The sequence below is a fragment of the Pelecanus crispus genome, chromosome W (assembly GCF_030463565.1).
Source record: "Pelecanus crispus isolate bPelCri1 chromosome W, bPelCri1.pri, whole genome shotgun sequence".
Classification (NCBI taxonomy): Eukaryota; Metazoa; Chordata; class Aves; order Pelecaniformes; family Pelecanidae; genus Pelecanus; species Pelecanus crispus.
In genome coordinates, this window is record NC_134675.1 from 11,392,145 (window position 1) to 11,535,402 (window position 143,258).

Sequence of the window (143,258 nt, forward strand, 5' to 3'; positions counted from 1 at the left end):
AGGACTTTTCAGCTTCCCATGCTCTGCCAGGTGCACAAGAAACTGGGAGGGGGCATAGCCAGAATAGTTGATCCAAACTGACCAAAGGGCTATTCCATACCATGTGACGCCATGCTCAGTATATAACTGGGGGGAGTTGGCCGGGGAGCAGCGATTGCTGCTCGGGAACTGTCTGGGTATTGGTCAGCGGGTGGTGAGCAATTGCATTTTGCATCACTTGCTTTGTATATTGTTATTACTGTTATTATTATATTGTTATTATTACTACTACTACTATTTTACTTTATTTCAATTATTAAACTGTTCTTATCTCAACCCAGGGGTTTTCTCACTCTTACTCTTCCGATTCTCTCCCCCATCCCACCAGGGCAGGGGGAGTGAGTGAGCAGCTGCGTGGTGCTTAGTTCCTGGCTGGGGTTAAACCAGGACATGCACCCAGCCCTGCAGGTTTACAGCTCTGCAGGGCACTCTGGAGGGAAAGGAGGTGGTCTACGCATGGTTATGTAACATGTGGTTGCACTAGAAATGGTGATGTCATTGTGGGCCTGGTGTCACACCAGTGTCACTGTGGCACCCACCCCGAGCAGGATCTGAGGGCGCCAGAGCCAGAGCAGGGCTGCAGAGCGACGCTCCGCTCCCTCGTGTGAGCCGCTATCCACCCGCAGCACGAGGCACTGCAGTGACGCCATTCGGGGGGTGACGTCACGGCGCTATCTCACGGGAGCGCGGCGCCGCCCTGCTACGATGGCCGCTCGGAACATACCCTTACCTGCGGGTGCCTGTCGCACACCTTGACTGATATGGCGGCTGCTGCAGCGGCTCCCCGCCACCGGCCTTTCCTTACGACAGCGTCGCGCCCTCCCAGCCAACCACGGGCCGGAAGTTGATAGCGGCAACTATGGCAACACGCCGGAAGCGTTCCTTCCCTCCCACCTACCCCTGAAGTGTCCCCGCTCCCCCTGAGGAAGGGAATGGTACGTCCCAGCGGCAGCAGGGTGGAGGCCGCGGGGAACCGAGCATCCGGGCCCTGGAATTATTGCCAGAGGTCCCGCCCTTTTCATGAATATGCAAGTATAGGGAGGGGCGGTGGCCGGACCCGGAAGCGGCGTGACTGAGTCACTTCGGCGGTGAGTGGCCGCGGTGATGAGGCAGCACCTGTGGTAGCATCTGCGGTGGGTGTCGTCGTCTTTTGGCCCTTGAGGAGTCTCCCCGCGTTCGCTCTTCTTTTTTCCCGCCTCACCTCCACCACCATGATGGAGGAGATAGACCGGTTCCAGGTGCCCGCTGTTCGCGCCGAGATGCAGCCGCTGGTGAGGGGCGGGTGTGGCCGTGCTGTCTCTGGGAGCTGCCGCCTCGCTAGGAGGCTGGGAGGGGTGGCGGTGGTGCGGGGGTGGCGGCGGTGCGGGGGTGGCGGCTCTGAAGTCGGGCCCGCGCGCCGCGATCGTTATGTAATGTCCGTCCCCTCAGCGCCCCTACTGAGCCCTGGGGCCGTGCCCAGTGGCGGCTGCTGTGTCATCTCGGGGCGCCCGTGGTCACGGCTGTCTGCCCGGCCTTTCCGTCGTGCTCTTTTCCTCCCCCGGTATGTCTCTGGGTGCTGTCGGTAGCAACGGCAGAAGCCGCCTGCGGGGAGGGTGGGGGCAGGCGGGCGGCAGCGGCTCTGCTCCTGTCTCGGTTGAAACATCGCTTCTCCAAATGTAGCGGCGTCCCGGAGCGCCTTAGCCTGGCTGGCGCATGGGGTGGGTGTTTCCCGCCGCCTCGGCCGGTGGGCTCCAGCGCTGGGGAGGGGAGTGCCCCGGGAGGGTGGGAAGCGGCGGTAAGACTGGAGCCCGTCCGAGAAAGGATGGCTAGCCAGAACAGCTGGAGGCGCAGAGGACTGGTGGGGGTTTAGTTCATTCTTAAAATATACGTGAGATCTGGGGGAAGAATTACGCAGTGTTTGTGTGCAGTCTGGTCTGAGAGGTGCTTCCCAAGGACGGGATACCTGCACGGGATGGGTGTTAAATACGTGTGTCTGGTGTGAGTTGTGGTATGAAGCTGCAGGATGCTCTCCGTGGCTGATTTCATAGCCGTTGCTCTTAGTGCAAAACTGCTATTAGATACTCATTTTGTGAAAAATCCAGGTGTTTTGCAAAGAAACATCTCTGTCAAATTACAGTTTTGCTCACATAAAATTCTTTATGTAAAAAAGCTATCTGTGAGGGGTTGTGTTTTGGGTTTTTTTCCCTGTGCCAGGGTATGCGTCTTTCATTTCAGGATGTTTTTTCACTTCATAGACACAATTATACTTGGTTAATGAGCTCTGAAGAAGTTGACATAATGGTTACACTACTACATGGGACCCTGGGGAATCTTGCCAAAGAAGGAAGTGTACAGGCTTGCGGGGCTTTGCAGCTGCATAAATGGGCAGGTAGAGTGGTCCTGGGCTTTTAGTAGCTTCTGAAATGACACTTATGAAGGAAGGCTAGCTGGCTGGCAGCCATGGGAGATGCTAGATCATCACCAAGTAGTCCAAGACTTCTTATGAGCATGTAGTTGCTTTGCTGTGATGCTACAGGCTTGCTTGTGTGTGTTGTGCCACAGCTGCATTCTGCAGAACACTTGAATGTGTTTATCTGTTTAGATTTCCCATCTGGGAAAGGTTTCCTTGTGTGTTCTTTTCTGCTTACTCCAGTCTGCTTCACTCTAGCTTGAAGGCGCATTGTTATGCATAACCTGGGACCTGTTGAAATACAGTTCCCCTTGGTATTAAAGTGAAAGCTGGATAACGGGCTGATTCTCTCAAGGTGTTGATTCCCTTTGGCACCTGGACTAAGCAAATTCCATCTCAGCATCCGATTGTGTGAGACAGTGATATGAAATATTTGGAGAAGTGGAAAGAACTTTAATGAAATACTTGTACAGATCATTTTGGCAGCAAGTGAGGATAGGTTATTGGCAGGTTCATGTTAGCACTGAAGATACTACTGAGATTTCCAGTATATCAAACTGTACATTATTTAGACTTGATGTACTAATCCTTGTTTACTTGTTGCAGCTAGTGTTTGCAAAAAGTTAAGAACAAAATAATTGTCTTGTGAATAGAAAGACTCTCCTATGAAGGTCTACAAACTCAAATTATCCCTTAGTGGCAAGAAAAACACTTTTCTTATGGTGGGAGTGTTGAAAAATTGTGAAAATATTTTTAGCATGGTGGTTGGTTGGCTTTTTTTTTAAGCTTCTAACCTCTGTGGTGGGGAAGAAAACTGTTCATAAAAACTGATGTAGACTTGTTGCTTCCCCTACTTGTGTGTGTGGTTTTTTGGTGTGGTTTGTTTTGTTTGGTGTTTGTGTGGTTGGTTTGTTTTTTTTTGTTTGGTCAAGCACAGGCAGCAGACATGACAAGGCTGGCCCTTTTTATTCATGTTGAGGTCAGTAGGCATGATAGTGAGACTAGCAAGTTAGGAAAAGCTGTTGGCAGACAAAAAAAAAAGTATTTTCTAGAAACCCCATGATAATAGTAGAGGAGTGGAATTGGCATATGTTTGCACGGCTGTGGAGTGACCAGAACCCAAAGAGGTTGTCTGGTCCAGCCCTGCTGTCACAGGGTAGGATGGTATTCTATGCAGCTGTGATAGTAAGCTTAAGAAGTAGGTTTCCTTCCCCTCTTCAGTAGCCAAGAACTAGGAAATTTTCACAAAGGGATTTAACACTTGCATTAAAAGAATGTTCTGAACCTGTGCTTCGGGGTTTCAGTTGATTTTTTTAAGTAATGGAGTTCATAGTGAAACCTTTTGTATGTCAGGGGCTGTTGCTGTGACTGGATGTGTGGGATTCTTCTGTGCACCTGGAAATGCTGGCATTGGACTCATAAGTGGGACAGAACAAGTCTGGTACAGCACTTCCAGTGGCTCTGTCTGCTTTGTAGCTTCTGCCCTATATCTTGCAAGTAGGGACTGGATGCTTGCAAGAATGCTTGCAGTTCAGAAGCTGGCTGGGGTTTATCATAGTAGTCTGCTTCGGTAACAAAATTCTGCCCAATACTGCTGCTTTGTTCTATTACAGTTACCATTTCTCCCTTCCCTCCCCCCACCCCATCCCACAATTTCAAGTACAGAATAATCTTAGCATCTTGAGACTATATTGTTTTCTGTTGTGTTGTATTTTTTTTTCCCTCTCTTCTCCCAGTGTAAAAGCTTTCAGTTCCACATGGTCTCAGGGACAGATGGGTCACCTAGGTTCGAAGGGGGAAGGGGATATAACGAGGCTCGCTAGTGAGGAGCACAGGGGTGGCATGGCAACATTGGGAGTGAAATTGATAGCCCGGATCAAGTGCATCTACACCAATGCAGGCAGCATGGGCAACAAACAGGAGGAGCAGGAAGCCCTTGTGCTGCAGGATAGCTATGACATAGTCACCATGACAGAAACATGGTGGGACGACTCTGTCGTGGTTTAGCCCCGGCAAGCAACTAAGCACCACGCAGCTGCTTGCTCACTCCCCCTACCCTGATGGGATGGGGGAGAGAATCGGAGGAGTAAGAGTGAGAAAACTCCTGGGTTGAGATAAGAACAGTTTAATAATTGAAAGAAAGTAAAATAGTAATGATAACAACAACAATATAATAATGATGATAATATACAAAGCAAGTGATGCAAAATGCAATTGCTCACCACCTGCCGACCGATACCCAGACAGTTTCCCGAGCAGTGATCGCTGCTCCCTGGCCCACCCCCCCCCCAGCTTATATACTGAGCATGATGTCATATGGTATGGAATATCCCCTTTGGTCAGTTTGGATCACCTATTCTGGCTGTGCCCCCTCCCAGTTTCTTGTGCACCTGGCAGAGCATGGGAAGCTGAAAAGTCCTTGACTAGCATAAGCAGTACTTAGCAACAACTAAAACATCGGTGTGTTATCAACGTTCTTTTCCTGCTAGCACTATGCCTGCTACTAGGAAGACAATTAACACTATTCCAGCCGAAACCCGGACAGACTCTCATGACTGGAGTGCTGCACTGGGTGGCTATAAGCTCTTCAGAAGGGATAGGCAGGGAAGGAGAGGCGGTGGGGTGGCTCTGTATGTTAGGGAGTGTTTTGACTGTATAGAGCTCGGCAGTCGTGTTGATAAGGGCGAGTGCTTATGGGTAAGGATGAGGGGGAAGGCCAGCAAGGCAGATGTCCAGCTGGGAGTCTGTTATAGACCACCCAACCAGGATGTAGAGGTAGATGAAGTGTTCCACAAGCGGCTGGCAGAAGTCTTGCAGTCGCTAGCCCTTGTTCTCGTGGGGGACTTCAACTTGCCGGACATCTGCTGGAAATACCATACAGCAGAGAGGCAACAGTCTCGGAGGTTCCTAGAGTGTGTGGAGGATAACTTTCTGATGCAGCTGGTAAGCGAGCCTACCGGGGAGGTGCCTCGCTTGACCTGCTGTTTACTAATAGAGAAGGGCTTGTGGGAGATGTTGTGGTCGGAGGCCGTCTTGGGCTTAGCGACCACGATATGATAGAGTTCTTGATTCTGGGCGATGTAAAGAGGAGGGGCAGCAAAACTGTTACCGTGGAATTCCGGAGGGCAGACTTTGGCCTGTTCAGGACGCTGGTTGGGAAAGTCCCTTGGGAGGCAGTCCTGAAAGGCAAAGGGGTCCAGGAAGGCTGGGCCTTCTTCAAGAAGGAAGTCTTAAGGGCGCAGGAGCGGGCTGTCCCCATGTGCTGTAAGACCAACCAGCGGGGAAGACGACCGGCCTGGCTGAATAGGGAGCTTTTGCTGGGACTCAGGGAGAAAAGGAGAGTCTACCGCCTTTGGAAGAAGGGGCGGGCAACTCAGGAAGAGTACAGGGATCTTGTTAGGTCATGCAGGGAGGAAATTAGAAAAGCAAAAGCCCAGCAAGAACTCAATCTGGCCACTGTTGTAAAAGATAATAAAAAATGTTTTTATAATTACATCAGCAATAAAAGGAGAGCCAAGGAGAATCTCCATCCTTTGCTGGGTGTGGTGGGGAACACTGTCACCAAGGATGAGGAAAAGGCTGAGGTACTTAATGCCTTCTTTGCCTCTGTGTTTAATAGCCAGACCAGTCATCCCCAGGGTACTCAGCCCCCTGAGCTGGAAGACAGGGATGGGGAGCAGAATGGAGCCCTCATAGTCCAGGAGGAAGCAGTTAATGACCTGCTATGCCACCTGGACGCTCACAAGTCTATGGGGCCAGATGGGATCCACCCGAGAGTATTGAGGGAGCTGGCAGAGGAGCTCACCAAGCCACTTTCCATCATCTATCAGCAGTCCTGGTTAACAGGGTAGGTCCCTAATGACTGGAGGCTTGCAAATGCAATGCCCATCTACAAGAAGGGCTGGAAGGAGGACCCGGGAAACTACAGGCCTGTCAGCCTGACCTTGGTGCCAGGGAAAGATTATGGAGAGGTTCATATTGAGGGAACTCAAAAGGCATGTGCAGGTCAACCAGGGGATCAGGCCCAGCCAGCATGGGTTCATGAAAGGCAGGTCCTGCTTGACCAACCTGACCTCCTTTTATGACCTGGTGAGCCGCCTGGTGGATGAAGGAAAGGCTGTGGATGTCATCTACCTGGACTTTAGCAAAGCCTTTGACACAGTCTCCCATAGCATTCTCCTTGGGAAGCTGGCAGCTCATGGCTTGGATGGGCGTACTCTTCGCTGGGTAAAAAAACTGTTTGGGTGGCCGAGCCCAGAGAGTAGTGGTGAATGGAGTTAAGTCCAGTTGGCGACCGGTCACGAGCAGTGTTCCCCAGGGCTCTGTTTTGGGGCCAGCCTTGTTTAATAACTTTATCAATGATCTGGATGAGGGGATTGAGTGCACCCTCAGTAAGTTTGCAGATGACACCAAGTTGGGTGGGAGTGTCGATCTGCTGGAGGGCAGGATGGCCCTGCAGAGGGACCTGGACAGGCTGGATTGATGGGCCGAGGCCAACTGTATGAGGTTTAACAAGGCTACGTGCTGGGTCCTGCACTTGGGTCACAACAACCCCATGCAGCGCTACAGGCTTGGGGAAGAGTGGCTGGAAAGCTGCCTGGCTGAAAATAACCTGGGGGTGTTGGTTGACAGCCGGCTGAACATGAGCAAGCAGTGTGCCCAGGTGGCCAAGAAGGCCAACAGTATCCTGGCTTGTATCAGGAATAGTGTGGCCAGCAGGAGCAGGGAGGTCATTGTGCCCCTGTACTCGGTGCTGGTGAGGCCGCACCTGGAATACTGTGTCCAGTTTTGGCTTCCTCAATATAAGAAAGACATTGAGGTGCTGGAGCGTGTCCAGAGAAGGGCAACGAATCTGGTGAAGGGTCTGGAGCACAGGCCTTATGAGGAGCGGCTGAGGGAACTGGGGTTGTTTAGCCTGGAGAAGAGGAGGCTGAGGGGAGACCTTATCGCTCTCTACAACTACCTGAAAGGAGGTTGTAGTGAGGTGGATGTTGGTCTCTTCTCCCGAGTAGATAGCGATAGGACAAGAGGAAATGGCTTCAAGCTGCACCAGGGGAGATTTAGATTGGATATTAGGAAAAATTTATTCACGGAAAGGGTAGTCAAGCATTGGAACAGGCTGCCCAGAGAGGTGGTGGAGCCACCATCCCTGGAGGTGTTCAAAAAGCGGGTAGATGTGGCAGTTTGGGATGTGGTGTATTGGGCATGGTGGTGTTGGGTTGATGATTGGACTGATGATCCTAGAGGTCCTGTCCAACCTTAATGATTCCTACTTTTTGCTTTCATTAAAAATAATCCAGCCACCAAGCCAGGAAACATGAAATTATTACTCTACCCTTAACTGTTTTAGTGGTAGACTTGGTAATGTTATGTTAATGGTTGGACTGGATGATCTTAAAGGTCTTTTCCAACCTAAACGATTCTATGATCCTATCCCATGTTGAAGGACAAAGGAGTCTGGCAGTGTTTTCCACATCCAAAGGGCTGAGGTACAAGTTTGTTTTCCAGGTGTAACCCAAGAGCTGTTGTGAACTGCTGCTAAAGCTATCAAAACCAGTTTTGAAACATCATCCCCTGCTGAAAGCAAATAGAGAAGAGAAGGTCCCTTGCCTGGTCTGAAGTGCATACACTATGAAAAAACATTTTTTATCCTGTTTAGGCTGGAGGGTGTCCTAGGAGAGCACTGTTCCCACCCATAATAAATTGCTTCTCATTTTCTGGTAATATGCCCTGTTCACTGATGGGTCCTGTCGTCTTGTGGGAAAGCATCGGAGGTGGAAAGCTGCTGTATGGAGTCCTATAAGACAAGTCGCAGAAACTGCTGAAGGAGAAGGGGAGTCGAGTCAGTTTGCAGAGGTGAAAGCCATCCAGCTGGCTTTAGATATTGCTGAAAGAGAAAAGTGGCCAGTCCTTTATCTCTATACTGACTCATGGATGGTGGCAAATGCCCTGTGGGGGTGGCTGCAGCAATGGAAGCAGAGCAACTGGCAGCGCAGGGACAAACCCATCTGGGCTGCCACACTGTGGCAAGATATTACTGCCCAGGTAGAGAACCTGGTTGTAGACGTATGTCACATAGATGCTCACATACCCAAGAGTGGGGCCACTGAAGAACATCAACTAGCAGGTGGATCAGGCTGCTAAGATTGAAGTGGCTCAGGTGGATCTGGACTGGCAACATCAGGGTGAATTACTGTCGTGGTTTAGCCCCAGCCAGCAACTAAGCACCACGCAGCCGCTCGCTCACTCCCCCTACCCCCATGGGATGGGGGAGAGAATTGGAGGAGTAAGAGTGAGAAACACTCCTGGGCTGAGATAAGAACAGTTTAATAATTGAAATAAAGTAAAATAGTAATGCTAATAGTAACAGTATAATAATGATAATAATAATAATGATACACGAAGCAAGTGATGCACAATGCAATTGCTCACCACCCGCCGACCGATACCCAGACAGTTCCCGAGCAGCGATCGCTGCTCCCCGGCCAACCCCCCCCAGTTTATATACTGAGCATGACGTCATACGGTATGGAATAGCCCTTTGGGCAGTTTGGATCAACTATTCTGGCTGTGCCCCCTCCCAGTTTCTTGTGCGCCTGGCAGAGCATGGGAAGCTGAAAAAGTCCTTGACTAGCATAAGCAGTACTCAGCAACAACTACAAACATCAGCCTGTTATCAACATTCTTCTCCTACTAAATCCAAAACACAGCACTATGCCTGCTGTTAGGAAGAAAATTAACTCTATCCCAGCCGAAACCAGGACAGTATCCACCCCTTATTCTATACCATCTACGTCATGCACAGGCCCTCCCCTTTCCAATGTGTTCCAATTAATCACCACCCCTTTCCCTATCTTGATATACACACAGATATCATTCCCTTCGTCTATGGCCCATCCCTCTAAAATGTCCATTGAGTTCATTTAGCCCATGACTTTGGGTTCCATCTGTCATCACAGTCTTTCAGAGCAGGACAGGTGGTGTGCAGTGTTGGACTGTTGCATGCTGAAGTCAGTTCTCATTCCAACATGGTTTCATCAAAGTTCATTTTCCTTAGGCTGGGCAATTCTTACTGCAATACCATTGATGCGGCATATAGCAATCATAATATATAGTATTATATACTTAATATTAACCTACTATATTATTATATTAACATGCAGTTAAGAGATAACATATAGTTAAGAGATAACATACAGTATTATAAAGCAATTAATATTATACAATTCAGTTCATTGGCTATTTTCACCCAAAATCAAATTCCCTTGAGGTACACATTGGGCTTCCCCATCCTTTCGCATCACCCACCAAGTGCACCCAGGTCCTTGAGCAAAAGCAATCCCACGAATGGGTTTGCCTTTGCCAGAGGGGGAAGTAACCCAGACTGTCTTCCCCAGCATATTTTTCATGTGCACTACAGGAACTTTATCTCCTTCTACAGTACGTAGAAGTTTTGATTGGGCAGGGCCAGCTCGATTGGCAGATCCCCTGGTGTTGACTAACCAGGTGGCTTTTGCTAAATGTGTATCCCAATGTTTAAACGTCCCACCACCCATTGCTCTCAGGGTAGTCTTTAACAATCCATTGTATCGCTCAATTTTCCCGGAGGCTGGTGCATGGTAAGGGATGTGATATACCCACTCAATGCCGTGCTCTTTGGCCCAGGTGTCTATGAGGTTGTTTCGGAAATGAGTCCCGTTGTCTGACTCGATTCTTTCTGGGGTGCCATGTCGCCACAGGACTTGCTTTTCAAGGCCCAGGATGGTGTTCCGGGCGGTGGCATGGGGCACAGGATATGTTTCCAGCCATCCAGTGGTTGCTTCCACCATGGTGAGCACATAGCGCTTGCCCTGGCGGGTCTGTGGGAGCGTGATGTAATCAATCTGCCAGGCCTCCCCATATTTATATTTTAGCCATCGTTCACTATACCCAAGGGGCTTGAACTGCTTGGCTTGCTTGATTGCAGCGCATGTTTCACACTCATGAATAACCTGTGCAATACTGTCCATAGTTAAGTCCACCCCTCGATCACGAGCCCATTTATACGTTGCATCCCTTCCTTGATGGCCTGAGGCATCATGGGCCCACCGAGCTATAAATAATTCACCCTTATGTTGCCATTCCAAATCCACCTGAGCCACTTCAATCTTAGCAGCCTGATCTACTTGCTGGTTGTTTTGATGTTCTTCAGTGGCCCGACTCTTAGGTACATGAGCATCTACATGACGAACTTTTACAACCAGGTTCTCTACCCGGGCAGCAATATCTTGCCACAATGCGGCAGCCCAGATTGGTTTGCCTCTGCGCTGCCAGTTGCTCTGCTTCCATTGCTGCAGCCACCCCCACAGGGCATTTGCCACCATCCATGAGTCAGTATAGAGATAAAGGACTGGCCACTTTTCTCTTTCAGCAATATCTAAAGCCAGCTGGATGGCTTTCACCTCTGCAAACTGACTCGACTCCCCTTCTCCTTCAGCAGTTTCTGCGACTTGTCGTATAGGACTCCATACAGCAGCTTTCCACCTCCGATGCTTTCCCACGAGACGACAGGACCCATCAGTGAACAGGGCATATTGCTTTTCATTTTCTGGCAATTTATTATACAGTGGGGCCTCTTCAGCACGTGTCACCTCCTCCTCTGGTGATATTCTAATGTTTTTTCCTTCTGGCCAGTCCATGATCACTTCCAGGATTCCTGGGCGACTGGGGTTTCCTATTCAAGCCCGTTGTGTGATCAATGCAACCCACTTACTCCATGTAGCATCAGTTGCATGATGTGTAGAGGGGACCCTCCCTTTGAACATCCAGCCCAACACCGGCAGTCGGGGTGCCAGCAGGAGCTGTGCTTCAGTACCAACCACTTCTGAAGCAGCTCGAACCCCTTCATATGCTGCCAGTATCTCTTTCTCAGTTGGAGTGTAGCGGGCTTCGGATCCTCTGTATCCCCGACTCCAAAACCCTAGGGGTCGACCTCGAGTCTCCCCCGGTGCTTTCTGCCAGAGGCTCCAGGTAGGGCCATTCTCCCCGGCTGCGGTGTAGAGCACATTTTTAATATCCTGCCCTGCCCGGACTGGCCCAAGGGCTACTGCATGAACTATCTCACGTTTAATTTGTTCAAAGGCTTGTTGTTGCTCAGGGCCCCATTTGAATTCGTTCTTCTTCCGGGTCACTTGATAGAGAGGGCTTACGATCTGGCTGTAATTTGGAATATGCATTCTCCAAAACCCCACAACGCCTAAGAAAGCTTGTGTTTCCTTTTTGCTAGTTGGTGGGGACATAGCTGTTATTTTGTTGATCACATCCATTGGGATCTGACGACGTCCATCTTGCCATTTTATTCCTAAAAACTGGATCTCCTGTGCAGGCCCCTTGACCTTACTCTGTTTTATGGCAAAACCAGCCTTCAGAAGGATTTGGACTATTTTCTTTCCCTTCTCAAAAACGTCTTCTGCTGTATTGCCCCACACAATGATGTCATCAATGTACTGCAGATGTTCTGGAGCTTCACCCTGTTCCAGTGCTGTCTGGATCAGTCTATGGCAAATGGTGGGGCTGTGCTTCCACCCCTGGGGCAGTCGGTTCCAGGTGTACTGAACACCCCTCCAGGTAAAAGCAAACTGGGGTCTGCACTCTGCTGCCAAAGGGATGGAGAAAAATGCATTAGCAATATCAATTGTGGCATACCACTTAGCTGCCTTTGACTCCAGTTCATATTGAAGTTCTAGCATGTCTGGCACGGCAGCACTCAGCGGCGGTGTAACTTCGTTCAGGCCACGATAGTCCACTGTTAGTCTCCACTCCCCATTAGACTTTCGCACTGGCCATATGGGACTGTTAAAGGGTGAGCGAGTCTTGCTGATCACTCCCTGGCTCTCCAGTCGACGAATCAGGTTATGGATGGGAATCAGGGAGTCTCGGTTGGTGCGATATTGCCGCCTGTGCACAGTTGTGGTAGCAATCGGCACCTGTTGTTCCTCAACCTTCAGCAACCCTACAATCGAAGGGTCCTCTGAGAGACCGGGCAAGGTGGACAACTGTTTAATTTCCTCTGTCTCCAAAGCAGCTATACCAAAAGCCCACCGGTACCCTTTTGGGTCCTTGAAATACCCTCTCCTGAGGTAGTCTATGCCAAGGATGCACAGAGCCTCTGGGCCAGTCACAATGGGGTGCTTTTGCCACTCATTCCCAGTTAGGCTCACTTCAGCTTCCAGTACAGTGAGCTGTTGGGATCCCCCTGTCACTCCAGAAATACAAATGGGTTCTGCCCCTCTATAGTTTGATGGCATTAGTGTGCACTGTGCACCAGTGTCCACTAGAGCCTTATACTCCTGTGGGTCTGACGTTCCAGGCCATCGAATCCACACAGTCCAGTAAACCCGGTTGTCCCTTTCCTCCACCTGGCTGGAGGCAGGGCCCCTCTAACACTGGTCACAGTATTCGTTGTTCACTTCCTGTAAATGTGAATCAAAAGTTCCCTGATCAAGGTCGGAAGTAAAATTAGCCCTCTTACTCTGTCTCGGGAACTGCTCACTGGAAACTGGAGCTGCAATTTTCCTGGGAGAACCGCCTTTTCTAATAGTTTTTCCTTGCGATTCACGCACCCGTGCCTCTAAGGTTGAGGTGGGTTTTCCATCCCACTTTCTCATGTCCTCTCCATAATCACGCAGGTAAAACCACAGGGTGCCCCGTGGTGTGTATCCTCTATATCCTCTCTCTTGAGCATAGGGACGTTGACTCCTAATGGCTGAGACACTGGTCCGTGCAGGTGGGGAGTAGGACAGATCCTCTCTGAGTTGTTGGAACTCTTGGCATATTTTTTCAGACAGTTTTTCCACAGCCGAGACACAGGCCCGTAGGGAGGAAGAGAGCTTTTCTTCGTAGTCCCGGAGTTGTCTAGCCACTTCATCCACCGTTGGTGCCTCGTCGTCTTTCCAGGCTAGTATTGCCAACGAGTTGGAATACGATGCTGGTGCGCTCCGTACCACCTTCCGCCACATGGATTGTGTGCACCTGACTTCATCTGGGTCTTTGGGTAACCGCTCATCATTCAGGTCACTGTAAATCACCTCCAGCACGCCTAATTCCCTCAGGTACTGGATACCTTTCTCTACGGTGGTCCATTTGCTTGGGCGGTATAAAACATCCTCCTTGAAGGGATACCTTTCCTTCACGCTTGACAGAAGTCGCCTCCAGAGGCTGAGCGGTTTTGCCCCTTTTCCAATTGCTTTGTCAATGCCCCCTTCCCTGGAAAGGGATCCCAGCTGCTTGGCTTCCCTACCCTCTAAATCCAGGCTACTGGCCCCGTTATCCCAGCATCGGAGCAGCCAGGTGATGATGTGCTCGCCTGGATGACGACCAAAATCTTTTCGCATATCTCGCAGCTCACTCAGGGATAGGGATCGGGTGGTCACCATCTCATTTATGGGTTCTTCCTCCTCTGGTTCTCGTGATGGCCCTGGTTCATCTTCATCCCTTACTAAACGAACTGATTTCCTCGTGTATTTTTTCTTCTGTATAGGGGCAACTGATACCGGCGCAGGTTGGTTCTCTGGTTTAGCCACAGTGTCTGTCACTGGGGTTTGAGTAGCCGCAGTGCTCATGGCTGTGGCTGGAGTAGCCACAGTGCCTGGGGCAGGGGTTTGAGTAGCTGCAAGGCCTGTAGTGGGGGTTGGAGTAGCCGTAGGGCCTGTAGTGGGGGTTTGAGTAGCCACAGTGCTTGTTGTTTTGTTATCAGATCCAGAGACCTTCTCTTTCTTTTGAGGGTACTGATTAGCGTTGACCACGGCTCGATAGGCATGGGCCAGTCCCCAGCATGTTGCAATGATTTGTGTCTCTCTGGAGCTACCAGGGTGACAACATACTTCTTCCAAATACTTTACTAATTCTTCAGGATTCTGCACTTGTTCAGGGGTGAAGTTCCAAAACACTGGAGGTCCCCACTGCCCTAGGTACTTGCGCATACGATCCCACACACCCTGCCACTCATAACTATCCAGCCTTGGGGTAGATCTCTGGATGGTATTTTTAAACTGCTTACTGACCTTTATCAAAATGGAAACAACATTCCCAAGAATTATCAATAGTAGTATCTTAACTGCCCAGGGGTGTTCAAGATACAGGAAAGTTGTTGTAATGAAGGAGGAAACATCATAGAAGAAAGCAGCAAAGGTGCCATTCTGTATTTCCTCCACAACAAGCCTCTCAGAGTAAGAAGTATAATTGCTAACTCTCTCTATGAGGTAGTACCCGAAGTACAGTAGTGACTTCTGTATGAAACCCAAATACCAAAGAATGCTCAAGGTCAGGGTTTTGATAAGGAGCCTCCCAAGCAAAAGATCATGAATCACTGCAGAGCATAGCACACTACACAAACTGACAGCAAGCTTTAACGCGTGCTGCAAAAAAAAAAACATGGTGCAGATCAGAAGAACTAATATCGTGACCGGCAACTGTTAACAGACTCCTTAATACACTCTGATTAATCTGTTGTTATCTCAAGCCCCACGTTGGGCGCCAAAAAGGACTGTCGTGGTTTAGCCCCAGCCAGCAACTAAGCACCACGCAGCCGCTCGCTCACTCCCCCTACCCTGATGGGATGGGGGAGAGAATTGGAGGAGTAAGAGTGAGAAACACTCCTGGGCTGAGATAAGAACAGTTTAATAATTGAAATAAAGTAAAATAGTAATGCTAATAGTAACAGTATAATAATGATAATAATAATAATGATACACGAAGCAAGTGATGCACAATGCAATTGCTCACCACCCGCCGACCGATACCCAGACAGTTCCCGAGCAGCGATCGCTGCTCCCCGGCCAACCCCCCCCAGTTTATATACTGAGCATGACGTCATACGGTATGGAATAGCCCTTTGGGCAGTTTGGATCAACTATTCTGGCTGTGCCCCCTCCCAGTTTCTTGTGCGCCTGGCAGAGCATGGGAAGCTGAAAAAGTCCTTGACTAGCATAAGCAGTACTCAGCAACAACTACAAACATCAGCCTGTTATCAACATTCTTCTCCTACTAAATCCAAAACACAGCACTATGCCTGCTGTTAGGAAGAAAATTAACTCTATCCCAGCCGAAACCAGGACAATTACTTATAGCTTGGTGGGCCCATGACACCTCAGGCCATCAAGGAAGGGATGCAACATTTAGATGGACTCGTGATCGAGGGGTGGACTTGACCATGGACAGTATTGCACAGGTGATTCATGAATGTGAAACATGCGCTGCAATCAAGCATGCCAAGCGGTTCAAGCCCCTCGGGTATAGTGAACGATGGCTGAAATATAAATATGGGGAGTCCTGGCAGGTTGATTATATCACACTCCCCCACAAACCCACCAAGGCAAGCGCTATGTGCTCACCATGGTGGAAGCAACCACCGGATGGCTGGAAACATATCCTGTGCCCCATGCCACTGCCCGGAACACCATCCTGGGCCTTGAAAAGCAAGTCCTGTGGTGACATGGCACCCCAGAAAGAATCGAGTCAGACAACGGGACTCATTTCCGAAACAACCTCATAGACACCTGGGCCAAAGAGCATGGCATTGAGTGGGTGTATCACATCCCTTAGCATGCACCAGCCTCCGGGAAAATTGAGCGATACGATGGATTGTTAAAGACTACCCTGAGAGCAGTGGGTGGTGGGACATTCAAACATTGGGATACACATTTAGCAAAAGCCACCTGGTTAGTCAACACCAGGGGATCTGCCAATCGAGCTGGCCCTGCCCAATCAAAACTTCTACGTACTGTAGAAGGAGATAAAGTCCCTGTAGTGCACATGAAAAATATGCTGGGGAAGACAGTCTGGGTGACCTCCCCCTCTGGCAAAGGCAGGCCCATTTGTGGGATTGCTTTTGCTCAAGGAACTGGGTGCACTTGGTGGGTGATGCGAAAGGATGGGGAAGTCCAATGTATACCTCAAGGGAATTTGATTTTGGGTGAAAATAGCCAATGAACTGAATTATATGATGTTAATTACTCTGTAATACTGTATGTTATCTGCTGTGTGTTATCTCTTACTGTATGTTATCTTTTAACTGTATGTTAATATAATAATATAGTATAATGTTAATATAATAATATAGTATGTTAATATATAATACTGCATGTTATGGGTTCTCTATGCCACATCAATGGTATTACAGTAAGAACTGTCCAGCTTAATGAAAATGAACTTTGATGAAACCGTGTTGGAATGAGTACTGGCTTCAGCATGCAACAATCCAACACCGCACCCCACCTCTCCTGCTCTGAAAGACTGTGATGAGGGATGGAACCCAAAGTCATGGACTAAATGAACTCAATGGACATTTTAGAGGGATGACCCATAGATGAAGGGAATGATATCTGTGTGTATATATCAAGATAGGGAAAGTGGTGGTGATTCATTAGAATGCATTGGAAAGGGGTAGGACCTGTGCATGACGTAGATGGTATAGAATAAGGGGTGGATACTGTCCTGGTTTCAGCTGGGATAGAGTTAATTTTCTTCCTAGTAGTGGGAATAGTGCTGTGTTTTGGATTTAGAATGAGAAGAATGCTGATAACACGCTGATGTTTTAGTTGTTGCTAAGTACTGCTTATGCTAGTCAAGGACTTTTTCAGCTTCCCATGCTCTGCCAGGTGCACAAGAAGCTGGGAGGGGGCACAGCCAGAATACTTGATCCAAACTGACCAAAGGGCTATTCCATACCATATGATGTCATGCTCAGTATATAAACTGGGGGGAGTTGGCTGGGGAGGAGCGATCGCTGCTCGGGAACTGTCTGGGTATCGGTCGGCGGGTGGTGAGCAATTGCATTTTGCATCACTTGCTTTGTATATTGTTGTTGTTGTTGTTGTTATTATATTGTTATTATCATCATTACTATTTTACTTTATTTCAATTATTAAACTGTTCTTATCTCAGCCCAGGAGTGTTTCTCACTCTTACTCTTCCCATTCTCTCCCTCATCCTATCCAGATAGGGGGAGTGAGTGAGCAGCTGTGTGGTGCTTAGTTGCTGGCTGGGGCTAAACCACTATACAGCTGCGCTGCAGTAGCTGAGATAGCACTGAGTCCCTCAGAGCACTGCATTTTTTTAGCCACGTGGAAGACATTTGCTTCTAAGCTACGCAAGGGTGTGTGCTAGTCATGCAGAGGTTCTATTGCCTCATGGTTACATGTCTTTGTTTACTAACATATTTGATCTGCTTCCAGTGAGGTTACTTGTGAAGAGTGAGTCTGGAGGGGAGATTCTTTTGATGTTTGCTTATTTGACTTGAGGGGTTTTTTTTGAGTTCTGAAGGATGTGTTTTGTAGATATCTCTGCAGGGGAGGCAGCGTGGAAAGCCAGGCACAAGTGTCTTTGCTTAAAAAATAGTGAAGAAAACTTGATTTCTTTTAATAGTCAGTTGCTGAACTGAACTGTAACTAAATTTCCAAGCAATCTCTCAGCTCTACAGATTACTGTGTAGAGTTTTATATCTTTCGGTTTTGTGCAAGGCAATGATTACTGGGGGCAGCCTTTAGAGCTCTTGCAGAGTAACAGGGGATTGCTACTCAGTTCCAACGCTGCCATGTTCCTTCCTAAAAAACTGTTTGGAAGGTATTCTGGGAAGAGGATTTTTTTGCATCCTGCTGCTGTTGGAAAAGTGTTTCAGACCAGAGGCCAACCCACACAGCTTGCCCTATTATCTGGTCTGTTCTTGCTTGAAAGAATTTTACTCAGTAAGCCTTTTTCAAATTGTTTTGGTGATTTCTGTAGGTGACTCCTATGCTGCTGTGGTGCTCTAGAGGCAACTGGAAACCAATGGAAGACCTCTACAATGCCCCTGTGAAAGCCATCAGATGAGAGTTTTAAATTATCTGTATGCCTTGGCTGTGCCTATATAATAAGTAAATGAATGGGTGGGCAAATGGAGACTTATGTGAAGAAGCCTCCAGATGCTTTTGGAGGGCTGTGTCTAAAGGAGCAACTACACAGGACTTATTAGAAAATAAGTATTTGTTTCAGGACAGTCACATCAAATATAGTAAATGTGTGAGTTAAAGTAGAAGCTTCTGCTAGACCATTGCTGGGTCAGCGTGTTGTGTGGAAAACACTGATGTAAAAAGTTGGTGCTGATTGATTGTAGTATTGCTGTGCCTTGGTTCTAGCTTCGAGCTGCTATGCAGGGTTTTGTCTCTCGAGGGCAAATAGCCCCAAAGGACTGAATGTGCAGTATTATTTCCTGGCCAATCTGTAAGGCACTTAGGGCTCTGAGCAAACTCTGAGAGACAGCCCTTTTATTCACAAACATCCATACAGTTGTGCTCAGCAGAGATTTGAGGCTTTCCTGCACAGGGAGTTGTTTTGGCTGAGACTTTTTCTTGATTAACATGTCAGTATTTTGCATGACAGTTCTGCAAATCAGCTAGTTTACTTTCAAAGATATCGCTAAACATGCCTTTCTTAAACAGTCTTCCTTACTGCCAGCCCTCCTGCTGCTGTCCCCCCATGTTACTTCAGATTGCTGTGGGGTTAGATCCGACTTTAAATACTGGGGCACAGCCAAGTATGTTTGTGTGCAATTGCAGGTTTCTGTCCTTCATATGAGAGCCACTGAGCTTTGTGTGCACCTGCAAAGAGATTGCAGATGAAGCAGCTGAGGAAAGATGTCTTGCAAACTCCCAGCAGAGGTTTGTAAGGTGCTTTCTGTGTGACAAGGTGTAGATGTTGGCAAGGGGGTGACAGCAGGCACCAGCACACGGGTCATGGGACCACCTAAGACGTGATGCAGGCTGTCGCATCTATGACAAGTTGTAGCAAAGCAGAGGAAAAGAGCCCCTGGAGAACTTCAACCACCTGCTCATCAGCCCACGCACAGAAGAGGGAGCCACAGGCTTGTTGAGTGTTCAGTGGGTTGGAATTTCTGCCAAGAATTAAGCTGTAATTAGGCAGCAATAAGGCTGATGAAGAAAAACCAGAGGCCAGTGACCTTTAACAAGGCTTCTGATGGGAAAGTAGTCAAATCTTTTCTGAAGTCAGAGTTTCTGAAACCTTGGTAGACACAAACCTGCCACCAAAACCTGCTGGGATGGAGGGAGTTTTTCCAGGAAATATTAAATGTAACACTTGGGTATATGTATTGGGGGTGCACTTTTTGCTGTGGCTGATGGCTGCAGTGGTCCTCTCAGCACCAAACTCTTTTTCTAAACAAATCAGCATAAATTTACCTCCCACTTCAGAATTTGCAGGGGGAGAGGCCTCTGCCTTCTGCTAGACCCCTCCTCTTTTCCTGCCCCTGTAAAGTGGGTTGCACAACCAAGGGCAGCCCCTTCACAGTACAGGTATAAGAACTAACATGTCGGAGACCAAAAGCAATTGCAGCATAAAAAATACCTTGCTTTGTTTGAACAATGCCCAGCTTTCTTGGACACCTTATTTTAAATGGCACTTTGAGAAATTCTTGTCAATATATTCATGGGGAGATATGTAACTCAGTTAATCACTGAAAGCATTAATGACTCTGGATTTGGGACACCTGCTTATTTTGCAGTGCACTTCTCAACACCTGCTTGTCAGCAGAACAGAATTCAAAAGTGAAGAGGGTTGTTTTTCCTACAAATACTCGAGGCTGCACATTGTTTTTATCATGTCTATAGATAAGCTGTACTGCTTTCTGCTGCTGGAAGAGAGCAGCATTCTGGTTAGGTGTCTATATGCGTGTCCTGTACCAATCTGAACAAGATACATTTCTGCACCCTGGAGAGAAGTGGTGAGGCTTCAGAGATGTCTAATTAGTTGTCAGCCTGTTCTCTGCTACTCTTCAACTTTCCTTCTTCTACCAAGCTAGCGCGCTTAGAGGCCCTGTGTGAAAGAGTTTAGCAGAGAAACAGTCTTGTATCCAAGTTTAAAGAAAGTTTCATGGAATATTATTGCAGAAGTAGGTAATGTAGTGGTTACTACATGCAGTCTTTTTTAGCTTTAGTTGCTTTCCTGGAAGTCACAGACTACAAGAGCTGTAAAGCTCTAAGCAGCTGCAAAATATTCATGGAAGGGAGCAGGTGGGCAGGAGGTTAAATGTTTGGGGACATAACAATGCATAATGAAAAGATAGGAAGATATAGAGGGAGATACTTGGGGGTGTAGTGGAAGGGAAATTAGAGAAACATGCAGAAACATTTTGCTGGAGAAATCTGGATTATGATATTATTGCTTATTGTTGCAATCTCAACCCAGTGATGTCTGTCAGGTGGTAACAGATAATAACATGAAACTTGCCAGGCATTTCACTAGCTAACATAACTGGATTTGATTTTAAATATATAAACAGCTATTTTAAAGATTCAAGACAAATATTTATTTCAGAATCAACCTGTGTGAAAGAAATTTGCTACTGTATAAATAAATCATTCAGAAGAACATGTGATATCAACATTTTGTGGTCAAACTAGCAACTGGAAAAGTCACTATCTGAACATTTGGTGCCTAGGTTTGATGTGCAAAGCCCCAGCTTCTCTGTTAATCATCTCTTCAGGGGCATGAGAAAGATGATTTGGGGTTTTTTTAGATTATTAAACTGAGCTACTTGAATAATTTCACAGCTGAGAAATTAATTGGGAGTTGGAAAAAGGGAAGAAAGTTTACTTGTCTTAAAGCTGTGAAAGAGGTCTGAAGCAGAGACCCATTTGTTCTGAAATCTTGTTGGACCTGTGGTCAGAAATTTGATCAATTTTGCAACACATTGATTCAAAATGTGCATTTATAAACTTAAATGTTGTATTGGGTTTGCGTGGCAAGGTTTTGGTAGTGGGGGGGCCACAGGGGTGGCTTCTGTGATAAGCTGCTAGAAGCTTCCTCTATGTCCAATAGAGCTAATGCCAGCTGGCTCCAAGACGGACCCGCCACTGGCCAAGGCTGAGCCAATCAGCAACGGTGCTAGCGCCTCTGTGATAACATATTTAAGAAGGGGGGAAAAAAAAACCCCAAAGGAACATAAAAACTGCAGCTGGAGTGAGGAGTGAGAATATGGGAGAGGAACAAATATGCAGACACCAAAGTCAGTGAAGGAGGAGGGGGAGGAGGTGCTCCATGTGCTAGAGATTCCCCTGCAGTCTGTGGTGAAGACCATGGTGGAGTCAGGCTGTCTCCCTGCAGCCCATGGAGGTTAATGGTGGAGCAGATATCCACCTGCAGCCTGTGGAGGACCCCATGCCAGAGCAGGTGGATGCACCTGAAGGAGGCTGTGACCCCATGGAAAGCCCGTGCTGGAGCAGGCTCCTGTAAGGACCTGTGACCCGGTGGAGAGAGAGGAGCCCATGCTGGAGCAGGTTTGCTGGCAAGACTTGTGACCCCACAGGGGACCCATGCTGAAGCAGTCTGCTTCTGAAGGACTGTACCCTGTGGAAGGGACCTATGCTGGAGCAGTTTGTGAAGAACTGCAGCCCATGGGAAGGACCCACAATGGAGAAGTTCATGGAGGACTGTCTCCTGTGGGAGGGACCCCACACTGGAGCAGGGGAAGAGTGTGAGGAGTCCTCCCCTTGAGGAGGAAGGAGCAGCAGAGATGACGTGTGATGAACTGACCGCAACCCTCATTCTCCATCCCCCTGTGCCACTTGGGGGGAGGAGGCGGCAGAGAAAATCGGGAGTGAAGTTGAGCCCAAGAAGAAGGGAGGGGTGGGGGGAAGGTGTTTTAAGATTTGGTTCTATTTCTGATTACCCTACTCAGTTTTGATTGGCAATAAATTAAACTGATTTCCCCAAGTCGAGTCTGTTTTGCCCATGATGGTAGTTGTTGAGTGATCTCCCTGTCCTTATCTCGACCCATGAGCTTTTTCGTTATCTTTTCTCTCCCCTGTCCAATTGAGAAGGGGAGTGATAGAGCAGCTTTGGTGGGCACCTGGCATCCAGCCAGAGTCAACCTACCACAGATGTGCAGTGCTTTTAAGACTTTTCAGTGCTTTTTAAAAGTTGTATTTGTGTACTTCACCTCCAATTTCTATTCAAATATAATTTCAGCAGAAGAGTGGGAATTTGGGGGGAGGGAAATCAGATTAATTTGTCATGACACCAGAGACTGGATAAACTTAACAATGGGGGATTACTTTTGCAAAGCAAAAGTAGTAGCAAAAATAGTAACTATGATGTAAGACTAGATTTAGTGGCAAATTGAAAGTTAACCTTGTGTGAAAAATGGAGAGGCCAGTCCTCAGAGTAAAAACTAATAATGCATAAATGTGGAGTTAGTTAATGACTTAAATTTATGTTCCATGCTTACTGATTTAATTTTTAAGTCAGTGATTTTAATAAGGATATAAATCACTTAAATTCATTCTGTTATCTTTACTTTGCACTTCAAGGCAATGAAAAGAACCAGTGCTGCAACGGATGTACTAGCTGAAACAAAGATGGTCTTTCCCTTGCTAGTTCTATGTAGCAGGTCATTCTAACCTGGTGAAGCCCTGTGCCTTCATGCTCTTGTGATCGGTACAGCACAGCCCAAGTCTACACTCTAATGTTCGGTAAAACTTTATGGATCCTTGTGTTTCAACATGTTCTGTTGGTTGAGTTTCTGTTGTTCTGGTTAATGTTTATTTGCACTACTTGCTGTTTGGTAAAGCTATTGCTAGAGATTCAGCTGTTCTAATATAGTTGTGTTTTCTCTCACCATAGAAGAATGTCTGCTCATGAAATCACTGCAAAAAGGAAAATAAAATTTTCTCTTAGAAATAGCTGCCCATGGACTAACAATCATTGTATTATATGGGGTCTTCATTCAGTAGCTTCAGTCCTAATATTGAGGCATAAATTTCATCAGTTTTGGCTTATTGCAGTGGTGGGAGGATAGGCTGGATTTTCTGGGGAGTCTGAGGACTGAAAATCCTTCCATTAGCATCACCATAGACACAATACAGTGCGCTATGTGGAACTGGGGGGAAAGGGCTACAGTTGTGCATAGGGCAAGGCACGTTCTTCCAAGAAGCCTCCCACCTCTCTTTGGCCCTTAGTCAACCAATTTTTACCACCAACACTTCTATGATTCAGAGGCTGGTTTACTTGAGGAGATGAGGTCTTGCTGGTTGTTGTTTTCTGTAAGACTGAAAAACTGGGATGAAGGGGTAGGGTACAGAGCAAATAAGGAAAAGAATTGGGTATAAAGAGCTGGAACCCTAAACTATAGAAAGGATGAACTTGGCTTTCCAAAGCTTTAACCAAAGAAGTGGTCCTGACTTGTTATTCTTCAACATTTGCTGGCTGGGTTAGCCCTCGCCTGCCTTGGTAGGAAGATGCTTTTTTTATAAGAGCAGCTCAGTCCAGAACTGGATGGTTGCATAAGATGATCATGCTGTTTTATGCAGCATCACTTGTGATGGAAACGGTACAGACCAAATCATGCAGTCTCTGACACTACTGATTCTCTGTTTGGCAGAATATAACAAAGCGTGTTAATGAAGGGTGAACTTTGACCTCATGGTAGCAGAGCACTTGGGGTTAGGACTGTATGAGATGATTCAGAAAGGCCCCTCTGAGCATCATGTTTTGTTAACTTTTTTTTTTTTTTGAGGCTGTAAGCTTATTCCTTCCACCCTGTGCTTTGGCTTCTCTGTTTCTGGTTCTCTGATGCATCTCCTATTGTCTCCAGTAGCCCAGTGTTCCTCTGTATATTGATTGGGTTTTTGGGGTTTTTTGTTTTGTGGGGGTTTTTTTTGTTTGGGTTTGTTTGGGGTTTTTCTCAATTTAAATGATAGATTGTGATTTCCTTCAGGCAGAAGATGGAAGAAAAAAAAATATAAGCAACAGATTAAATTGCTCTGTGAAAGCCTCAGTTACAGTAATGCTGGCTTTTCCCTTTCCCACACAGATTTAGATTGAATCGAAGCTGTGTTTGGGAGAAGAACCATGTTGGAGAAACCTCCACTACTGTTTCAGACCCTTTAAATAAATTAGCTGTCCATCACATCATAACAGAGTATAGCCACTCAAGTCCTGCTGTGCTCAGTTTTCATTAGCAGAGTTCCTTCTTTTGTATGGACTCGCTTCAAAATTTAAGTCAAAATAAAAATTCATTCCTCTTTTGCAGCTCTGATGTTCTGGGGCAAAGTGCAATGACCATGCCCTTGACAAAGTCATCTGTCACCTGACTTTGGTAGCATGTGTGCATCCTATGGGAGAGTGGTGCCTTGGCAGCCTGGCTTTGAGAGCAGTCCCTCCTCAGGCCCCTCACCTGGTGTGGGCAGGGACAGGTGTGACTAGCAGCCTACCAGCCAGATTCAGTGCAAACCATCTGCTTCTCACAGCAGTGCTGGGTAATGATCTCAGTGTGTTTCACACCCTGGGAACTTTGTGCAGACACGTTCTCATATGGTGGATAACAGGGAAGTCCTAAACGTTTCCAGCTTACAGAGTGGCTGTGAAAGCAGTAGCCAAAGCAGGGGTGGGTCAGATGCAGGCAGTCAGCAGAGATGGTGATGCTGTGGACTAAAAAGAGTCACTCCACCACACACAGCACTGATAGATTGAGCCCTGGCATGCTGAGCTTTGCTTTCTCAGCCACTTCTGCAGGGAAGGCAGTTCGCTGTGCTTGTCCCTGTGGAGACAAGCTGTTCTCTCTGCACAGCCCAGGGCGTCTCTCCCAGCCCTCTCCCGTCTCTGCCACCAGGCTGCAGCTCTAGGGATGGTTTTGCTAACCACTAATTGCTTGTTTCATTCAAACAGGGAAGGAAGGGTCTTGGTGGATGTAGCTTTTTACCCATTATCTTAGATTTCAGAGCTGCTCTCTGTAATGCTGCAGTGCAGGGGAGGCTCATCTTATTGTGTTCAGATAGAGCTATGAAACATAAGTTGCTGAGCGCCTGCTCCTGCTTTAGGGGATCTTGCAGAAAGTTTTTAACTTGACAGCTGTATAAAATAAACTACTTCAGAGCAGAGACACCTATTTTGGGACATGTGGCTGATCCTGCAGAGGTGATTTGTATGGCAGAGAGGTGGTGATCCTTAGAAAGACCATGGCCAGCTGATAACGCAGGAGGAACTTGTCACATTCGAGTGAGTTTGAACATTGAGAGCCAATTGTGCTGTGTAGATATAATAAACCAAATCCTCCTCCTCTCTGCAGAATATTACTGGGGTGATGCTAGTTAGTCTGATACACATCGCAGGTAATGGATGGCTAGTCAGTTGCTGTTCTGAGTGTATGAGTATTGTGTATCTAAGCCTAAGGTTGAGATCTAGGCACCTCCATTCTGTAGGTGGATCTCACTGCTCTGCACATGCTACTGGTACCTGCTGTGGGTAGAACTGTGTTAAAGCAGATATGAACACAACAAGGCATATGGGACGTAGTTTTCATCACACAGCTATGTCATATCATAATAAGAGAATATTTTATAATCGATAAAGTCTCATTTTTGAAAGCCCATGTTGTTGGGAGAATGTGATCTGGAATGCCCTGCATCCAGGGAGCTCTGTGAACATGGACACTGCAGGAGGGAGAGTTGACGACACTGTTCTGTGCAAAAGCTCCAGGCATCTTCCCTTTTTCTCCAGCCTGTCCATCTGCTGTGGCCTATTTAGTGGGACAGGCAGTAATATGTTTAGCTTCTCTGATCCTCTTGTTTATGTTAAAACTTGTGAGAATTTTAATTTTAATCTCTTGTTAAACATTCCTGATAAGAGTCACAGAATTTATCAAATCGTCTAATTCCTAGCTTACTTCCTTAGGCTAGAGCTAATATTTCCTCAGGTTGCAAAGTCAGATGTTTCCTTTCTTCTCTGTAATAAATGTAAATACTTCAATTTTAGGATTCAAGATTTCTCATTTTCTAGGCATAAGAGCCCATATAAAAAATGATTTATGAAACAAACTTTGTACTAATCCCGCTCTTGATCTCACCAAACTAGCTGCAAAGGAAAGCAATGTTGGCTATCCTGTTTTCATATGTTAACATTTAACTTGGAGGGACTGTGTGGCTCTTCAGGATGGCCTGCCTTGCCCCTAGCACTACAGGCTGCTATCAGTCACATTTCCTAGGGGAGGTTGGGTTGTTGCCAGCAGTACTGAAGGGTCTAGAGAGTTAGGATTAACTGGGGCCATGGAGTGGTTGGAGGAGCATCTCTAGCTGTTCCAGCAGGTAGTAGCTGCCAGGTTACACTGGGATGGTGGCTACCAATGCACAGCATTTGCATGTGCCTCTGAACTCTGCTGATAAACCTATTGTGTGCCTCTGAACTCTGCTGATAAACCTATTCACACCTCATATGTGGGGAAATGGGGACTGATTTCCATTGTCACCTTGTGTTTAATGGGCCTCCTGGGAATTGAATGCAGGCTCCTCTTCTATCCTCACTCCTACTGGGAAAACACTTTGCTTATGAACATCCAGATACTCTGCTGTCTCAGGTTTATCCAGGCTCCTCCTGCATAGTTTCTTTCTTCCCTGTTTCTTATTGTATCTGTGAATCACTCTGCAGCCTGTCATAATTTATTTTTACAACACGCTGAAAGGTATAATAGGGAAGTTATAAACATGCTGGGGAGAAGCCACCTGAAATAGCAAATGTTTCTAATTATAAAGTTAAAGCTGCCTTTCTAACCTATTTGGTTCTTTATTATACCTTGAACAACCTGAAAATGTACTTGGCTACAACTGGACTTCCAGATACAATAGGTGAATTTTAAATTAAACCCATCCAGTGGAAAATTACACTATTAGCCTGGAGCAGTAGCCCTGATCTTTACAGTTTATGGTGCTGCACAGCCTACACATCCAGTAATGTTCTGTGAGTCCATAAAGTTGAGAGGACAGTCTCTTAAAAGCAGAACAGTTTAGTTTCTTGAAAAAATTAAAGTCATTATTACATTCTTTTATGTTTATTATTTAATTCCCAGGCTTTTCCACATTAGCCTAGTTTAAATGGAAAGTAATTTATCTTTGCCTTACCAAGATATATTAGGCAATGTTCCTGAAAGGGCTACATTTAATTAGTTTCAGTCATGGTTTTGGTACCTGCGGGGGGGGGGGAAGTAAATTTCTGTACATAGAAGAATAATAGTCATTGTAATTTAGAGTCTGTGTGTTCCACAGTTGTGTATGGATTTTAATCCCTTTCCTTATGCAGAGTTGCATGCTGATGGTCCAGGTTTGCTGTTTTATCAAAATGCTTTACTGACTGTACTAATTAAAGGCTGTGGTGCACACCTTCAGCCATCACTGATTCATCACAGTGTTCACGGAGAAACGAGAGCGGCAATGTCACAGCTGGCACAGGAAGAAATGAGCTAAAGCTACACAGGAGCAAGTAGGGATTGGGACCACGTGCATCTAGGTTCAAGAGAGCAGTGAACAATTTGGGGTACATGCTGTCTAAAGCTGTCATGTCATGGCTCCTGAAAAGAAGTCATCATGCTGGCTGAGATTGACATCTGGAGCCAGCAGTCTGAATACAGCCCCTTCTTCATCTGCTCGCTGCACTGGGAGCCAAGAGCATTTCAGATGCAGTCAGAGATGGTTTGAGTAGGGTCTTCAGTAATTACGTTAGTTGGCTTGGGCACAGGACATTAAAACTGACATCTTGTCCTCACAGGATTTGAATAGGTGTCAGTTTGCATGAGGCTTGCCCTAGTCATTAAAATAAACAGAAACAGGAGAGGAGCTTTCACTTTACTAAAAAGAAGAGCTCTAGATAAGCAGTTCTTTTGCTGGGGAAGAGGTTGGAGATCCTCCTGTTTGTTTCTCTTACTTCCATCTCTGTTTGCAGGTAACATAATATTCAGGGTCTTCAAGTCCTGAAGTTAGTTTGGGAGGTATACTTAGATAGGGATCAATACCTTAATACGGTTCTCAAATGATCTGTTACAGGATATAATATGTGCTAAATGAAATTGCTTCAGTTATAAGATGTAGAAGACCACTGGTGTGTTTTGAATTAAACTGATGTGCTTTCCTGTTTTCTCCTGAGAAAGGAGTTTGCCAGTGGCATCTCCCTTCTTGTATTTTTTTGAAATGCAGCAAAAATAAATAGTCTCTTTAACCATCTTCTGAAACACACGTGATTCTTTTAGATCTGTACTTTCTTTTTAATTCATGGAGAACAGCTGTGGAATTGTTACTCCAACAACATAAGTAAATCTCTTAGCAGATGGCTCTCGAACTGGCTGGGACAAAAGCAGCCTCTTCCATCCTGATGTGGCTTGTTTGTTGTTCTTAAATCCTGATATCTTGACAGGGCTCGAGTAAGTCTTTGCTGTTTTCATTGCAGTGCAAGTATAGTGTTGCTCCAGTAATTCTGCATTGATGGTACGAGACCTAGGCTACTTCTGGAGGCCTTTGTGAAATGATGGTCTTCAGGAGAAGCCATACAGTACAGCTGTTGCTGGATGTGGCAGGGAGTGGAGACGGTGAGGAGTTAAACTGAAGTGAGCATTCAGCATCTGCATTCTTGCACGGTCACGCTTTTGTGAGATAAGTCTTGATTCTGTATGAACCACAATACTAGCTCCTGTTCTACTTGGTGTACTTTTTATTTCTGGATTTAGAACATGGCATGTTAACGCAATTGGATACCCACTGGTGTGATGGAAATACAGAACAATTACTGAAATGTTTATGCAGGATGAGCAGGAGCGTCTGAGTTCAAGGTGCTGGGCATGGTTGTAAATGAAAATCTGTTTGGCATGGCTCCTGTATAATTAAGATGCCACACCAATATTGTCTCTTTGTGCACAGGTCACTGTCAGCACCTCAGGATTATCGTGGGCATGATGGCAGCAGGCAGCTACCACCGTAATTTGCTTGATGTAAAAGCTGGACCCGAGAACTAGCAGCTCAAACTGGTGTTCAGCCATACAGATGTTTTTGGAAACTTCAAAAGCAGTCACAAATTCCCTGAACCCTGCCCCATTATAGCTCGGAGAGTAGTTATATCTGAAAAGCCCTTGGAGTAGTTGGAGTAAATGGCCCTAAACTGTACTGTTTGTGCAATTTAATATCCATTTCTGCTCAAAGCAATTCTGCAGAGATTTTACATAGTGTAAGAGCAGAATAATTTAATTTTGCTATGTTAAAGTCTATTATCTCTCCTGCAAACAGGAGATAGTTCACGGCTGCTTGATAACTCTGAAAAGACTGAGGTGGGAAATTTGAGTGAATTGCATTTCCCTGTATAAGCACAGGTGTATACTCAGTGTTGACTACATTGCTCTGCTTCAAATGTTTGCAAATACTGCAGAAGTAGAAACATAAAAAACAGATAGAGACAGGGTAGATGTACATGAGCTATCCTGTGGTTAAGCATAACACAATCTTAATGTCATTCTTCATATATGATATTTATCCTAGTGGCTGTGCAAACTGAGTGAAACACAGATTACAATTAAATTGTTGATCTCTCTGGCATAGATGAACCACATCAGTTGTTTTGGGCGTTTTCTGGCCATGACCCTATTTCTGTTTCTGTGACTCTATTCTGTTGTGCTCAGGCCACCTCTGTGTGCTATCTTGGGATCACCCCACATCACACCCCTCAACTAAAAACTATGGTTCTGCAGGCACTTTACGCAAGCTCTTGTGATGATGCCCAATTTCCAGACATGATACTGATCACATAGTCCTGTAACTTAGATTGAAAATGTTGCTTTGGAGGTAAAGTAGTTACAAGATGAATTTTTACTTCAACAATTGTAGAGACAGAGAAGAGTTTAAATGGAAATGTAACCAGTTTAAAGTAAATTGAAAGCCTCCAAGTTTTGTCAGGTTAGAGCACAGGTTACAGGTAGGGTAGAGGCTGGCTGCTTCATAAGAAGTGAGATGTCTCACCCAGGAATTATTATCTCAACAGGAGACCCTCTTCAAGACTAATGGGTTCCCATCTATGGGCAATGAGCTATTTATGGGTGAAAAATAAAAGGTCTGGGAATAAGGAGAAGGGAGGTGGTAAGAGCAAAAGAAGGTATGTGAAAGAGCAGTAAAGAGCAAAGGAACCTAAAATCATGTCCTGAGATAGCTGCACTTAGCTTACAGACTAATTGTTTTGATTTGTGTCATTGGTACGTTATGTGATTATACATCGTAATGGGCCAGGAATCTGCTGCCTCTTTTGAAGGTCATAACACCACACTTAGATATCTTATGTTTGTACAACATGACAGCGTCAGCTTAGATAGATCTGTATGCAGTAAAGTATGCTAAAGATATGCCCAGGGGTTAGGCTATATGTAGATGAGCTTTTTAAAATGCGAATTTCATCTAAAGCATCAGAAGCTCTCTCTGAGCTGTGGTGCTGGGGGCAGGGACCTAATGAGACTGCTTTAATACAGCTCTAACATACATATTAGGTAGCAGTTGGAAAGACAGCCTGTCTTTCAAGGTTTAAGCAGCACTTTCTGAAAGTGCCTTCAATTAACAGCTAATGACAAGCTTTCTTCAGTGCTTCTCTTGTTATCTTGTATAGCCAGATAATGAGAATGATCACCCAGAGAGACTCTAATTTATTTACCATATTTTATTTCATTGGGAGGCTTCTGGATATTTGAGCCAGTAACATTCCTGATTTGTGCCTCCATAAGTCAAGTGCTTGAGTTCAGCTTCAAGCTATCATTGCTCTTAAGATTTACATTTCAGATAGCTTTTTCCACCAGCACAGATGTTGCAAACCTTAAATTAACGCACAAAGCTGCTTCTACCCTGCAAAAGATGGAACTAATAAGTAAGTAAAACTATCTCTTTCACATGCCTGTCTTATTAATGATAATGGAATTTAAAATATCTACAAAGGGCTGTTTCAGCTAAATATCTCGTGTCCACTGGTATTTGAAAAGAGAATAATGAGCTGAAAGTGTTTCTGTGCCCACCCGCAGTGTTAATTGAAAGCTGTGAAGACAAAGAGGTAGAACCAGGCTCAAGGGACCATTCTTACAGAAACATCTCTCCTGTATCTGAATGTATTGTCCTCATTAAGCTAAAAGGCTTCAGTGGTAATGAGAGGTCGTCTTAATGCTTCCCCTTGTATTAATTCTATAGGCAGCTTACAAACCAAATTGAAACCCCTGCAGATGTTTTGTTGACTCTTATCTAGTCTCCGCTTTTCCATATACAGTGTACACAGCAGAAGAAACAGACACAAACGTGGACCTAGCCTCCAAATTTACAACTGAGAAGGTACCTTAGGAGGAAAGTCGTGCATTTTTTATTTGCTTTTTAAGATCATGTGTTGCTCTTCCCCTTTTAATTGTGAGCTCCTTATATAAATGAGACTCATAGGGAGAAGAAATTGTCAGATGTGACAGACTGGTAGAGAGGCGACTCTTTACATTGATCAGGGATGTGTAACATAATTGAAACATTGGGGAGCTCCATCTGAATTACAGTAGTTTGGATGATAATGAGAAAGGACTAAGTTCCTGAGAAAATTAACTGAGCAAAGAACATGAAGCCATTCACAAGGCTATTCTGGAAAAACATTTTGCTGGAAAAGGAAGATGATAGGATGAAGAAACAAGCCTGTATACTAAGCCCAATCTTTAAAATGTCTGGTGAACAGTCTGGCCTGTGAGACTTGTGATTTGTTTATGTAATTTTCTGCTTAATATCAAATGCTTGCAGGAAGGGACCATTTTTCAGGACTGTAATATAGCCCTGGAACTGTAGCTCCAGACCACTTTTTTTCCCCTGCAGTGTAGTTTGAAGTGTAATATTGGTACTTATTGCTTTCTGGTGCATGCTATCAAATGTATTTGGTAGAAATGCATTTATGAAAATGCTCTTATCACAGGGGACAGAACCCTAGAGGAGGACCCAGCTCTCCTGCTCTTGTGTTGAGCAGCTTCACCTTTCTGGACCTCAGTTTTCCAAACTATAAAATATTTGTGCAAAAACACTTTGAAAGATGAAAAGGAGGATAGAAAAGCTGAGACACAGGGAAAAGAACTTAGCGACACTGCAGGTAACATGAATGAAGTCGTCTGTGCAGTGTGGTGACAGAGACAAAAAGGCAAACAAAAGTTCAGGGAGATTAAAATGCAAACAAAAAGCTGTGAAGCCATTCTAGATCAATAGTACATTGCTTGGGACACGGTGTGCGTTTCTGATCACTCATCCTAAAAAGGATATTATGGAATCAGGAAGAGTTTGGGGGTCTGTAACAAGAAAGAGAGACAGGGAAAATATTGAGATTGTTTCTTCTTGAAGAAGCAAATAGTAGGAGGCATGCTAGGAGGAGGAAAATAAACAAGGAGCTAGAAAAAGGAGAGAAGGGGTTAGTAGATACCCAAACTCCTACTTCAAAACACAAGATTTTAAGAACTTAGTGAGACTGAAAGACACCGATCCCAAAGCTGAGTCACTGGGGTGAGGGGGAGAGGCTAGGATACAAATCTATTCCTACAGCTTATGGACCCACTGGGACAAGACACCAGTTAATGGATAAGGAGGATGCCCAGATCTACACCAGAGTAAAAATAAACAGTCTGAGAAGGAATAGACGTTCATGTTTCAGCATCTCTGGCAGCCCTCTAATTACTGGAGGGAACTTTCCCAAGCGCCAGGTCATCCGGAAAGAGATTTCTTGCCTCGTTTAGGGTGAATGAGTGCAGGGCTTTGCTAAGATCAAGGTAAAGATCAGGGCTGCTGCTCTGATTTGTTATAATAGTTCCTTTGTTCTTACTTCACCAAGTGCTCCTGCTCTCCCAGCTCTCAGTGGAGAACAACTGTACAGGCAGTGGGGTGACACTGGCAAGGAACCTGGCAGGGTTGCAAACAGGGTTGCAATACATGCCAGTGTACCAGTAAACACCGGTGCACTGGGAGGGAAGGATAGGCCTACCGCTACAGAAAGACATGGCAGAGCCACACACAAGATGAAAAAAGGCATAAAACCAAAATTCCCTCTGATGACTAAGTCATTTTGTGGGCTGCTCCGTGGTGTTTGGCATGAAAAATAGTGTCTGAGCACTTCACAAAGTCCTTGTTCATCTCTGCAGCGTTCCTGCTAGGTGAGGGGATGGGTTAGACAGCCTCACCAGATCCCCCCATCCCTTCCCTCTCCCTCATGACCTTGTGGCTGGACAGATGAAGGCTTAACACAGAGACCGATTAAAGCCAGAATGTCATTTGGGGTTTTCAAATGTCATTTGGGGTTTTCAGTGCAACATACCTATCACCTGATGATTTTTTTTTTTCTTTCCCTCCTGATTCGTAGCTTTTCACCTACTCAAAGTGCAGCTCCTGCTCACTTTGGTAACATTTGTAAGCACTCAGCATATCACACTCCAGGGCTGTGATCCAGGAGCCCACCAAAGGAGGGAGACCTTATTAGTGACCCTTTGTGGGAAATCTGGTTTTAGAGACTTGGCACGTTTCACGTAAGAATGTAAAGGTCTCAGTTCTCTAGGACAGCCCTGTGTTGTATAACCACAAGATCATCTTTCCTCCTGCGCACTATGCTCCCGTTCCCTACTTTACTTGCAACTTCTGCAAGAAATCACATACTTGGGCTTCTGTTCCTTTGTTGCGTAACCCTGATTGATCTCCAGCATAGGTCCATGCTGGCCCCTGAATTACTAAGCAAAAGGGTTTACATGAGTATGTCATTAAAGACTGTTTTGTAGCACATAGGTTGCAGGGGCTCAAATTAAGCCGCAGTAGCTGTATTTGAGAGCTTGGCAAACCAGCCCTGCTGTTTTTTTCTGTCAGTTCCCTGCAGTTTTAACAGAGGAAAATGGACTATAAAGAAACCCCAGCGTGGCCTGGCACAGCAGCACCAGCGTGGTTCAGGGCCCTCTGAGCACACAGCTCTGTGCCGTCAGCCTTAGCTACGTTCAGGCCACAGAGACAGTTAGGTTAGGTTCCTAAATCCCGTTGATTTCTCTTCACTGCAAGAAGGCTTCTGGAGCTTCGCTCAATGGTAGTCTGGGACCAGCTGGGGCAGTAACAGCAATGGTCGGTGGTTGTCTTCTGTGTGCGCAAGCCCTGGAAGAGCACAGGGATGCATTGTATCAGTCTATCACAGATGTCTGACAGCTGTGTTCTCTAGTGCTTTTAACCCTGACTGCCTTTCACTGTCCCTGTCCTGTCTCTTCCTTGTCTTCTTGGATCTGTTCTTCTAGGAACATCCTTCAGCCATTCCTATTTCCCTTCCTGGCTACCCATCCAGTCTGTTTCCCCCATCCCCTTCTCCAGCCAGCTCTAGTCCTCCTGGCAGACCCTGCCTTCCCTCCCTGCTCATCCCCTGCCAGTCTCCTGCCCTCATCAGCCTCAGCCTCAGACTGCAGTGACAAAATGTGTTCCCAGCACCCCACCCCAACAAAAAAAAAAAAAGTATTTTTATATATATATTAAATTATATATATTTTTTAAATCAGGCTGAGAGAAATGTCCAGAGTGCAAAATTTCATCCGAAAGAGTAGATATTTGGCGATTGAAAAAACTGTCAAAATGCAAAGATTTGGGCAGTCATGCTCAGTGAGCAAAGCAGGCAAAACTCTCTGTGGCTTGCAGCAATGTGCCTTCCAGCAAGGCCTTTAGGAGCCCCAGCACAGGGCTTTGGGGCTGGTCCGTGTCTCCACAGCAGAAGGAGCAGCAGCCCAGAGGGAGCTGAATAAAGAGCAAGAGCCAGCAAGCATGTGCCTGAGCCTGTCCCAGGAAGTACTGATGCTGCAGTCACCCTTTCATCTCCCTTCCTAGCTCAACCAGGGATCTGGTTTGGCTTTTTGTGCATGCAATGAGCTCCCTCAACCTCCTGTTCCCACCTTGTGCAGTGCTTCCTCCTGTGCTCTGCAATCTGCTGTGGCTCCTTGAAGGGGGCCAGGGACAGATAGCTTGATTTCAGCTGATAAAGGGACTGCCTTCAATGGAGAAGCGAGGCAGAAGCCTTCTCGTCTGGCCTGATATCTCTTTCTGGCACTGTCAACAGGAGGCCGAGGAGACAAGCTGGAGCCGGATGGAGACCAACTCCATTGCAGGGAACACAGAGAGGAAACAAATTCTCCTTTAAAAACGCTCTCCTCGTGCTATTAAATGGTGCCTGCTTGCCTTTATTTCAAACAACTTCTGCCAAGCCCAGTTTACCTCAGTATTTAAGGTATGCTCTGGTCTTTGCTCAGTCCGCTGCACTATGTGAAAGATAACAGTGCTAAATATCTTCAGACACTCTTGAGGGACAGCCGGGAATGTGGCTGGCGTTTTGTGTGCTGCTGACTTTAAGCTCAACATGGTAAAATGCTAACCATGCTTATCACTTCCCATCCGGAACATCTGGCAGTGCTGCGGCTGTCGGACACCTTGCTGAGCCGAGCCCGGGCAGGTGGTGTGGGGCTGGCAGGCTCTCCAGGCCCTTTGCAGCGCATAAACCGCAACGCTGCAATAACTGAGGGAATTGGGAGCAAGCTTAGTGAATAGGGGATAAGACAAGAGCTGCTACTTCTGGGAATGAAAATATTTTTTTTCTTTAGGGACCTCAATTTTGCACTTTTTTCCCAGGATCAGGAGGGGAAGAAGTGGCCCTGCCCTTTGGAGACAGAATAATTTCTAAGCCACATTTATAAAAATCGGTGATTTCCCTTTGTCGGCTCCTGTGCCTTCATCTCAGCTTCCCTGATTAGTCACATAATGAGGATATTTCTAATACAAACGTGTCAGGGGAGAACGGGAGTGCTTTATCAGAGGAGAATCTGTATATCCCCCCCCCGCCCCCGCCCCGATGCTAATTAGTCACAGAGATGCAGGCGTGGGGGGTGGGGGCGCAGCGAGCTCTTATTTTAGAAGCCTGAAAGGACTAAACCTCTGACAATACCTGACTCAGATAGTTTTAGTTATCTGCTGAGACACATATTTCGAAGAATGTGACTCCTTGCCCGGCATGATTAAAAACAGACCTTGAGCAAGCTCGTTAGGCTTCCTGTGTAAAACACTGATAACATAGACTCAGGACCCCCGTGCTGAGATGAGCACTCAAGGAACTGGTTTTGTAACATTCCAAAGCCAAAGGACTGATGAGCTAATTCAGTGACCATATATGGACAAAGGAGGCCCAAAGTTCAACTAGCGGACAAGTGAAGAAGACTATCGGAGACCACCGGAGGACCCCCGAAGACCACCAAAGAGGACGACTATGCATGCGGATTGGACATTTGCATATGTTAACGAGTCTCATGTTTATGTAGATGAATTCTCAGAAATCCTATATAATCTTTAGAAGTTTGCCAAATCGTGGGAGCACTTGTGGTGGAACGATCCCCAGTGCTGCCCAGCGCTGCAATAAATAATGCCTGCTTAATAGTAACTTTGTTGCTATTGAGTTTTATTTCGGGAACTTTCTGAATACTCCGTTTCCTCCTACGGAGAGGTTTGGACTTTGAGGAATAGTATCCGCGAATTTTTGTATCAAGCCGAAATGATTTGTGCTCTCACAATTTCTTGTGCAGGGCTGGAAAGCCGTGCCAAGGTAGAGAATGACTTGAGATCTCCCTCGGCTTTCGCATCCCTGCCCCCCAGACGTGTTTGCCATGCTGCTGCTCCTGCTGTTGTTTGTGGGGTTATTTCTGTCACAACCTTGGCTAAACAGAAACTCTCTCCTTAAAAATACGGAAATTTGATGATTGAGCTCTCTGTCTCTTGGGACAAGTTCAAAGCGTTGTGCTAAAGAGAAAAGGGCTGCTGAGCACTCAGCTTGGCGACTTTGTTTTCTCTACTAGTGGAGAAAAATCAGTAAGGTTTTAACGCTGGGATCCACCTTTGCAGGAAGGGCAAGTGACCTCTCGGGCTATGCTCAGGGCAACATGCTGATGACTTTGAACTGGTGTCCAAGCCTGAGCATGGTGAGGTGAGGACAAGAGCAGGCCTGCTTGCCTGGTGCTGCCCTCTCAAAGCTGTTAGTGTTGCCCACCAAAATCCTGGCTGAGCCCATCGGCCTGGATTGTGGGGTCAGGAGGCAGTACTGGGTGGATATGAAAGCATGGGCTGTGGCGGAGTCCCCTGCTCCATCCAGGCTAAGCTGGTGTCCACTGCTGAGATCCCCACCTGTTTGCAGTGTGACAAATATGCTTGGTGTGTGAGCCTTGGGCAGCTGCTCATCTTTTGGGTTGTGTTGGAAGAGTCTATGTTTTTAGATTTGTTAAAGAGCTTTGAATGCCACTGGGCATCCATTATTATTCCTGAGAAGTCTCTTGAAACCTCTGTCCTGGAGTGGTGGGCCCCCACAGTGCTCCTTCAGGGCTTTGTTTGGATCCTGCTTTACAGCCTGTCTCCTTTCCTTGGTTTTCTCTGCAACCTCCTTCCTGGGGCCAGAGGTGGCTTTGATCTTGGACAAATGCATAGGTATTTGCTCTTCCCTTAACATCGTGACTGTTTGCATTTGCATTTGCAGCACTCCCAGATCTTCAGCTTCCCTAGAAAGCAGGGTGCTGAGTCCTTGAGATTTTCATGCTGTTGACTTTAACTCTCCTGTGGCAGTTTTGGCTGAGTAGCTGAAGGGAGACATCGTGATTCCCTGCTGAAAAGCCCTCACAAGATCCCTCCGAGCCCTTGCTTGTGAGTGCAGGCTGAGTAAACTTGGAGGCGTACAAACTCAGCTTGTCTAAACAGCAAACAGCCTGCCCAGGGTGCCTTGGGTTGAAGGGTAATAGGTCTGGCAAACGAAAAATAGGTGTGCAATGGAGCGGGCATCCTGTGGTTTAGACATGAATCCAGAGGCTGAAAAAAAGTTCAGCAGTCTTCACACATCTCATTTTCATTACAGAAATGTCTGACATCAAGCTGACATCAAGTGCGGGGAAGGCCAAGTCCCCCACCTCCTAGCTCCAAAGGGAAACTCAGGCAGTGGTCATTGTCCTCACAGGAGAATACCTGGCAGCTATGGTTACCACTCACCCGAAAGCCGCTGCCAGAAGGAATGCAGAGACCCAGACAGAGCTCCCGCACAAACATGCAGCCGTCCAGGCTGCTGGCTGCAGGGAGTGCCTGACCCTGTCGCTTGTACCGGAGGGCAGCAGAGACAGCAAATGTCTTCGATGTGACCAGGTAGAAGATCTCCTCAGCCTGGTGGCAGAGCTGAAGGAGGAGGTGGAAAGGCTGAGGAGCATCAGGGAGTGTGAGAGGGAAATAGACTGGTGGAGCCGCACCCTACCGTCCCTGGGGCCAAGGCAGCAGTCGGACGCCCCACAAGGAGTGGAGGATCTCCTACCCTCTTGCCAGCAAGCAGAAGGAGGGGACCTAAGAGATGGCAGGGAATGGAAACAGGTCCCTGCCTGGGGAGGGAGGCGAGTCCCCTCCCGGCCTCCCTCACCTTCCCAGCTGCCCTTACATAACAGATATGGGGCTCTGGAAGTTGAGGGCCAGGCAAGCCAGGAGGGAGGTGAAGGCGAAGGTCCAGCCAGGGGGTTGCCGAGGGCCAGTCAGTCAACCCCACGGATTACGACTGCCCCTGTTAAGTAAAAAAGGAGGGTAATTGTGGTAGGCAATTCCCTCCTGCGGGGAACTGAGGGCCCGATCTACCCTCCAGACCCATCCCACAGGGAAGTCTGCTGCCTCCCTGGGGCCCGGGTTAGGGACATTACTAGGAAACTCCCTGATCTCGTAAGGCCCTCCGATTATTACCCGTTGCTGATTGTACAGGTTGACAGTGATGAGATTACAGAGAGAACTCCTAAGGCAATGAAGAGGGACTTCAGGGCACTGGGGCGATTGGTTGCAGGATCGGGAGCACAGGTAGTGTTTTCCTCAGTCCCATCAATGGCAGGGAAGAATGCTGAAAGGAACAGGAAAGCCCAGCTGATTAACAGGTGGCTCAGAGGCTGGTGCCATCGGTGGAATTTTGTTTTTTTCGATCATGGGGAGGTTTACATGGCACCGGGCCTGCTGGCGGCTGATGGAGATCAGCTGTCTCCAAAGGGGAAAAGGATCCTTGCCTATGAGTTGGCAGGACTCATTGAGAGGGCTTTAAACTAGGTTTGAAGGGGGAAGGGGATATAAACAGGCTCGCTAGTGAGGAGCCCAGGGGCAGCATGGCAATGTGGGGGGCGAAATCGATAGCCCAGCTCAAGTGCATGTACACCAATGCACGTAGCATGGGCAACAAACAGGAGGAGCTGGAAGCCCTTGTGCAGCAGGATGGCTATGACATAGTCGCCATCACAGAAACATGGTGGGACGACTCTCATGACTGGAGTGCTGCACTGGAGGGCTATAAGCTCTTCAGAAGGGATAGGCAGGGAAGGAGAGGCAGTGGGGTGGCTCTGTATGTTAGGGAGTGTTTTGACTGTATAGAGCTCAACAGTGGTGATGATAAGGTCGAGTGCTTATGGGTAAGGACGAGGGGGAAGGGCAGCAAGGCGGATGTCCTGTTGGGAGTCTGCTATAGACCACCCAACCAGGATGTAGAGATAGATGAAGTGTTCTACAAGCAGCTGGCAGGAGTCTCGCAATCGCCAGCCCTTGTTCTCGTGGGGGACTTCAACTTGCCGGACATCTGCTGGAAATACAACACAGCAGAGAGGCAACAGTCTCGGAAGTTCCTAGAGTGTGTGGAGGATAACTTTCTGATGCAGCTGGTAAGCGAGCCTACCAGGGGAGGTGCCTCGCTTGACCTGCTGTTTACTAATAGAGAAGGGCTTGTGGGAGATGTTGTGGTCGGAGGCAGTCTTGGGCTTAGCGACCACGATATGATAGAGTTCTTGATTCTGGGCGATGTAAAGAGGAGGGGCAGCAAAACTGTTACCGTGGAATTCCGGAGGGCAGACTTTGGCCTGTTCAGGACGCTGGTTGGGAAAGTCCCTTGGGAGGCAGTCCTGAAAGGCAAAGGGGTCCAGGAAGGCTGGGCCTTCTTCAAGAAGGAAGTCTTAAGGGCGCAGGAGCGGGCTGTCCCCACGTGCCGTAAGACCAACCGGCAGGGAAGACGACCGGCCTGGCTGAATAGGGAGCTTTTGCTGGGACTCAGGGAAAAAAGGAGAGTCTACCGCCTTTGGAAGAAGGGGTGGGCAACTCAGGAAGAGTACAGGGATTTTGTTAGGTCATGCAGGGAGGAAATTAGAAAAGGAAAAGCCCAGCTAGAACTCAATCTGGCCACTGTTGTAAAAGATAATAAAAAATGTTTTTATAAGTACATCAGCAATAAAAGGAGAGCCAAGGAGAATCTCCATCCTTTGCTGGATGTGGTGGGGAACACTGTCACCAAGGATGAGGAAAAGGCTGAGGTACTTAATGCCTTCTTTGCCTCTGTGTTTAATAGCCAGACCAGTCATCCCCAGGGTACTCAGCCCCCTGAGCTAGAAGACAGGGACACGGAGCAGAATGGAGCCCTCATAGTCCAGGAGGAAGCAGTTAATGACCTGCTATGCCACCTGGACGCTCACAAGTCCATGGGGCCAGATGGGATCCACCCGAGAGTATTGAGGGAGCTGGCAGAGGAGCTCACCAAGCCACTTTCCATCATCTATCAGCAGTCCTGGTTAACAGGGGAGGTCCCTGATGACTGGAGGCTTGCCAATATGACGCCCATCTACAAGAAGGGCCGGAAGGAGGACCCGGGGAACTACAGGCCTGTCAGCCTGACCTTGGTGCCAGGGAAAGATTATGGAGAGGTTCATATTGAGGGAACTCAAAAGGCATGTGCAGGTCAACCAGGCGATCGGGCCCAGCCAGCATGGGTTCTTGAAAGGCAGGTCCTGCTTGACAAACCTGATCTCCTTTTATGACAAGGTGACCCGCCTGGTGGATGAAGGAAAGGCTGTGGATGTCATTTACCTGGACTTCAGCAAAGCCTTTGACACAGTCTCCCATAGCATTCTCCTTGGGAAGCTGGCAGCTCATGGCTTGGGCGGGCGCAGTATTCGCTGGGTAAAAAACTGGTTGGGTGGCCGAGCCCAGAGAGTAGTGGTGAATGGAGTTAAGTCCAGTTGGTGGCCAGTATTGAGCGGTTTTCCCCAGGGCTCTGTTTTGGGGCCAGCCTTGTTTAATAACTTTATCAATGATCTGGATGAGGGGATTGAGTGCACCCTCAGTAAGTTTGCAGATGACACCAAGTTGGGTGGGAGTGTCGATCTGCTGGAGGGTAGGATGGCCCTGCAGAGGGACCTGGACAGGCTGGATCGATGGGCCGAGGCCAACTGTATGAGGTTTAACAAGGCTACGTGCTGGGTCCTGCACTTGGGTCACAAGAACCCCATGCAACGCTACAGGCTTGGGGAAGAGTGGCTGGAAAGCTGCCTGGCCGAAAAGGACCTGGGGGTGTTGGTCAACAGCCAGCTGAACATGAGCCAGCAGTGTGCCCAGGTGGCCAAGAAGGCCAACAGCATCCTGGCTTGTATCAGGAATAGTGTGGCCAGCAGGAGCAGGGAGGTGATTGTGCCCCTGTACTCGGCCCTGGTGAGGCCGCACCTGGAATACTGTGTCCAGTTTTGGCTTCCTCAATATAAGAAAGACATTGAGGTGCTGGAGCGTGTCCAGAGAAGGGCAACAAAGCTGGTGAAGGGTCTGGAGCACAGGTCTTATAAGAAGCAGCTGAGGGAACTGGGGTTGTTTAGCCTAGAGAAGAGGAGGCTGAGGGGTGACATTATCGCTCTTTACAACTACCTGAAAGGAGCTTGTAGTGAGGTGGGTGTTGGTCTCTTCTCCCAAGTAGTTCACGATAGGATGAGAGGAAATGGGCTCAAGCTGTGCCAGGGGAGGTTTAGGTTGGATATTAGGAGAAATTTCTTCACGGAAAGGGTGGTCAAGCATTGGAACAGGCTGCCCAGAGAGGTGGTGGAGTCACCATCCCTGGAAGTGTTCAAAAAATGGGTAGGCGTGGCACTTTGTGACATGGTTTAGTCTACCCTTGATCGGTTTAATTCGTTTAGTGTGGACTTGGTAATGTTAGGTTAATGGTTGGACTGGATGATCTTAAAGGTCTTTTCCAATGTAAACAATTCTATTATTCTGTGATTCTGTGACACTTGGCAGGTGGCATTATCATTTGTGTGGGTCTTGCCGTTGTCTTGAGACCTTAGTTAAAGAGCCTTCAGAGCTGGACACCCCTGCCCTGAGAGAGAGGGGAGGTTTAGTAGGTGCAGGAGAAAGGCAGGATGAAGACTGATCGATGGAGGAGTGAACAGGAGGAGCAGTCGGACAGCTCAGAAAAGGATCTGAGGGATGGGATTAAAGGTGCCAGGGGTATTCCAAGAGCAAAAAGCAAAACCTCCTTCATCTTACATGTAGACGAGTTGAACATGTAAAAATCATCAGCCTTTCTTAAAGAGTCCTAACTATTAACTGGAAAAGAATGAGTGGCCCCAGAGGTATGCTAATAATAGCTGTGACATTGAAATACTGATTGGAGCCCTTGGTTTGTTGGAAGTTATGGATGTGGAGCTGTCCCAGCTTTTCCTGCTATTGTTCTTACAGCCAGAGGCTCTGAAAGCTTAGCAATGTCAGATTTGCCATGCTGGATCCAGTCCATGGCCTATGAAAGTGATTATCCAATCGCCAGGATGTTGGAGGGAACTTGCATCACTGGAACAGGACTCTCCTATTTGTATCGTGCCAGGACATTTTTGTCAGAATATATAGTCTCTGCAGTACCTGCTGGAACCAGCCAACATTTTTAGTGTTTCCTTCAGGCAAGCTTTGACCTCATCTTTCATGTACAGCTGGAATAGCCTAGCTGTGCACAGAGAGGATCAGTAAACCATTCTGTGTACGCCCACAACCATGGCATTTCAGCAGTGATGGCACCACTTGTCTTGCACTTTCTCAGCCAGTTTCTCTGGGTTTTGGGGTTGTCTATGGGAAGAAAACACAGTTCCTCTCTGCCATGCAGGACAGTCTCTGCTTGTCTTTATTTCAGGTGGAAAACTCAACTCTCTCTTTAAAAATAGACTTTTCATCTTTGTGGTGCTCCCTTAAAGCATTGAAGGAGTAAAGATGGGACACACCTTTGAAAGAAGCTCTAAACGTAAACCCACGAGCATGAATTCAGATACTACAAGATCCTGCTGTGGTCCCTTATGAGCAGCACTAGGGCTGTGCAGAGCACTGCAATTTTCTATAGGATACAGTTACAGCATGTAGCCAAGAGCCCGGGCTTCTGTTCCTGCATCTGTCCTCCAAACACACCGTGACCTTGGCTCTGACACGTGTCTCAATTTTTAATCATTTTGAGGATATCCTCCCTCATGAGTTGAGGTTTGAAGAGCAGTTGTAAAGTTCTTTGGGAGGTTCTGAGATCCTGGTTTGGCCAGATGCCGGTTGCTAAACTGACTCTTAAAACAGCTACCAAGGAATTTGTGATGCTTTATTGCCTTAAATACTCCTATGTCTCATGTTACACCTAAGAGCTGTGTCTAAAAAAGGAAAGGTGTAATGCTCTCATGTATATATCCTTTACAAGGAAGGAAATGTTTTGGTATTGGAGCATCCTGAAAACATACCTCAGTTAATAGTTGGTTTTAAATAGTTATTGCATGCCAGCCACTTGGCAAGTGCTGCAAGCAGTGGGGAGTTGTCGTGGTTTAGCCCCAGTGAGCAACTAGGCACCATGCAACCACTCGCTCACTCCTTCTACCCCGATGGGATGGGGGAGAGAATCGGAGGAGTAAGAGTGAGAAACACTCCTGGGTTGAGATAAGAACAGTTTAATGACTGAAAGAAAGTAAAATAGTAATGATAATAATAACAATATAATAATGACGATAATAATAATAATATACAAAGCAAGTGATGCACAATGCTATTGCTCACCACCTGCCGACCGATACCCAACCAGTTCCTGAGCAGCGATCACTGCCCCCCAGCCAACCCCCCCCAGTTTATATACTGAGCATGATGCCATATGCTATGGAATAGCCCTTTGGTCAGTTTGGATCAACTATTCTGGCTGTGCCCCCTCCCAGTTTCTTGTGTACCTGGCAGAGCATGGGAAGCTGAAAAGTCCTTGACTGGCATAAGCAGTACTTAGCAACAACTAAACCATCAGTGTGTTATCAACATTCTTCTCCTACTGAATCCAAAACACAGCACTATGCCTGCTACTAGGAAGAAAATTAACTATCCCAGCTGAAACCAGGACAGGAGTGCAGTGTGCCGTTTCTCTAATTTGCAGTGTTAATGATCCCAATTTAAGTCATGTAAAGTTAGCACAAGATGCCAAACCTATAAATGCATGTGATAATAGTGATGGCTGGTGCTTATGTGCGTGAGAAGAGCCTGAAGGGAAATAGGATGTTAAATATGCTTGATCATGATTGAAAGGAAAGGACCAGGGGTTGCTTGTGCTGATGGTTTCCCAGAGGGAAATCTTAACAGAAATCATGTAATTACTTGCTTTTTTCTTCCTTGTCCCTCAGTTGCTTTCCCAAAGTATTTGGTCTCCTTAACTGAGTTGGTGCTTTCTCTGTTACCGTAGACTCCCAGGATTAGTCATACATCATCATCTAAAAAAAGGGATTTTCTTCCCTGTGCTGCAAATGTCATTTTTGATTAGGAAAACAGACTTATGAAGCATCTTGTTCCCTTTCCACAGCTTACACCTTTCTGTTTGCTGCATTTTGTTCAGAATGAATGTGGCAGTCGGGCAGACCCTTTGCAGCCAGGGCTCCAAGGGAGCATTTCAGCACAAGCACTGTGGCACGCGAAGGCAGACTGGCACTTCTCTTCTGCCCCGATTTGAAACAAAGCAAAGATCCAAATTCCTTGTTATCTGCCAGTGAGCTGAGCTTCACCGACTGCAGGTGTACACAGTAGAAAGTAATCTCAGTGCAGTTCTGGTTCAATTTTATTAATAAGACTTGAGGTTTTCATCATGCAGCAATATTAATACTGCTGGCTTTTCAATTGCTGAAAAAATGGCTTCAAATACTGGTTTGTCTTACAATTATAAATGAATCGGGTTCAAAATCTGGATCCTGTAGTGGATATTGCAGGCCTAATTTGTTACTGTTAAATAAGATCTGTTCAGCATTTGCTCAGAAAAGAAAAACAGCAATGTTGTAACTGCTGCATTGGCAGAGCTAGTAGAAAGTCAATAAACAGTTGTTGTTTATTGCTTTTTTGAAACTGAGTCAGTAGCTGTCAGAGTGTATTTCAGTGCATCAGTTGCTGTGTCACCAAAATGCCATTTATTTTCACTTTGGTACAGGGTGGCGATGCCGAGATGAGCAGTTAGTGCTTTGGATCCAGCAGCTTGCACATGTTGATGAAAAGTGCTGACCACATCTTCCTGGGGAGGCTTCTGCTCTGGTCACTATATGATTCTGGAGTTCCTTCAACATGTGAGACTTAGAAAAAAGATGTTTTTCTTCAGCTCACCCAGAGAGAAGGTGAAGGCCAGCCATGGTCCTTGGAAGTGGGTAGGGGAGTTTGGAGAACCTCTCGTTCCTGGGATAAACTGGTGTTCTGCCTAAATGAGTCTGGCTTAGAAGCAGGCTCCTCTCTTATTAAGACAGATAGGGGAGAGGGACCTAAAAAGATCAGGGATCTTATCAGCTTTCACCAAATCCAGATCAGGCTGCCCCAAAACCAGATCAGCTCTGTTGACTTTCTGTGTGACAAATCAGTTTCTAACCCAAGGTTAAAATCCTCCAACAACAGCAATTCCATAACTTCATCAGGCAAATGCACAGCTCCTTAGTCTTACCTCTACAATTTTCCCTGATATTTCCTTGCAACCCTGCTACAATTTAAGGTGATCGTTTCTTGTTCTGGTGATCAGAAATATGGAAAAAAAATTACTCCCTTTTTCTTTCTGGCAGCCCTTTCTGTATCTGAAGGCAGCTATTATATCCCTCCTTAGTCTTCCCCTTCTCTGAACAACCCCATTCTTCCAATGTTCCTGGATGGTTGTAGCTTCTAGCTTTTATCTATAGGACTGCTGAGGGGATTACATCTTCCTTGAAATAATGGGCTCCAAAACTGAATGTTTTCATCCCCAGCCTGAGGGATGCAGAAGAGAGCACGAGAGAGTCTTTTGTGAGGTTTGCAGGTTCCATTCCTGCCGTCCATGTGATGCTTTCCTTTCTCTTGCCAAACATGCCATTACTGACCATTGATCAGCTATATGGAAGATGCTGTTTCTCACATAGAATCATAGAATCATTTAGGTTGGAAAAGACCTTTAAGATCATCAAGTCCAACCGTTAACCTAACACTGCCAAGTCCACCACTAAACCATATCCCTAAGTGCCACATCTACACGTCTTTTAAATAGCTCCAGGGATGGGGACTCAACCACTTCCCTGGGCAGTCTGTTCCAATGCTTGATAATCCTTTTGGTGATCCAATCTAAACCTCCCCAGATGCAGCTTGAGGCCATTTCCTCTCATCCTATCACTTGTTACTTGGAAAAAGAGTCCAACACCCACCTTGCTACAACCTCCTTTCAGGTAGTTGTAGAGCGCGATAAGGTCTCCCCTCAGCCTCCTCTTCTCCAGGCTAAACAACCCCAGTTCCCTCAGCCGCTCCTCATAAGACCTGTGCTCCAGACCCTTCACCAGCTTCATTGCCCTTCTTTGGATGTGCTCCATCACCTCAATGTCTTTCTTGTAGTGAGAGGCCCAAAACTGAACACAGTATTCGAGGTGCGGCCTCACCAGTGCCAAGTACAAGGGGTTGATCACTTCCCTAGTCCTGCTGGCCACGCTATTTGTGATACATAGATAGACAGACTATGCACATCTTGGTTCCCGGTGTTTTTTTAAGCACTCTATGTTTATAGATATTTCATCTTTGTATTGTAGTGGTACCTAAAGGCTGCAGAGGTCTGTTGTCCAAGACACTGTGAGACTGTGTTTTTACATACCCACCTGTGCACATCAGAGTCCCCTCCCCAGAAGCCTACCGCCTACAGCTGTATTTCTCAGGATAACCTAGTGCAGTGCAGCTTGAGGCAGAGTGAATCTGCAAATAGCATATCATTTTTTGTTCCCAGGGCAGGGAGACTGAAGGTATAAATATTTATTAGCAGGAGCAATGTTCTAGCCCGAGAGTCTGGGATGACAGCATAGGAATGATAGAAACTTCTTGGTGACCCGAATGTACCCTCTGTGTTTGGGGTGCATGTGTTTTCTCACTTGTTTTTCTGCTCACTAAGTCGGTCTCTCATGCACAGAACATGTATCAAATTTTCAAACTTAATGTTTGATGTGGAAAAGAAGCAAAACACTTGGGCTTGTCCTTTCTTGTTAACATTTGTTTGCAGCATGTGATCCACATGGGCAGCTTCAGAAAGCAGGAGTCTGCTGGGCTGCGAGCACTCACTGTAAGCTGTCACACACGTGTTGGTACCGAGACTTCAAGCATCTTTAAGTTAGGCAGAAGACAGCAAGCACATCATCGGTTGGTACTGGAGAGAGACAAAGGTAGCTGGATGATATTCCTGAGCAGTCAGCTCATAATGATTCAGCTGCTGATGATCAGACCAAAGCCTCTGAGAAGTGGTGGGTAAAACCCTGTACATAGGGTCTTTCCTTGAGATTGGAGGGTAAGGGTAATCTTCCTCCTCTGCTTTATCAAAAAGCAGAGCTGCTTTAATGATCGTAGAATTTCCCACAGACAGCAGAGTGGAGAACATTTTCTTAGGGCTGTAAAAATAACTGATTTTTAGGATTGGGCAGGGTGGGCAGATAGAGACATCTTGGTTCCCAGCTATGTTTTTAAGGGGCAGCTGAAGGCCACAGAAACTGCATGTGCCCATTCCCTTCCACATGCACTGGGGTCCCAGAGGAGTTATGGGGTGGAAAGCGGAGGCTTGTTAAGCTTGCAAGACGTCAGAAGTGTTGACTGTGAAGGAAGGCAAAGGAAGCTGCATTTTCCAAGGTGCTACGAGGATGCGTTTGTACCCAGCACCCAGCTCCATTGCTCAGGGTGTAACTGCACAGTTTGGCTGTTTGGGGCTATTTCCCACCATAGTGAGGGTGGGCTACTGGGAGAGAGGCAGGCAATAAGATTAAAAAGACTGCTGACCTGGTGCATTATGGCAGATCTTGTGCTTCTTGCTAGGTAGTACAAAAAGGAAAGGGGGGATTTTCTCTGTTTCTTTTTTAAACAGAGAAAGAAAAAAAATCCTACTGAGCATGCCATGTTCCTTAAAACCCTGATTTCATTTTAAAGTGGTTTCAGCTTCTCTCTGTGCCCCTGCATACTAAGGATTCACAGCACTCCTACCCCATGAAGGTTCACTGGAACTAATTGTATACACTGTAGGACACAGCTGTACCTAGCAGGAGGGCAGAGTTTTCAAGGTCCATTGTGTCGAGCCTATAGAAAAAAAAACACATAATAAGGAACCGCCCCACCGTTCAAATGCTGCGGTTGCCCATGCGGTCATGGTTTAACCCCAGCCAGCAACTAAGCACCACGCAGCCGCTTGCTCACTCCCCCTGCCCTGCTGGGATGGGGGAGAGAATCGGAGGAGTAATAGTGAGAAAACTCCTGGGTTGAGATAAGAACAGTTTAATAACTGAAATAAAATAAAATAAAATAAAATAGTACTAGTAATAATAACAGTAATAATAATATACAAAGCAAGTGATGCACAATGCTATTGCTCAGCACCTGCCGACCGATACCCAACCAGTTCCTGAGCAGCGATCACTGCCCCCCGGCCAAGTCCCCCCAGTTTATATACTGAGTATGATGCCATATGCTATGGAATAGCCCTTTGGTCAGTTTGGATCAACTATTCTGGCTGTGCCCCCTCCCAGTTTCTTGTGTACCTGGCAGAGCATGGGAAGCTGAAAAGTCCTTGACTGGCATAAGCACTACTTAGCAACAACTAAAACATCAGTGTGTTATCAACATTCTTCTCATTCTAAATCCAAAACACAGCACTATTCCCACTACTAGGAAGAAAATTAACTCTATCCCAGCTGAAACCAGGACAGTATCCACCCCTTATTCTATACCATCTACGTCATGCACAGGTCCTACCCCTTTCCAATACATTCTAATGAATCACCACCACTTTCCCTATCTTGATATATACACACAGATATCATTCCCTTTGTCTATGGGTCATCCCTCTAAAATGTCCATTGAGTTCATTTAGTCCATGACTTTGGGTTCCATCCCTCATCACAGTCTTTCAGAGCAGGAGAGGTGGTGTGCGGTGTTGGACTGTTGCATGCTGAAGCCAGTTCTCTTTCCAACACTGCTGCACTTTGCTCGGTTTCATCAAAGTTCATTTTCACTAAGCTGGCAATTCTTACTGTAATACCATTGATGTGGCATATAGCAACCATAGAAGAGATGACATAGAGTATTATAGAGCAATTAACATCATATAATTCAGTTCATTGGCTATTTACACACAAAATCAAATCCCCTTGAGGTACACATTGGACTTCCCCATCCTTTTGCATCACCCACCAAGTGCACCCAGGTCCTTGAGCAAAAGCAATCCCACGAATGGGTTTGGCTTTGCCAGAGGGGGAACTCACCCAGACTGTCTTCCCCAGCATATTTTTCATGTGCACTACAAGGACTTTATCTCCTTCTACAGTACGTAGAAGTTTTGATTGGGCAGGGCCAGCTCGATTGGCAGATCCCCTGGTGTTGACTAACCAGGTGGCTTTCGCTAAATGTGTATCCCAATGTTTGAATGTCCCACCGCGCATTGCTTTCAGGGTAGTCTTTAATAGTCCATTGTATTGTTCGATTTTCCCAGAGACTGGTGCATGCTAAGGGATGTGATATGCCCACTCAATGCCGTGCTCTTTGGCCCAGGTGTCTATGAGGTTGTTTCGGAAATGAGTCCCACTGTCTGACTGGATTCTTTCTGGGGTGCCATGTCGCCACAGGACTTGCTTTTCAAGGCCCAGGATGGTGTTACGGGAGGTGGCATGGGGCACAGGATATGTTTCCAGCCATCCGGTGGTTGCTTCCACCATGGTGAGCACATAGCGCTTGCCTTGATGGGTTTGTGGGGGACTGTGATATAATCAATCTGCCAGGCCTCCCCATATTTATATTTCAGCCATCGTTCACTATACCCGAGGGGCTTGAACCGCTTGGCTTGCTTGATTGCATCGCATGTTGCACATTCATGAATCACCTGTGCAATACTGTCCATAGTTAAGTCCACCCCACGATCACGAGCCCATCCATATGATGCATCCCTTCCTTGATGGCCTGAGGTGTCATGGGCCCACCAAGCTATAAATAGTTCACCCTTATGTTGCCAGTCCAGATCCACCTGAGCCACTTCAATCTTAGCAGCCTGATCCACCTGCTGGTTGTTTTGGATGTTCTTCAGTGGCCCAACTCTTGGGTATGTGAGCATCTATGTGACATACTTCTACAACCAGGTTCTCTACCCGGGCAGCAATATCTCGCCACAGTGTGGCAGCCCAGATGGGTTTGCCCCTGTGCTGCCAGTTGCTCTGCTTCCATTGCTGCAACCACCCCCACAGGGCATTTGCCACCATCCATGAGTCAGTATAGAGATAAAGGACTGGCCACTTTTCTCTTTCAGCAATATCTAAAGCCAGCTGGATGGCTTTCACCTCTGCAAACTGACTCGACTCCCCTTCTCCTTCAGCAGCCTCTGCGACTTGTCGTATAGGACTCCATACAGCAGCTTTCCACCTCCGATGCTTTCCCACAAGACGACAGGACCCATCAGTGAACAAGGCATATTGCTTTTCATTTTCTGGCAATTTATTATACAGTGGGGCCTCCTCAGCACGTCTCACCTCCTCTTCTGGTTATATTCTGAAGTTTTTGCCTTCTGGCCAGTCCATGATCACTTCCAAGATTCCTGGGCGACTGGGGTTTCCTATTCGAGCCCGTTGTGTGATTAGTGCAACCCACTTCCTCCACGTAGCATCAGTTGCATGATGTGTAGAGGGGACCCCCCTTTGAACATCCAGCCCAGCACCGGCAGTCGGGGTGCCAGCAGGAGCTGTGCTTCAGTACCAACCACTTCTGAAGCAGCTCGAACCCCTTCATATGGTGCCAATATCTCTTTCTCAGTTGGAGTATAGCGGGCTTTGGATCCTCTGTATCCCCGACTCCAAAACCCTAGGGGTCGACCTCGAGTCTCCCCTGGTGCTTTCTGCCAGAGGCTCCAGGTAGGGCCATTCTCCCCGGCTGCGGTGTAGAGCACATTTTTAATATCCTGCCCTGCCCGGACTGGCCCAAGGGCTACTGCATGAACTATCTCCCGTTTAATTTTTTCAAAGGCTTGTTGTTGCTCAGGGCCCCATTTGAAATCGTTCTTCTTCAGGGTCACCTGGTGTCCTGATTTCGGCTGGGATAGAGTTAATTTTCTTCCTAGTATGTCCTGGTTTCGGCTGGGATAGAGTTAATTTTCTTCCTAGTAGCAGGCACAGTGCTGTGTTTTGGATTTAGTAGGAGAAGAATGTTGATAACACACTGATGTTCTAGTTGTTGCTAAGTACTGCTCATGCTAGTCAAGGACTTTTTCAGCTTCCCATGCTCTGCCAGGTGCACAAGAAACTGGGAGGGGGCACAGCCAGAATAGTTGATCCAAACTGACCAAAGGGCTATTCCATACCATATGATGTCATGCTCAGTATATAAACTGGGGGGGGTTGGCTGGGGAGGAGCGATCGCTGCTCGGGAACTGTCTGGGTATTGGTCAGCGGGTAGTGAGCAATTGCATTGTGCATTTCAGTTTCAATTATTAAACTGTTCTTATCTCAACCCAGGAGTGTTTCTCACTCTTACTCTTCCGATTGTCTCCCCCATCCCATCGGGGTAGGGGGAGTGAGCGAGAGGCTGCGTGGTGATGAGTTGCTGGCTGGGGCTAAACCACGACACCTGGTAAAGAGGGCTTAGGATCAGACTGTAATTTGGAATATGCATTCTCCAAAAACCCACAACACCCAAGAAAATGTTTGCTTTTTGCTAGTTGGTGGGGACATAGCTGTTATTTTGTTGATCACATCCATTGGGATCTGACGACATCCATCTTGCCATTTTATTCCTAAAAACTGGATCTCCTGTGCAGGTCCCTTGACCTTACTGTGTTTTATGGCAAAACCGTCCTTCAGAAGGATTTGGACTCTTTTCTTTCCCTTCTCAAAAACTTCTTCTGCTGTATTGCCCCACACAATGATGTCATCAATATACTGCAGATGTTCTGGAGCTTCACCCTGTTCCAGTGCCGTCTGGATCAGTCCATGGCAAATGGTAGGGCTGTGCTTCCACCCCTGGGGCAGTCGGTTCCAGGTGTACTGAACACCCCTCCAGGTAAAAGCAAACTGGGGCCTGCACTCTGCTGCCAAAGGGATTGAGAAAAACACATTAGCGATGTCCATTGTGGCATACCACTTGGCTCCCTTTGACTCCAGTTCGTATTGAAGTTCTAGCATGTGAACTCACGCAGCTGTGCCTGTAGGGTCAAGGTACATTTTCCATCCCACTTCCTCATGTCCTCTCCATAATCACACAGGTAAAACCACAGGGTGCCCTGTGGTGTGCATCCTCTATATCCTCTCTCTTGAGCATAGGGACGTTGACTCCTAATGGCTGAGATACTGGTCCGTACAGGTGGGGAGTAGGCCAGATCCTGTCTGAGTTGCTGGAACCCTCAGGACAGTTTTTCAGACAGTTTTTCCACAGGCAAGACACAGGCCCGTAGGGAGGAAGAGATACTTTCTTTCCGGAGTCGGCCAGCCACTTCATCCACCTTTCGTGCCTTGTCATCTTTCCAGGCCAGTATTGCCAATGAGTTGGCATAGAGTGCTGCTGCATTCTGTACCACCTTCTCCCACATGGGCCATGTGCACCTGACTTCGTCTGGATCTTTGGGTAACTGCTCATTGTTCAGGTCACTATAAATCACCTCCATCATGCCTAATTCCCTCAGGTACTGGATACCCTTCTCTACGGTGGTCCATTTGCCTGGGCGATATATAACATCCTCCTTGAAGGGATACCTTTCCTTCACGCTTGACAGAAGTTGCCTCCAGAGGCTGAGGGCTTCTGCCCCTTTTCCAATTGCTTTGTCAATGCCCCCTTCCCTGGAAAGGGATCCCAGCTGCTTGGCTTCCTTACCCTCTAAATCCAGGCTACTGGCCCCGTTATCCCAGCATCGGAGCAGCCAGGTGATGATGTGCTCGCCTGGATGACATGTGAGATGTTTTCACATATCTCGCAGCTCACCCAGGGATAGGGATCGAGTGGTTACTATCTCATTTATGGGTTCTTCCTCCTCTGGTTGTCGTGAAGGCCCTGGTTCATCTTCATCCCTTACTAAACGAGCGGATTTTCTTGTGTATTTTTTCTTCCGTATAGGGGCAACTGATACTGGCGCAGGTTGCTTCTCTGGTTTAGCCATGGTGCCTGTCACTGGGGTTGGAGTGGCTGCAGTGCCTGTGGTGGTGGTTGGAGTGGCCGCAGTGCCTGTGGCCAGGGTTGGAGTGGCCGCAGTGCCTGTGGCAGGGTTTTGAGTAGCCACAGTGCCTGTCACCAGGGTTTCAGTAGCTGCTGTGCCTGTGGCTGTGGTTGGAGTGGCCACAGTGCCTGTGGCTGCGTTTGGAGTAGCCGCAGTGCCTGTGGTGGGGGTTTGAGTAGCCACAGTGCTTGTTCTTTTGTCATCAGATCCAGAGACCTTCTCTTTCTCTTGAGGTAAAAGAAACACATCACTATGCCAGCTATTAGGAAGAAAATTAACTCTATCCCAGCCAAAACCAGGACACCTTCTATGATAAGGTCACCCACCTAGTGGATGAAGGGAAGGCGGTAGATGTAGTTTTTCTGGATTTTAGTAAGGCTTTTGAGACTGTCCCTCACAGCATCCTTCAGGACCAGTTGTCCAACTGTGAGATGAACGGGTTCATGATGTGCCTCGTGAAAAACTGGCTGAAGGGCAGAGCTCAAAGGGCTGTAGTGAATGGGGCTACATCTAGCTGGCAGCCAGATGCTAGCAGTGTTCCTCAGGGTTCAGTTCTAGGGTCAGTTGTTCTGCTCAGTATTTTTATCAGTGATCTGGTTGCAGGAGTGGAATGCACCATTAGCAAGTTTGCTGAGGATACCAAACTGGGAGGTGCTGTTGACTCCCCTGAGGGACAAGATGCTTTGCAGAAGGTTCTAGATAGATTGGAGCATTGGGCTATAATTAATAGGATGAAATTTAACAAGAACAAATGCCGGATTCTGCACCTGGGACACAGTAACGCCAGGCACAAGTATAGATTGGGAGAGGAGTGGCTGGAGAGCAGCCCTGCAGAAAGGGATCTGGGGGTGCTGGTTGACAGCAGGCTCAACATGAGTCAGCAGTGTGCCCTGGCAGCCAAGAGGGCAAACTGCTTCTAGGGTGCATCAAACACAGCATATCCAGCTGGTCAAAAGAGGTGATTATCCTGCTGTATTCAGCGTTGGTGCTGCCTCACCTTGAGTATTGTGTACAGTTCTGGGCCCCACAATTTAAGAAGGATGTGAAGGTCCTGGAATGCGTCCAGAGGAAGGCAACAAAGCTGGTGAAAGGGCTGGAAGGCATGTCCTATGAGGAGAGGCTAAGGACTCTGGGTTTGTCTAGTTTGGAGAGAAGGAGGCTGAGGGGCAACCTCATTGCTGTCTACAGTTTCCTGAGGAGGGGAAGTGGAGAGGGAGGTGCTGATCTCTTCTCCCTGGCATCCAGTGACAGGACTTGTGGGAACAGTTCAAAGCTGCCTCAGGGGAGGTTCAGACTTGACATTAGGAAGCATTTCTTTACCAAGAGGGTGGTCAAACACTGGAACAGGCTTCCTAGAGAGGTGGTCAATGCCCCAAGCCTGTCAGTGTTTAAGGGGCATTTGGGCAATGCCCTTAATAATATGCTTTAACTTGGTCAGCCCTGAATTGGTCAGGCAGTTGGACTAGATGATAATTGTAGGTCCCTTCCAACTGAAATAGTCTATTCTATTCTGTTCTTTTCACATCATCTGGCCTGGGACTGGTCACACCGCATAGCTGAGATTTTGATGTTGGGGTCAGAGCCGAATGCATCGGTCTAGGGAGGCTTGTAAAAAAGGACAAAATTGCTAAGTGTATTCCAATAGCGAAAGCCTGTGGTGACTCTCAGTGTGCTTCTAGGCATTCACAAGCAAAAGGCTAATTAGTCATGTAAATGCTTTTCTGGGTGTATGAGCTATAGAGAGAGAAATGCGCCCATTCAGTATGCACAGAAGCAAAGCGTGTTTGTACAAAGAGGATGCTCCAGCCGAGCTGCCATGGGAATGCTGTCTTCTCACAGACGGGGTTTGTTACTATGGAGACCTGTCCGTTGCTGCAGAACATATATGAAGTGATGGATGGGAAGTATGACAGTGCCTTGACACTCCTGGGCCAGGGATAGATACGTGCTGGCACTGGGGATGCTGTCTCTGGCCCAGCTCGCTTTCCTTTTGGTTCCATTTTACTCTTTGGAGGGAGCGGGCCTGGCCCACACACGCAGTGGTGGTTGCCCAGACTGCTGGTGCTTTGTGATCCCTCTGCGCTAGTCATGAATCTGTTGTGCAGTGGTAACGTTCCCCTGTGGGTCTGCTGTAGAGGTGCGGTGCTGCTGAGGCAGAAAAGCGTCATTCCAAACCTTGGAGGTGAATTCCTGGTGTGGACTGGCGTTGTTATGGACTCTGCTGGTGTGTCCTTCATCATCCCCACCTCCAGTGTCAGGGGCAGGGGTACAGTCTCCACCAGTTACCAGGCCTCCTCTGTAGTCAGTAGGGGGAAAGGAAGACACATCTCCAGGGATGGACTTGTCTCATTTTAAGATGAGTGTCTAAGACGGGATGGAATTAATCGCTCTTAGAAAATCATCTTTCTCTTCTCTGGTGATCTAGGAAGCCTTTTCTATTTGTTTGGTCTAGAGCCCAGCTTTGAGATTGCTCTAGCTGAGTGCTCTGGTCCAGGACCAGAGTCCAGACCGTCAAAGGCACCTCAGAACATTTCTCCCCATTGCGTCAAGAGGGCTTTGGAAGGTACCCAATTTATCATTATAAGTCCAGTCGCGTTCAGTGCACTGAACTATCACGATTACGGAAGCACAAATAACGTAGGCACCTTTCGTCTAGTCGTGTTGCATGAACTACCACGGCCATACTTAAAGCATCTGGTCGCGTTCAATGACCACTATCACGGCTAGACCAATGAATCAAAGCAATTTATTAAAGCAACAGACACACAGGTTCTTTGGATTACCGGCGATAAATTCACTGACTGCAAGGAACATGCAAATACCAAAAGCATGAATAACACAGATGCATCAAAAGATATAAAGTGACTCTATATAGAGGTTTCTAAGTTTTCCGGGGAGGCACTTGGTATAACCAAGTGTTAGAATCTTACCCAAAGGCATCCCGATGGGGGGGGAAGAGAGGCTCAGCCTGTCGACTGATCCCAGAAGTCAGAGTGGTACACGATGGTATCTTCCCTAACATCCCCTCTCTCTTAAGCTAATTTATACTATTTTTTACCTTTCAGGTGGAGCTTGAGTGACTCTAGTCATACATACTTTTATTATGATTGGTGTAAAACTTTCTCGCTTCGCTTTAAAGGTATAGGCTAGGAAAAATTCAAAGCGCAAGCTCAGTGAGGAGTGGTCGCACCTTAGAGGCGGGTAGGTTTTGGGATGGAGGTGTGTTTTGGTATTATAATGATATTATAATGAGCAAAGTTTACCAAAGGGCAGCATTTTGTCAAAACCATGACAGGTTGTTGGCCCAGGGTCTCATATTATACCCTTTCCTATTGTCCTTCTTCATTCATCCATCGTTTGCCCAAGTTGTCGCAGTGTTCCATTATACTGCACTCTGTTCCTTTGGTAAGTACATCTACAATAAACTGTTTGCCATGTTCTGGCACAGTCAGGACTAGACAGGGACTAAAAGCAGCAGCAATAAGGTGACAAATGCTTTGTCTTTTCATGTCTGTAGATAGACCAAGTCTCTGGGCTTGACGGAGTGTACTGGGGAATCCAAGGGCACAGGAGCTGCCCCGGCTGGGCAGAATGCTTCACAGCAGTCCCATCTGGGGTGCCACACAGAGCCTGGCCACGGTGTCTCCACACCGCTCCACCCTCCGGGCAGTTCCTCTTAGAGCCAACACACCAAGTTCCCCTGGTGTTGCCGACGTCTAAGGTTGCAGGCCCAGGGAACTTCCGTGAAATGGATTCCTTGCATGCCAGCTGCACTGCACCCTGGAGGCTTCTTCAGTGCTGTGCCTTTCCTAAAATTGTGAATCTAAGTTTAATCTCTAAATCATCTCCAGCAATTACTCCACATCCCCTTCTGCTGTTCATGCAAATGGATGTCTGATGTCACTGGCAGGTTACCCACAAGGAGAAGCTACTTGTCAGCACATCAGCTACCAAGAAAAGTAGGGGCTGGTTTTGATTTAAAGAGTTTAAGTATAATTTTAACAGTTTGAACCTGAGCTAGTCCATGTGGCCAGGCCCTTTCCCTGCTATGTGAACTGCTGGCTGTGGGTTCCTTCCACATGGGAGCTCACATGTTCAAGTGCTGGACTGCACCAGCACAAGAGGCAGTATCTGGTCATTGCACCATGTCCTTTACCATAACATGTCTACTCCTATGCCTTCCTGCAGCCAGCAGATTGGGGCTCCAAGGACTTGGTTGTGTTCAGTAGCACTAGGAAGCATACAGCTCTTGGAGTCATGCTCTTTAAAAATGGCTGTATCCTGCCTTTTCCCAGACTGTCAGAGAAAAGGTTCTCATCTGGGAAGCCTGGACCCGGGTGGTGGCCTGCCACTTACCACCTTACACATCCCACATATATATATATATATATATGCATGTTCAATTTAGTTTCTAGCTTCTAGGTGGGAAGAAGTGAACGTGTTTGAAAACCAATTTTAATTTTCACTGTGGTACTAAATAGAGACAGTTCCAACAGGTTTGAAGTTTGCCATGAAAGGACTTTAAATATTTTCATCAGTGCTGGAGCTGCCTGAATTGGTAGTTTGTCTATCTGAATCCTTTGATGCACTGTACCATAGAGTACAACACTACCTGAATTAGTTTGTCTGCAAGTAGGTGTGATGGGGCAGACTCCATGTTTGGGGAGCTTTGGTTTTTGGGGGGATTTCAGTGACAGTGAAAGGTGCTGTGCTGACAGATACTGAAATGAAATCTTTCCAGTTAGCCACAAAATAGGTCCAGATTGGGAAGTACAGACTTCTTCATTCCTCTTGAAGAGGGACCGGAGATTGAATTCTTTTACTCATTCAGTCCTCATTTCTTCTGAGCTGGACTTTCACACAGCTGGTTATGAGCTTTTTAGTTTTAATCATGAGGTTGACTGGTACACTTGGAACTCAGATGAAACTGTAAATGCGTTTCATACAACACCCCAAAAAGTCATCACAAGAAAATGGTTTTGGACTACTGCCAGCCTAGGCTGAATTTGAACTGGTGACCCACCCTCCATATTTTATTCCCAGTATCATCCATCATATAAGTCAGATGTTGAAATCTGGTGTTTTCAGAGGTACTTTTAACATACTAAACGTGCTTCCAAAGTTCTGTGTTTTGCCCCTAGGTTTCAGCCATTCAAAACACCAGCATGTTCTCTGTTCCCTCTGAATGCGGGTGGGAATGGACTCACCTAACAGCCAGTTAGAGAAGAGACTGCATAACTTTTAGCTAAACCATTCTGTTTTGTTTCATTTTCTTTCTTAACAGGATCCAACAGCTGCATCTATTTCGGACAGAGATTGTGATACGAGAGAGGGAGAGACTGTAGCCATGAACTATAAGCCGTCCCCACTTCAAGTGAAATTAGGTGAGTCTTTGCTGATGGAGAGTGAAAAGGCTGAATCCAATGTCTGAAATGTGGTGAGGTGCTCATGAGATCATATGCAGATCTCCATGCACGTGGCTGAGCATGCCAGCTCAGCTCAGACAACTCACAGAGCAGTTTATCAGTGTGATTCTGCTCCTCAGGGAACTGACCTACAAACATACAAGGACCCTTTATCTTGGGCTGCAGTAGAGGAAGGAAGCTATGCCTTGAAAGGAAGGCATAGCTTTTTAAACCTACAGATTTTTATCAGGCTAAGATCAAGGCTTGGCCAGAAAAAGACTGAAGATGATATAAAAGGACTGTAAAAAGAAGAGAAGACAGGATAACTGCAAACAAAAGGGAAAGGATCCGAGACATAGACTGCCAGGAAAAGATAGAGCTGTGTTACTGTGAGGTGGAGGGTTTGTAGGTTTGTAAAGGTTCACACAGAAATATTTGTGCTATTTCTGAGCAATATCTTTGAAGTTCTGGAAGCACAGTCATCATATTAGCACAATACTCTGCTTCCTCACAAGGCTAATGCTTACAAGAGGACAGCAATCCACGCATGGCTGTCCTGCCTCCAAAACCTGAGCCACTGTTGTGCCACACAGACTCAAGAACCTGACAAGGGACAGGTCAAAGAAATAGTGTGCGTTTTCCTCAGAGCATGGATAACAAATGGGAATCTAAGTCTGGAAAATTTCCCACAGGAGCAGGAAGTAGTCCCCTGGTTGTCCTTCACATCAGAAAAAATGACATAGAATCATAGAATCGTTTAGGTTGGAAAAGACCTTTAAGATCATCCAGTCCAACCATTAACCTACACTACCAAGTACACATGAAACCAATCAAGGCTAGACTAGACTAAACCATGTCCCAAAGTGCCACATCTACCCGTTTTTTGAACACTTCCAGGGATGGTGACTCCACCACCTCTCTGGGCAGCCTGTTCCAATGCTTGACCACCCTTTCCGTGAAGAAATTTTTCCTAATATCCAACCTAAACCTCTCCTGGCGCAGCATGAGCCCATTTCCTCTCGTCCTATCGCTAACTACATGGGAGAAGAGACCAACACCCACCTCACTAAAACCTCCTTTCAGGTAGTTGTAGAGAGCGATAAGGTCTCCCCTCAGCCTCCTCTTCTCCAGGCTAAACAACCCCAGTTCCCTCAGCCGCTCCTCATAAGGCCTGTGCTCCAGACCCTTCACCAGCTTTGTTGCTCTTCTTTGGACGTGCTCCAGCACCTCAATGTCTTTCTTGTATTGAGGGGCCCAAAACTGGACACAGTATTCCAGGTGCGGCCTCACCAGCACCGAGTACAGGGGCACAATCACCTCCCTGCTCCTGCTGGCCACAGCATTCCTGATACAAGCCAGGATGCTGTTGGCCTTCTTGGCCACCTGGGCACACTGCTGGCTCATGTTCAGCTGGCTGTCGAACAACACCCCCAGGTCCTTTTCAGCCAGGCAGCTTTCCAGCCACTCTTCCCCAGGCCTGTAGTGTTGCATGGGGTTGTTGCGACCCAAGTGCATGACCTGGCACTTGGCCTTTTTAAACCTCATACAGTTGGCCTCGGCCCATTGGTCCAGCCTGTCCAGATCCCTCTGCAGGGCCATCCTCCCCTCCAGCAGATCGACACTCCCACCCAACTTGGTGTCATCTGCAAAACTACTGAGGGTGCACTCAATCCCCTCATCCAGATCATTTATAAAGATATTAAACAAGGCTGGCCCCAAAACAGAGCCCTGGGGAACACCGCTCGTGACTGGCTGCCAACTGGACTTAACTCCATTCACCACTACGCTCTGGGCTCGGCCACCCAACCAGTTTTTTACCCAGCGAATACTGCGCCCATCCAAGACATGAGCTGCCAGCTTCCCAAGGAGAATGCTATGGGAGACTGTGTCAAAGGCTTTACTGAAGTCCAGGTAAATGACATCCACAGCCTTTCCTTCATCCACCAGGCGGGTCACCTTGTCATAAAAGGAGATCAGGTTTGTCAAGCAGGACCTGCCTTTCATGAACCCATGCTGGCTGGGCCCGATCGCCTGGTTGACCTGCACATGCCTGTTGAGTTCCCTCAATATGAACCTCTCCATAATCTTTCCCTGGCACCGAGGTCAGGCTGACAGGCCTGTAGTTCCCCGGGTCCTCCTTCCGGCCCTTCTTGTAGATGGGCGTCATATTGGCAAGCCTCCAGTCATCAGGGACCTCCCCTGTTAACCAGGACTGCTGATAGATGATGGAAAGTGGCTTGGTGAGCTCCTCTGCCAGCTCCCTCAATACTCTCGGGTGGATCCCATCTGGCCCCATGGACTTGTGAGCGTCCAGGTGGCGTAGCAGGTCATTAACTGCTTCCTCCTGGACTATGAGGGCTCCATTCTGCTCCCTGTCCCTGTCTTCCAGCTCAGAGGGCTGAGTACCCTGGGGATGACTGGTCTGGCTGTTAAACACAGAGGCAAAGAAGGCGTTAAGTACCTCAGCCTTTTCCTTGTCCTCGGTGACAATGTTCCCCCCCGCATCCAGCAAAGGATGGAGATTCTCCTTGGCTCTCCTTTTATTGCTGATGTACTTATAAAAACATTTTTTATTATCTTTTACAACATTGGCCAGATTGGGTTCTAACTGGGCTTTTGCTTTTCTAATTTCCTCCCTGCATGACCTAACAAGATCCCTGTACTCTTCCTGAGTTGTCCACCCCTTCTTCCAAAGGCGGTAGACTCTCCTTTTCTCCCTGAGTCCCCACAAAAGCTCCCCATTCAGCCAGGCCGGTCGTTTTCCCTGCCGGTTGGTCTTACGGCACGTGGGGACAGCCCGCTCCTGCGCCCTTAAGACTTCCTTCTTGAAGAAGGCCCAGCCTTCCTGGACCCCTTTGCCTTTCAGGACTGCCTCCCAAGGGACTTTCCCAACCAGCGTCCTGAACAGGCCAAAGTCTGCCCTCCGGAATTCCACGGTAACAGTTTTGCTGCCCCTCCTCTTTACATTGCCCAGAATCGAGAACTCTATCATATCGTGGTCGCTAAGCCCAAGACGGCCTCCGACCACAACATCTCCCACAAGCCCTTCTCTATTAGTAAACAGCAGGTCAAGCGAGGCACCTCCCCTGGTTGGCTCGCTTACCAGCTGCGTCAGAAAGTTATCCTCCACACACTCTAGGAACTTCCGAGACTGTTGCCTCTCTGCTGTATGGTATTTCCAGCAGATGTCCGGCAAGTTGAAGTCCCCCACGAGAACAAGGGCTAGCGACTGCAAGACTTCTGCCAGCCGCTTGTGGAACACTTCATCTACCTCTACATCCTGGTTGGGTGGTCTATAACAGACTCCCAGCTGGACATCTGCCTTGCTGGCCTTCCCCCTCATCCTTACCCATAAGCACTCGCCCTTATCAACACGACTGCCGAGCTCTATACAGTCAAAACACTCCCTAACATACAGAGCCACCCCACCGCCTCTCCTTCCCTGCCTATCCCTTCTGAAGAGCTTATAGCCATCCAGTGCAGCACTCCAGTCATGAGAGTCGTCCCACCACGTTTCTGTGATGGCGACTATGTCATAGCCATCCTGCTGCACAAGGGCTTCCAGCTCCTCCTGTTTGTTGCCCATGCTATGTGCATTGGTGTACATGCACTTGAGGCGGGCTATCGATTTCTCCCCCAATGTTGCCATGCTGCCCCTGGGCTCCTCACTAGCGAGCCTGTTTATATCCCCTTCCCCCTTCAAACCTAGTTTAAAGCCCTCTCAATGAGTCCTGCCAACTCATAGGCAAGGATCCTTTTCCCCTTTGGAGACAGCTGATCTCCATCAGCCGCCAGCAGGCCCGGTGCCATGTAAACCTCCCCATGATCGAAAAAAACAAAATTCCACCGATGGCACCAGCCTCTGAGCCACCTGTTAATCAGCTGGGCTTTCCTGTTCCTTTCAGCATTCTTCCCTGCCATTGATGGGACTGAGGAAAACACTACCTGTGCTCCCGATCCTGCAACCAATCGCCCCAGTGCCCTGAAGTCCCTCTTCATTGCTTTAGGACTTCTCTCTGTAATCTCATCACTGTCAACCTGTACAATCAGCAACGGGTAATAATCGGAGGGCCTTACGAGATCAGGGAGTTTCCTAGTAATGTCCCTAACCCGGGCCCCAGGGAGGCAGCAGACTTCCCTGTGGGATGGGTCTGGAGGGTAGATCGGGCCCTCAGTTCCCCGCAGGAGGGAATTGCCTACCACAATTACCCTCCTTTTTTTCTTAACAGGGGCAGTCGTAATCCGTGGGGTTGACTGACTGGCCCTCGGCAACCCCCTGGCTGGACCTTCGCCTTCACCTCCCTCCTGGCTTGCCTGGCCCTCAACTTCCAGAGCCCCATATCTGTTATGTAAGGGCAGCTGGGAAGGTGAGGGAGGCCGGGAGGGGATTCGCCTGCCTCCCCGGGCAGGGACCTGTTTCCATTCCCCCCCATCTCTTGGATCCCCTCCTTCTGCTTGCCGGCAAGAGCGCAGGGGATCCTGTGCTCCTTGTGGGGCCTCTGCATGCTGCCTTGGCCCCAGGGATGGTAGGGTGTGGCTCCACCAGTCTATTTCCCTCTCACACTCCCTGATACTCCTCAGCCTTTCCACCTCCTCCTTCAGCTCTGCCACCAGGCTGAGGAGATCTTCTCCCGGGTCACAGTGAAGACATTTGCTGTCTCCGCTGCTCTCCGCTACACGCGACAGGCTCAGGCACTCCCTGCAGCCGGCGACCTGGATGGCTGCGTGTTTGTGCGGGAGCTCTGTCTGGGTCTCTGCATTCCTTCTGGCGGCGGCTTTCAGGCGGGTGGTCACCATAGCTGCCAGGTATTCTCCTGAGAGGGCGATGACCACTGCCTAAGTTTCCCTTTGGAACTAGGAGAGGGGGCACGTGGCCTTCCCCGCGCGCCCTGCCCGCGCCAACTGCCGCGCAAACTGACGCGCTACGCCCTGTTTGCCCTTCCTGTTTGCCGCACTCCTGGTCGCTCGCGCTCCCTGGGGGCTGCTTTTATGTGTGGGGGACTTGGCTGCCATCACTCCTGGCCCCGCCCACGCTGCGTCAGAGCTGCTGCACATCAGCAGCTTGCCCTTTCCCGCTCTTTCCCACTCTAGGCGGGGGGCTGGGCTGCCTGCTCTTGCCCTGCGCTTTTTGCCGCCTTAGCAAGAGCGCCCCGGCACGAGCGTCTGCTCTGGAGCCCTTCGCCTCGGTGACATTGACAGGATGCTGCTGGAGCTGGTTGAGGTTGACCTCTTGTAGCGGGTCCAGAGGAGGGCCACAAAAATGGCCAGAGGGATAGAACACCTCTCCCATGAGGAAAGGCTGAGAGAGTTGGGGTTGTTCAGCCTGGAGAAGAGAAGGCTACAGGGAGACCTTATTGTGGCCTTTCAATACTTAAAGCGGGCTTATAAGAAAGATGGGGACAGACTTTTTAATAGGGCCTGTAGCGATAGGACAAGGGGTAGCAATTTTAAACTAAAAGAGAGTAGATTCAGACTAGATATAATGAAGAATTTTTTTTATGATGAGGGTGGTGGAACAGTGGAACAGGTTGCCCAGAGAGGTTGTAGATGCCCCATCCCTGGAAACATTCAAGGTCAGGTTGGATGGGGCTCTGAGGAACCTGATCTAGTTGAAGATGTCCCTGCTCATTTCAGGGGGGTTGGACTAGATGACCTTTAAAGGTCCCTTCCAACCCAAACCATTCTATGATTCTGTGCCATGCTGAAGAAAGCTCTGAAAGAAGTGGGCGCCCAGATGTTCAGTGGAATAGCTCTGGCCCCTACCAAATGAGTGACAGGGAAAGTCAGCAGACAGCTAAGGTTTGAAGAAGATTTGGGGAAGTTTGGGCATTGGTGTATAATTATGAAGAGATGTTCTCTGAAAGATACTGCAAACACTGGTGTTGGCCTCATTTATAAGAGGACCCTTAAAGAAACACCAGAAAAAGGCTGGGAAGCGCCTGTGCAGTCTCAAGGCTCTGCCTGACTATGTGGTAAATTGGATAATCAGACAAATCTGGTCATGGCAATGTAGAAAGGAATGTCACAGAGTAGACCCATGGACGGCAAAGGAAAAGAAAGTGGTTGAATGGGCAAGATCCCGCTGAAAGAGTGATTAGGGAGGAGAAGACAGGTAGCTGGATATGGAAATGTAGCAAAATTATGCAGCAAAGTGGAGGACCTTGAGCTACTGGATATGATACAGGATATGAGTGCATTGGGACAGTAGATCTGTCCTGCAGTCGCAGTCATGAGCATTCTAAAACCAGTGGCTGCTTTTCAGGAAAAGGCAGGGAGCAGCAGTATGTGTTAATGACAGCACAACTCACAGTTTAGTAAAAGATTATCACTGCCAGCTTACTATATGCCACCAGGATCCTTTTTCACTGCCAAGGGAGTTCTGTAATGTTATTAGAGAGAGAATTACTACTGAAATAGTTGTTTTGGATAATTTAACATCAGGAATCAGGTTGGAGAGCAACTGATATAATTATTGGTATGTCTGAGATATTCTTGCATTTCTAGGCAATAAAAATATCGTCCAGAGATTCACTAACGTGACAGGAAGTGGTGCTATTTTAGACTTGGCTTTGGTAAGTCATGAGGATGTTATAGAAGACCTGATCATAGGAAATAGATTTGGATTCAGGGATAACAAGTTCAATTCATGCAAATTAAATGAAAAGGTAATTTGAGGTAGATCTATAACAGCATTCAGTTTTATAAATTAAGTGCTTAAGCAAAGCCAGTAGATTGAGAAGCCCAGGAACTCAAAACACATCAGGTAGTGTTGAAGGAGAAAGTATCAGAAGAAAGGAGATTGCTAATGGAGTTCTCCAACAGACATTTCATTTATATGTTCACTAATGACTGACACATAAAGCAATAGTTGGCAAAGAAAATTTAATCATAACAGCAGTGACAAAGTTGCAATAAGAAGTCAAAGGGCGATCAAAAGAGACTTCAGGGCCTTGGGACAACTGGTTAAGGGATCAGGAACACAAGTAGTTTTTTCCTCTGTCCTTCCAGTTGCAGGGAATGATGAAGGAAGAAACAGGGAGACCCAGCTGATCAGTACCTGGCTCCATGACTGGTGTCACCAGCAGAATTTGGGTTTTTTTGGTCACGGGTCGGTCTACACAACACCAGGCCTGCTGGCGACAGATGGGGTACAACTGCCTCAAAGGGGGAAAAGGATCTTTGCACAGGAGTTAGCAGGGCTCGTTGAAAGAGCTTTAAACTAGATTTGAAGGGGGAAAGGGATAAAACCGGGCTCGCTTAGAGATAAGGGTGGGGGCGGCACAACAATGTTTGAGGGACAGTGTGCTAGCGAGGTCCTTCAGTCTGCTCCACGATGTCCTGAGTACAGTGGAGCACATTTGAAATGTCTCTATACTAATGCGCGCAGCACCTTAGCCAACTCAGTGGGGACAGAGGATGGAGATCCATGTGGCAGCAAAGACGCAAGGGTTGTCAATGCGTTAGAAACCACGGAAGCACCTGAGAACAGTCATATAGGAATTAGGGCTTCTCCCAAAAAAAAGGTGGCAAGATCAATAGCCCAACTGAAGTGCATCTACACCAGTGCACTCAGCATGGGCATCAAACAGGAGGAGTTAGAAGCCTTTGTGCAGCTGGAAAACTATGATATAATTACAATCACAGAAACATGGTGGAATGACTTACACAACTGGAGTGCTGCAATGTCTAAAATGTCATTGATTTGATTTAGTAGATGACTTTGGGTTCCATCTGTCATCACAGTCTTTCAAAGCAGAAGAGATGGTGTGTGGTGTTGGACTGTTGCATACTGAAGCCAGTTCTGCTTCTAACACTACTGCACTTTGTTCAGTTTCATCAAAGATCATCTTCATTAAGCTGGGCGATTCTTACTGTAATACCATTGATGTGGCATATAGCAACCATAGAAGAGATGACATAGAGTATTATAGAGCAATTAACATCATACAATTCAGTTCATTGGCTATTTTCACCCAAAATCAAATCCCCTTGAGGTACACATTGGACTTGCCCATCCTTTTGCATCACCCACCAAGTGCACCCAGGTCCTTGAGCAAAAGCAATCCCACGAATGGGTTTGCCTTTGCCAGAGGGGGAAGTCACCCAGACTGTCTTCCCCAGCATATTTTTCATGTGCACTACAGGGACTTTATCTCCTTCTACAGTACGTAGAAGTTTTGATTGGGCAGGGCCAGCTCGATTGGCAGATCCCCTGGTGTTGACTAACCAGGTGGCTTTTGCTAAATGTGTATCCCAATGTTTGAATGTCCCACCGCGCATTGCTTTCAGGGTAGTCTTTAACAGTCCATTGTATTGCTCGATTTTCCCAGAGACTGGTGCATGCTAAGGGATGTGATATACCCACTCAATGCCGTGCTCTTTGGCCCAGGTGTCTATGAGGTTGTTTCGGAAATGAGTCCCGTTGTCTGACTCAATTCTTTCTGGGGTGCCATGTCGCCACAGGACTTGCTTTTCAAGGCCCAGGATAGTGTTCCGGGCGGTGGCATGGGGCACGGGATATGTTTCCAGCCATCTGGTGGTTGCTTCCACCATGGTGAGCACATAGCGCTTGCCTTGAGGGGTCTGTGGGAGTGTGATATAATCAGTCTGCCAGGCCTCCCCATATTTATATTTCAGCCATCGCCCACCATACCAGAGGGTCGTGAACCACTTCGCTTACTAGATTGCAGCGCATGTTTCACATTCATGGATAACCTCTGCAATACTGTCCATAGTTAAGTCCACCCCTCGATCACAAGCCCATCTATATGTTGCATCTCTTTGCTGATGGCCTGAGGTGTCATGGGCCCACAGAGCTATAAATAATTCACCCTGATGTTGCCAGTCCAGATCCACCTGAGCCACTTCAATCTTAGCAGCTGTCCTGGTTTCAGCTGGGATAGTTAATTTTCTTCCTAGTAGCAGGCATAGTGCTGTGTTTTGGATTTAGTAGGAGAATAATGTTGATAACACCCTGATGTTTTTAGTTGTTGCTAAGTACTGCTTATGCTAGTCAAGGACTTTTCAGCTTCCCATGCTCTGCCAGGTACACAAGAAACTGGGAGGGGGCACAGCCAGAATAGTTGATCCAAACTGACCAAAGGGCTATTCCATAGCATATGGCATCATGCTCAGTATAGAAACCGGGGGGGGTTGGCTGGGGAGATGCGATCGCTGCTCGGGAACTGTCTGGGTATCGGTTGGCGGGTGGTGAGCATCACATGCTTTGTATATTGTTATTATTATTACCATTATTATATTGTTATTATTATCATTACTATTTTACTTTATTTCAATTCTTAAACTGTTCTTATCTCAACCCGGGAGTGTTTCTCACTATTACTCCTCCGATTCTCTCCCCCATCCCATCAGGGCAGGGGGAGTGAGCGAGCGGCTGCATGGTGCTTAGTTGCTGGCTGGGGTTAAACCACGACAGCAGCCTGATACACCTGCTGGTTGTTTTGATGTTCTTCAGTGGCCCGAATCTTGGGTATGTGAGCATCTACGTGATGTACTTTTACAACCAGGTTCTCTACCCGGGCAGCAATATCTTGCCACAATGCGGCAGCCCAGATGGGTTTGCCTCTGCGCTGCCAGTTGCTCTACTTCATTGCTGCAACCACCCCCACAGGGCATTTGCCACCATCCATGAGTCGATATAAAGTACTGGTCACTTTTCTCTTTCAGCAATATCTAAAGCCAGCTGGATGGCTTTCACCTCTGCAAACTGACTCGACTCCCCTTCTCCTTCAGCACTTTCTGCGACTTGTCCTATAGGACTCCATACAGCAGCTTTCCACCTCCGATGCTTTCCCACAAGATGACAGGACCCATCAGTGAACAGGGCATATTGCTTTTCATTTTCTGGCAATTTATTATACAGTGGGGCCTCCTCAGCACGTGTCACCTCCTCCTCTGGTGATATTCTGAAGTTTTTGCCTTCTGGCCAGTCCATGATCACTTCCAAGATTCCTGGGCGACTGGGGTTTCCTATTCGAGCCCGTTGTGTGAATAGCGCAACCCACTTCCTCCACGTAGCATCAGTTGCATGATGTGTAGAGGGCACCCTCCCTTTGAACATCCAGCCCAACACCGGCAGTCAGGGTGCCAGCAGGAGCTGTGCTTCAGTACCAACCACTTCTGAAGCAGCTCAAACCCCTTCATATGGTGCCAATATCTCTTTCTCAGTTGGAGGATAGCGGTCTTTGGATCCTCTGTATCCCCGACTCCAAAACCCTAGGGGTCGACCTCGAGTCTCCCCTGGTGCTTTCTGCCAGAGGCTCCAGGTAGGGCCATTCTCCCCAGCTGCGGTGTAGAGCACATTCTTAATATCCTGCCCTGCCCGGACTGGCCCAAGGGCTACTGCATGAACTATCTCCCGTTTAATTTGTTCAAAGGCTTGTTGTTGCTCAGGGCCCCATTTGAAATCATTCTTCTTCCGGGTCACTTGATAGAGAGGGCTTAGGATCTGACTGTAATTTGGAATATGCATTCTCCAAAAACCCACAACGCCTAAGAAAGCTTGTGTTTCCTTTTTGCTAGTTGGTGGGGACATAGCTGTTATTTTGTTGATCACATCCATTGGGATCTGATGACGTCCATCTTGCCATTTTATTCCTAGGAACTGGATGTCCTGTGCAGGTCCCTCGACCTTACTTTGTTTTATGGCAAAACCAGCCTTCAGAAGGATTTGGACTATTTTCTTTGCCTTCTCAAAAACTTCTTCTGCTGTATTGCCCCACACAATGATGTCATCAATGTACTGCAGATGTTCTGGAGCTTCACCCTGTTCCAGTGCCGTCTGGATCAGTCCATGGCAAATGGTGGGGCTGTGCTTCCACCCCTGGGGCAGTCGGTTCCAGGTGTACTGAACACCCCTCCAGGTAAAAGCAAACTGGGGCCTGCACTCTACTGCCAAAGGGATGGAGAGCAATGCATGAGCGATGTCCATTGTGGCATACCACTTAGCTGCCTTTGACTCCAGTTCGTATTGAAGTTCTAGCATGTCTGGCACGGCAGCACTCAGCGGCGGTGTAACTTCGTTCAGGCCACGATAGTCCACTGTTAGTCTCCACTCCCCATTAGACTTTCGCACTGGCCATATGGGACTGTTAAAGGGTGAGCGAGTCTTGCTGATCACTCCCTGGCTCTCCAGTCGATGAATCAGGTTATGGATGCGAATCAGGGAGTCTTGGTTGGCGCGATATTGGCACCGGTGCACTGTTGTGGTAGTGATCGGCACCTGTTCTTCTTCGACCCTCAGCAACCCCACAATAGAAGGGTCCTCAGAGACCAGACAAGGTGGACAACTGTTTAATTCCCTGCGTCTCCAAGGCAGCTATACCAAAAGCCCACCAGTACCTTTTTGGGTCCTTGAAATACCCTCTCCTGAGACAGTCTATGCCAAGGATGCACAGAGCGTCTGGGCCAGTCACAATGGGGTGCTTCTGCCACTCATTCCCAGTTAGGCTCACTTCAGCTTCCAGTATAGTGAGCTGTTGGGATCCCCCTGTCACTCCAGACATACAGATGGGTTCTGCCCCTCTATAGCTTGATGGCATTAGGGTACCCTGTGCACGTGTGTCCCCTAGAGCCTTCTACTCCTGTGGGTCTGATGTGCCAGGCCATCGAATCCACACAGTCCAGTAAACCCGGTTGTCCCTTTCCTCCACCTGGCTGGAGGCAGGGCCCCTCTAACACTGGTCACAGTATTTGCTGTTCACTTCCTGTAAATGTGAATCAAAAGTCCCTTGATTAAGATCGGAAGTAAAATTAGCCCTCTTACTCTGTCTGGGGAACTGCTCACTGGAAACTGGAGCTGCAATTTTCGTGGAAGAACCGCCTTTTGTAATAGTTTTTCCTTGCAACTCACTCACATGTGCCTCTAAGGTCGAGGTAGATTTTCCATCCCACTTCCTCATGTCCTCTCCGTGATCACGCAGGTAAAACCACAGGGTGCCCCGTGGTGTATATTCTCTATATCTTCTCTCTCTTGAGCAGAAGGATATTGACTCCTAATGGCTGAGACACTGGTCCGTGCAGGTGGGGAGTAGGACATATCCTCTCTGAGTTGCTGGAACTCCCGGCACATTTTTTCAGACAGTTTTTCCACAGCCGAGACACAGACCCGTAGGGAGGAGGAGATACTTTCTTCATATTCCTGGAGTCGGCCAGCCACTTCATCCACCGTTGGTGCCTCTTCATCTTTCCAGGCCAGTATTGCCAATCAGTTGGCGTACAATGCTGGTGTGTTCTGTACCACCTTCCGCCACATGGGTTGTGTGCACCTGACTTCATCTGGATCTTTGGGTAACTGCTCATCATTCAGGTCACTATAAATCACCTCCAGCACGCCTAATTCCCTCAGGTACTGGATACCCTTCTCTACAGTGGTCCATTTGCCTGGGCGATATATAACATCCTCCTCGAAGGGATACCTTTCCTTCACGCTTGACAGAAGTCGCCTCCAGAGGCTGAGGTTTTGTGCCCCTTTTCCAATTGCTTTGTCAATGCCCCCTTCCCTGGAAAGGGATCCCAGCTGCTTGGCTTCCTTACCCTCTAATTCCAGGCTACTGGCCCCGTTATCCCAGCATCGCAGCAGCCAGGTGATGATGTGCTCGCCTGCACGATGACTGAAATCTTTTCGTATATCTCGCAGCTCACTCAGGGATAGGGATCGGGTGGTTACCATCTTATTTACTGGTTCTGCCTCTTCCTCCTCTGGTTGTCGTGAAGGCCCTGGTTCATCTTCATCCTTTACTAAATGTGCCGATTTTCTTTTGTATTTTTTCTTGTGTATAGGGGCAACTGATACTGGCGCGGGTTGGTTCTCTGGTTTAGCCACAGTGCCTGTCACTGGGGTTGGAGTGGCTGCAGTGCCTGTGGTGGGTGTTGGAGTAGCCGCAGTGGCTGTGGCCGGGGTTGGAGTAGCTGCAGTGCCTGTTGTTTTGTCATCAGATCCAGAGACCTTCTCGTTCCCTTGAGGGTTCTGAATAGTGCTGACCACGACTCAATAGGCATGGGCCAGTCCCCAGCATGTTGCAGTGATTTGTGCTTCTCTGGAGTTGCCAGGGTGACAACTTACTTTTTCCAAATACTTTTCTAGTTCTTCAGGATTCTGCACTTGTTCAGGGGTGAAGTTCCAAAACACTGGAGGTGCCCACTGCCCTAGGTACTTGCCCATACTATCCCACACACCCTGCCACTCATAACTATCCCGCCTTGGGGCAGATCTCTGGATGATATTCTTAAATTGCTTACTAACCTTTGTCAAAACCGAAACAATATTCCCCAAGAAATACCAATAGAAGTATCTTAACTGCCCAGGGATGTTCAAGATACTGAAAAGTTATTGTAATGAAGGAGGAAACATGATAGAAGAAGGTGGCGAAGGTGCCATTCTCTACTTCATCCACAAAAAACCTCTCAGAGGAAGAAGTATAATTGCTAATTCTCTCCATGAGGTTGTACCCGAAGTACAGTAATGACTTCTGTATGAAACCCAAATACCAAAGAATGCTCAAGGTCAGGTTTTTGATAAGGAACCTCCCAAGCAAAATATCACTAATCACTGCGCAGTATAGCACACTGCACAAACCAACACCAAGCTTTTACATGTACAGCAAGAAAAAGAACATGGCGCAGATCAGATGAACTAATGCTGTGACTGGGAACTGTTAACAGATTCCTTAATACACTCTGGTTAATCTGTTATTGTCTCAAACCCTTCGAGCCCCACGTTGAAATAAAATAAAGTAAAATTGTAGTAGTAGTAGTAATAATGACAATATGATAATAATATACAAAGCAAGTGATGCACAGTGCAATTTCTCACCACCCGCCGACCAAGACCCAGCCAGTTCCCGAGCAGTGATTGCTGCTCCCCAGCCAACTCCCCCCAGTTTATATACTGAGCATGATGTCTTAAGGTATGGAATAGACCTTTGGTCAGTTTGGATCAACTCTTTTGGCTGTGCCCCCTCCCAGTTTCTTGTGCACCTGGCAGAGCCTGGGAAGCTGAAAAGTCCTTGACTAGCATAAGCAGTACTCAGCAACAACTAAAAACATCAGTGTGTTATCAACATTCTTCTCCTACTAAATCCAAACCATAGCACTATGCCAGCTACTAGAAAGAAAATTAACTCTATCCCAGCCAAAACCAGGACAGATGGCTAGAAACTCTTCAGAAGAGATAGGCAAGCAACGAGAGTCAGTGGGGTAGCCCTGTATGTTAGCAAGTGTTTGACTGTCTAGAGCTTGACAATGGTGATGAAAGGGTTGAGTGTTCATGGGTAAGAATCAGTGGAAAGGCCAACAAGGCAGATAGAATCATAGAATGCTTTGGGTTGGAAGGGAACTTTAGAGGTCATCTAGCCCAACCACCCTGCAGTGAGCAGGGACAGCTTTCACTAGATCAGGTTGCTCAGAGCCCCATCCAACCTGACCTTGAATGTTTCTGGGGACGGGGCCTCCACTACCTCTCTGGGCAACCCATTCCAGTGTTTCACCACCCTCATTTTAAAAAATTTCTTCCTTATATCCAGTCTAAATCTATTCTTCTTTAGTTTAAATCCATTATTCCTTGTCCTGTCACAACAGGCCTTGCTAAAAAGATTGCCCCCATCCTTCCTGTAGGCCCCCTTTAAGTACTGGAAGGTCGCAATAACATCTCCCCGCAGCCTTCCCTTCTCCAGGCTGAACAACCCCAACTCTCTCAGCCTGTCCTCATAGGAGAGGTGCTCCAGCCCTCGGATCATTTTTGTGGCACTCCTCTGGACCCGCTCCAACAGGTCCATGTCCTTCTTGTGCTGAGGGCCCCAGAGCTGGACGCAGTACTCCAGGTGGGGTCTCACCAGAGCAGAGTAGAGGGGCAGAATCACCTCCCTCGACCTGCTGGCCACGCTTCTTTTGATGCAGCCCACGATACGGTTGGCTTTCTGGGCTGCAAGCGCACATTGTTGGCTCACATCCAGCTTTTAATCTACCAGTACCCCCAAGTCCTTCTCCGCAGGGATGCTCTCAATCCCTTCATCCCCCAGCCTGTACTGATATCGGGGGTTGCCCCGACCCAGGTGCAGGACCTTGCACTTGGCCTTGTTGAATGTCTTGGGGTTCACACAGGCCAACCTCTCCAGCTTGTCCAGGTCTCTTTGGATGACATCTCGTCCTCCTGGTGTGTCAACCACACCACTCAGCTTGGTGTCGTCTGCAAACTTGCTGAGGGTGCACTCGATCCCACTATGTCACTGATGAAGATATTAAACAGCACCGGTCCCAGTACGGACCCCTGAGGGACCCCACTTGTCACCGGTCTCCATGTGGACATCGAGCCATTGACCACGACCCTCTGGATGCGACCATCCAGCCAATTCCTTATCCACCAAACAGTCCACCCATCATAATATGGTATGAGTCTGTTAACATGGTGGGAGCCTGTTACAGACCACCCAGCCAGGATGAAGAGGCAGATGAAATATTGTATAAGCAGCTGGGAGAAGTCTCATGATTGCTAGCCCTTTTTCTCCTGGGGGACTTCAACTTACCAGATATCTGCTGGAAATACAATACAGCGGAGAGGAAACAGTCTCAGAGGTTCCTGGAATGTGTCGAAGATTACTTCCTGCCACATTTGGTGAGCTAGCCAAGTAGGGAACGTGCCCCGCTAGACCTCTTGTTTGCAAACAGAGAAGGAGTTGTGGGTGATGTGATGGTTGGAGGCTGTCTTGGGCAGAGTGATCATGAAATGATAGAGTTTTCGATTCTCAGAGAACTAAGGAGGGGGGTTAGCAGAACTGCTACCTTGGACTTCCAGGAAGGCAGACTTTGCCCTATTTAGGGGCCTGGTTAACAGAGTCCCTTGGGAGGCAGTCCTGAAGGGCAAAGGGGTCCAGGAAGGCTGGACATTTTTCAAGAAGGAAATCTTAAAGGTGCAGAAGCAGGCCATCCCCATGTGCCGAAAGACGAGCCGGCAGGGAAGAACCAGTCTGGCTGGGACTCAGGAAAAAAAAGAGAGTTTATGACCTTTGGAAGTAGGGGCAGGCAACTCAGGAGGACTACAAAGATGTCATGAGGTTATGCAGGGAGAAAATTAGAAGGGCCAAAGCCCAACTAGAACTTAATCTGGCTACTGCCATAAAAGACAATAAAAAATGTTTCTATAAATACACTAGCAACAGAAGGAGGGCTAAGGAGACTCTCCACCCTTCATTGGATGCAGGGGGAAACATAGTGACCAAGGATGAGGAAAAGGCTGAGGTACTTAATGCCTTCTTTGCCTCAGTCTTTAAGAGTAAGACCAGTTATTCTCGGGGCACCCAGCCCCCTGAGCTGAAAGACAGGGACGGGGAGCAGAATGGAGCCCCCATAATCCAAGGGGAAATGGTTAGCGACCTGCTACACCACTTAGACACACACAAGTCTATGGGGCTGGATGGGATCCACCCAAGGGTACTGAGGGAGCTGGCGGAAGTGCTCACCAAGCCGCTTTTAGTCCTTTATCAGCAGTCCTGCCTAACCGGGGAGGTCCCAGTTGACTGGAGGTTAGCCAATGTGACGCCCATCTGCAAGAAGGGCTGGAAGGAGGATCTGGGGAACTACAGGCCTGTCAGCCTGACCTTGGTGCTGGGGAAGGTTATGGAGCAGATGATCTTGAGTGCCGTCACATGGCACGTACAGGACAATGAGGTGATCAGGCCCAGTCAGCATGGGTTTAGGAAAGGCAGGACCTGCTTGACTAACCTGATCTCCTTCTATGACAAGGTAACCTGCTTAGTGGATGAGGAAAAGGCTGTGGATGTTGTTTACCTGGACTTTAGTAAAGCCTTTGACACCATTTCCCACAGGATTCTCCTGGAGAAACTGGCTGCTTCTGGCTTGGACAGGTGTACTCTTCACTGGGTAAAAAACTGGCTGGATGGCAGGACCCAAAGAGTTGTGGTGAATGGAGTTAAATCCAGTTGGTGGCTGGTCACAAGGGGTGTTCCCCAGGGCTCTGTTTTGGGGCCAGTCTTGTTTAATATCTTTATCAATGATCTGGATGAGGGGATCAAGTGCACCCTCAGTAAGTTTGCAGATGACACCAAACTGGGTGGGAGTGCTGAGCTGCTTGAGGGTAGAAGGGCTCTACAGAGGGATCTGGACAGGCTGGATCGATGGGCCGAGGCCAATTATATGAGATTCATCAAGGCTAAGCGTCGGGTCCTGCACTTGGGTCGCAACAACCCCATGCAAAACTACAGGCTTGAGGAAGAGTGGCTAGAAAGCAGCCCGGTGGAAAAGGATCTGGGGGTGGTGGTCGATAGCCATCCGAATACGAGGCGGCAGCGTACCCAGGTGGCCAAGAAGGCCAACAGCATCCTGGCTTGTGTCAGGAATAGTGTGGCCAGCAGGAGAAGGGAAGTGATTGTCCCCCTGTACTCGGCACTGGTGAGGCCACACCTGGAATACTGTGTCCAGTTTTGGGCCCCTCAATACAAGAAAGACATTGAGGTGCTGGAGCACGTCCAAAGAAGAGCAACAAAGCTGGTGAAGGGTCTGGAGCACAAATCTTATGAGGAGCGGCTGAGGAAACCGGTTTTGTTTAGCCTGGAGAAGAGGAGGCTGAGGGGAGACCTTATCGCTCTCTACAATTACCTGAAAGGAGGTTGTAGCAAGGTGGGTGTTGGACTCTTTTCCCAAGCAACAAGTGATAGGACTAGAGGAAATGGCCTCAAGTTGCGCCAGGGGAGGCTTAGATTGGATATGAGGAAAAATTTCTTCACCAAAAGGATTATCAAGCATTGTAACAGGCTGCCCAGGGGAGTGGTTGAGTCCCCCATCCCTGGAGGTATTTAAAAGATATGTCATTCACCGAGGCAAAGGGCTCCGGAGCAGACGCTCACGCCGGGGCACTCTTGCTAAGGCGGCAAAAAGTGCAGGGAGAGAGCAGGCAGCCCAGCCCCCCGCCTAGAGCGGGAAAGAGCGGGAAAGGGCGAGCTGCTGACGTGCAGCAGCTCTGACGCAGTGTGGGCAGGGCCAGGAGTGATGGCGGCGAAACCCCCCCCCACCTATAAAAGCAGCCCCCAGGGAGCGCAAGCGACCAGGAGCGAGGCGAACAGGATGGGCAAACAGGGCATGGCACATCAGGAGGGCATGGTGCGTCAGTTTGCGCGGGCAGGGCGTGCGGGGAAGGCCAGGTCCCCCTCCTAGCTCAAGAGGTAGGTTCGGTAAGTTCAGCTGGTGAGAGGGAGCCTAGGCATGGCCATGGTATCCACCCGGCAGAAGCCTGTATCCTCTGCACTACCCAGAAAGGCTGTATCCACCCAGACTGAGCTCCCACGGAAACACACAGCCATCCAGGTCTCCGGCTGCAGGGAGTGCCACCAGCTTGCTCTGGGAACAGATGGCAGTGGAGCAAACAGCTGTGTGCGCTGTGACCAAGTGGACTATCTACTCAGCTTGGTGGCAGAGCTAAGAGAGGAAGTAGACAGGCTACGGAGCATCAGGGAATCTGAGCAAGAGATAGACAGGTGGAACCATGCTCTGAGCTCCCAGAAACCTGACCAGGGACAGCCTCCAGAAAAAGCCTGTGACCAAAGGGATCCAGTATCCTCCCCCCACCAGGATGTAGGCAGGGTCTTAGAGGGAAGCGGTGAGTGGAAACATGTCCACAATCGGGGCGGCAAGCGAGCCCTTTCCTTGCCCACCGTGACACCCCAGGTGCCTCTGCACAATAGGTACGAGGCTCTAGATGTGGAGGACCAGTCAGTGGACGATGTGGGCGTCGTTCCATCTACACCAGAAGAGTTGCCAAGATCACAAAGACCTACCCCCCATATTACTACCACCTCCACAAGGAAGAAAAGATGGGTCACAGTCATAGGAGACTCCCTCCTGAGGGGAACAGAGGGTCCAATATGCCGGGTGGACCCTCCTCATAGGGAAGTCTGCTGCCTGCCAGGAGCCCGGGTCAGAGATATCACCAGGAGACTTCCCAGCCTGGTATGGCCCTTGGACTACTACCCCAACTAATCCATGTGGGTGGTGACGAAGTTGCAGTGCACAGCCCAAGGGTGATTAAAAGAGACTTCAGGGCCTTGGGACGGTTAGTGAGGCAACTGGGGGCACAGGTCATCTTTTCCTCCCTCCTTCCAGTTGTGGGAGGTGACATCGGTAGGAACAGGCAGATCAAATCTCTTAATACATGGCTCCGTGGCTGGTGCCACTGTCACAACTTTGGGTTTTTTGACAATGGGACAGCCTACATGGCACCAGGCTTGCTGGCGTCAAATGGGAGCCACCTTTCTCAAAGGGGAAAGAGGGTCTTTGCTCAGGAGCTTGCGGGGCTCATTGACAGGGCTTTAAACTAGATGTGAAGGGGGAGGGGGAACGTACCAGGCTTGCCTGTGACAAGCTGTGGGATGGTATGCAATGGTTAGAGGGACGGGGTGCTACTGTGAGCCCTCAACCTGTTGCGCAGAGGCATGATGGGGATGCTGCAGCACAGTTGAAGTCTGGCAGAGATGAGCTGGGGGCTCCTGAGATAATTAGAGCTCACAAGGAAACCTTCGTGAAACACCCCGAGGGAAATAAGGGATGTTCCACTAAGAAGGTGACACGGCCAACAGCCCAGATGAAATGCCTCTACACGAACTCACACAGCATGGGGAACAAACAGGAGGAGCTGGAAGCTGCTGTGCTGCTAGACAGCTACGACCTGATTGCCATAACCGAAACCTGGTGGGACGAATCCCATGACTGGAATGTGGCTATTGATGGCTACAGGCTCTTCAGAAGGGACAGGCAAGGAAGGAGGGGCGGAGGTGTTGCCCTCTATGTAAAGAAATCAATACATTGTGAAGAGCTGTCCCTGAAGAATAGCCACGAGCAGGTCGAAAGCTTATGGGTAAGAATCAGAGGCAACAAAGGGAACCTTGTGGTTGGTGTCTACTACAGGCCGCCTGATCAAGGGGAGCCTACTGACGAAGCCTTGTTCCTCCAGCTCCGGGAGGCTTTGCGCTTGCAGACTCTCGTCCTGCTGGGGGACTTCAACCACCCCGACATTTGCTGGAAAAGCAACACGGCGAGCTGTAGGCAATCCAGGAGCATCCTGGAATGCATAGACGACAGCTTCCTAAGCCAGGTAATAGACACACCTACCCGAGGGGACGCGATACTGGATCTGATGGTCACCAATGCAACTGAGCTCATTGGTGATGTCAAGACTGGAGGCAGCTTGGGCTGCAGTGATCATGCGTTGGTGGAGTTCACGCTCCTGAGGGACATGGGAAAAGTGAGGAGTACAGTCAGGACCCTAAATTTTAGGAAAGCAAACTTCCAGCTCTTCAAGGAGTTAGTCAGAAGGACCCCCTGGGAGACGGTCCTCAGGGACAGGGGAACGGAACAGAGCTGGCAGATCGTTAAGGACATCTTCCATAGAGCACAAGAGCTCTCAGTCCCCAAGTGTAAAAAATCAGGCAAGGAAGGGAAGAGACCAGCATGGCTGAGTCGAGACCTGCTGGTCAAACTAAAGAGTAAGAGGGAACTGCACAGGCAGTGGAAGCAGGGACAGGTGTCCTGGGAAGAGTACAGGGAAGCTGCCCGGTTGTGTAGGGAGGAGGTCAGGAAGGCCAAGGCGCAGCTGGAACTGAATTTGGCAAGGGACGTAAAGAATAACAAGAAGGCCTTCTACAGGTATGTCAACCAGAAAAGGAAGGTTAAAGAAAGCATACCCCCCTTGATGAACAAGAATGGCGACCTTGTATCAACGGACGAGGAGAAGGCTGAGGTACTCAACAAATTCTTTGCCTTGTTCTTCACCAGCAACCTCTCTGCTCACCCCTCCCGAATCGATGGACCAAAAGATGGGGACCAGGGGGGTAAAGCCCCTCCCACTGTAAGGGAAGATCAGGTTCGAGACCACCTGAAGAACCTCAATGTACACAAGTCTATGGGACCTGATGAGATGCATCCCAGAGTCCTGAGGGAATTGGCTGATGTAGTTGCCAAGACACTCTCCATGATATTTGAAAAGTCATGGCAGTCAGGTGAAGTCCCTGCTGACTGGAAGAAGGGGAATGTTGTGCCCATTTTTAAAAAGGGAAGAAAGGAGGACCCTGGGAACTACTGACCTGTCAGCCTCACCTCTGTGCCTGGGAAGATCATGGAACAGATCCTCCTAGAAGCTATGATGAAGCACATGGAAGACAGGGAGATGATTCGAGCCAGCCAGCATGGCTTCACCAAGGGCAAGTCCTGCCTGACCAACCTAGTGGCTTTCTCTGAAGGAGTGACTGCATCAGTGGACAAGGGAAAAGCAATGGATGTCATCTACTTGGATTTCTGTAAAGCGTTCGACACAGTCCCCCACAACATCCTTCTCTCTAAATTGGAGAGATATGGGTTTGATGGGTGGACTGTTCGATGGATAAGGAATTGTCTGGATGGTCGCATCCAGAGGGTTGTGGTCAATGGCTTGATGTCCACATGGAGACCGGTGACAAGTGGGGTCCCTCAGGGGTCCGTACTGGGACCGGTGCTATTTAACATCTTCATCAGTGACATAGACAGTGGGATCGAGTGCACCCTGAGCAAGTTTGCAGATGACACCAAGCTGAGTGGTGCGGTTGACACACCAGGAGGACGAGATGTCATCCAGAGGGACCTGGACAAGCTGGAGAGGTGGGCCTGTGTGAACCTCATGAGGTTCAACAAGGCCAAGTGCAAGGTCCTGCACCTGGGTCGGGGCAACCCCCAATATCAATACAGGCTGGGGGATGAAGGGATTGAGAGCAGCCCTGCGGAGAAGGACTTGGGGGTACTGGTGGATGAAAAGCTGGACATGAGCCGGCAATGTGCACTTGCAGCCCAGAAAGCCAACCGTATCGTGGGCTGCATCAAAAGAAGCGTGGCCAGCAGGTCGAGGGAGGTGATTCTGCCCCTCTACTCTGCTCTGGTGAGACCCCACCTGGAGTACTGCGTCCAGCTCTGGGCCCCTCAGCTCAAGAAATGATCCGAGGGCTGGAGCACCTCTTCTGCTAGGCCAGGCTGAGAGAGTTGGGATTGTTCAGCCTAGAGAAGAGAAGGCTGCGAGGAGACCTTATTGCGGCCTTTCAGTACTTAAAGGGGGCCTATAGGAAGGATGTGGAGAATGTTTTTAGCAAGGCCTGTTGTGACAGAACAAGGAATAATGGATTTAAACTAAAGAAGAATAGATTTAGACTAGACATAAGAAAGAAAGTTTTTTACCATGAGAGTGGTCAAGCACTGGACCAGGTTGCCCAGAGAGGTAGTGGAGGCCCCATCCCTGGCAACATTCAAGGTCAGGTTGGATGGGGCTCTGAGCAACCTGATCTAGTTAAAGCTGTCCCTGCTCACTGCAGGGGGGTTGGGCTAGATGACCTCTAAAGGTCCCTTCCAACCCAAAGCATTCTATGATTCTATGTGTAGACGTGGTGCTTAGGGATATGGTTTAGTGGTGGACTTGGTAGTGTTAGGTTAACGGTTGGACTTGATGATCTCTAAGGGTGTTTTTCAACCTAAATGATTCTATGATCCTATATTTGGGAGACATCAGTACAACAAAGACTCAGAAATGCCATAGCGAAAAAACATGAAAAGTGGAATAATAGAAATGAAAAAAAAAATGACAGGAGAAACTCAATCTCCTGTAAACTGGAATTTACCAGCTGGAGATGACTTAGGAAGAGGAAGCCTTTTACATAGTTGATTGCAAGGTAACTAGTTTTTAAAATGGACTAATACATGAAAATATGCTGTAGTCACACTTCTTCACAGTTTACCAGCTTTTTTCCAAGGATCAGATACAACAGAATGAGTCCTTCTGCCAGAACTTCTGCTTTTCCACATAGGGAAAATTTTATTCCACTGCTGAATGCTGCTGTCCACCAGTAAAGAGGAAAAAGGAGGTATTGGAAGAGTCTGAATAGTTTTTCCAGTAGGTAGAGGTGTACCATTGCCAGGACCCCCTTTCCAGCTAGTGCTCCTTCCCAGTGAATACTCAGTGCTGACCACAATATGGTTTTGAAGGTAATAGCAGATGAAATCTACCTGCTTACGAGGAGTGTTCTGACAAGGCTGATGAGCCTATTCCTGCCTTGTCTCCAGAGAGAAGTCTGCTCAAACACCTCTCTCTGTCTGTGGATACAGCATGCCTCTTTAGTTAGGTGAACACATATCTAGTTGCATTTGGATCAACTCTCTACTCTTAAGCCGTACCCATATGAGCTCTAGGTTACCTGGGGCAAAATGAGACTAATGGTATTGTCTGTAACCAGTGTAACATGCCTTTAATCCACATCAGCTCCTGCTGCTGTTATGTTAATCTGCCCAGCCTTTACAATTTTCAAGCAGTTTAATGGCTCGCATCTCCTGGCTCTGGCCCCTGTTCCTCCAACTCGATCTTTTGCCTCTTCTGCATTAAACTCGTCAGGATTTGGATTGTTTTTTTAATCTTTTTAAGCCTAAGCAAAGTTAAGGTAGTACATAAATGTTTAATAGCTTAACTGGCAGAGCCATTGTTGGGGATAGTAGCAACTGGGGGTTTAATCCTATTGCAGGTTTTCCATATGGATAGCAGCATTTTTCACTGTTAAATCAGAATCTATTCTTCAAATGTCAGATGCTCTGCTGGAAGGTTGATAAATGTCATTTTTTACTCTGTAAAGATTCATATATAAATCTGTCATATGTGCTTGCTGTAAGCTTGGTTCAAATGAGCTCAATTAAATACCAACCCAGCATTAATACAACTTTTGCTTCCAGAGTCCACAGTGATTGAAGCGTGACAGAAAGAATGTGCTGTGCTGCATGCACTGAACACAGATTTATTCCGTTGCTTGAATGGTCTTTTCCTTGGTTGTTTCCCCCCCTTTGAATAAATACATTTCATGGCCACATGTTTGCTTGGGGGTCAGTTAGATACAAGAAAAACTAACCAGGTGGCTTATCTTATATTTCTAGTGATTTCCTAAAGGTTGCACCTGGTTTGTAAGTAAGTGGAATAGTAAAACATTTAGCTTGCTGCTGGGGCCACATCAACAAAGAGGAGAACCTCACACCAAGGGGAAATAACTTCTCCTGGTTCATGTACAAAATCTTAAACCCTTATTGATATTATATCCATATTAATTATGTATTTCTTACTTTTCTAACACTCCCACTTTGTCTTTCTGTCAGGAACTGCAGGGCTCAGCCATGCTTCTTTCTTTCTTGCAAATCACTTGATAAGGAGGCTCCCGACAGCACTCTGAAATCCCCATCCAGACAGTCTGTCTTACCTAGCAGTCAATGATGTGACAGCGTTAAAACATGATGGGCAACGTGGCAATTGGTTGGACTGTTGCAGAACAGGCTACTAAGGTGATGAAGGACTGTGGCAGTGGCATCTTTATCAGCACATCCACCACACTAGGAGCTTGGCAGTAAATCTCCCACATCCCCGTCTGCAGATGAATATATGGAAAAGAGGCAGACAGACAGTCTCATAGCAGCCTTCATCCCTCTGATGTAAGCACCTCCTCTTCTTGGACTAGATAGAGAATAAGGCACTGTTTTTGGAAGATTGCTCAGTGGGGTGCCTAAATGTATGTGAAAAGAGAGTGTCTAAGTTAGGCAAACTGGATCCCACCTTAAGACTGAGTGAACTACATGCAGATGAGGTCTCCTGCCATATGACCAAGAGGAAGCCTAGTTCATATTGATGCAGGCTTGAAAGTGTTTATGGGTTTTATTTTAGATTTTCTTTGCAAAGCTTCTTGTAAAAATATTACCTGAATTGCAAATGTAGCAGATAATTTTCCTGCTTTCCTAGCTACTGTTTTGTTCCCTTCCCAGCTTAGATCTCATGCTGGTATTTATCTTAATACCAAAAAACATAGTGGCTGCTACTAGTCAGCCCCATAAGGAGAAGTGTCACAAAGTAGCCTTTGGTGTAAGCTGCTGTAGCTCAATTATATAATCTACCAGCCTAACCAGAAACTTTCCTTGCTTCAAGAGGCAGGAAGCTGTCATAACACTAACAGAGCAGAGCTATTTCATTAATTAATAGGGTACTAACACTTTCCTCCTGCCAGCTGCACTGTAGGATGTTGCTATTTTTTCCTCTAGGAGACACAGCACAGATCACTCTTAGAGCAGGTCAGCCACAGCCCAGCTACTGCTGGGAAGGAAATTCTGCTTGCTGGGAGCCTGGACCTATTGCTATGGTAGTCATAAAACCCTCTTGAGTCACCCCGGCCCAGCTGTGGTGGGTTGACCTTGGCTGGACACCAGGTGCCACCAAGCCACTCTATCACTCCCCTCCTCAGCAGAACAGGTGGGGAGAAAAATGAGATGGAAAAAACAAACTCATGGGTCAGGACAAAGGGATTTTAATAAAAAGCAAAAGCAAAGGTCGTGCGCGGAAGCAAAAGGAAAACAAAGATTTTATTTTCTACTTCCCATCAGCAGGCGATGTCCAGCCACTTCCTGGGAAGCAGGGCTTTGGTATGCATAGCGGTTGCTCCAAAAGACAAACGTAAATAACGAATGCCTCCTCTTCCTCCCCTTTCTCTTAGCTTTTATTGCTGAGCCAACATCATATGGTATGGAATATCCTTTTGGTCAGTTGGGGTCAGCTGTCCTGGCTACGTCCCCTCCCCAGATCTTGCCCACCCCCAGCCTACTGGTGAGGGGGGAAAATGTTGGAGAGACAGCCTTGATGCTGTGTGAGCACTGCTCAGCAGTAGCCAAAACACTGGTGTGTTATCAACACCTTTCTAGCTACCAATACAAAGCACAGCACTATGAGGGCTGCTATGGGGAAGATTAACTCCATCTCAGCCAGACCCAATACACCGGCCTTTTGGCTTTCTGTGTGACAAGAAGGAGATGAGAGCAACTGAATGGCCATAGCGGTGCCTGAGCCAAGCAGATGGCTCAAGGAGAGGTGAAGGAAGTCTTGGTAGAAAAAGCTGTTTTCTGACAAACAACCATAGCGCTCACCCTTCAAGGAGAGATCTCAGATGAGACCACCAAGGCTTCTTGTCTGCTTCTGCTTCTTCCTGTATCAGTCCCATCTCTCCATGTGAGATGTTGACAGGGATTGTCCTTGAATTTTGCAAGACACTGTTGCTGGTTCTGGATAAGCTAAGAGGCTTGCTGATGATCAGTAGAAGGGAACCCTTTGGTACCTAGAGCTGGAGAGTAGCATGTGGAGACATGAACGGTGGCAGTGTAAAGCCATGCCCTGAGGGAATGGGCCAGCCCAATCCCTACCTGTTGCTCATCGCTCCATCACTGTGCCCCTCCATGTAGAAACATCCTAAGATTTTATGTGGTGACAGCAGAGGAGTTCATATCTCTGGCTTCCACAGTCTCTAGCTGGGGATGGGGATTCTGCTTGGGGACACCAATTAGGTGCGTCCACTTCCAAGCACCGAATTACTTGTGCTATTGGATTAATTCCTGCTTGTTAAGAAACAAGGTTCTCAAAAACCTCAAGCAAGTAACTGGAATGATGTTCACTTAGAGCAAGCAACTCTAGTAGGGGTAAAACAGCAGCAGAAACCCTGTCACAAAGAAATATAGCATGTTGTTCCCTGGTGTGCTTGACTTGGACAAAACTGAGGATCTAATTTATGGCTGGGCCCCATCTTGGTGGAGACTGGAGTGAACAGAGGAGATAATCCATTTGGGGACAGAGGCTGACAACACAAGCTGTGGTGTTAGCTCCTGCCTTCCAACCTGCTGCTGCACATTCATGGCAAATATTAAATTGCCATACAGTCAGGGAGGAGTAGTACTGGGAATATCAGTCAGTGAGCTGAGAACTACAAAGCCTTCAGGGTTCAACATAACAAAATTGGTGCATTTGTGGTTGAAACTTTACAGATGGTCTCTAATCCCAGTAAAGAACAGACTGCCTTTATCTCCCCATGTTGCTCCTGAAACTGTTCTTTCAATTTATGTAGTTATTTAACCCCCCTCTCCTGGGGTTGGGTGTGGGTTCAGAGCTTGTTTTAAGGCATCTCCATCAAAGAGCCACAAAGCACACAGCAGAGCAACCTATCCCAGTGCTGTTCAAAAGGATGCCTCGCTCAGAGATCCCCTTCCAGGGCTGCTCTTGCCATGAGTCAAGACGAAAAACTGACGCTGGGAGATGCAGTCCCAAACAGAGCAGGCAGCAAGCATCTTGCATAGGCTGAATGGCTCAGTACCTGCCTGTATCCGTGGCTCCTTTTGTGCATCCTCTCTTCCCAGTCTGCTTCACAGCTTGTGACTTCTAAGTATTTCATACAGAAAACAGAATAATAAGGGAAGGTTGAAGTAGACTGGACAAATCAATGCCATTAGTGTATCCTTTTGTCAGTACCTCAAGTACTGTACTATTCCCAGTTGCTCTTCTGTAACAAGGAGATTAATGCTAATTAGGTACAGCAACTGTTGTTTCTGGGAAGAAGCTCTGTAGGTAAATTAGGGAAACATTTTATAAAAAAGCTGTAACTCTTAAGCTAGGTCCCCAGGTTCCAGCTCTATTGACAAAACTGCAGATTTCCATATCCATAACTGTTTGCATGGCGACCTCAAGTGACATCATTACCTTAAGTGCACAAAGTCATTTTCCTCCCCTGGGAGCACCCGTTTCCTTGAACACAGTCTGTGCTTTGTACGGGTGAGATGAGTAATGTGGAAGCCAGAGCGCAGTGGCAATATAGCACTGCTATTGATTTTCTTCATGAAGATAGAAGTGCAGCCTACCACTCGGAGGTCTCTTGGGTCTTGGGAGGAATTTATTTAAACATTATTTCATGTGTTATTACTCTTTCCATTTATAAGAGAAATTGCGTACACACATTTATTGTAGCATCCTTCCTGTAGGATATCTCCAAGCTCTTTTTTTGGAGGGAATGAGAGATTGAACAGCTGGATCATGTTAAGGGCAGTAGGGCTGTCTGCAGACAGAGCAGCAAAGATGAGGGCAGAAAAACAGTTGTGACAGGCATATTACTGCAGATTAGTTAGAGGAGAAATAGAGGGGCAGAAGGGAAGAGGTACGTGAAACACTGTAGCTGACACAGGCTCCGGTAAACAGTAAAGCCATTAAGAGAAACTGGAACAGAGCAATTCACTGGAGTTCAGCAGAGAGCTCTGGGCAGGAGGGAGTATGTAAGTGGGTGAGATGGAGGGAAGGGAGGTACCAGTCAGCAAAGGGCAGGAGCAAAGCATGGGCACATGAATAAGAGCATGATGTGACATGATGTTCACCGTATGTGCCTAGTCTTTCTGTCACTGCAATTTACTTGACTTATTATGCCACCCCATCAGGGCTTTACTGGCCTTCCCAGCCCTCCACTATCATACGTGCACCTCTCCTGTGACAAGTTACTGGGTACCCATGCACCTTGCAAGCCAATAGACACACACCCACTCACATCTTGTGTTGCACACACCACTCTTGGCTAATATGCCTTCAGATAAAAAGTCATGAAGGAGGAGGCTGTAAGGTAGCCAAATCATTTTGATGGGCATTATCTGGCCATCCTTTGCCACTCCAAATTTCTACAGTACCTACAGGTCTGATAGTCTAGGAAAGTGAGCTAATCCTGAAGATCTGCTTCTACACAAATTATTTTACTTTGTAATGAGAATGGGCCAAAGCATCTGGAGTCTGAATGGGGGGTTTGTGCCTGAAGCAGGAGACCAGAGCTGCAAATTACAGGTTCTCTTCTTTGCCCTGCCCTGACCCACCATAATCTGTCACCTCAAATATGAGAAGCAGCTCAGATATCTCCTGCTTATTTCACTAGCAGAAGGTTGTGAGGCAAAACAAATTAAGCAAAATATTGAGATTCTCTGATAGAAAGAGGGAAAAATTCAGTAACTGAAGTAGTGATTAGAATAAAAACTAGGTCTAGCAAAGCCTAACCCCAGCAGGCAGCACCACAGCAGTAATAAGCTGGTGGTCTGTTCAGAGGTCTCGTTACATGGTATGTATTGCTCTCATCCCTGTTTTCTATGAAGTACTTAGCTGGTTTAAAAAAGACTGATGTCCCCAAAGGTGATTCACACCTTGTTCCTGACATTTAAAAGACTAACACCAGCTGAGTTGACAAGGCTGCCTGCTCAGGTGTTGGCATCTTTGACAAAATCAACACAGAAAAGGGAAATAGTACTAAGTTTTCTGGCTTCTCAGAGCCCTGTGTACTTAAATGTAGGTTCTACCTGTTCCTCTGGCCCACCACAGGGGAACATTTCCCCAATTCTGAATTACCCAGGTGTTACTATTTCTGTAATTCCTTCTAATGTCTCCATAGGTAGATGAGTTTCTGTGTATCACTCAAGGGAAGCAAGTAGAGTCCAGTGTAATTAATGTAAACTGGCTCCAGAACAGACCACAGCATCTGCAGACAATATTGGATGATGCATTTTTTTCTGTGTTTGATTTATTAATTATGAGCCTTAAACTGTACCTGATGGTTAATTGAATTTGTTCTGACTATTCGTTGATGTGGGATCCCCCTTTGTCTTCTCTGTGCTGCACACTCAGCTCTTAACCAGGAAAGGTTACTGTCTGCTTATTGAGTGTTGGGGCTAAAATGCTCTGTCAGCAGATCAGGGCTCTATTAAAGAAATAACGTGTAGAAATAACACACGCTTCTCAAAGGGAAGGAATTTGTGCTGGTATAGGAAGTTCACTGCAATTCTTGTTTTTTAACTGCTATTTTTATGCACAGAGGATGCTCACAGCACCCTGAAAACTTCTTGTCGCTTCTCTGAGATCTTAAAGGATCCTTTGGAGACTAGAGCTCAGAAAAACACACAAACTTCGGTGTGCCACAGCAGGAGAGCAGAATAGATGAGGATGTCATCAATACTGTGTGTCCTGGCAATAGCAGGGTCCTCGTTAGCTGAGGATACCCTGGTAGTCTTGGATGCAGACCTCAGCCAAGCATGAACAGAGGAACATCCAAGGAGCCCTTTTCCTCTGAACCTGGGGACAGTCTTGGGTCTGATTATTACCCGTTGCTGGTTGCACAGGTTGGCAGTGATGAGATTACAGAGAGAAGTCCTAAAGCAATCAAGAGGGACTTCAGGGCACTGGGGTGATTGGTTGCAGGATTGGGAACACAGGTAGTGTTTTCCTCAGTCCCATCAATGGCAGGGAAGAATGCTGAAAGGAATGGGATAACTCACCTGATTAACAGGTGGCTCAGAGGCTGGTGCCATCTGTGGAATTTTGGTTTTTTTGATCATGGGGAGGTTTACATGGCACTGGGCCTGCTGGCGGCTGATGGAGATCAGCTGTCTCCAAAGGGGAAAAGGATCCTTGCCTATGAGTTGGCAGGACTCATTGAGAGGGCTTTAAACTAGGTTTGAAGGGGGAAGGGGATATAAACAGGCTCGCTAGTGAGGAGCCCAGGGGCAGCATGGCAACATTGGGGGAGAAATCGATAGCCCGCCTCAAGTGCATGTACACCAATGCACATAGCATGGGCAACAAACAGGAGGAGCTGGAAGCCCTTGTGCAGCAGGATGGCTATGACATAGTCGCCATCACAGAAACGTGGTGGGACGACTCTCATGACTGGAGTGCTGCACTGGATGGCTATAAGCTCTTCAGAAGGGATAGGCAGGGAAGGAGAGGCGGTGGGGTGGCTCTGTATGTTAGGGAGTGTTTTGACTGTATAGAGCTCGACAGTGGTGATGACAACTTTGAACACTTATGGGTAAGGATGAGGGGGAAGGCCAACAAGGCGGATGTCCTATTGGGAGTCTGCTATAGACCACCCAACCAGGATGTAGAGATAGATGAAGCGTTCTACAAGCGGCTGGCAGAAGCTGGCAGAAAGCAGCCCGGTGGAAAAGGACCTGGGGGTGCTGGTTGACAGCCAGCTGAACATGAGCCAGCAGTGTGCCCAGGTGGCCAAGAAGGCCAACAGCATCCTGGCTTGTATCAGGAATGCTGTGGCCAGCAGGAGCAGGGAGGTGATTGTGCCCCTGTACTCGGCGCTGGTGAGGCCGCACCTGGAATACTGTGTCCAGTTTTGGGCCCCTCAATACAAGAAAGACATTGAGGTGCTGGAGCACGTCCAAAGAAGAGCAACAAAGCTGGTGAAGGGTCTGGAGCACAGGTCTTATGAGGAGCGGCTGAGGGAACTGGGGTTGTTTAGTCTGGAGAAGAGGAGGCTGAGGGGAGACCTTATTGCTCTCTACAACTACCTGAAAGGAGGTTGTAGCGAGGTATGTGTTGGTCTCTTCTCCCAAGTAGCTAGCGATAGGACAAGAGGAAATGGGCTCAAGCTGCGCCAGGGGAGGTTTAGGTTGGAAATTAGGAAAAATTTCTTCACAGAAAGGGTGGTCAAGAATTGGAACAGGCTGCCCAGAGAGGTGGTGGAGTCACCATCCCTGGAAGTGTTCAAAAAACGGGTAGATGTGGCACTTTGGGACATGGTTTATTGGGCATGGTGGTGTTGGGTTGATGATTGGACTGATGATCTTAGAGGTCCTGTCCAACCTTAATGATTCCTACTTTTTACTTTCATTATAAATAATCCAGCCACCAAGCCAGGAAACATGAAATTGCAACTCTACCCTTAATTGGTTTAGTGGTAGACTTGGTAATGTTAGGTTAATGGTTGGACTGGATGACCTTAAAGGTCTTTTCCAACCTAAATGATTCTATGATTCTATGATTCTAAATGAGAAGCTAATTTAAATCCCCTCTTGCACTGAATACACAAAGAAAGCTCGATGTACTGTCCAAGTTTTAAGGTACATTTCAGCAGCGAGTAGAACAAGCTCTGAAAATTTAAGCAAACAATATGCTGTTTAAAAATACAGCTGCAAAATTTTTCACTTTTTTTAAATAAAGAAAGCAAGCTACCAAAAATCCATGTGAGATAAAAGAGAAAGACACATGGGGGACATCACAGGTTGCCAGGAAGAGAAGCAGGGACGCAGCAACATTTTCTGCTGTGGGGTGTGTTAGTCTGTTGAGTTGCCATCTGGGGAAACTGTAATAACTCAGGCCTGGTGTCAAACTAGGCTGGACTAACACTAAATGGTGGTGCTGCTTTGATGGAGACACTTTTCTGTCCCCACTGGTCCCCTCAGTGGCAGCCTCAGTAGGAGGAGAAAAAGTAAAAGTATAAATTCCCTTGCCCAGCACAAAGCACATTCTTAGACTCCATGCAGCAACCAGGTGCAGATATAGGCAAGGTCTCTGCCCTTTCTCTGCCCCAGCTGGTTCTCATCCAGAAGCTCCATGACCATCTTAGTGTGGTGTTGTCAACAAGCTGCTGTGAGTCAGGGTATGTTAGCTTTAGCCCCTGGTGACCTTGGAGGCAATGGGACACAGCTCATCCAGCCTTTGCAGTGTCCCTGCTTGGGAGATGGAGAGCTCATGTCCTTTGCTATTAATTCTGCTATTCCTTTTGCTGCTATCAAATCTGGGTTTCTGCAGCTGTATGGTTGGCCAGCCAGGCTGTTGCCCTAATTTTGTTTTTCCCCTTTGTATCCCATATTCAGAGAAGCAGAGGGAGCTGGCTCGGAAGGGCTCCCTGAAGAATGGCAACATGGGAAGCCCAGTTAATCAGCAGCCCAAGAAGAACAATGTGATGGCACGAACAAGGTAAAGGACTGGAAAAGCACTCAGCTGTGCTCTAAGCTGCAATCCCTAATGACCTTAGGATGGGCAAGGATGATGTTCATTGCTATTTGCCTACTGCCAAACGTGCTGCGAGAGCAGTGATGGCCCTTCCCAGAGCTGGCAGGCCCAGACACTCTGTGCTGTGTTGCATCCTGTCCCCTGGGGAGATACAAGGACAGCTGGGCCCAGGACTGGTGATAGTGCAGCCTGAAGGAGGCAGAGGCAGCCCAGCCTGGTCGAAATCAGGGGTTTGATATGGCTGTCTTGCATGTTCTGGGTAGCCTCATGTAACACATAATCCTGCCAGCAGGAGAGTGTACGATGCTGCTTCATGTAACGCAAACTGGTTTAGAGTTTAGTTCTGCCTTGGCTGCTTTTATCCCAGTAGTTCCCCTGTTCCTTTTTGATGATGACCCCTTCCCCATACTGACTGACTTAACAAGGGCTTGTGAATAATCCATTTTTGTGTGCTTTGCTATACACCTCCTCTGTGCTTTGAACAGCATGGTCATACTTTGCTGGAGCTGCTTTGGCACATCTCTGTATGACAGTATCAGACAGTGCTACAAACCGCTGTAAAAAAAGATGTTCTTGGCTGAATACTTTCTTTTAGAGTATTTCTATTTTTTCCATGCAAGCTTCAGTACACCAGTGTATCACTTACCTGCATTCAGGAGGAAGGAACCCCCCTGAGTCCACGGGGTTTCATGCTTTGCATGCTACTAGAAAGGTGGCAGTTTTTAGTGGAGGACCTCACTTAAATGACAACAGAATCTGCATGAATGCTGGGTGTTTATTGATGAATGAGAAAGTTGCATGGATTACCATATATTAAGTAGAACAGGAGCTGCAGGTCAGAGCCTCTCTGTATGAAACACATTTGACAGATGAGGTTCCTTGTTCACATTAATTCCCAAAACCCACAACAGTAGTCATAAATCATGCCAGGACTTTGTCAATTTTTATTTGTAGGCCCCTGCGATGTTGGAATACACTGCATTGCTCACTGCTCTGTGTTTGCTTGTTGAGACCATATAAAGGAACCAGGCCCTTAGTGGCAGCAAGAAATTCAGCAGATTCTCTCAGCTGGCTTTTCCATGCTTCTCCTTGTCTTCCAAATACAAGCTGGAAAAACTTGGTTTATTTTGGCAATAGGCTGCACACTAGCTTCCCAAGAGGAATGGTAGCAGATTTGCTGCTTGAGAAATTTAGAAACACTGAAATTAGTGGAGGAAGATGGTAAGGGAGAGAAGATGGGATAAGTACAGGTGCCTACCTGTTAAATTAGTGACTTCTGCTTGGAGAGGCTGCTTCTTTCTGAGCTGCCGATGGAAAGAAGAGTGATTTGGGTGGGGAAGGGCAGAGCAGTGACACCCATTGACAAAAGCTTTCAAACAGCCAGCTTAGTTTTATTCCATTTGTGGACACCTGAGCACTGTTCAGAGGACATGTGGACGCCTCCACAGCCAAGCAAAGCCTGCTGGCAGTAGACTTGCTTTTCTTAGTTACTTTTCACATAGCTTTTAGAAGCATCCTTTGGGATCTGCAAAACAGAGGTTTGCAGCCATTGCTTTAATAGCAGATGTAGCCAAGCTCCGTTGTTCCCATATGGCTGGGAGGTGTCTGGCACAGGGTCTTGTTGGCCCATGTCTCTTCATCTCCCAGCTCCCTTGGCTTTCTGGGAACCAAGCAGCACCACAAGCACAGCCCTAGTAATACCTCAGAATGGTTTGGTCTGTCTTGCCACAGACAGGGCAACCCTTGGAAGGCAGAAATGCCACAAGCTTGTTCAAGCAGCTTCTTTTCACAAGATAACGGCTGCAGTACAATGGGAGATACTCCAGTGGGATACACTGCAAAACATCCAGGTTATGGTAGTTCTTTAAGTCTGAACTGTTGGCTTCCTCTGGTCTCTGCAGGAGGAGAATAAGCTAAAGCCATTTCCACTTTTTTAACAGTTCTGCTTTTCTCCTCATCAAATACGTTTTCCTTCATTCAGGCAAACCACATTGCCTCTCCTAGTCTCTACTCCACCTCCTCCTCTTTCCCCAAGGCTTCTGTTCTTCTGTATTATCCGTAAGAATTTCTGATATCCAGCCTCTAATACCAGGTTGCCTTCACTATTTGGTCTTCTCCTGGGGCAGGGGCACAGCCAGCCTTAGAAGTGAAAGGATCTGAATCCATAACACGCTCAGTCTCCCTAAGAGCAAATAAAATGTGAACAAGGTTGGGGTGATACTGGCATACTCACTATGAGCACAGGCAGAGCCTACAACACCATCCACACTACTTCCGCACAGCCAGATATTGTAGCCCACTCTGAGAATAACCTAAACTCAGATTTTGTCATAACATATTTCATGTTAAATGAGCAAAAACACCAAGACAAGAAGCTCATACTAGGACACCTGCAGATGAAAGCAGCTATGACTGCAATCTGGCTTTGCTCCAAGGACAGTGGGAAGTAAAAATAAGGACAATCAGGATGCAAGGGAAAGATTTAGATCAGGGGCAAAGACATTATCACAGTTTTTGTCTGTTGCAGAAAAACTGAAGTTCTGTGTTATTAAGAAAAAAGACATTTCTCAAGAAAAAGATGTAGTGATTTTTTTTTAATCAATTAAATAGGACCACAAAAGGCTTTGTTCACTCATGATATAGTAACAACCGTCAATGAGTATATATAGGGAGCACTGACTTGAAAACTGGAGAGCGAGCATGGAAGTCAGTACTTATGTGTGTGAGCAAGCTGCTGCTGCCAGATCACAGCTTCAGTTTTAGTTCCAGACATCTTGCTTCTTGACTTCCTTCCTACATGCTTTAGGAGCAGCATCTCAGTGGGAAGAGGTATTGAATTTTGCAAGTGGATCACATTTTCTCCAGTTCCCTGGTGCTGCAGGTTGGAAATTCTGCATCAGTTTTAAAATTAATTTCTTTAATCTTGCGTTTCAATGAACAAAATAAAAAAATACAACTAGTCGTGAGCCTATACATCTGCTTTGTGATAACATTTGATATATTTTACTCTCCCTGAGCCTGCAGGCCTTTGTATTGCTAAAATTGTAATGGCTTCCTGAAATTTTCTGAGCAGAAACAGAAGAACATTGCAGGTGGTATCATGGTTTAGCCCCCGCCAGCAACCAAGCACCACGCAGCCGCTCGCTCACTCCCCCTGCCCCGGTGGGATGGGGGAGAGAATCGGAGGAGTAAGAGTGAGAAACACTCCTGGGTTGAGATAAGAACAGTTTAATAATTGAAATTAAGTAAAATAGTAATGATAATAGTAACAATAAAATAATAATAATAACAGCAATATACAAAGCAAGTGATGCACAGTGCAATTGCTCACCACCTGCCGACCGATACCCAGACAGTTCCCAAGCAGCGATCGCTGCCCCCTGGCCAACCCCCCCCAGTTTATATACTGAGCATGACGCCACATGGTATGGAATAGCCCTTTGGTCAGTTTGGATCAACTGTTCTGGCTGTGCCCCCTCCCAGTTTCTTGTGCACCTGGCAGAGCATGGGAAGCTGAAAAGTCCTTGACTGGCATAAGCAGTACTTAGCAACAACTAAAACATCAGTGTGTTATCAACATTCTTCTACTAAATCGAAAACACAGCACTATGCCTGCTACTAGGAAGAAAATTAACTCTATCCCAGCCGAAACCAGGACAAGGTGGTTAGAGTGCAGTTGGAGCATGGATGAGATGGATTATCATCTTTAGATTTATATTTTCTAAACTCTTAGTGAAGCATCATTGTGCATCATTGTGTGTTGTTAAAGACCAGTTCTTCATTTGGGAGAAAACCTGAGTTAACCCACTGAACAAGGAGATTTTTCATCACTCTTACTGTTCCCACCTGCTGAATGTAGAATCTTCTTCCATTTGCTTGATTTGGTTGATCTTATTTTAAATATGAACCAAAGTCTTTGTGCAGTTTTGTGGATGAAAGAACTCTGTTGTGAACTGGATATCACTGAATTAATGTATTTTCCTTATCCTAGAAGCTCTGAAGCCTGTATTCCATTACACAAACTGTCTCAGGCAATTAAAGGTGCAAAGTCATCGTCAGCCTTTGTAATACTTCTGATGAAGTGAAAGTCATTATAAAATAATGGGATTTAAAAAGTACTAGTCTGACTTGGCTCTTACACTGCACCCACCAGCTCATATTTCTCATATTACTAAATTTAGGAGTGAGACCTCAAAAGTGCTGTGTTGTGGGGGCTGGGTAGGAACTCATGCAGAAAGACCAAATCCCTGGTTTCCAGTAGTAGAATAGTAGGAGCACTGAGCCTCTGCCTTCCCCTAGCCTCCTTCTCCCATTTACTTATTGCTAGTGTCATGTACTCATTGCTAGGGAAAAAAAAGCAACACAAAAATGAGCAATCTGATATGACAAGCAGTGCTAGCTGAACAGGTTCACCAGAATGAAGTGTGGAGTGTCCCAACTGTTTTTTCTTCCAGGGAGGAGTGTGTTCCCAAGGCACGTCCAGTGTTCATCCCTGTGAAACTGCTCTGAACTACCCAGAGACACAGCCCGCTTCCTCTGAAATGCACCCATTTAAATGTCTTCACCGATAAGGGAGGACTTGCAAGGAAGTGAAACGGGGAAAGCCTAACTATCATATGACTTTGCTCTAGACTATGTGTGGTACTGAGCTTTACTGTGTGGTTAACAGACAACATTTAATTATTTCAGGCTCGTCGCTCCAAATAAGGGCTATTCGTCATTAGATCAGAGTCCAGATGAAAAGCCACTGGTAGCCCTGGATACGGACAGGTATGCAAAGTGTTAATAAGATGATATATATATATATATATTATGGTGCAAGCAAGTTTTCATGCGAGAGTGCAGCACTGAAGCTAATTCCTGCTGAAACTGCTCTTACAGGCCACTCACTCTTCTTTGCTGTGCCCTTCAGCATATGCCATAATGAGTCTGTGTGTGTAAACAAGTAGGAAGAGATGTGAGTAAAGAGCACTTTGATGGAAAGGTCTGAGGATCACAGATGAAAGTTTCTCTCCAGACTCCCTTGATGTAACTTCTCTGTGCCTAAAGTACAGCTTCACGGCACGAGAAAGATAGGGCTAACCAGGGAATACAGGTCTCTAACTGTTATTTCCTTCTTTGCTGTATCTTGTCCTTCCCTGCAGTGATGATGACTTTGACATGTCCAGATATTCCTCCTCGGGATACTCATCAGCTGAGGTGAGTTATACTCTTTCCTGCCATCCTTGCCATGAATGCTAATAGTAGAGCAGCCAGAAATTACTTAGTGCTGCCAGAAACAGCTCCACAAGGAATTTACCAGTGGTGTAGACTCTGTGAGCCTGGAAGGGGCCATGGCAGAAACTGTGTCATGTTTCTTTCTTTCCCGGTGATCCAGTTGGCTCCGTCCCCACACTTCCATGGCACAGACACAGATCTGCCCATCAGCTGTTTTCACAGATACCTTTGGCTTCACTCAAGCTTTTCCCAGTTCTGCTCAGTCCTGCAGTGTTGGCCCATGTGGTGCAAAAGCATCAACTTGTCTGTCATGGCAGCTCAGCAACCGTCTACTTGCCAAGGACAAGGATCTGAGGGTGTGCTGTTTCCAGTTCTTGTGGGGGTCAGGGTCACCCAGTGCATGTTTACTTGGAGCACCAAAAATTCCAGGGAGGACTTGCAGATATGAACTCTTGCCCTTTCAAAGAGAAAAGGCAGGGAAGCTCAGGCTTGTTAATCCTTCTGCATCGTTTCTGAATATATTCCCGAGTTCTCTTGTGAATTAGTTGTTCAGACTCTGGCTACTGCTTCTGCGGGATCTGATTTTACATCCAGGGTGCTGAGCAACTATTCTGCACACAAGCTGCTGGGAACTCTTCCCCCTTGTATCCCTTCCTTGGGCAAAATACCTCTGAAACACAGAGAAACGGCCAAGAGCAGGGACCAGATCAAATGATCTGGGCCACCTCTGGTCCCTGGTGAGGTGTTGTTCACCCAGATCTGGCTAGACAGCACTTGAATCCGAGATTACAAAAAGCCAAGAGGCTTTACTACCTTTCAACTGCTATAGTGCCCCAGACTGAGAGGAGGGACTTCCCAGCTGCCAGTCAGTTTATTATCATTATTATTACATTACTTTAAATGAGGACTCGTCTTCATGGAAAGATTATTCCAGAATAAAATAGTGTATCGACTTGCTACTCTGGAATATCTCACTCTAGATATTCCTGTTCTGGAAGAAGTTAGAACAACAGAAGGCAGCCCTCACCTGTGGTCAAAAACTGGGACTCTTTCATTGATGGGACAGCTGCTAATGATAGGGAAATATATTCTAGAATAAGGGACCTCCTTCCTCTTCCGACCATCAGAAAGAAGAAGTCTCAAGTGTTTGACTGTTTGTCTCTTTGTCTGTAGCAGATCAACCAAGACTTGAACATCCAGCTGCTAAAGGATGGATACCGGTTAGATGAGATCCCAGATGACGAGGACCTTGACCTAATCCCCCCTAAATCGGTCAACCCTACCTGCATGTGTTGCCAAGCCACCTCCTCCACCGCCTGTCACATCCAGTAGTGAGGCCAGCAGGCTGTGATCAGTGCTTTCCACTATAACTGTAAAACTTAACAGCCATTGCTTCCTCCTATGGTAGGACGTGCACCTCTTTGTGTTCATGGAGCCAGGAGAAACCAAAAAATTCATTTTATGATTGGTTAATAAGTTATTTTAAACTATGGTTAAACAAAAGAGAAGTTGCTCAAAGTGCCAGGCAGTGCCTGGCAGAACTGACTGGTCTAGAGACCAAATGCAGGAGGGTCCAGAGATACCTCCTTGGTTTGTGTAGGCACTGGAGATGTTTTGTAAGGTGTCTGTTCCAGAATGAGAAAGGTCAGATGGGGCTGCAGTTACTCCTGCCCACCAAAATCAATCCATCTACAAGATCAGGGGTGAGTCTGAGGTGTCAGGGGGTTTTACCTGTGGAAGGAGGTCAGTTCTTAATTCATTCACTAAACCTGATTCGTTTGCGTAACCAAAATTATACCATAACCGGGGCATAGGAATGGGAATGGAGCAGGGCATCCTTTCTTATGGCAAGGCTTTGTGAAGAGGAAAAATAGGTGGCATTTCACTGTAAGTCTGTACTAGCTAGAGCTGTTGTGTCACATATCCAATGCAATCTATCCTTAGCTCCACATTAAATTATCACCAAACACATCAGATTCGATCTGCAGTCCATCCATGCTCTTCAGGGATTCAGTCCTTGCCTAAGAATGCCATACTTCTGAGTTCAGTCTAGTCATGTATACTGACTTCAGCCTATACTTCATTCCTGTGAGACCCATCTGCTTCCAAAAATCTTAAAAGTTTGTTCAACTAAGAAAAAATGAGTCCTGCACAAGACAGGACTAGAGCTGTGCAGTCTGAAGGTCAGTACCAGAAAAGTTAGTTGGAGAAAGCACATTTTTACAGCGCTTGGCTGTTGATATTCTCTTGACACTGCGTCTCTTGGTGCCTGTGGGAGAGATTTGTTAATGCTGAAGGCATCTCTGTGGTGGTGTCAGATTTAGGGGGGGTTTCAGCAACAGCAGGATTATGAACAGCTTCAGCTGAAAAAAACCTGTGAGAGGAAACTACTGTTTATCCCATCTCTGCCCACTTGTGAACCAGGCTTGGTCTGTGTTAGAGATGTCCCATGTCAGGAGCAATTGTGTTTATTTGGTGCTGGAATAGTCAGGAAACCTGGCGTTATATTAAGTGGCTGGACTGAATTGCCAGTTCACCAGCAGATTGTTTTGAATGCAAAATTATTTCTGGAATTAGGAAACATGTCCTCTCCCTGACCGGTCTTACACTTCTGGCTTCAGCATACGCAGGACTCGGGTGATGGATGGGCTGGCATTTTTCTCGGAGATGAAATCTTTTGCCACAGGCACGACTGTGTGTTTTCCTGCTCTGCCAGGAGGAAGGACCACTTGCCTTGCATCAGCGCTTGCTTTAGAGCCTGGGGAAAGGAGAAAGCAAGAGCAATTCTGAGCTTCCCATCAGAATTCCCCTGAGTCGCAAGACAGCCTGAGCTCCACCCCAAAGGACAGATCCCCCATCTGAAATCTTCACGTAGTGAGCTGAGTCTTTAAGAAGTCTTCTTCATGATTAGGAGGACACTTATTTAACATTGTGGGTTTTCACTCTGTGCAGTGCAAGGCACAGTGTCATCCACAGCGTGAGCAAAAGAGCAGGCACACAGGACTCCTGGGCTTTATTATTCACTAGCTGGCTGTGGGTAACTGTTAAAGCTGTGTTTGCCCCCCCTCCCTAAAACAGGGCACTGCCACCCTGGCTCCAGGACACAGAAAGAGGACTGAGCGATGCTGTTTATGAGCATCCCTGCCTCCTTGTGCAGAAGTGCTGGTTAACTTAGCAACTCCTCTAGGAAGAGAGTGTTTCTCAATTCGATTCCTCTCCCCTTCTCATTGCCTGGTAATGCTGAGAGGGAATATTTCCAAAATGTTTCTAAAGAAGCACAAAGCATCAGGTCCCCAAGTCTTAGCTTCTTCCTTTGTGTGCCTGCTTTCCTCTCCAGTGCTAGCTCAGGTGTGAGGTTAGCAACTTGTCTGGAGGGGGAGGAAGAGCTCTAACACCACTGTGTAGGGAGAAAAGATAAAAGGAAAAAAGCATTCCTTAAGGAGTCTTTTTTTTTAAATGGAGAATGTAGTCAAAACCTAACAGAAACCCCATGCTCAAACCAGATCCTATAGGACACGACCAAGTCTCTTTAAATGTTCACTCTTCTAAATCAGGACTTTGCAGTTCAGCATTACAATTCAGCATCATGCAACATCTTCATCGCATTTATCCTCCTGGGTCAGTCTCTGTGCCTTCCAGCTGGGCTGCACACACTCAGCCTTTCCCAAAGCCCTTGCTCAGGAGCTCAAAGCATTTCAGTGTGCCTGCTAGAGCAACAAGGCATCTGTTTACATGGGTCAGCCTTGGGAGACTGCAGGTCCCACGGGTCTCCACCATGCTGCTATCATGTTCAAAGACTGAATGAAGCTTGCTGAGACTGTATCTCCCAGGGCTAACACCTCCCCTCTGAAGGACAGACCTTCCCTGATAACCACTGCCCCGTGGCACCATGACCAAGTCATTTTATTGCCCCTATTGCTGGTTTTTGCCTGCCATGTGCCCTAAGGCATTCCCCTACCCTGCAACCCTGCAACTGCCCTCAGCCCTTTGCGTTGTGTGATGTGCACCTGCTTCCAGCACAACCCTTTAGGGTCCCTGGGAGGGAGGGAGATGAATTTAAATGTTAACTACACCCAGTGCTTCCTCCAAATACAGACAGAAGCACAAGCCAAGTGTTTTTCACTGCACACAGAAGGAATTGGTTACACAAATAGCTGTTTTGGCATGACAGTACAGGACCATAAAATGGCAATTTTTTGGCTTCTCCTCTCTATGCTTTGTGTTCAAATATTTTATTAGGGGAATAAAGTAGAAAGGGTGGGGAAAAGTAGTTACCTGTGTAGGGTCATTATCAGGAAGGCTGAATGGATTAAGGCAATGCACATGTGGCTATCACAGGAAATTGAACACTAACCCTTCTGAACCGCAGTCCCTTAAGCAGGTTATGACCATGGGGCATGTTTGTTGGCTTATTATGGAATATGATGGACAGCCCAGAGGTATATATTAACTGCAGATTGGGCTGGCTCTCCCTATCTGGTCTCATGTTCAGACCTTTGCTTCAGCCAGAAGGTTTTCCTTGTGCCCTCGTTGGAGGTTATACTGTGGTGACTTCCCAGGAAGGTGGCTGTTCTGGCACTGCTCTTCTTAAACCATGCTGCCATGGCCCGGAGAAGGCAAAAGCAAAGAGCACGGACCCTGACTCTCTGTCGCAGCATTATAAAGCCCTAAAATCTGCAGAGCTGCTGGGCACACTCCCAACTGCAGATTGCTTGCAATAAAGCAAACTGTTCCTTGTTCCAGTCTTTGCACCAAACCAGATGATCTTCTCAGGCCCCATTTGCAGTCCAAAGTCATACAGAATACCAAGGGGAGGAGGGCCATGGAATATGAAAGGCTGCACCGCTGTCCATCTAAATTACCATGCAAATAGGATAGCTTCCTTATACTGATGCTGGTGCCTCCACAAAGGAATTTGCATTTGATGCCTCCTAAAGCCAGACTGGCTTTTTGTTAGGATTTTATGTAATTTTAGTCACCGAATTTCCTGAGTTTAAGCAAATCCTTTCCTTTTATCAGATGGTAATTTTGCCCTTTAATGTGAGCTGACTTTGGACTCCAGGGTCTCAGCACTCAACTCTGTCTCTGCAGTCAGTCTGCAAACTCCCTATTTCCAGATGTCTCTGTGAGGGGGAATATCCTCCTAGTGTTGAGGAAGGTCTCTAGATAGGATGGTCTAGTCCGCTTTTCTGGTGTTTGTATAATAACCTTTGGCTGAAAGAAGGCTTATGTCCAGGCAACCATCCCAAAGGCTCATTTGATGTCTTATCAGACATATCTTGAAGCCAACCCTTGGAAGAGCCACTGGATCATATCTGACATTGCTGCATGTCTATCCCCAACATGTACGCTTGGCCATTGGGTCTGCTATTCTGTTCTGGCTGTCTTGCCTGCAGATGCCTTGCGACTGCAAAAGCAGGCGGCCAAGCCTGCTGCATGGACTTCAAAAGGGACTTCAGGATGCTGTGCTCCCCCACAGACAGGATGGACTCAGCTGCTTCTGGTTTGGTTCTCTGGCTCCTTTCTCAAAAGGAGGCACCCGCTCTGCTCAGCTGTGTGCTGGCTGACACATTGGTCTGTGATCCTGAGCAGAATCCTTTCCTCTCCATGCAGAGTCTGTCCTTGGGCTGGCCTGCAAGCTGTACAATGGCATGCAGGAAGCTTGAAAAGTACAGCACCCTGTATGTGACTCAACAGAAACATGAAGATGCTTTTGAAGAAAGGAAGGACCCAGCTGGGCACCAGATGGAACAACAGGAAAAGGAAAACAAGCAGTAACTAGAAAGGTTGCCAAGTGCTGTCTTGGCCTAGGGCAGATCCCAGTTGTCCGAGTTCATCTATCTCAGTACAGTGCTGATACCAGCAGGGAGCAAAGCTCGCTTTCAGATGCACACACCAGAAACACCGTGTCCCCGAGCTGGCACCGCAGCCAAATACTACTGCGGAGAGTCTGCTGGACTGTTAGAGCACAGAAATGAGATCTGGGGTCCCTTGCTGCTGTTGGCACATGCTACATGTTTGCTCTAACCTCAGGCAAGTCACATCCCCTCTTGATGTCCATTCCCTTCTGCAGCACAGGGGAGAAAACTGCCTTCCCAAGATGCTACCACCACCCTGCATGGATGTTGCCAAGTGTGTGGCAGGCACCATTGATAGGATAGCTCTGCAAGCAAGATGCAAAAAGCATGCTATAGAAGTTTTACATGTATTTTCAAAGTACTACAAAGAACAGCAACACAACTCTGCTTTCCTTCTGTTTACCACCTTTTGATGTTGCTTGCATGTGCCAGAAGGCTGCAGGGTACAGGTTAGTAGAGAGATTAAACAGCTTTGGGGGCAGATGTTTGGTAAGGATGTGTTTCCCAGTTATTTGGCAGCTGGCTCTTGCACAACTGGCTTCTCAATCTGCATGCTGCCACAGAGAATGTGTAAGAAGATTAGGTGGCCCAACAGCACCATCCCCTGCTAGTGGAGTTAAGGAACTTAGGATTGCAACTGGGACAGTGAGTGCTGATGGGAGGGAAGAGAGCATTGAAGGGCTCCTTTGGGATATTCCCATGGCAGTTTTGTGCTCTTACTTTTAGCATCCATGTAATGATCTGAGGGTATAAACTGGCACTTTTGCCTGGGCTCTTCCTTTACTTTACCATTCTCCCTTAAAGCTCACACAGGGTATGGCCTCTCTTACCTAGAATGAAGCAGGCTTTGTCACCTGGCTGCTGCTTGGCTCAGCAAGCACAGGCTGCATGTGCCACTGTAAATATACCCTGGTTTTGACCTCTACCACCCTTCAGAGCTGACTCTTCACATCACCCTCCTATTTCTACTTCTCATGTCTCAAAAGAAATATCTGCATAGATGGGTAGTGCCACAGGGCAAGCTGGGCTAGGTTGAGCCTAAGGGAAAGGCATGGGAAGGTGTTCATTTTAAGGTGCTTTTCACCTCTAGAGAACACGGCATCCTTGTCACTTCCTTTCAAGGCTTTCCTGTGTGAGGGATTGCTCCAAACCTTGAACCACATCTCATCAGACAAACCCACCTCTGTTACAGAGCCACACAAGCCCTGAAGCAGAAGGGCCAGCAACTTAGCACAGAGGAAGAGGTTGTGACCTGGGATTACCTACAGAAGATTAATGCCAGACTAACCAGGTGCAGGTTTCTCACAGGGGCTGGCATTTGTATTTTAAGTCCCTGTATTGTACAGCTGAGCTGCTGCATTGCTTCCAACAAATTACAGCTACATCCCCTCCTTTGGCCCCCTTGACATTGGTGGCAATCCCAGGATCACAGCAGCTAAATGCTGTCTGGCTGAGCACTCCTCTTACAGCTTGCTGAGAAGGCAAAGGCCGAGGACTAATTGAGATTACATGGAGCAGAGCACCATGGCCCACGCAACCGTGCAGCAAGCCACGTCGCAGAGTGGCATGGACACCAGCAGGACAGGTTGCAGTTTTCCCTGGTGCCTGTGAAGAGCAGCTCTTCCCATTGCTTCCCAGACCCAGTTGCCAGCAGAAACTGCTGGTGGCTCTGAGCCTTTCTCTTTCTGTAAAAAGCTGCTCCAGCAAAAGACGGATTTGCTCCTGGAAGGAGTCCATCTCACTGGTTGTGCCTGGTCTGTGGAGCCATTCCATAGTAATGAATGGTGATACAGGTGGTAGGATAGCATCAGGGAGTGGAAGATACAAAAGAAGCCTCATTAAAATGTGACTGTCTCAGACATGTCACTGGAAACCAGAACAGTAGGCACCAGGAAAAGAAAAGGCCACCGAAAGGCCATGCTGAGATAAGTCCCATTATCTGCTCAGATATTTGCCCTCCCGAAGCAGAATTTCTCCCCTAGTTGTCCATCCAGCTGCCCCAGATGAGCTCACTGGGAAGAACCACTTTCCACCTGGGCTGCCTTCTCCCTTCTGCACTGGTTCCAAAAGAGCTGCAACTCCATTTGTTACCCACCTTCCTCAAGCCTGCATGATTTGGGAGATATGAAGTTTGTTGGGAGATGTAATACAGACCCACAGAGAGAGCTGGAAAACTTGGACAAGCTCTCTTCACAACAGCCCTTCTGGTTTTTATCACCTTCATCTCCAGCTCCAGCTCACTGATTTCTCTGTTCAGCTTTTTGCACGGAAAAGCTGGGATAGCAGCCGTGTTCGGCTTGTAGCTGCCTCTGTCCTAAGACAAACCCAAGGCAAATGTCCGACCAGCGGGATATCCAACAACTGTGATGGTGGGTGAGACAGAGAGCAGGCTGGTATTTCTCTTCACCCACCTGAAGGCAGTGGGGCTGAGGGTTAGCCAGGCTGGTGTAAAACCTTGGTGTGATCCAACAAGCCAAGCCAGCTGCCTTCACCCTCAACGCTGCAGGAGGTCTGGGACCCAAGCACCAGGTCCCAGGCCTGCCAGCCCATGTGCAAATAGACTGGAGACCCACAGCAGAGGCACAGGTGGGAAGCCTGTCAGCTGTGCCCTTGCCATGCTGGGGCAGGGCGCTGTGAGATGCACTGGTAGGGCTGTAGTTGTGCAGGGAGAAAGACTCTTGCAGAGGATGAAGTCTTTGCAGGGGAGAAAATTCAGAAAGTTTTTTCCTCCCCCTTTTTGCACATTTTTAACCATTTTTACTCCTTCCATGGGGGTTATTGAACCTTCAGTTTAATAAAGAAGGAAATGAGCCACCATTAAATAGCTTTCTGAAGGGTTCTGAAAGCAGGCACCACTTGCATACAGAGCTGGTCTGTGCCTAACATGCGACTTCCAGACCTCATTGTACATCTTGTAGCTGAGTCACCATGTGCTCTGTGTGGACTGGGATGGGAGAGTCAGTCCTGACCATCATGTCAAACAGCCACAGCTTCCCAAACTGAAGAAGAATCAGACCAGGAAGGGGGGGAAGCAGCAGCGACGACAGAAGGATAGCTAGTTGTCACAGGTAAACTTCAGTATCCATGTCCAGTGGCTAGTTCTAGAATCGCAAGCCTTGTTATATTGCACATGTCCTCCTTCCACTCCTCTTTTCTCAAAGCAGCTATTGTCTTGCCCCCCGCCCCCATGCACTAGTGATGAGCATCAGAGGCAGTTGCACCAAAGTGACTCTCAGCCCAGTTCTGCATCTCCCTCTCCCACCCAAACCCAAGGCAGTCCAGACAGTTGTTGGCCATCACAAGTCTTAATTTTTAGTAACTCCACTTGGGTTTCTTTCCTCATGTACCATAGCTTCTTCCCCATACACTCTAGCAGGGCAGTACAGGAGGCTCCAACCATGTCCCAAGAAGCTGCTTCTGGCAGCACCTTGCAGACATGCACCTTACTGGGAATGTACTGGATCAATGCTGGTGAGATCTGGTGCTGCAGATCTTGCATAGGTGGCTGATGGGGATCCACCAGGAGAAACTGGCAGGAAGTGGCTACTGTCCCTTTTCTTTTCTTTTTTGAGAGAGAGGGGGATTTTTTTGCCATTATGATTATTGTCCACCTTCCAGTGGCCAAGTTCTGGGCTGCATTAATAACTGGGGTTAATTGGCTGTCTGGGCAGGTATGGAGCTTCATAGCAACCTTAATAGCAAACACCGTGGCTGTATCCAGAGCCTGGATACAAGCTGGGTTTCTCCCATGCTGGCAAAGTGCTTTCAGCAGGTTCCAGATAGCCATTTCTGGCAGACAGGGAAACAGCACTCCTCAGAGTCCAGATCAAATCTGCACTTCCCTTTCATGTCCTCAGCTTGGAAAAAGCTCAGCCCAAGCAAATACTTCCCAGGTCTCCTTTCCCCGTGTGGTGCCTGGCACCCCAGGGGAGGGGATGGCAGGAGGCATTTGGGGGTCACCAAAAGCAAGATCCTTTTTGGATGTATTTAATGGAAATATCTTTCAGGAGGAGAGACCTCCCAACCTTTGCGTTAATCTCAAAGCAGGAGATGAATTTCCAGCTGTCTTTGCATATAGTGAAACATAGTTGAAACAGCCAAATGCAAAGTAGAGATAAATGTAGGGTTTGACCTGAATAACCTTTTAATTAAGAAGATAAATTTGTTGTAGCTTGACCGTAGTCCATGTTAGGAACCTGCTAATCATTTGACATGCAGAATGTATTAATGCTGCACTTAACTTGGCCATTGGTTTTATTATCCGGGTTTGGGAGTTTTTTCACACCCGAAGCATCAATCTGCATCTTGTATGGGGTATTTTTTTTTCTTTCTTTTTTCCTGTTCAGAACATGTAGCACACTGTTGTACTTCTGTTCCTGTCCGCGTAGAGTATTGCCTTAAACAGATCAGTTGTGTTATGATTTGTTTTGGGTTTTCTTTTTTCTACCATCAGTTTTATGCATTAATTTATTTAAAAATGTGGGGGTTTTTGAAAAACATGAAACGTATAATTTTTTTTTTAACATTTCCATTGTGGTATTTATCATTGTTACTGGTTGTGTGTAGTATAACAATTAATATTAAAAAGCATACATATGAAAACCAGCCTGCTAGACTGTCATTGGAGCGAACCATGGTGAGAGGGTATGAACCACACCATCTCCTCTGAGCCCCCAGCAATTGCAGATACTGAAATCAGGGGGTGCCAGCCTTCACACCATGGCCAATACCAGCCTGCTTAGGCCCAGTAGAATCAGCTGGTGTGGAGCTGTGCCATACAGCCCCCAGCCAGCATTTGGGAAGGCTTCTCCCCAAGGCAGCAGGAAGGCACATCGGGCGGGACCCAGCCCCTGCATCTGGGCTATGCCTCTCCTCCTGACAGCGACAGAAGCAGAAGGAAGTGCTGCGTCTATACAACATCGATGGGTGAAATAACCTTTTCTCCAGCCTTGCAGCCATTTCTGCCCCTTGAAGCTGTTGGCACGAGAGCAAAGCACTGTTTTTAGAGTCCAACATCAGCAGCTGGAAACCTCAGGGACTGCTGGGGACAGGGGACAGCCACAGGGGGCCACTGGCTCACGCTGGCAGCTGACCCAGTGCAGGGTGAGTCCCCCCCCAACCAAGGGGCTCAGACCCCACCTCTCTGCAGAGTGGTGCTCCCCAGATCTGTGCCCCAGGGTGCTCCGAGGCCATGGGGGTGGGGTGAGGAGGCATCACTGACACCCCCATGTCCACCCTTCCCCCCCAGCCTCCCAGGAGGGGACAGGGCTGATGGAGAGCCTGAGCCTGGCTCAACAGAGACCAACAGTGTGTGAAAATCAACGGCAACTTGTTTTCTTCATTTCAACAGCACATTAATCACGTTTGCCTGGATGCATTCAGGTGCCCCAGGCTGCCTAGCCCCACTGTCCCCTGCAACAAAAAGAGCAGGGCTCTGCAGCCCTTCAGGAGGATGGGTTGACAGCCACCCTGCCAAGATGGACATGGGTCTTCGCCGGTCATCCCCAAAAATGTGGCAGCAGAGGGGTTGGGCTTCTGAGACCCCTCACAGGGCTGGAGCCAAGAGCAGAGCGGGGCTCCGAGTCAGCACTGTGTGACAAGCCAAGCCAGAGCAGGGTTTCTGCTCAGCTCCCCATCTCAGAGAAAAGCAAACCCGGTTCACGCAAATCCCTCCCTGGCATAACCCAGCTGCCTCTACACTGAGATAGATGAGGATCACTCACTCCAACTGCAAAGCCCATCACAGCACTCAGGACAGGAGAGCAAACAAGCCACACAGGGTCACCTAAATCCAGCTTTTTAATTAAAAAGGGCAGACAGAGCAGGCAGTAATTCCCCTGGCTACCCCAACAGACTGAGCCAGCAGTGCCTGGTGCTGTGCCCTGGGCACTGGCTGCTCAGGTACAGTGCTGTGCTGCGTGCATACAGCTGGGTTGCTGCAAGATTTCCAAGGAAACATGGGAGAGAGGGGCAGGAAAAGCAACAATTGCTGGTCCTGCACCTCCCAAAATAAAATTATCTTGACTAGGACCAGCTGAAACTGTTTCCTACCATTGTTAAGCTAATTGCCTGCAGGAAGGGAGGAAGCCCAGAGCCAGGACAAAGCCAGGAGGGTGCAGCTGTGCCCATGGAGCAATGCAGGCAGCAATTGTTGCTCCCTAGCCCAGGACCTGCTATTCTTGGGAGTGCAGCCATAGGGCTGACAGCCACCAAATCCCCCTGCTCTCACACTATGACGTCACCAATGGCATAAGCACCACCCTGGGTTGGCAGAGCAGTGGCACCAGGGCCCCATTCCCTTTCCTGAGTGGGCTGGGAGCCCCCAGCCCCATGCGGTGCTGCTGATCCAGTGGGGCACCCCGGGACCCTCCAGGACTCAGCGCTCCCATCCCAGTGGGCTGCCGTACCATGTTCCTCTTTGCCCAAAAACACAAGACCCCCATCAGCACTTACACTGACTCCTACTGCCTGCCATGCTCTGTCAAAAAGACCATCCAAGAGCAGGCTCCACTACAGCTCTGGAAAGAAAACAAGTTTGTGATGCATGTAAATGCCACGGGAGGAGGAAACCTTGGGGTTTCTACCCCAACCCGTTTGCAGATGCTCAGCGCTGGCCAGGTGGCACGGGGACTCATGGGGTGCCTTGCTGTATGGCTGTAACAGGGGGAAGCGGGGGGGGGGGGGGGTCATGCTCCCTGGTTAGCAAAGCGTTTGACACCCCACGGCCTGTGCTCACCGTCTTGTCCCCTGGAGCTGCACCTTGCAGTGGCTTTGGGCTCACAGGGCAGGCAGTTGCCGGTACAAGCTCTCATGTGTCAGCCCTGTCCATCAGTAGGTTTCAGAGTGTGCAGGGGGCAGGATCTTGCTGAGGGAGGGGAAACTGAAGCAGTGGCAGGGCTCAGCCCAGGGCTGATGTGTGACAATGGTGATGGGGGAGCAGATTGGGTGGCTCCGAGAGTTGCTCTAACACGCAGCTTGCAGTCTTGGTTCAGCTCTGACTGGGGGGCCCTCTGTGCCAGGGGGACCCTATGGGGGCCGGGGGGAATTCTGAGCACTGCAACACCTCTCCCAGCCCTCATCCTGGAGGAATCCCTGAGCCATGGCCTCGCTGGGGGGGGGGGTGTCCATGGGACATCACATGTATGCTGTGGACATGCAGCTCTCCCCACATGGGCTAACAAGCATGCAGGCTCCAATGCAAAGCACACTGCAAACCAGCTCATCTCTTGCAGCCTCATTAGCCTGTGCATTATAATGAGGGAGCCGGAAGAGAGCGTGGAGAGGGATGTCACCTCTGTGCAGGGACAGAAATGGCTCATGCAACCAGGGCACCTGTCTGCCCTGCAAGACCTCAGCCCTCTTGGGCTTTGTCAGCTGTAGGAGATTGGCTTCATCCTGTAACTCCCTTCCCAACGTCTGCTGGCCCCATACCTGGCGGCCCCGGTGCACCCACCCCATCTCCCACTCTGCAAAGCACCTGGATGCCTATGGACACCCTGGGTGCAGGGGGAAAGGAGCTGGAGATGCCTGGCCATCCTCTGTCCTCCAGTTTTGGCTGAGTGGGAAGCTTTGGTGGGGGGGAAATCATGGTGCTGCTACAACCCCCATGACCACCCACTGCAGAGAAGGGGGGCTTGGCACTTGTGGTGGGTCTCCGGCGTTAGACCCTGCCCAGTAATCAGCCTCACCATGTGCCCCAACACCTGCAAAGGCAGGAACTGCCACTTGACCGGGGCATCTCTCCCCACTTGCTGCTGTCTCTAGGGATTAAGGATGCCCCCAGTGCAAAATCTAGCGAGCCAAGGTCAGCCCGAGCAGCTGATTAAGGTGGCAATGCAGGAGTACTACAGGAATGCCATTGACCCCACTGGCTGGCTAGGTCCGAAGGTACCGCTGAGGTCCCAACCGTCCCCCCCAAGCATCACACAGGGCACATCCCAATGGGCCATGGGGACAGGGGGCTGAGGGTAGTGGGAGTGGCTCTGTTCATCCCCCCTTTTGCATCCTGTGTGTTGTCATCCCCCCCCCCCCCCCCCCCCAGTGGTGAAGGGACCCTCCCTCAGCATCTGCACTCTTGGCTTTGCTGCAGCCACCCATCCCCGCACTGAGACTGTCCTGGTCCCAGGGATGTCTGCAGGTCCCCAGGGCTCACTCCCCCGATGACCTCTAAATACCCCCTGGTAGTAGGTGCTGACTGGGGGACACCCTCCTGGCACACCATAGCCTCCAGGGACCAAGGCTGTGTGGGCAGGGATGAGTGACCGAAGGGCTGGAAGCGGTGCGTGTCACCTCCATCACAGATCCTTAACAAGGACTCTGGGAGCCCCACCTCTGACATGCCCTCTGGCTCCGTGGCATTGCATTTTGGGGAGAGGGGGAACAGTTGGGATGCTCCAGCCATCCCCCCGCGTCCCTGGCTCCACAGGACACCCCCGCCTGTCTCTTCTGTGTTGCAGAGAAGTACAACACAGTTTTTGTCAATGAGGACAAATACATCAACTGGAGAATGGGTCCCTACAACAGCACAGCATGGAATAAGCATGCATCTCCACATGCTAGAAGAGAGGGCTGTAAGGTTGGGATGGCTTGCCTTGCTTGGGGTGGCTTGCCATGGGATGGGATGGGTTGGGTTGGAATGGACATGATCCCCCCTCGTCCTCGGGGCTATCGCTTACCCTACCTCCACTATCTCTTGCAGGAGTATCCTGTGCTGCAGTTACAGACCCAGAGCAATGGTCTGTGTATCCACACATCACCCCAAACCATCCTCCTTGTACACAAGCCCTAGGTGCAGACAGGTTCAGTGGGGGGAGTGCTCCAGGCAGGGTGCCCTGGGGGGGAAAAGCCTATTATTTTTTCCTAACAGCAGCCAGCCACAGGGTCTCTTTTCATTAGGTTTTCATGCAAAATTGCTCAGAGGGTTATTCTGGGGGGTGATGGTACGGACAGCAGACCTCAAGGGTTAATGGGTCCTATCACGGTGCCCACGCAGGCAGCAATGCAGCTGCTGCACCTCCATCTCACAGGCTAAGTGGACATGACTGGGGAGGGCAGGATGACATTATGATGCTGGGCTCTGGCGCATGTTGTTGCCACCTGCGGAGAAGCAGTCACCAAATTTACTCCCAGGGCAGGTGTTTCTATGCTTGGTCTTATCCTGCAGTCCTTGGGACTGTATGGCACCTGATATCTTGCTGGCACCCCTAAGCCCAACTGCATGTAGCTTAGCACCTCTCAGATTTTTGGGGCCACATCAGTGTTTCCTGTGCTGCTCTTGTATTTTCTGTCATCATCGCTTGCTCTTCTTATCCAAAAACCTGTTCCCTGGTCACGCTGTTCTTCCCACAGTAATCAGCCCTGTCCTTCACACGTTGCAGATCCAGCAGCACCTTTTAATCCCCACATGTTTACCTTTAAGATGTCTCCATTGCTGAGGCAGATCTTTTCCTGGAACAACCCTGGGGAGGCAGTGAGGGGAAAGGGGAGGCTGTTCAACCAGCTTAGTCATCACTCTGCTACTGCATCAACCCCCACGGTCCAAAATTAGGCTTCATGCTTGCAGAAAATGTGCAATTGGCTTTAAATTCCTGAGCCCAAAAACTAAAACCAAGCAACGAGAACAAACAGGGAGCTCTGGGTTCCCCATAGATGTTCCTATGCCTGGGCCTCAGTGAGATGCTTCTCAAGGTCTTCTCCACTGAGAAACAGGCAGATTTGCTTGGACTTGCATGGCTCTGCAAATGAAGGGTTTAGGAAAATGGCAGTGCAAGGGTGAGTGGTTGTTTGCAGGGTGGGAGACCTGCTGGAAGCAGCTCACTGAGATGGCAATGCCAGGGAGCTCCAGCTCTTCTGCCCAGGCTTTGCTTTGGTCTCAGCACCCAAAGACACACCCCAAAGTGGATGAGGGCAGTTGTGTGTCTGCTGCTCGCCCCTAAGCGATGCTGGCAGCCAGAAGCAGGTTTTCTGCTTTTCCTCACTGGAGTTTCGTCCTCCCGTGGCTGATAACTTTATCTCCTCTCTTAGGTGGGACACAAGCCACTTCAAGAAGACAGGAGGAGTCCAGAGAGGCAGCTACACCATCCACCCCGAGTTTGCCTTGGAGGCTTACTCTGCCCCATGGCACTGGTGAAGAGAAAAGATGGGCTTTCATTAAAACTGGCTTGAGCAACCATTCCCCTCAGACCCTTTCCTACAGGCTGGGGAAATCCCCAGGGAAGGGGGATAAACTTTAGTGACTGCTGGCTTGGTGTGCGCTTTAACAGCCCTCAGGGGCTGGTGTCCCGCCACCACCCACAAGCTGGAGACCAAGAAAGCATGCAAGGAAAAGCTTTCAGAGCATAGTAACAGAGCCAGAAATAAAAGCAGTTGTTGATATCCATGTTTGTCAGCTTCACTCTGGGCTGCTTAGGGTGTGCTTGCTTTTGCTGACTTATCCAGGAAGAGCTGCCATCCATCTGGGAGGCCGAGCACTGACATGGGCTAAATAAGGAGGGGGATTTGAAAGCAGCACATAATTAATGAAGGCATGAAATGCCCTTCTCAGATGAAGATCTGGGAGCCCAGTGTCAGCAGGGAACACCACCCAGGGTCTCCCACACATGCTTTGGATCATAAACCCACAGGGCTGCGGTCCTAACAAGATGGATGCTCCAACATGGAGACATCTGGGTCTCCATGCCCCCATGGGTCAGCACCACTGCCAAGTTGTGCCCACCCCAAGCAGTACCTGAACCCCACTTGGGGCAGGGAAAGCTCCATGAAAACCCCATCCCCTGGTAGCTGGATGACCCAGGGCATCCCAGTGAAGGCCCACCACTGCCAAACCCCAAGTGTCCCCAGCACAGCCCCAGGGGTACCAACCCCCAAGTGACCCAGGGCATCCCCAGCGGTACCAACTCCCGGGGAGCCCCATCGGCTCCAACCCCCGGAGCGTCCCCGCCGCCACCAGCCCGAGCTGGTGCTGCCGCCGCCGGGGGAGCGGCGGGGGCGGGCGGAGCCCGAACTACATCTCCCGGCGGGGAGCGCTGCGCCGCGCCGGGCCGGGACGTGGGGGGGCAGGCCGGAGCGGTGGGATGCGCCCAACCCCGGAACTGCTGCGGGCCGCCGGGTGTGCTCAGCCCCGCTCCCGGTGCGCTCAGACCCGGTGCCCCCTGCCCCGTCCCCAGTGCCGCGCAGAGCACAGCCACAGCCCGGCGTCGCCTGTAAGTTTGCCGGTCCCGGGGCTGCCCCCCAGGGAAGGATGCTGCACCCTCTGGGGCGGGCTTGGGGTGTGCATCCCCCGGCACGGGGGGATGACCGGGCTTCCGGAGGGGTGTGGGGGCTGGAAGCGGGCAGGGGGGTGCCCCGTCCCGCAGACCCCAGGCTGCAGCCAGCAGCGGGAGCAGGCAGGTGCCTGCCTGCTCGCAAAGGCCCGCGGGGAGGGGGCTGTCAATGCAAACCTGCACCCTGACCTTTGCAGTGCAAGCCTTTCACGTTCCGCGGTGTAGGGGCCACGCAAGGTTTTTTTGTGATGGGTAGGGGTCTTGCCACGCAGAGAAGATTAACGGAGCCTGGAGATGCGTCCCTGGCTCTGCTTGCAAGGTGCAGCTTCAACTTTTACCGCTAGACAGATGTTTGGCAGTGAAAACTTCAGCAGATGGGTTTATGCAGCACGTTGTGCAATGTGCTGGGTTGGGTTTGGATTGGTTTCTGGGACAGCTCCTCCATCAGCAAGTACCGGCGGCAGCAGCGAGCAGCCAGAGCTGTTTGAGAAGGCACAAATTCTTCTTTCTCCTTTCCTTCTCCCTCTTGGGATACTCGTGATCCCCAAAGGGCAAGTACCTGGCATAGCAGGCACTCACAGCCCGGCAGGGGATGAGGGTGGGAGGGTTGTGTATGCATGGCCAGATCCACACATGGAAGAACTGCCAGCAAGCATTTTAAGGGACTGAGGATTGTGTTTGGCCCAAGGGTGCCCAGCATTTGTTGGATACAGATGGAAATTTGGGGTCCCAAGTTGCCAGCCCGGCTCCGTGAGCCATCTGCCACTCTGGAGCTGTCAGTACCTGGAGTTTCATGGTGACTAAATGGCTGGAAAATCACAGGGGCCGGGCTGGAGGGCTGTGCTTAGTTTTCATCCTATTTCTTCCCCATATCATGCTGTAGCACTTGGGTGTTGGGGTGGGCTCAGGTTTCAGCCTGCCTCAGCATCCGAAATGCTGAGCGCTCCCAAAGCACTGAATCGGCTCTTTTTAGAGAGGATCTGGGGGGGCGAAACAGGGTGCTGGATCCTGCTGTTGGGAGGTTGGCTTGGAGGATGGAGATGAGCAGGAGTGAGATTAACAACCGTGGGAGCGCTGGGGAGAGAGGCTGTTGGGGTGATAAGGTGGTAGGTGAAGCACATCTTGTACCAGCAGGAATTGGGCTGTGGGACCAAAAGACAGCAGCAAAGATGCCGAAATCTTTAATGGCTAACTGCGTATCTTGTACATCGCATGTGGCAAGCGAAATAAGCTGTTCACGGACTGATGCCTCATGCTGGGGTTTTGTACACCCGCCAGCTGGACCAGCCGCACTGGGCCACATCCCTGCCTGATGCTGGCTCCTTCGGTTGGAGCGATGAAATTGTAGTTATCGCTCTTGTTTCTTTTTTTTTGTCAGAGATTTATATCATCCCAGCATGCTGGCACATGGAACTGCTTGTATTTGGTGTTTTGCTTTCGCTGCGGTTGGGCATGAGCTGGGTGGTTTTAGAGGATGCCTCTCCGAGAGCCACTGGCCCCACAGGTGCCGAGGAGCTGGCTGCTGGGCCCTGGGTTACCCCATGGACCGCAGCTTCAGGGCCAGGCTGCCTTCTGCTCCCCCAGGGGCTGTAGGACATTGCTGAGGTGGATACAGAGATGTCCTCTAAGGGAGAGCACCGGAGCTTTCTCTCCCTCATGTCCAATGCACTTTAATATAGGTGGACCAGGAGAGCTCACTTTTTTTTAAAGTCTCTGTAAATCTTTGCGTCTTGGACAAACTCAGGTGCAGGGGAAAGCAAGAGTCCTTAGTCATGGTTTAGTCGTGAGCTGGCAGCACCGCAAGTGGTGTGCAGGGTTAAAGTGAAAACCCAGCTTATTAAAACTTGATCTTGTTAATTAGCACAGGGTGAAGAACAAAGAAAGATGATGCTGTGAAGGGGGAATTGTCAGGTGTGTTAAATATTAAATCATCTGCTGCCAGAATTGACTCCCTGTGGCTTTTTTGTATTTATGGTCAGACACTGGATGAGGTGTCTAAATGGGTTTGGAGCGTCACTTGACACTGGCAGCTTTAAGGAACATAACTGGGCTGTAAAGTGCCAATTCCTACAATATAGGTGAAAATATTTAAGGCTGGGCAAAGCTAATGCCACAGCTTCAAATATCCTGTCTGCTCTTGCAGACGGAGCGAGGTCCTGGCAGCATGTCTGCACTTTGCAGATGAGCTCTGTATTCACATGCCTCCCCCGGATTTGGGGTTTATCCTCTGGGTGCTCAGTGCTGTTTAATCCTGGTTTATGAACCAGCCGGCAGCAGCGGGGCTGCTTGTTTCCTTTCACTCAAGGCAGCCTTGTTACTCTGCTAAATCATGACTCTGCGTAAAATCACAAGACTTGGGGAGGAAAAAAAAATCCTGGGTTGTTTTTTATTTTGCTTTCTGATTATGGAGAGGCTGCAAATGCAGGTGGGGACGAGCCTTCGCCGGCCCTTCCTGCTCCCCCTGGCAGGGAGGCGAGACGTGAGCTCCAATCCCGCGACTCCGGGAGCCGAGGCTCAGCGAAGCTCGTGCCCTTCGCGACTCTGCGATGCCTACGGCAGCTGCCTTTTGGCCGGGCCCCGCTACCTTGGCACGCCCCGGCCGGAGGGTTGGCTGCACATGCTTATGTCATGGTGCCTGAGAAAACACGCCGGTGATGCGCTGGGTTCCCTCTTCCTGCCCGCGGACACATGCTGCTTGGGGCGCAGCCAGCTCATAGCCCTGAAACACCCCGCGCAATGGAGAGGACGAAGCTGCCGGGGATGCGGAGACATAGCAGTGCTTATTGTTTATGTGCTTAAAAATCCATCTGCAGCGGAGCCGGGTGACAGGCGGGGATTCCCGGGAGGCGATGGATGGGTAAGTACCGGCACCGTGCCCCCGACGGGATGAGCTGCCTCCCAGCCGGGGCTGTCCATGTCCGACAGCCAGATGCTACAGGGAATTTGCTGCCATGTCTTGCCACGTAGGCGGCATCCGCAACGGCAGGCAGCTGTCGCTTTGCAGGACCACCGCCCCACCCCCCCGCATCCCGTCCCCAAGCCCCTTGGGCTGGGCAGATTGTCTGTCGCTGCTGCGACCTCAGGGGGGACGGCGAAGGTGGGTGTCCCCAGGGAAGGAGGCGCCGGGTCCCCCTGGCTGTCCCTGTCTTGCTAAGGCAGAGCCACTGCCTTGGCTCGGGGGCCAGGGGTCTGTGCCACCCACATTCGCCTGGGGGTAGCTTGTGTGCCGTGAGGATAAACCCAGGGCCCCAAAGTGATCCGGTGCGGTATTCGGGGGGGATACTTGCGGGTGGCTCTGTAGGGCTGGGGGAGGAATCAGTACCTCTGACCTGCGGGGGTGGGCCGGGGCATGTGGGGAGCAGCCATGCACCCCATGCCGGCGCTGCTGCCGGGTGCCCCCACCCGTCCCACCCACTCCCATCAGCGCCAAGCGGCTGGACTGGTGATTTCACCCTTTATGACTCCAAAAAGCCCTCCAGAAAACTGCAGTGCTGCTGCAGACCTCTCCAAGGGAAATTAAACCCCTGGAACGGGTTTGTTCATCCCCCGTCTCTGGTTTGCAAAGTCCATTTCGCAGGGCTGGTCCCCCGCGGAGGGTTGCGGAGCGGTGCCAGGACCATGCACGCGGAGGCTTTTTTCCCCCTGCAGCTGTTTTGCAGAGAAATATTTTCCCCTTTAATTTGCCATCCTAATTCCCTGCTCTTTTATGGGGTTGGAAATACCTTGCGCTAAAATCTGCAGTGTTTCCTTAGCTCGACTCCTGCCAAGATGTTTGGGGAGGAGGCGGCAGCACCATGCACGGGAGGGGAGGGTTTCCTGGCACCCTGGTGTAGGAAATGGGTGCGTGTCCCCAGCGTGAGCTTGGCCCTCGGCGCGGTTCAGACCTGACCCCACCGGGACGATAGGGACCAGTTAAATGTTATTGACCCTCTTTAAATGAATGCCCTAATTGGGAAGTTGCTGGTGTTAGTGGTGCTGTGGGTCTTGCAGCCCGTGGTTAGTGGCGGTGTTGGTAAAAATAGAAGCAGTCAAAAAATGGATTTTTATTTTTACTCTGTAAAGTGTGTCCCACTCAGATGTTTTGCTTTCATCTTGAGTGGAGGCAAGACGACTGGCTGCTTCCACAGAACGGGAAGAAAAAGCTTTGGTTTGGGTCAGCTGGGAAGCTCCGGCACAGCAAGCTGCAAACATGCTGTTTGGCTTAATGTCCTCCCTTCCTGTTTTCTTCTGGTTTTAAGAGGAGATAAAGGTCACCACAATGTCATCTTGGAGCAAAATAACAGGTTTGCATTCAAAAAAAAAAAAAAAAGTCAAAACAAGCTTTGCATGAGCAGGCACCTCTGTGGACTGCAAGGTGGCAGGCATTGTCTCTGGGGAGCTTGGGAGACTTACCTCTCATCTGGGACAGAGCCAAATCACCATCTGGAGAACAGTAAATTTTGTTAAAGAGTCAAAGAGAGGAGCCAGACAGATACAGAGTGAGATCCTGTTTTCGGAGCCCCCCTGGCCCGTTGCTGCACTGTGCGATACCTGCAAATGCTCTTCTCAGCATCTTTGTTGGAGCGGTACCCAAGTGGGTGATGTCTGTCAGCCCAGGGCAGTGACAGGGGTTTGATCCTGGCTCAGCCAGAGCAACCAGAGCTGGATTAAATCTGCCGGCTCAGACACCTGGCTTACACATCCCTCTGAGGCAGATCGGTGTCTGAGGGCCACAAAAGGCTGCAAAACCTTTCTTAAAAAACACATTTGCTACTGCACTACTGTCAGCAGCAGTGATGGCTCCTTCACGTACGTCATGAACTCCAGCCCATGGTGGGGGAAGAAAGAAACAGCCTAAAAATAGAGCGGTTTCGAAGTAGTTCATAGATAATAAACTGTCCTCCTGAAAGGGAGATGAAAATCCAGAAACTCCCTGAAGCCCTGGGAGCTGCTGTGTTGCTCTCATTTCACGTGGAGGTGAAGAGGTGGCCAACCCCATTGCAGCAGGATCAGCCATTTCTTGGTCTTAAAACCCTAGATGAGAGCTTTTTTCAGAAAACATGAAAACTTTTAAAAATTCTTTTCCCAAATAATTTGTGAGCCCTGCTCAGTGGGCAGCTCTATTTTCTTTTCTCCTTCCTTGAGCTTCCCAGTCCCAAGATAAGGCATGCATGAGACAGGCTTGTCTCTGGTAGTGGTAGGTATTTGCATCTCTTTTGCTGGCATTCCAAAAATTCCCAGTGCTGGGAGGGAGGGAGCTTCTTTGGGCTCAGCATACCCATCTGTATTTCCAGAAGCATCCTGCCACTTACAGCATCACTCTTGGTTTTGGCCAGGACCCTTCTGCAAACCTTCCCCCGTCCTGTCTCTGGTACAATCCTTTGCTGCTTCTGGTTCACCCTAAAACCAAGGGGGGATTGATAGAGGGGATGAAGGTTTAACCCAAACACAGCATCTTCTCACCACCGTCTCCTCCCTGCCTTTAGTGCCCGACTTTTGCTGGGATCAGCCAGCCTCGCATCACATGTCCTGGTGGGTGAGGGCCCTGTTCCCTTCCTGGGAAGGGACATGAGCTGGCAATGTGCACTTGCAGCCCAGAAAGCCAACCGTATCTTGGGCTGCATCAAAAGAAGCGTGGCCAGCAGGTCAAGGGAGGTGATTCTGCCCCTCTGCTCTGGTGAGACCCCACCTGGAGTACTGCGTCGAGCACTGGAGCCCTCAGCACAAGAAGGACATAGACCTGCTGGAGCGGGTCCAGAGGAGGGCCACCAAAATGATCTGAGGGCTGGAGCACCTCTCCTACGAGGCCAGGCTGAGAGAGTTGGGGTTGTTCAGCCTGGAGAAGACAAGGCTGTGAGGAGACCTTATTGCAGCCTTTCAATACTTAAAGGGGGCCTATAGGAAGGATGGGGAGAATCTTTTTAGCAAGGCCTGTTGTGACAGGACAAGGAGTAATGGATTTAAACTAAAGGAGGATAGATTTAGACTGGATATAAGGAAGAAATTTTTTGCAATGAGGGTGGTGAAGCACTGGAACAGGTTGCCCAGAGAGGTAGTGGAGGCCTCATCCCTAGAAACATTCAAGGTCAGGTTGGATGGGGCTCTGAGCAACCTGATCTAGTGAAAGCTGTCCCTGCTCACTGCAGGGAGGTTGGGCTAGATGACCTCTAAAGTTCCCTTCCAACCCAAAGCATTCTATGATTCTATGATTCCTGGGGGGCAAGATCCGGCCCTGGGTGACACAGTTGGGGTGGTCGGAGCCGCCCCCATCCGGTGCTGGAGATCCCTGCTGGCAAGCGAGCACTCCAGGCTCTCCATGGGACTTGGCCGTGGGACAAGTCATTTAGCTAAACCTATTGCCCGTTCAGGCTAATTGCTTCCTAATGCTGCCGTAATCCCATTTAAAGCAACTGGCAGTCTAGAAAGTTACTGGCTCCCAGGGGAAGGTTAAAATGAGCCGGCCAGCAATGAAAAGGTCTCCCTAGCTGCAGCATCTGGCCCAATACGCGCTTCAAGACAAATATAAAATGCTGTATGTTTTATTGAGCGTGTGCCCAGGTGTCATTCTGGGTTTACACCTGGGCATCCCCATAATGGAGCAGCAGGGTTTAGGTGATGCTCAGGACCCCCTTCTGCTTTGCCTGTCCTTTTTTGGGGAGTAAGATCTGTTCAAGGTGCAGAGGAAAATGTGCTCTGGCTTGTCACGCCTGCATCAGGGAGAGGGTTCGGTATTTCATTTTGGATCTTTTTCTTCCTTTTTTATTAAAAACAAACCAACCCCTTTAGAGGGAATCACTGCAACCAGCTTCCTTCATGCCCAAAAAGAAGTTTTTTTTCCTCCGGTTTGCCCAGAGCCAGCAGGCTTACAGCCCCAGGGCTTGGGGGGAGGCGGCACCCCACGGTTGCTGACGCTAGGCAGGTACCAGCCAGCTGATCTGCAGCTCGTCTTCCTCCCATGGCTGGGTTTGTTTCTCACTATCCCATGTCCTTACTTTACTTTTCCCCTCTGGATCTCTGGCGCTGTGCTTGGCCGAACCCAGCTAGCCCATGGCCAAGGAAAAACCATTAGGCTCTTGGCACAGCCTGCTTCCCCAGGGCTGTGCAGGGGGGAGCAGGCTGGAGCCAAAACAGCCCAGGGCCATGCCGGATGGAGGTCCTGCACTGCTCGCTCCCAACAAAATTAGCCTTTCTTCTGCCCAGAGCTGCCTCAGGGCTCTACATGCTTGGCAGGAGCAAGCCGCTCTCCTTCTGCCCGGGGCTGCTGGCACGGTACCTCCCGCAGCCATGCTTTGCTGCACAGCACACCCCCCTACATGCCCCCCAAAACCGGCCACAAGCCACTGGTACCCCGGCCCTGTTTGGCCATCCGGGGACTGTGGAGAAGCTGGGATATACCCACCTTTGCTGTGAAGCATCCCCAGGCTGGAGCAGCCAGGGCATGCAGGGGATGGGGAAGGAACAGCGCTGCGGATGAGCTGAATTAAATCTGCCAGGGAGGCAGTTTGATTAAAATTAGGAGTGGCTGCCTGGAAATTCATTATGTGGTGTCTTTTATGGCTCTTAATTAGCCCTGTCCATTAAAGATGCTGTTGGTGGGATGATCCAGCTCCCACTCAGCCTCCTCCTGCCCCCTCCCAGTCTCTGCTCCTACCTCACTGAACCTCTTGTCTCCCCCAAAATAATTATGGCAATGATTTGGCACTTATTGCCCTGGGGTTGTTCTACATGTGGGGTTCAGGCTGTTCTCCACTCATGTTGTCTGCCCGGGGTAATTGGAGATGGTGTCTGGTACTCCGCATACATTGCAGCCCGGTGGCAGTGGGCCAGGGGGAGCTGCTACAGTTGAGACAGCAAAGGGGTGACAAGTGGTCCCCTGATTCAGAGGTTCGTCTGAGACTATTTATATCCTCTTCTTTTTCAGAGGTGGGTGCTCCAGGACTCGGTGGAGGTGGGAGCACTCCTAACAGTCCGTTTTCTTCTCCTGAGAGCTCCAGGCTTGCTGCAAAGACATCTTCCTTCCTGCTCTTCTGCAAAAAGCGGTAGAGAGAAGAGAGTGTCATGTACAACTTCCTGCCTGAGAACTTCATGCCAGTGAAGCAGAAGCCTTCCAAGGAGCTGAGACCCATGCTCAGGACCATCGTGCTGGGCCTCATCCAGTTCATTGCCATGGTGGTGGCCTTGTGCTACTACACGGTGTCCCTGCAGAAGGCAGAGCAGCTCAAGACAGAGCTGATGAACTGGCACATGGATGGTTTCATCATCAGGAACCAGCATGGGGAGGTGGTCTTCTGTCTGGCCTTCTGCTCGGGCAACCTCAACCTGGAGTCATGCTCCAAGGAGGTTAAGATTTTGAGCTGCGTGCAGTCAGGCAGGGGGCCGCTGAACTTCTTCATCCAGACGATGAAGCCCAAAGACACAGTGATGTGCTACCACGTGTGCTGGGAGGAGCTGGCAGCCGGCCTGGCGGTGGAGCACATCATGTTCTGGGAGGACGCCCACTGGTACGGGGGCTTTGGAGATGAGCACCCAGCACTGGCCCATCCATCTGGCCAGCTACCAGGAGCCCATGCCCTATGTGACGACTGACGTCTACTCCTTCCACAACAGCTTTGGCGGCATCCTGGAGCACTACTGGCTCTCCTCCAAGGTGGCGGCCATCAAGATCAACAACTCTGTCCCCTTCCACCTGGGCTTCAACACCACTGAGCGTGCCATCTTCTTCCAGGCCTGCTACAAGGACTCGCCCTACAAGCCCCTGCTGGGGCAGCAGCCCTTCCCCAAGCTCAGCTACCGTGTGTGTGTGGGCTCCGATGTCACCTCCATCCACAAATACATGGTGCACAGGTACTTCAACAAGCCCTCCAAGATCCTCCCCGAGAATGCCTTCCACTATCCCATCTAGTCCACCTGGGCCCTCTACAAGAACAATATCAACCAGGATAAACTCTTGCGATTTGCTGAAAACATTAAGTAGTACTGTTTTAACTGCAGCCACATTGAAATCGATGATATGTACATGCAAGCCTATGGGGACTTTGACTTTGACCCTGTCAAGTTCCCCAACATGACAGAGATGATTGCAAAACTGAGGGAGGATGGGTTTAAGGTCACCCTGTGGATTCATCCCTTCATACACGCAGATTCCTCCAATTTTGGGGTGGGGATCGAGTGTCAGCTGTTCATCAAAGAGCTGTTGGGGTGGCTGCCGGCCATGGCGGAGTGGTGGAACAGCAGTCTGTGATTATCCTGAAGAGGAAGGTACCCAATTTTCAGCCTGCATGTCAGATGGGTGCTGATGCAGGAGCAAGGGGAGTTTGCCTTTCCCATGGCTTGAGTTATCTGAGCAAGCATAAAGAAGCTATAGCACTCACTAACATTGTGGCAACCATTTTCCCCCTTTTATTGGAAGAAATTATTGAGAACCATGTCTGTGGTGTGGATTTGGCCAAGCCTGTTAGCATGCTATGGTGGGTTGACCCTGGATGGATGCCAAGTGCCCACCAAAGCCACTCTACCACTCCCCTTCTCAACTGGACAGGGGAGAGAAAATATAACAAAAAAGCTTGTGGGCCGAGATAAGGACAGGGAGATCACTCAGCAATTACCACAGACTTGACTTGGGGAAAAATCAGTTTAATTTATTACCAATCAAATCAGAGTAGGGTAATGAGAAATAAAAACTAAATCTTAAAACACCTTCCCCCCACCTCTCCCTTCTTCCCAGGCTCAACTTCACTCCCGACTTCTCTACCTCCTCCCCCCGAGCAGCGCAGGGGGACGGGGAATGGGGGTTGCGGTCAGTTCGTCACACGTTGTCTCTGCTGCTCCTTTCTCCTCAAGGGAGGGCTCCTCACACTCTTCCCCTGCTGCAGCGTGGGGTCCCTCCCACAGGAGACAGTCCTCCACGAACTTCTCCAACGTGAGTCCTTCCCACGGGCTGCAGTTCTTCACAAACTACTCCAGCATGGGTCCCACATGGGGTCACAAGTCCTGCCAGCAAACCTGCTCCAGTGTGGGCTCCTCTCTCTCCATGGGTCCTGCCAGGAGCCTGCTCCAGTGTGGGCTTCCCACGGGGTCACAGCCTCCTTCAGGCACATCCACCTGCTTCAGTGTGGGGTCCTCCATGGCCTGCAGGTGGATATCTGCTCCACTGTTAACCTCCATGGGCTGCAGGGAGACAGCCTGCCTCACCATGGTCTTCACCACAGGCTGCAGGGGAATCTCTGCCTGGAGCACTTCCTCCCCCTCCTTCTTCACTGACCTTGGTGTCTCCATAGTCATTCCTCCCACATAGTCTCACTCCTCACTCCAGCTGCAGTTTTGTGTCCCGTTGTTGGTTTGTTTTTTTTTTTTTTTTGCCCCCTTCTTTAATATGTTATCACAGAGGCGCTACCACCGTTGCTGATTGGCTCAGCTTTTGCCAGTGGCAAGTCCGTCTTGGAGCCAGCTGGCATTGGCTCTATCAGCCATAGGGAAGCTTCTAGCAGCTTCTCACAGAAGCCACCCCCGTGCCCCCCCGCTACCAAAACCTTGCCATGCAAACCCAATACACATGTGGTGAAATCTCACTGGCAGTCAAGATCAAAACCCAGCACCAAGTCATGTGTGGGTTAGGACCTAATAGCATCCATGTGTGTTTTGGGACCACATTTAAATCCCAAGCATGCAATCCATTGGATCCCAAGAGAGGACTCGGCCATCATCCTCCTGAGAGAGCTCGGACAAGTAACAAACCAGCCTGAGTGCCCTTCTGACTCAGTTTCTCCATGGAAAATGTCCTCCCATGCCACCAGATGTGTTGATGGAGATTCCTGTCCATGAGTCAGCATCCTTCTGCCCACGGAGGTGACTTCTTCTGGGTAAAGGCATCTCAGCAGCACCTGCAGGCTTGGAGGAAGCCAGCTGGCTGTGAAATGCTCTCCATTCTTGGTCCAATCTTCCCCATTTTTAAGCAAAGAGAAGTTTAAAGGTGACATGACTGTGAGAGACTGAAAGAGTTAATGTCTCAAACACTGTGGTGAGGCAAGTTAAGGTCTCCATGGTGACAAATTGGTGTCTGAATAGCACCACAGGTGAGAAGCCCATTGGTGAGGAGCCCAGAGGTTCTTGAAGGATGTGCAGTTCCGTATTCTGGTCATGCAGAGTTCATTTGAGGAAGGGGCTCACGACCACCCGAAAGACCTCTCGTGACCACTCCCCTCAGTGGTGCCTGCGCAGAAGATGAAGAACATTCTGGAACAAGAACCGTGTGGATCCTCAGGGGGGGCGAGACTAGAGGCAGGGACTAGCTTATAGAAGACAACTCAGAGGAGCCACGTGTGCGACCCCAACACCGGAGGAGTTCATGCTGCTCCAGCTCCTGCTCCTCCTCCTCCAGACCTGCCTCTCCCACCCATTGCTGGTGCAGCCGGAGGCCTTGCGTTCTAAGAGCAGCACGCCCACCATCGGAGGATTGTCATGTGCACGCCCACTACTGGAGAATTGCCACATTTACCATCGACATCGCGGGATCCAAGGGTGGTGATCTCTTTCTCTCCGCCCCCCCACCCTTTTCTTCCTTTTCCTTTCCTCTTATAAGTATTTCAATTAGAACCCACGTTGCCTATCATTGCGCTTTCCTGGTTTGCCTTGCCTACTGTTGCACTTTCCAAGTTCAGGTTGGTGTTTACCATCAATAAAGTGTTTAATTGATCATTTGGTGTCGTTTCACCTTAATTTAGCCCAAGGGAATCACAGAACCTCCACCATCCTCTCTGGGCAGCCCAGTTTGGATCGTGACGACTGAGCAGTTGAAGAGAGTCCAGGGGTCTCTGGGCTGTGATGCCCCTTCCCAAAGTGAGATTCCTTTGCCGACCCCCAGCAGGCTGCTAGTGGGCACCTGGAAGATAAAGGTGTACATGGCCCCAAAGCAGGAGAAAGCCTCTTTCCTTAGTGGTTTTTCCCAGAGCTAGCCCATACACTAAGAAAATGGGGGCTGGAGAGCACTGCAGTCACTCCAGAACTGGTTTGGTCCTCATGTGAAGCAGCCCCAAAGCTGGTGACGTGGTTTAGCACCAGCCAGCAGCTAAGAACCATGCAGCTGCTCGCTCACTCCCCCTGCCCCGGTGGGATGGGGGAGAGAATCGGAAGGGCAAAAGTAAGAAAAGTTGTGGGTGGAAATAAGAACAGTTCAATAAGTGAAATAAATTAAAATAAAATAAAATAAAATAAACTAGTAGTAGTAATAACAACAATATAATAATGATAACAATAATAATATACAAAGCAAGTGATGCACAATGCAATTGCTCACCACCCACCGACCGATACCCAGACAGTTCCCGAGCAGCGATCGCTGCCCCCTGGCCAACCCCCCCCAGTTTATATACTGAGCATGATGTCAGATGGTATGGAATAGCCCTTTGGTCAGTTTGGATCAACTATTCTGGCTGTGCCCCCTCCCAGTTTCTTGTGCACCTGGCAGAGCATGGGAAGCTGAAAAGTCCTTGACTAGCATAAGCAGTACTGAGCAACAACTAAAACATCGGTGTGTTATCAACATTCTTCTCATACTAAATCCAAAACACAGCACTATGCCTGCTACTAGGAAGAAAATTAACTCTATCCCAGCTGAAACCAGGACAGTATCCACCCCTTATTCTATACCATCTACGTCATGCACAGGCCCTTCCCTCTCCAATGTGTTCCACTTAATCACCACCACTTTCCCTGTCTTGATATATACACACAGATATCATTCCCTTCGTCTATGGGTCATCCCTCTAAAATGTCCATTGAGTTCATTTAATCCATGACTTTGGGTTCCATCTGTCATCACAGTCTTTCAGAGCAGGAGAGGTGGTGTGCGGTGTTGGATTGTTGCATGCTGAAGCCAGTTCTCATTCCAACATGGTTTCATCAAAGTTCATTTTCATTAAGCTGGGCAATTCTCACTGTAATACCATTCATGTGGCATATAGCAACCATAGAAGAGATGACATAGAGTATTATAGAGCAATTAACACCATACCATTCAGTTCATTGACTATTTTCACCCAAAATCAAATTCCCTTGAGGTACACATTGGACTTGCCCATCCTTTTGCATCACCCACCAAGTGCACCCAGGTCCTTGAGCAAAAGCAGTCCCACGAATGGGTTTGCCTTTGCCAGAGGGGGAAGTCACCCAGACTGTCTTCCCCAGCATATTTTTCATGTGTACTACAGGGACTTTATCTCCTTCTACAGTACGTAAAAGTTTTGATTGGGCAGGGCCAGCTCGATTGGCAGATCCCCTACTCTTGACTAACCAGGTTGCTTTTGCTAAATGTGTATCCCAGTGTTTGAATGTCCCACCACCCACTGCTCTCAGGGTAGTCTTTAACAGTCCATTGTATCGCTCGATTTTCCCGGAGGCTGGTGCATGCTAAGGGATGTGATATACCCACTCAATGCCGTGCTCTTTGGCCCAGGTGGCTATGAGGTTGTTTCGGAAATGAGTCCCGTTGTCTGACTCAATTCTTTCTGGGGTGCCACGTCGCCACAGGACTTGCTTTTCAAGGCCCAGGATAGTGTTCCGGGCAGTGGCATGGGGCACAGGATATGTTTCCAGCCATCCGGTGGTTGCTTCCACCATGGTGAGCACATAGCGCTTGCCTTGATGGGTTTGTGGGGGAGTGTGATATAATCAATCTGCCACGCCTCCCCATATTTATATTTCAGCCATCGTTCACTATACCAGAGGGGCTTGAACCACTTGGCTTGCTTGATTGCAGTGCATGTTTCACATTCATGAATCACCTGTGCAATACTGTCCATAGTTAAGTCCACCCCTCGATCACGAGCCCATCTATATGTTGCATCTCTTCGTTGATGGCCTGAGGTGTCATGGGCCCACTGAGCTATAAATAATTCACCCTTATGTTGCCAGTCCAGATCCACCTGAGCCACTTCAATCTTAGCGGCCTGATCCACCTGCTGGTGGTTTTGATGTTCTTCAGTGGCCCAACTCTTGGGTACGTGAGCATCTACGTGATGTACTTTTACAACCAGGTTCTCTACCTGGGCAGCAATATCTTGACACAATGCGGCAGCCCAGATGGGTTTGCCTCTGCACTGCCAGTTGCTCTGCTTCCATTGCTGCAACCACCCCCACAGGGCATTTGCCACTATCCATGAATCAGTATAGAGATAAAGGACTGGCCACTTTTCTCTTTCAGCAATATCTAAAGCCAGCTGGATGGCTTTCACCTCTGCAAACTGACTCGACTCCCCTTCTCCTTCAGCACTTTCTGCGACTTGTCCTATAGGACTCCATACAGCAGCTTTCCACCTCCGATGCTTTCCCACAAGACGACAGGACCCATCAGTGAACAGGGCATATTGCTTCTCATTTTCTGGCAATGTATTATACAGTGGGGCCTCTTCAGCACGTGTCACCTCCTCCTCTGGTGATATTCTGAAGTTTTTGCCTTCTGGCCAGTCCATGATCACTTCCAAGATTCCTGGGCGACTGGGGTTTTCTATTCGAGCCCGTTGTGTGAATAGCGCAACCCACTTACTCCACGTAGCATCAGTTGCATGATGTGTAGAGGGCACCTTCCCTTTGAACATCCAGCCCAGCACCAGCATTCGGGGTGCCAGCAGGAACTGCTCACTGGAAACGGGAGCTGCAATTTTCCTGGAAGAACCGCCTTTTGTAATAGTTCTTCCTTGCAACTCACTCACATGTGCCACTAGGTAGATTTTTCCATATCTCGTAGCTCACTCAGGGATTGGGATCGGGTGGTTACCATCTTAGTTATGGGTTCTGCCTCTTCCTCTTCCTGTTCTCGTGATGGCCCTGGATCATCTTCATCCCTTACTAAATGAGCTGGTTTCCTTGTGTATTTTTTTCTTTTGTACAGGGGCAACAGATACTGGCACGGGTTGGTTCTCTGGTTTAGCCACAGTGCCTGACACCGGGGTTGGAGTGGCTGCAGTGCCTGTCGTGGGTGTTGGAGTAGTCGCTGTGCCTGTGGCAGGGGTTGGAGTGGCTGCAGTGCCTGTTGTTTTGTCATCAGATCCAGAGACCTTCTCTTTCTTTTGAGGGTACTGATTAGCGTTGACCACGACTCAATAGGCATGGGCCAGTCCCCAGCATGTTGCAGTGATTTGTGCTTCTCTGGAGTTGCCAGGGTGACAACATACTTTTTCCAAATACTTTACTAATTCTTCAGGATTCTGCACTTGTTCAGGGGTGAAGTTCCAAAACACTGGAGGTGCCCACTGCCCTAGGTACTTGCCCATACTATCCCACACACCCTGCCACTCATAACTCTCCAGCCTTGGGGCAGATCTCTGGATGATATTCTTAAATTGCTTACTAACCTTTGTCAAAACCGAAACAATATTCCCCAAGAAATACCAATAGAAGTATCTTAACTGCCCAGGGATGTTCAAGATACTGAAAAGTTATTGTAATGTAGGAGGAAACATGATAGAAGAAGGTGGCGAAGGTGCCATTCTGTATTTCCTCCACAACAAACCTCTCAGAGGAAGAAGTATAATCACTAATTCTCTCCATGAGGTGGTACCTGAAGTACAGTAATGACTTCTGTATGAAACCCAAATACCAAAGGTTGCTCAAGGTCAGGTTTTTGATTAGGAGCCTCCCAAGCAAAAGATCATGAATCACTGCAGAGCATAGTACACTGCACAAACCAACACCAAGCTTTAACATGTACCACAAAAGAAAGAACATGGCGTAGATCAGATGAACTAATATCGTTACTGGCAACTGTTAACAGACTCCTTAATACACTCTGGTTAATCTGTTATTATCTCAAACCCTTCGTGGGTTTGAGCCCCACATTGAGCGCCAAAAAGGACTGTCCTGGTTTAGCCCCAGCCAGCAACTAAGCACCACCCAGCCGCTCACTCACTCCCCCTGCCCCAGTGGGATGGGGGAGAGAATCGGAGGAGTAAGAGTGAGAAACACTCCTGGGTTGAGATAAGAACAGTTTAATAATTGAAATAAAGTAAAACAGTAATGATAATAGTAACAATATAATAATAATAATAATATACAAAGCAGGTGATGCACAGTGCAATTGCTCACCACCCGCTGACCAATATCCAGACAGTTGCCGAGCAGCAATCGCTGGCCCCCGGCCAACCCCCCCCAGTTTATGTTATGGCCTTGTGCTGCCAGAGGGACATGTTATTTGCCTTGCTAAGCTTCAGTCACAGTTGGTTTTTTTTGTCCTCCCATTGCTGAGCAAGAGCTGTGTTTGCTGGAGGTGCTGGTGATGTGGGACTCTCCCCCAGCCCATCGCTCACCCCAGGCCGCCTGGTTTTTTGAAGGGCGGGGTTTATTGCCCTTAATCTTTGATGATCACTGAGCTAACAACCACCCAGCCCCACTGGCAAAAAAAAAATAATAATAAAATAAATAAAAATTCCTGATTTTCTCTACTTGGCCTCTGGGATTTTGCATTAGCACAGACCATCTTTATGGCTCTCCCGGCACGAGGGACCTGCAGGCTGGCAGCTCTCGCCTGGCTCGGACAAGCTGTGATTGAGGAGGTTGTTTTTTTCCTGAGGCTTCCAACCTGGCTGCGTGCCCAAAAGGACTTTGTTGCTGTCAGCTTGTCCTTTCACCACGGTTGTCCCCAGCCTTGGGCTCTGCCTGCCTGCCTGATGGTTTTTTCTTACTTGGAAAAAAAGCTGTGATCTTGGGCAGGGACGGACACACTCCCAGCTGGAATCTCATGGGTCAGCAGTCCCACTGCTGTCACCTATAGGCACCTCCCGGAAATCCAGCTTGAAACGAATTGGGTTTTTACCATAGCCCTAGTGGGGTCCAGACTTTGCCATTAACACTCCTCCCTGTGCTGTACACAGGCGTGGATGTGTTTTCAAGCACTGCCACTTAGCTGGGACCTAGCACAGAGCAGACCCTGCTTGCTGTCCCTGCATCCCTGGCAAGCCTCACGCACCCTCCCTGTGCACAGCGCCAGCTTTTGGGAGGATGCAAACCAAAAGCAAACCCCAAAACCACCAGTTCCAGGGAGGACTCCTGCATTATTGAGGATATTGTAGTCACTGAGGTGAAGGACTCGGGAGCGGACGCTCGTGCTAGAGCACCCTTGCTAAGGCGGCAAAAAGCACAGGGCGAGAGCGGGCAGCCCAGCCCCCCGCCTAGAGCGGGGAAGAGCGGGAAAGGGCGAGCTGCTGACGTGCGGCAGCTCTGACGCAGCATGGGCGGGGAAAGGAGTGACGGCAGCCAAAACCCCCACCTATAAAAGAAGCCCCCAGGGAGCGCGAGCGACCAGGAGCGAGGCGACCAGGACGGGCAAACAGGGCGTGGCGCGGCAGTTTGCCCAGCAGATTGCGCGGGGAAGGCCGAGTGCCCCCGCTCCTAGTTCCAAAGGAAAACTCAGGCAGTGGTCATCGTCCTCCCAGGAGAATACCTGGCAGCTATGGTTACCACCTGCCCGAAAGCCTCTGCCAGAAGGAATGCGGCAACCCAGACAGAGCTCCCGCACAAACATGCAGCCATTCAGGTCGCCGGCTGCAGGGTGTGCCTGAGCCTGTCACTTGTACCGGAGGGCAGCGGAGATGGCAAATGTCTTTGGTGTGACCAGGTAGAAGATCTCCTCAGCCTGGTGGCAGAGCTGAAGGAGGAGGTAGAAAGGCTGAGGAGTATCAGGGAGTGTGAGAGGGAAATAGACTGGTGGAGCCACACCCTATCGTCCCTGGGGCCAAGGCAGCAGGCGGAGGCCCCACAAGGAGCAGAGGATCCCCTACCCTCTTGCCGGCAAGCAGAAGGAGGGAATCCAAGAGATGGGGGGGAATGGAAACAGGTCCCTGCCCGGGGAAGCAGGCGAATCCCCTCCCGGCCTCCCTCACCTTCCCAGCTGCCCTTACATAGAATCATAGAATCATAGAATGCTTTGGGTTGGAAGGGACCTTTAAAGGTCATCTAGCCCAACCCCCCTGCAGTGAGCAGGGACAGCTTTCACTAGATCAGGTTGCTCAGAGCCCTGTCCAACCTGACCTTGAATGTTGCCAGGGATGGGGCCTCTACCACCTCTCTGGGCAACCTGTTCCACTGCTTGACCACCCTCATTGTAAAAAACTTCTTTCTAATGTCTAGTCTAAATCTATTCTTCTTTAGTTTAAATCCATTATTCCTTGTCCTGTCACAACAGGCCTTATTAAAAAGATTCTCCCCATCTTTCCTGTAGGCCCCCTTTAAGTATTGGAAGGTCGCAATAAGGTCTCCTCACAGCCTTCTCTTCGCCAGGCTGAACAACCCCAACTCTCTCAGCCTGGCCTCATAGGAGAGGTGTTCCAGCCCTCGGATCATTTTGGTGGCCCTCCTCTGGACCCGCTCCAACAGGTCCATGTCCTTCTTGCGCTGAGGGCCCCAGAGCTGGACGCAGTACTCCAGGTGGGGTCTCACCAGAGCAGAGTAGAGGGGCAGAATCACCTCCCTCGACCTGCTGGCCACACTTCTTTTGATGCAGCACAGGATACGGTTGGCTTTCTGGGCTGTGAGTGCACATTACTGGCTCACGTCCAGCTTTTCATCTACCAGTACCCCCAAGTCCTTCTCCGCAGGGATGCTCTCAATCCCTTCATCCCCCAGCCTGTACTGATATCGGGGGTTGCCCCATCCCAGGTGCAGGACCTTGCACTTGGCCTTGTTGAACCTCACGAGGTTCACACAGGCCCACCTCTCCAGCTTGTCCAGGTCCCTCTGGATGACATCTCGTCCTCCTGGTGTGTCAATGGCACCACTCAGCTTGGTGTCATCTGCAAACTTGCTGAGGGTGCACTCGACCCCACTGTCTATGTCATTGATGAAGATGTTAAATAGCACTGGTCCCAATACGGACCCCTGAGGGACCCCACTTGTCACCGGTCTCCATGTGGACATCGAGCCATTGACCATTGGATGTGACCATCCAGACAATTCCTTACCCATCGAACAGTCCACCCATCAAACCCATATCTCTCCAATTTAGAGAGAAGGATGTTGTGGGGGACCGTGTCGAACGCTTTACAGAAATCCAAGTAGATGACATCCATTGCTTTTCCCTTGTCCACTGATGCAGTCACTCCTTCATAGAAAGCCACGAGGTTGGTCAGGCAGGACTTGCCCTTGGTGAAGCCGTGCTGGCTGGCTCGAATCACCTCCCTGTCCTCCATGTGCTTGAGCATAGCTTCTAGGAGGATCTGTTCCATGATCTTCCCAGGCACAGAGGTGAGGCTGACAGGTCGATAGTTCCCAGGGTCCTCCTTTCTTCCCTTTTAAAAATGGGCACAACATTCCCCTTCTCCCAGTCACCAGGGACTTCTGACTGCCATGACTTTTCAAATATCATGGAGAGTGGCTTGGCAACTACATCAGCCAATTCCCTCAGGACTCTGGGATGCATCTCATCAGGTCCCATAGACTTGTGTACATTGAGGTTCTTCAGGTGGTCTCGAACCTGATCTTCCCAAAGGCAAAGAAGTTGTTGAGTACCTCAGCCTTCTTCTCGTCCGTTGATACAAGTTCGCCTTTCTTGTTCATCAGGGGGGTACGCTTTCTTTAACCTTCCTTTTCTGGTTGATATACCTGTAGAAGCCCTTCTTGTTATTCTTTACGTCCCTTGCCAAATTCAGCTCCATCCTTGCCTTGGCCTTCCTGACCTCCTCCCTACACAACCGGGCCGTTTCCCTGTATTCCCCCCAGGACACCTGTCCCTGCTTCCACTGCCTGTGCAGTTCCCTCTTACTCTTTAGTTTGACCAGCAGGTCTCGACTCAGCCATGCTGGTCTCTTCCCTTCCTTGCCTGATTTTTTACACTTGGGGACTGAGAGTTCTTGTGCTCTATGGAAGGTGCCCTTAACGATCTGCCAGCTCTGTTCCGTTCCCCTGTCCCTGAGGACCGTCTCCCAGGGGGTCCTTCTGACTAACTCCTTGAAGAGCTGGAAGTTTGCTTTCCTAAAATTTAGGGTCCTGACTGTCCTCCTCGCTTTTCCCATGTCCCTCAGGAGCGTGAACTCCACCAATGCGTGATTACTGCAGCCCAGGCTGCCTCCAGTCTTGACATCACCAATGAGCTCAGTTGCATTGGTGACCATCAGATCCAGTATCGCGTCCCCTCGGGTAGGTGTGTCTATTACCTGGCTTAGGAAGTTGTCGTCTATGCATTCTAGGAATCTCCTGGATTGCCTACAGCTCGCCATGTTGCTTTTCCAGCAAATGTCGGGGTGGTTGAAGTCCCCCAGCAGGACGAGAGTCTGCAAGCGCGAAGCCTCCCGGAGCTGGAGGAACAAGGCTTCGTCAGCAGGCTCCCCTTGATCAGGTGGCCTGTAGTAGACACCAACCACAAGGTTCCCTTTGTTGCCTCTGTCTCTGACTCTTACCCATAAGCTTTCGACCTGCTCGTGGCTATTCTTCAGGGACAGCTCTTCACACTGTATTGATTTCTTTACATAGAGGGCAACGCCTCCGCCCCTCCTTCCTTGCCTGTCCCTTCTGAAGAGCCTGTAGCCATCAATAGCCACATTCCAGACATGGGATTCGTCACACCAGGTTTCGGTTATGGCAATCAGGTCATAGCTGTCTAGTAGCACAGCAGCTTCCAGCTCCTCCTGTTGGTTCCCCATGCTGCATGCGTTCGTGTAGAGGCATTTCATCTGGGCTGTTGGCCGTGTCATCTTCTTAGTGGAACAACCTGTGCCCCCGATTCCCTCACTAAGCATCCCAAGGCCCTGAAGTCTCTTTTAATCACCCTTGCACTGTGCACTGCAACTTCGTCACCACCCACATGGATTAGTTGGGGTAGTAGTCCAAGGGCCGTACCAGTCTGGGAAGTCTCCTGGTGATATCTCTGACCCGGGCTCCTGGCAGGCAGCAGACTTCCCTATGAGGAGGGTCCACCCGGCATATTGGACCCTCTGTTCCCCTCAAGAGGGAGTCTCCTATGACTATGACCCGTCTTTTCTTCCTTGTGGAGGTGGTAGTAATATGGGGGGTAGGTCTTTGTGGTCTTGGCAACTCTTCTGGTGTAGATGGATCAACGCCCACATCGTCCACTGACTGGTCCTCCACGTCTAGAGCCTCATACCAGAGGCACCTGGGGGGTCACGGTGGGCAAGGATTGTGGACTTCTTTCTACTCACTGCTTCCCTCTAAGACCCTGCCTACATCCTGGTGGGGGGAGGATACTGGATCCCTTTGGTCACAGGCTTTCTCTGGAGGCTGTCCCTGGTCAGGTTTCCGGGAGCTCAGAGCGTGATTCCACCTGTCTATCTCTTGCTCAGATTCCCTGATGCTCCGTAGCCTGTCTACTTCCTCCCTCAGCTCTGCCACCAAGCCGAGTAGATAATCCACTTGGTCACAGCGCACACAGCTGTTTGCTCCACTGCCATCTGTTCCCAGAGCAAGCTGGTGGCACTCCCTGCAGCCGGAGACCTGGACGGTTGTGTGTTTCCGTGGGAGCTCAGTCTGGGTGGATACAGCCTTTCTGGGTAGTGCAGAGGATACAGCCTTCCGCCGGGTGGATACCATGGCCATGCCTAGGCTCCCTCTCACCAGCTGAACTTACCGAACCTACCTCTTGAGCTAGGAGCGGGGTCACTTGGCCTTCCCCTCGTGCCCTGCTCGCGCCAACTGCCACGCAAACTGACGCGCCATGCCCTCCTGACGCGCCACACCTTGTTTGCCCGTCCTGTTTGCCGCGCTCCTTGTCACTCCTGGTTGCTCCTGGTCGCTCCTGGTCGCTCCTGGTCGCTCCTGGTCGCTCACGCTCCCTGGGGGCTGCTTTTATAGGTGAGGGGGTTTGGCCGCCGTCACTCCTGGCCCTGTCGACACTGCGTCAGAGCTGCTGCACGTCAGCAGCTCGCCCTTTCCCGCTCTAGGCTGGGGGCTGGGCTGCCCGCTCTCGCCCTGCACTTTTTTTTTTGCCGCCTTAACAAGGGTGCCCCGGTGCGAGCGTCCGCTCCCGAGCCCTTCGCCTCGGAGACTGCATACATAACAGTATACATAACTGCATACATAACAGATATGGGGCTCTGGAAGTTGAGGGCCAGGCAAGTGGGGAGGTAGGTGAAGGTGAAGGTCCAGCCGGGGGGTGGCCGAGGGTCAGTCTGTCAACCCCACGGATTACGACTGCCCCTGTTAAGTAAAAAAGGAGGGTAATTGTGGTGGGTGATTCCCTCCTGCGGGGAACTGAGGGCCCGATCTGCCGTCCGGACCCATCCCACAGGGAAGTCCGCTGCCTCCCTGGGGCCTGGGTTAGGGACATTACTATGAAACTCCCTGATCTCGTAAGGCCCTCCGATTATTACCCATTGCTGGTTGTACAGGTTGGCAGTGATGAGATTACAGAGAGAAGTCCTAAAGCAATCAAGAGGGACTTCAGGGCACTGGGGCGATTGGTTGCAGGATCGGGAGCACAGGTTGTGTTTTCCTCTATCCCGTCAGTGGCAGGGAAGAATGCTGAAAGGAATGGGATAACTCACCTGATTAACAGGTGGCTCAGAGGCTGGTGCCATCTGTGGAATTTTGGTTTTTTTGATCATGGGGAGGTTTACATGGCACCGGGCCTGCTGGTGGCTGGTGGAGATCAGCTGTCTCCAAAGGGGAAAATGATCCTCGCCCATGAGTTGGCAGGACTCATTGAGAGGGCTTTAAACTAGGTTTGAAGGGGGAAGGGGAAGGGGATATAAACGGGCCCGCTAGTGAGGAGCCCAGGGGCAGCATGGCAACATTGGGGGTGAAATCGATAGCTCGGCTCAAGTGCATGTACACCAATGCACGTAGCATGGGCAACAAACAGGAGGAGCTGGAAGCCCTTGTGCAGCAGGATGGCTATGACATAGTCGCCATCACAGAAACATGGTGGGACGACTCTCATGACTGGAGTGCTGCGCTGGAGGGCTATAAGCTCTTCAGAAGGGATAGGCAGGGAAGGAGAGGCGGTAGGGTGGCTCTGTATGTTAGGGAGTGTTTTGACTGTATAGAGCTCGACACTGGTGATGATAAGGTCGAGTGCTTATGGGTAAGGATGAGAGGGAAGGCCAGCAAGGCAGATGTCCTGTTGGGAGTCTGCTATATGATATACCACCCAACCAGGATGTAGAGATAGATGAAGCGTTCTACAAGCAGCTGGCAGAAGTCTCGCAACCGCCAGCCCTTGTTCTCATGGGGGACTTCAACTTGCCGGACATCTGCTGGAAATACAACACAGCAGAGAGGCAACAGTCTCGGAAGTTCCTACAGTGTGTGGAGGATAACTTTATGACGCAGCTGGTAAGCGAGCCTACCAGGGGAGGTGCCCCGCTTGACCTGCTGTTTACCAACAGAGAAGGGCTTGTGGGAGATGTTGTGGTCGGAGGCCGTCTTGGGCTTAGCGACCACGATATGATAGAGTTCTCGATTCTGGGCGATGTAAAGAGGAGGGGCAGCAAAATTCTTACGATGGACTTCCGGAGGGCAGACTTTGGCCTGTTCAGGACGCTGGTTGGGAAAGTCCCTTGGGAGGCAGTCCTGAAGGGCAAAGGGGTTCAGGAAGTCTGGGCCTTCTTCAAGAAGGAAGTCTTAAGGGCGCAGGAGCGGGCTGTCCCCGTGTGCCGTAAGACGAACCGGCGGGGAAGACGACCGGCCTGGCTGAATAGGGAGCTTTTGCTGGGACTCAGGGAAAAAAGGAGAGTCTACCGCCTTTGGAAGAAGGGGCGGGCAACTCAGGAAGAGTACAGGGATCTTGTTAGGTCATGCAGGGAGGAAATTAGAAAAGCAAAAGCCCAGCTAGAACTCAATCTGGCCAATGCTGTAAAAGATAACAGAAAATGTTTTTATAAGTACATCAACAATAAAAGGAGAGCCAAGGAGAATCTCCATCCTTTGCTGGGTGTGGTGGGGAACATTGTCACCAAGGACAAGGAAAAGGCTGAGGTACTTAATGCCTTCTTTGCCTCTGTGTTTAACAGCCAGACCAGTTGTGGTGGTACATCTTCCCCCTGCCCCTGTTTTTTTTTTCTGTCTGTCCTGTTTTTCCCCTTTACTTTGTCTGCTTTACAATCTCAGGAATTCGCAGGCCGCAGCTTTTGTGTAGAGAGGCTACATCAAAAATTAGGCCACACAGGTGCAGAGGCACTTTACTTTGCTGCACAAAGCAAAGGCTGGCCTCTAGACAGGAAAACCTGCAAAGCCATCCTTACGGAATGCCCCCAATGTAAATTAAAACTATGTGCAGATCACCCCGCCAAAGCTCCTCCCTTACATATCAAACAAGGAAAACCTTTATGGTCTACCTGGCAGATTGATTATATTGGACCACTTAAACCTTCTGCAGGATATTGTTATATTCTCACAGGAGTAGAAGTAGTCTCCGGCTTACTCATGGCAACTAAGTGTCGAACAGCTGATGGAAGGAACACAATACAGGGATTATCATCTTGGTTCTCAAGTCTACCTACTCCTGACACTATCCAGAGTGATAATGCCTCACACTTTTCATGTAAGGAAGTACAGGAATGGGCAAAGCAGGAGGGAATTCAATGGGTATTTCACACCCCATATTACCCCCAATCAAATGGCATAGTAGAAAGAATTAATGGCTTATTGAAAAAAAGCCTTGAACCTCGCAAGGCACGGTGGGATACTCGACTCTATAAAACAATTCACCAATTAAATAACCGATATGGACCCACCGGAAGCCCAGTGAGTCGAGCATTCTTTGCTAAGACTAAACCTAATATTCCCTGTACTGATGAAAGAAAATCCTCAATGACATTTCAACCCGGTCAACCAGTTATGGTTAACTTACCACAAATTGGAAATGTACCTATGACTCTGATTAAACCTCGGGGTACACTGGCCTAGGAAGCTATTGATAACAATGGTACAAAATACAGAATTACTACTAGGTGGATTTATCCAGTATCATAAAGGGGTAACCCGTTCGGACTCTCCCCACCGAAACAGTTTTCTTCTCTTTTCTCTTTCTCTTGCAGTTTCCCTTCCCGGGATGGCGAACCAAAATGCCATATTCACATTGCTACTCCAAACCCTGGCAATGTCACTCCTCTCCGCCTGTGGTCAGGGCACAACAGAGTGGCCATGGTCTCGAGCTCACATTAAGTATACCGGAAGTATGGGAATACACTCCGATACGGGGAATTTGAACCTTTCTGTTGTGGTAATACATGGAACCAAGGTATACTTAGAAAATGAATGGAGCTGGGAGGAAGACAACGCTGTCGGTAAAATTCCTCGACTGCAGGGGATGAAAGGGGAAGAAATCAAAATAGGATGCCGGGTGATCAATGGGTCTGCCCATGAAAAGGCATCTCAGATCTCTGTGTCCCACACTACATCAAACCCAACAGGAAAGGATGTAAAACTTTGTGCCCCTGAAACCCTGGACTGTTGGTACAATTTCACTCTAACACAGCCTGTTCTTGTAGTCTGCCTGTGGGCTCGCTACAACATAGGGCTATCCTTCAGATTCAAAATAGACACTACTGAACCTGGTACAATAACACGTGCCCCTATTGTGACTAACAGAAAATCACTACCTCCACAAATTTCTGGAATTGGACCGTATGTGATCAAAAATACTGGACAACAACGAATATTATTTAACCCATTATGGTCCCTTAAACAGGTGGAACTCCTCATGCAGACCAATATCTCTACAATTAAGCCCACCTGCTCACCATTCTTGCATACGTCCTATACAGGGTGGTTAACGTGGTTACATAAACAAACCCTCACATCCCCAAAGCAAATAAAGAGAGATGTCACAAGCATTATAGGGGCAGGATTGGGAGTCTTGAATAATAGAGATGCTGAAATTCTCATGAATAAATTAAGCACAACAGCAAATGATTTGAGCAAGTTAGAACACCCCTTACGATCTTCTCTGTCCATATTAGGCACTAATCAATGGCTCGTAGCTGGCATATTGCCTAAGTGGGAAAGAATTAATGAAAGGGACCACCAGCTAATCATGGATGCATTAGGCACAGCTCAGACCAATCTTTCCCTCGCTCTTAGTTGTATTCAGGCCCAATAGTGGATACAATCTACTGTAACAACAATTATAAGAGAAGGTGAGGAGGGAACCTTACCTACAGAGATTTGAAAGATAATCTGGGATAATGCAACCCAGTTTGAACGAGACTTCCAATCCTGGTGGCATCTAATCAATTTTACCTACGACCCCACTGACAATAAAGCCACAGCTTTCGTACTGACAATACGCAATGCTTCAGTATACACCATCTACCCAATCATTGCGCTGGGATTAAACTACAACGGAGCTGTACTTTACCCCTTAAAACATAGAGTATGGGCCCGACAAACTGAAAATAAGTGGCAAACTATTGATGTCGATGCATGTGGTGTGCGAGAGCAACAGGGGTTTATCTGTGAAAGTAATACTATTAAAGCCCAAGACATTTGTCTCGACACCGAACAGAGTGTCTGTCATTTTGAAATACATCCCAATCAGGCCCCTGAAACTGTACTTATATACACTGGACAGGGATGCATTTGTATGAGAACCCTCTGTGACTCCGTATCTGTAGATGACATCACTATAGATATATATAATCACTCAAACACTTGTATCTGTAATTTTATCCACATCACAGGATGTGACTTTAACTATTCAGCTCCTGCTTTAACCCATCAATTGCTGCGATCTAACTATATGCTGTATCAAAACTTATCACCTACCCCCATCGGAATGAATCTCACACTAGTGAAAAAGCTGTTGCAGCTGGATCGACTACTAAAAAGAATTCAAATTCATGGACAAAAGACTCTGATTACTATCCATCATGACACAGAGAGGATACATCGCATCCTAGAACAGGTCAGAAAAGACGGGGAACATCACTGGTGGGATAGCCTATTCGGATGGTCACCAACAGCAACAGGGATTCTGAATCAACTATTACACCCTACTATAATTTTGCTTATTCTTACCGTATTATGTTTACTATTGAATGTAGTCTTATATGTTAAAGTGTGGAAAATAGATAGACAACTAACATTGTTACCAACACCTCCTCGCATATATGAAACTGTTTAATCAAATTTAATAATTTAACAGACCAACCAAAAATTTCCCTCAAAATTCATAATTGGAACATGGCATTGATCTGTTTATAGGCACAGAGGCAAGAGGCAACCACACCGCCACTCTGTGGGTGAGATGGATTGACTTTAGTCACGGGGTGGATTGTGGTGGTACATCTTCCCCCTGCCCCTGTTTTTTTTTCTGTCTGTCCTGTTTTTCCCCTTTACTTTGTCTGCTTTACAAACTCAGGAATTCGCAGGCCGCAGCTTTTGCGTAGAGAGTTGGTCAGTTAAGCACCCCTTAATTGTACCAGAAACTCCTACATGGCTGGAGCAGAGAGCAGCCCTGTTCTTATCAACATTCATATTATGGCTAATGAGGGGAACGAGAACAAACAGCTACCCCAGACAGCCTTGAAACAGGGTGGTATCATCACTCCTGGAATTCCAACAACAAGCCGACCCGAATTGTGGCTCAGATGGAAATTTACTGGTGATTAAAGTCAATCATCTCACAATCCTATAAACGGCAGTCCTAAGTGAGGCCCTTTGAGCTCTCCCGGACCGCCATGGGCTGTACCAGGATCTCCCTCCGATCGGAGCGTCGCTCGGAGTCAGCGAAACTTAGCAGATATCCGAAAGTCTGCTGCTACCAGAACTCCATTGCTGGAGATTGACAACGGAGCCTGGGCTGCTGATATTCTTCACTCCTCAAGGCTCTACTCTCGCCCATTGAGAAATGCCAAGGCATTAGACGTGAGTATTTCACTAAACTCGAGGGGAATTTTTAACAGGTATACTATTTTCATATATGCATTTATAGTTGTAAGTGTGCATGCATGAATCAATTTAAGTAGTTTGTAGATGTATGATTTAATTTTAAAAAGAGTTTTATATTGCTGTACTATTCTTATAGCATTACTCTTATAAACCGTTGACCAAGTCTGAGACTAGGAGTGGGCCCAGCCGCACCTAGGCTCCTCTCTGAGAAGGAGTCTAGAAAGCAAGGGGGTCCATTCCAAACCTCGTGACTCAACGGGAGGGCTTCCGTATTCCCTACATACAATTTCTCTTTCTCTCTCATATAATCCAAATTTCCTTTATATACTTTTCCTATGTACTAGATATACATATTACATACATTACCCTTATCCATATAAACCGTTGACCAAGTCTGAAACTAGGACTAGACCTAGCCGCACCTAGGCTCCTCTCTGAGAAGGAGTTTAGAAAGCAAGGGGGTCTAGTCTGAACCTTGTGACTCAACAGGAGGGTCCCTTTTTGCCCCCCCCCTCCCCCTTTAGTCCATATATACGCAATGCTTTTATGAATCATCTTAACTTGTTGTGATTTAATTCTCTTTTATGTGCTTCTGTGTAGTAATAGAGTGAACCTTGCCATCTTCGAATCTGTAACTAAGTCACTGTTTGATCAATTTGTCTAATCACTTTATTAATCATTGATGACTGAGTGCTATTAAAAATACTATAATCAAATTCTGCAACTCGCTATAAGTAAACTCTAACTTTTACTAAATCAAACTGTGTAAAGTCACTCATTCATAGTGAATTGACATAATCAGCAGGATTCACAAACCTGAATTCGTGACACCAGTCATCCCCAGGGTACTCAGCCCCCTGAGCTGGAAGACAGGGACGGGGAGCAGAATGGAGCCCTCATAGTCCAGGAGGAAGCAGTTAATGACCTGCTATGCCACCTGGATGCTCACAAGTCTATGGGGCCGGATGGGATCCACCCGAGAGTATTGAGGGAGCTGGCAGAGGAGCTCACCAAGCCACTGTCCATCATCTATCAGCAGTCCTGGTTAACAGGGGAGGTCCCTGATGACTGGAGGCTTGCCAATGTGACGCCCATCTACAAGAAGGGCCGGAAGGAGGACCCGGGGAACTACAGGCCTGTCAGCCTGACCTCGGTGCCGGGGAAGATTATGGAGCGGTTCATATTGAGGGAACTCAACAGGCAAGTGCAGGTCAACCAGGGGATCAGGCCCAGCCAGCATGGGTTCATGAAAGGCAGGTCCTGCTTGACCAACCTGATCTCCTTTTATGACCTGGTGACGCGCCTGGTGGATGAAGGAAAGGCTGTGGACGTCATTTA

At 48.6% G+C, this 143,258-nt stretch overlaps 2 protein-coding genes and 2 pseudogenes across 4 annotated transcripts; all 4 read left to right on the forward strand.

The window, feature by feature from the left end:
• The first annotated feature begins 1,250 nt into the window (after window positions 1-1,250).
• Window positions 1,251-98,326, forward strand: LOC142596527 (protein FAM219A-like). Of its 3 annotated transcripts, none has more exons than XM_075725676.1 (6): window positions 1,251-1,310; window positions 59,013-59,112; window positions 91,639-91,741; window positions 96,467-96,547; window positions 96,922-96,976; window positions 98,168-98,326. In XM_075725676.1, the coding sequence occupies exons 1-6, from the start codon at window positions 1,251-1,253 to the stop codon at window positions 98,324-98,326; spliced, it is 558 nt and encodes a 185-aa protein (XP_075581791.1). The 3 variants fall into 3 exon arrangements, with proteins under 3 accessions (XP_075581791.1, XP_075581792.1, XP_075581793.1); XM_075725677.1 differs by having other exon boundaries at window positions 59,013-59,069; window positions 91,644-91,741; XM_075725678.1 differs by having other exon boundaries at window positions 59,013-59,069; window positions 91,644-91,741; window positions 98,171-98,326.
• Window positions 98,327-109,260: 10,934 nt separating this feature from the next.
• LOC142596424 (sperm microtubule inner protein 6-like) lies at window positions 109,261-112,981 on the forward strand. Its single transcript, XM_075725525.1, is given in 6 exon segments — window positions 109,261-109,398; window positions 110,617-110,716; window positions 110,719-110,739; window positions 111,309-111,427; window positions 112,016-112,026; window positions 112,876-112,981. Coding segments are annotated over 6 exon segments (495 nt in total).
• Window positions 112,982-122,150: 9,169 nt separating this feature from the next.
• LOC142596425 (myogenesis-regulating glycosidase-like) lies at window positions 122,151-123,333 on the forward strand (annotated as a pseudogene).
• Window positions 123,334-139,206: 15,873 nt separating this feature from the next.
• On the forward strand, window positions 139,207-141,153 carry LOC142596426 (uncharacterized; annotated as a pseudogene).
• Window positions 141,154-143,258: the final 2,105 nt, after the last annotated feature.

What these genes read in the sequence shown, in the direction of transcription:
- LOC142596527 (XM_075725676.1), top strand. Translation starts at nt 1,251, where the DNA reads ATGATGGAGGAGATAGACCGGTTCCAGGTGCCCGCTGTTCGCGCCGAG. An exon ending in GCGCCGAGATGCAGCCGCTG is followed by an intron (nt 1,311 to 59,012) that starts GTGAGGGGCGGG and finishes CTTTCTTAACAG; the next exon opens with GATCCAACAGCTGCATCTAT. An exon ending in AATGTGATGGCACGAACAAG is followed by an intron (nt 91,742 to 96,466) that starts GTAAAGGACTGG and finishes TAATTATTTCAG; the next exon opens with GCTCGTCGCTCCAAATAAGG.